This window comes from Martes martes, assembly GCF_963455335.1.
Source record: "Martes martes genome assembly, chromosome: 5".
In the NCBI taxonomy this organism is placed as follows: domain Eukaryota; kingdom Metazoa; phylum Chordata; class Mammalia; order Carnivora; family Mustelidae; genus Martes; species Martes martes.
In genome coordinates, this window is record NC_137892.1 from 157666875 (window position 1) to 157796296 (window position 129422).

General features: G+C 43.2%; 2 protein-coding genes across 2 annotated transcripts in view; both read right to left on the bottom strand.

Moving 5' to 3' along the window:
- Positions 1-10197, bottom strand: part of ROPN1L (rhophilin associated tail protein 1 like) — a 12925-nt gene extending 2728 nt beyond the window's left edge. The window contains exons 1-4 of the mRNA XM_080804444.1: positions 10100-10197; positions 9754-9928; positions 5932-6055; positions 4466-4627 (exon numbers count right to left, since the gene is read on the bottom strand). Of these exons, the coding sequence (XP_080660570.1) occupies positions 4466-4627; positions 5932-6055; positions 9754-9884 (417 nt within the window). The 5' untranslated portion in view covers positions 9885-9928; positions 10100-10197. The remainder of the gene's footprint in view (positions 1-4465; positions 4628-5931; positions 6056-9753; positions 9929-10099) is intronic.
- Positions 10198-19083: 8886 nt separating this feature from the next.
- On the bottom strand, positions 19084-100921 carry MARCHF6 (membrane associated ring-CH-type finger 6). Its single transcript, XM_080803856.1, has 26 exons — positions 100650-100921; positions 73985-74081; positions 73140-73213; positions 68876-69019; positions 63148-63220; positions 58982-59150; positions 56392-56581; positions 54492-54553; positions 53905-53937; positions 52725-52776; positions 48817-48875; positions 47559-47639; positions 47243-47311; positions 47088-47162; positions 45704-45838; positions 43104-43223; positions 42240-42340; positions 39217-39354; positions 38021-38225; positions 36187-36256; positions 33293-33474; positions 31552-31686; positions 25625-25714; positions 23420-23552; positions 22240-22375; positions 19084-19493 (listed from the first exon to the last, which is right to left on the bottom strand). Exons 1-26 carry the CDS (start codon positions 100666-100668, stop codon positions 19403-19405), a joined length of 2733 nt encoding a protein of 910 aa, XP_080659982.1. The 5' UTR covers positions 100669-100921; the 3' UTR covers positions 19084-19402.
- Between the last annotated feature and the right edge of the window lie 28501 nt (positions 100922-129422).

Genomic DNA, 129422 nt, shown 5'->3' on the forward strand with positions numbered 1-129422 from the left:
GCAGACCTGCTTCACCGTGACTGTTGGGAGGGGAAAGAACCCGACACCCTTAGGGACGCGCAAATGGCTGGAGTTCCTATCCCGACGTGCCTGCGGGACGGGAGTCTGGGTGCTGCTTCGCTGGGTCATCCAAGGCTCCGGTCGGGGCGGTGGCCAGGGTTTGGGCCTCCTCCAGAGGCTTGACTGGAGACGGACCTGCTCCCGCCCTCACCGAATTTGCTGGCAGATGCCCGACACATGACTTCCCAGGAAGTCCACCGGCCCGGGCAGCCCGATTCCTAGCTCCCGACACCACAAGCGGGGGCAGGACACGGAGGGGCAGAGGGACGGCGGGCTCCGACTCGGGGGGTCGGGCTGCCTGCCTGTTGTGTCCACGGCCAAAGCTTCCGCTCTCAGGAGAGGAGGCGGCACAAAGCAGCTCTCAGCTAATATTTGGGGAGGAAAGAAGGAAAAGAGGGAGGGAGGGAGGGAGGGAGGGAAGGATGGAAATGGACAATTCTGACATGCAAGCGGGGGTTCTAGTCTTTGCAGGGACCTTACGCTCGGTTCATCTGACCAGAGACTGTGAAGAATAATTGAAGAGCTCGGAGGACGCATCTGCCACCAGCCACGCAGAGGCCGGGGATGAAGGAGGCTGTTGCGTTGACAAGAGCGACCAGATTCCAACGTAACAGAAATCCCGCGTGGAGAAGGGAGCAGGCAGCGAGCCCTGTAGGCTACTCCTCCTGCACTTCACTTCTCCGTCTCCTCCTTTTTTTGAAGGTCTTTTTTTTTTTTTTTTTGAAGCATAAAGATCGGGGTGCCTGGGTGACTCAGTCGGTTCAGCATCCGACTCTTGATTTTGGCTCAGGTCCTGATCTCAGGGTCGGGAGATGGAACCCCGCGTCGGGTTCCGCACTCAGTGAAAAGTCGGCTTGAGACCCTCTCTCCCTCCGCCCCCCCTCCCCGCCCCTCTAAAACACAACCACAGCATAAAGATGGAACCTAAGTTACTCCAAAATTGCCACCTGGTCACCTCCAGCTTTGGTCACAGCTTTGTGCCGGTGTACCTCCAAGCTACCCCAGCCAACGTGGGGACACAGTGGCTTCTCCCCATTCCGGCCTGGCTGCCCCAGGGCTGTGTGCACTAGGGGCAGGAGTGGGGGGCGGGTCAGGGCAGAGCCGACACCCCCACTTCTGACACCTCCCCACTCACCCTTCCCCCAGCCCTACCCCCAACACAGACATGGTCAGTGAACCAGAGAAGACCTTTCCGGATGGCCTGGCTGCAGAGCCCACAGCCCACAGCAGACACGACTGTCGAGGTGGCCCGGCTAGGGGACAGGCTAGGACTCCACACCGACCAGCGAGGATGAGAAACAGTAGAGGAAAGGGGCATGGATGCTGCTTTCCTGTCCCTTCCCCAGCGTTCAGTCCAGAAGGTGACCGAATGTCTCCACCTAGTGTCCCACACGACACATGGACAAGAAACCCTCTCTCTTGCTCGGCTTGGTCTTAAATCCAGCACTTACTTTCACGATTGGGGAAGTAAATATTACAAAGACGGATCCCCAAAATATGAAATATCCTTTCTCACCAACTGCTAAAATCTAAATTTCACAGCTAAGTTTAAAGGCACAAACCATAAACGTTCGTTCAAATCTTAGCTACTCATTTCACAGTATTAAAATCTTGCTTTCACAGAGCTCCCGACGAACGAAGCGATGCGACATTATCTTCAGTAGGCACATCTGTCTTTGTCCTTCCCACCCCAACACCCCACTCCCCCGGTTACGTGTGAGCCCCGGTTTGCCGCAGGACAGTCCCTGGCACAAATCAGTCCAGGGTGCCGGTCCTCTCTGCCGCTGACGCAAACCGCGCCTTTGGGCACTTACGGGACTCCCTACGCAGCAATGAGCCAGCACGTGGCTTTCCTGGGGCTTCAGTGGCTCTCATGGGGGCCATTAATAGAACCAGTAAAAGGTGGTCTCTTCTCGGAGTGGCTATTACACAGCGGAGGCAATGAACGACCTATTGCCGTCTGCGATGATGCAGAAGGAGATGGAAATCTAACTGGGAATGAATACAAATTCCAGAAGCTTATGAACCACAGACTGCTCTTTGCATGAAGTTAAAACCCACGAAAATTAAATACTGTATTTCTTGGGGTATGTATGCGGCCCACGGGAAACAGGAGATTTGGGAAGGCGGTTGCTTCAGGTCGGGGAGACGGGGGGATCGCACGGAGAAAGAGCGCGCAGTCATGTCCTTGTGTCCGTGATCATGTGGTGTCCATTGGGGTTTCCTACACAAAGTGACTTCTAATAACTAAAATGGGAGCTGAGTGTGCACCAGGAAGCGAGGACTGTGAATTTTCCAGCTACGTTCTCTGCGGTCCAAAGACAGGAGGGAGGGGGTGAAACCAGCCCCCGGCTCTGCAGCGGAGGGGGCCACCTCTAAAACCCCTTTCCTCACACGTGGAAAGCGGTAACGCTTCCTTCCCTGCATCCCGGTGTCTCTCACAGAGACTCGGACACTGGAGCTGGAGAGAGAGCTTCCAGATTCCCAAAGAAGTCCTGCCCAACAATGTAACAACACGGGGCACAACAGATGTGGGTGAGGATGTGGAGAAAGGGGAACCCTCTGGCACTGTTGGTGGGGATGCAAACTGGGGCAGCCACTCTGGAGAACAGTGCGGAGGGTCCTCAAAGAGTTGAAAAGAGAGCTACCCTGCGACCCAGCAATCACACTACTGGGTATTTACCCCAAAGATACAGATGTCGTGAGAAGAAGGGGCACGTGCACCTGCACCCCAATGTTCATTGCAGCAACGTCCACAATAGGATCTCCTTCATCAGTCGAATGGATAGAGATGTGGTCCACACGTGCAACGGAACATTACTCAGCCATCAGAAAGGACGAACACCCACCACTTGCACTGACGTGGATGGGACTGGAGGGATTATGCTGAGTGAAGTAAGTCCAGCAGAGAAAGACAATTATCATATGGTTCCACTCATCCGTGGAACATAAGGAATAGCACGGAGGACCCCGGGGGAAGGGAGGTAAATCTGAAGGGGAGAAATCAGAGAGGGAGAGGAACCATGAGAGACTATGGACACAGGAAATGAACTGAGGGTCTCAGAGGGAAGTGGGAGTGGGGAGAGGGGGTAACAGGGTGGTGGGCATAAGGAGGGCACGTGATCTGTTGAGCACTGGGTGTTATACGTAACTAATGAATCACTGAACACATCAAAAACTAATGATGTGCTATACTGTGGCTGACTGAACATCAAAAAGAAGGGGGGGGGGAGGAGGAGGAAGAGGAGGAGAAGTCCTGCCAAATGGTCGCTCTCCAGCCCTTCCCTCCCCACCCCTCCTTGGTTCAGAGGCTCCTCACCTTGGGAACTGGAAGGTCATCTCTGTCTTCATTCCCAAGGGTCAACCTTCAACGTCAAAGCTGCACTGTATCTGTTAGCTACCAATCATATATTTTAACTCAAATATAAAACAATGTTACGCCTCTTCCCATAGATGAGGAAAACAGAGTTATGTTTCCCAAATGCTGTGTAGCTCAATAAAAAGCCACCAATGCGTTCTCTTCTAACACCTAAATGCATCGTCCTAGTATCTCTGTATTTTATCCACTGTTAACAATTTAAAAGTTGAAGCATTCCTAAGTATTTAACTTCTGCAAATTAAAATAACTATAAGCCTATGGGGCACCTGGGTGGCTCAACCGGTTAAGCACCTGCCTTTGGCTCAGGTCACAATCCCAGAGTCCTAGGATTGAGCCCCGTGCTGGGCTCCTTGCTCGGCAGCGAGTCTGCTTCTCCTTCTGCTGCTTTCTTGCTCTCTCTCTATACCAAACAAATAAATAAATTTTAAAGATTTTATTTATTCCTTTGATTTTATTTATTCCTTTGATAGAGACAGCACAAGCAGGAGAGGCAGAGGCAGAGGCAGAGGGAGAAGCAGACTCCCCGCTGAGCTAGGACACCCCCCCCCCCCGCCGCCCACAATGCAGAGCTCCATCCCAGGACCCTGAGATCATGACCATCTGAGCCACCCAGGTGCCCCATAAATAAAATCTTAAAAAAAAAAAAAAAAGTAAGCCTAGAAATACAACAGACACCTGAAAAAGAATTGCTTCTCTCTGACAAAATTACTAAAGTAATGAAAGCATTTCCTTCAGTTACTGAAACACCTACAGTACTTTTTTTTTTTAAATAAGATCTTATTTATTAATTGACAGAGACAGAGAGATCACAAGTGGGCAGAAAAGCAGGCAGGGGGGCTAGGGGAAGCAGGCTCCCTACTGAGCAGAGATCCCGATGCAGGGCTCGATCCCAGGACCCTGAGATTGTGACCTGAGCCAAAGGCAGAGGCTTTAACCCACTGAGCCACCCAGGCACCCCCACCTACAGTACTTTTAAGCCAGGCCGTGATCACACAATTATTCAGAACGCGACTCGAAGGTACGTACCCCGCCAAGCATGCTGCATCCAAGCGCTAAAAATTTTATCCACTCGATTTTGTCTTCGCAAGGATCCAGCTGCAACAGCGCTCTGAAGTTCTCCACCGGCAGGCACAAATTCTTCCATTTCTCCTCGAGATCCGCTAGTTCCACATACTGCTTGTGGCTGCACTATAGCGAAAACACAGTTATGACAACATTTGCAAGTTTTTCAGTCTATAAATATTTTTTTTTAAGTTTTAGAAATCTGGGAAATAATATAATGCTTATGAATAGTTCAGCATACCCCAGTGCCCAACCGCACGCAGGGAAAGGACAGACTCTGGATTCACAACACAGTCAGCCCGGGGAAAGCAGGGCGGGAAGGTGTGTGGCGGGAGGGGCGCAGGGCAGGGAGGCAGCAGCAAGCGGACGTTGGCCTGTTTTACTTCTCAAAAGGAAAAAGCAAATAGGGCCTGATGTTACGGCTGAGTGAACCGGGCCCACAGATTGGATATAGGATTCCGGGCTGTCTGTGCGAAACACTTCACAACAACAACAAAAAAGCATCAAGAAATAAAAACATTTAAAATTCAATCTGCTAAAAGTGCTCATAGTTAAGTGGAAGAAATCTTAAAATTGAAAATAAATTCACTTCTTCCATTATTTGAAACAACCTGTGAAAATTGGTCACGATGGCGATCTGCTAATAGCCTTCTATGTGAAAAGCTTTGAGCAATTTTAGTGTGTTTTTTTTCCCCAAGCTACCCCTTCCGACGGTTATTCATTTTCCCTTTAGAGAAAACTGTGAAATAATCCTATTTTCAGAAGTCAATGCATCCCAGAAGCACGGTGTCAAAATGTATAATGGGGACAAACCACTTTAAAGCTCACGGTTATAGCACTGATGTCACTTTCGGCAACCAACTCAGTCACTGGGACCGCCAAGCCCGCCGGGTGATCCAGTCCCTATTAACTTGTTTCTCCACAAGCAAGGTGGAGGGGCCGGTGAGGGCGGCCCCGGGCTCTGGGTCAAGGCCCCGCGGGCAAGGATCTCACGCCCACGCCCAGGCACTCGGGACCCCACTGCGTACCAGACGCCAAAGAGCAGTCTGTCGTTCAGAAGAAGGTGACGGCAGATCGTTTCTTTAGCGCGTACACAACGTTTGTAAGCCTATTTCCAGAAAAGACTAACAGCCCCCATTTGGGGAGTCGGATTTCCAGACTTTCAGTCCCGCAGCCTCTAGGGTTTTAACTGAGTATTTAAAAGCAATTACATGTCACCTGCTGACGATCTCATCACGAATAGGTCTTTTGGGTTCTTCAAACTAGAAAGAGGCACTGAAGCAGCAGATTCCTGCTCGGAAGAAATCCAGTAGGTGTGCCCCGGGGAGAGAGGCCTTGCCGAGGGGAGCTGGCGTGCCTGTCCCCTGTCCCTGCGGCGGCCGCGCTTTATCTGGTGAAGCGGATGGAGAACAGAGACACTCCCCTCCTACCTGCTTGTGCAAAACTTTCAGGAGTCCTTGAGTCAGGCCTGTGTCTGTTTTCTGAGTGGCCACGGGCATCTCGATTCTGTCCTTGACAGGAAGCGGATCTCCTCTGGACAAAGCTGAAAAATACCTGAGAGCAACAGACATGTCTGAGGGCACGTCAGTACCCAGAAAGCACAGGAAATCACGTGGTTTCCTAAAGGAGCTGTGAGCGTGACGCCAGGGACACCGGAGTCCGAAGGCCCGGCTGCGGTTCGGGCTCCTCCGCTCAGCTCTCCAGCTTAACCTTCTCTGCGTGCCTCAGTTTCTCTGTCTGCGAAGCCGACAATGGCGGCCCCTGTCACAGGGTTCCGAGGAGCAGTGAGCTCAAGCTGCCAACGGGCCGGACACGCCGCTGGGCCACGAGGCCGTGGCGGGGGGTGGGAGGGAGAGGGGGCTCCCGAAACACGTGCTATTCTTATCAAGCCCACGCTAGGAGGGGTCCTGGAAGGCTGCGAAAGGAGACAGGAGACTCAGGATGGCAATGACCCAAGGGCAAGGTCATGGTCTAGTCATTCTACTTTGACAATTAGTGTTTGGTCTTCCCTGCTCTTGGCCTTGCTGCTTTCCAAGGGGGATGACTTCAACCATCCCTGTTTAACCCTACGGGGCCCGGGGGAAGGGAAGTCACCTGTCTGCCCTGCGGGGGACCAATGGCCCACTCCAGGACATCAGACGCCTCCCCTCCCCCACGCTTCCCTTTTCCTGCCTGGAATTTTTAGTAATTTTATTTAGTATTTTTTCCCCTTAAGTGTTCCCTTCTGGGATGCAGCTATGGGTGCTGATGTTGGGGGCTGGGGGCGGGCATGGAAAGAGTACAGGGCAACAAGTCAGGAGCGGGCACACAGCGGCTTCCGGTTGGTGGGTGCGGGGAGAGGGCACCAGGCGTGCCGGAGGGGGCCGGCTGCTGCAGCCGCATCACTGGCCACTCTAATGACTAACACAACACCGGGGCCACAGGCCATAATGTAAAAGACATGAATAATTAGAAACATCTCTGGTTATGTAACAAAGGTAGCTGTTGAAAGATATTTGAGAGGCAAAAAGAAATGTTACACCTCATCCCCTTTTCTCTCTCCATCCATATTTTGTTGACTTAACAGGTTAAGGGAAAAGTCAAAACATAGGCCACAGCGTGGGGGGATGAAGGGGAACTGGACGATCTGAGGTGACGGGGGCAGGGAGGGCGCACGGGGGCTTAGTGTTACCATATTGTTACTAATTAGGGTTTTCACCTCTTCCGGGGACTTTATTCCTCCTCCTCACCGATCAAACCACAGCATCTAAAGCAGTGGTTCCCAATAATTCTCTCACCCCCTCCCCTGGAAGGCGCTGGCAATTTCTGGAGACATTTTTGGTTGTCATGGTGCTACTGGCCTCTTGTGGGACAGGTCAGGATGCTAACGGTCCTATTATGCCCAGACACCTCTATCTTCCCCCCACACACACGCCCTCCCCCCCAAGCAATTATCTTGTCCAAAGTGTCAACAGTGTCAAGGCTGAGGAAGCCTGCATTAGAAGTGAGCCCCCGGGGCACCTGGGTGGCTCAGTGGGTTAAAGCCTCTGCTTTCGGCTCAGGTCATGACCCCGGGGTCCTGGGATCGAGCCCTGCTCTCTGCTCAGCGGGGAGCCTGCTTCCCTTCCTCTCTCTCCACCTGCCTCTCTGCCTACTTGTGATCTCTGCCTGTCAAATAAACAAATAAAATCTTAAAAAAAAAAAAAAAAGTGAGCCCCCCCTCGCCGCTCCGCCCCGTGCTAATTCCCTGGGGGCCCATGGGAGCCAGAAGCAGCCTTTACACTAGACCAGTTTTCACTCCGCTCACACTGTGGGAGGCACCTGGGACAGAACATAGTACAGGGACCTTCCTACGATTCCCGGTTCTCTGCTTTGAGTTTTTTTTTTTTCATTCTTCTTATCACTGTCCCTTTGTTGGGATGTTCTTCCCAGGAATGCCCTTGCCTTGTCTCAAAGACCAATTCGCCCTCTTCTGAGCCACATTCCTCTCTCAAAGATTCTCTTTTGTGGCATCTGAGTCCATGTCACACACACTGCATAGTGAATAATGCTTTTTCTCCTAAACTCCAAAATTGCTCTTGAGAGAAATTAGGTGCATGGAGAAATTCGGTGCATGGAACATCCAGAAAGTTCTCAATTAAGCCTTTTAAATTAAAGTGAAGCTTAAGTTAAAAAAATTTATGTCCCAAGAGGGGGAAAAAAATGATTCAATCTTGGAATGTCCCATCGACTACCAGCTTTCATGTGACCCATCTTTCCTGACGCTTGGATGGTGGTTAAAACCAGAGGCCATCATTTTTTTTGGCAAGAACCTTGAGAGAATCAGAAGCAACTGACAGAAGCGTCTGTCGTAAGACAACAGTGGATTGATGAGTAGCCTTATGTGGTGGGCTCAAGAAGGGCCCCAAAGACATCCAGGCCCTAATCCTGGAGCCTGTGGATCTTATTTTGCACAGTGACAGGGACTTTGTAGATGGGAGAGAGGATTTGGAGATGCGAAAATGATCCTGAATTATTTTGATGAGTCCTAAGTGCACTCATCAGTATCCTTGGATGAGGGAGGCAGAGAGAGAGACTTGAAGATGCCACACCACTGGCCTTAAAGATGGCAGAAGGGGCCATGACTCAAAGAATACAAGGAATGCCGCTCTGGAAGCTGGAAAAGGCAAGCAAGGGATTGGATTCGCCCTAGAGCCTCCGGAGAGAAGCCTTGACGACTCGACTTAGCCGGGTGAAGCTGATTTTGGACTTTTGGCCTCAAGAGCCAGAGCGTAAAGAGAACGCACGCCTGTTGTTTTAATCCTCCAGCTTCTGTGGTTGGTAGAGTTAGGTGGTTGTTAGAGTTAGAGTTAGGTTAGAGTTAGGTTAGGAAACTAATGCACCTTGATTATACAGTTTAGAGAAGGTCAGTGAAATCTAACATGCTAGTTATTAAAACATTTTTTTAAAAGATTTTATTTATTTGACAGAGAGTGTATGCAAGCAGGGGGCAGCGGCAGGCAGAGGGAGAAGCAGGCTCCCCGCTGAGCACAGAGCCCAATGCGGTGGGGGTGGGGGGGGATGCCCGGTGCGGGGATGCGGGGCTCGATTCCCAGACTCAGGGATCATGACCTGAGCTGAAGGCAGATGCTTAACCAACCACCCAGGCGCCCCAAAACATTTAATTTTATACTGGTTCATGAGATCATAAAATTGAGTTTCTAAGTCTATCTACTCAAAAGGGGCAAAGAGCTTTCCTTTCAAAACTAAATGGGTTTATTTTAATGGTTCTAAGGTCTGTTGACTTTGTAACCTTAAAATTATGTCTGTCTGTTCCTGAAAATAGTTAGGATGTTTGTAACAAGAAACAGTGAAGCCTCCTTCGCCTTCTTAAGCTGGGCGACGTTTAACCTTACAGCCGTCTCGGGATAATTACCCCGAAGTGACCTCGGTCGTCTTGGTTCTAGCAAACTCAACCAGGTACCGAACCCCGGGTGGATTTTCTGGGGTGAGGAACTTAGCCTTACGAGATTCTTCTTACAAAAATCATTTTAGAAATAAAACCAAGGGACTGGAGTGGGTTGATTTTATCGCACCAGGCCGACACTTTCTACCCCACGCAGTAGCTTTAAGGCGTCAGTCTGAGGAAGCACCGCTCTCCGGCGACGGGGTTGTGGTCGTTCCGGGGCAGGGCAGCCGACCGCGGGGCTTGCCAGACGCGTACTCGGGGCGGACGCCAGCAGAGCGGGGAGCCGCGCCGCAGGGGGAGGGCAGGAGGCCCCCGACGCGCTTACCCCGCGGACCACTGCAGCACGTCGGCGGGCTGGGTGCGGATCGCGGCCTTCGTGAACTGCTTCAGGATGTCCGGCAGCTCCGGGGGAATGTGGATCTGCTGCGCGCAGAACATGGTGTCGGGAAGCGGCATCGCTCTCCGCAGACCGGGACCAGGCTGGGAAGAATCAGGGTGTGCTGCGTGGAGGGGGAGGACGGGCCCGTGAGCCTCGGGACGCGGGCGCTCAGGGGCGGGGCCGCCCTGCCTCCCCCGGATTTGGAGCCGCGAGGGGGGACCCGGGTTTGTGGCCCGGGGGCCGGGCCAAGAGGCCGGCTTCGCGCGGTCCGGGGGCCGGCCGGGGCTCTCACCCGCTCCTCCTCGGGCTCCTCCCAAAGTGAGGGCCAACTGCCCCTTCTAGCGACAGCCCGGAAGCGCCCGCGGCAGCAATTGTTGCACAGACGTATCCAGGCAACCGGGACGCCTGAGGGCCCCGCCCCTTGGCTCCGCGCAGGCGCACCCGCCCCGAGCCGAGGCCCGGCTATCGCCCGCACGGGCCTGGGAGGCAATGCGCTTGCCCAGTGTGGCTCCCGCCCTCCGCCCCGCGCCTTTTTGTCCCGCCATTACCTGGTAGTAAAGGGCTGCAGGAGCTGAACGTTTCACTTAGAAAAGGACCTTTTGATCGATTTCCCGCTGCCAACTGTGAGGGAAGAACTCACAAAGGACCCCTCCCCCCCCCGCTTTCCCTTGCTCTGGCTACGTTAAGCTTAAGGACGAAGTGACTCGGTCGTCCCCGGTAGGAAGCCGTTATAATCATGGGGGCCGGTGGGTGCAGGTGGCACGAGCCCCCTCCCTCCCCAAGAAGGAACCTGGCCCTCCTCCGTCCGCGGCCTCGCTCGTCCTGCACGAGCCCCTGCCGGTGAAGCAAACCGTCCCGGTGCCCAGACCTTCACCGGTGTTCTCAGTGCCCGCCCGTTCTTCCGATGTAAGAGCCACTGAAGAGTTCGGACCGTGGGCGATTTTCAGCTCAAGGAAGATTCTGCTTCACTTGTTCTCCGAAGTAAGACAGAATGGTTGAGCCTGACTGGGTCTTGAAGGACGTAAGCCGCGTCTTCTGATACAATAGCTTTGGGTCGAATGGTAGAACTGCTCGGTTCTGGTGAGTCCTGACCAGGGCAGCATACGAAGTGTCGATCATGGCTGTGGCTACCCTCGAACCCACTCTGAATGAATGAAGCCCTGAAGCCCGCCTTCCCCTGCTCACCTCCAGCCAGAGGATGGAGAACTAGAACGAGCTACTGCCAGGAGGAGTCAAGGACAAGCCCTTCCTCCTCCCCAGAGTCATCACCCCCAACCATGACTCCAAATTAACAGCATTTCCAAATTAACAGCACTAGCAAAAACTGAAAGCAGTCACTATTTAATGCTGATACAAAATGGGAAAACAAGGAATCTCATACACTGATGAGAGAAGAGTATTAATTAGTACATTTTGGGGACCATTTGGCACTGTATTTTGATGACTTAGCAACCAACAGATCTATGCTACAGAAATACTAGCCTGAGTATATATAATGTGGACAAAAATGTTTACTAAAGCACAGAGTAAAATGGGTAAACTAATTCTTCCAGAAAACTTAAATCATAATCTTATCCACACAACAGAATTCAGCCAGAATTTTATAAATGAGGTAGCTACTTAAGTATTGACATAAGAAGACGTTCATGAAATATAAAGCAAAAAAAAGCACCCCACAGAGCAGAGTCTGTGAATGTATGTTTACCCATATAGCACATTCTGGAAGCAAACATTAAACTCCTGACAGTGGTTACTTCTGGAGAATGGCACATGACTTCCAGGTTTTATTTTAACCATATATACATTATTTTGATTCTGATTCATCCATTTATTTATTCAACAGTCTTGAATATTAAATATGTCCCAAGAACTGCTCTGAAATATAGTAGTAATCCCCAAATAGTTAAAAAAAAAAAATCTCTGAAGCTTACATTTAAGTGGGGGAAGAGATACAAATATAAGTAGGACAGGAAAACCATGATATCTTAAAACACATGAGAAATAAGACACAGCAGAAGAGTCAGGAATACCCCAGTTCCTGCAATTTTAGATAAGCCTAAGAATGACAATTCAGTACAAAATGAAGAGCCTAGGTGAAGAACATTAAGGCGCAGCAAGTGCAAAGGCCCTGAGGTTTGACCTGTTCTGGAAGCAAGGAGGCTTGCCTGGAGCACAGTAAGGTGACTGTGAACTTGGGACTCTTGAGTGTGATGGTTAGCTCTCTGAGTAGAAGACTAATGTGATCTTAGATCCGAACATGATCACTCTGGATCCCGTGTTGAAAATAACTGGAATAAAGACAAGAGAGCGTAGGCAGAGGCCGGGAGCTCAGGAGAAACTGCCAGTGGCCTGGACAGGAGAGAGACGATGGTGCTTTGCACCAGGAAGGTAGCAGTAGAGGGTGCAACATAGCCAGAATCCGATTCATTTAAGACTTGCTGTCCAATTTTGTGGGAAGTGTGGGAGAAAAACAAATGCCAAAGGTATTACCGACATTTTTAATCTAGCAATTTGAATCCATCCAATTGCTTACCAACTGAAATGGGGACGTTTGAGAAAATAGATTTGGGGTAAGAGCATCATGAGTTGTTTTGGGCCTGCTAAGTCTGAGATGTCTGGAAGAGTCTACACAGACAGGTGCGCAGACATGCCTAGAGTAAGTACATATGTGAGTGATCAGCATACAGATGGCCTGTAAGACCATGAGAGTGAGTGAGATCACCGAGTTAATGGGTGTCGGTAGAACAGAGGTCCCCGCTGAGCTGGGCTGACAGGATAGGAGGGTCAGCGACGGAGTCTGGAAAGGAGAATCCAGACACGACAGGAAGGAAATGAGGGGAACGCTGTGTATTGACAACCAGGAAAATGGTTTCACTGAAGAGAGGAACCACCCATTTCAGGTGAGAGCTAAGGAACCACGTCAATTAGTCGTGGCCAATTTGTGACTTTTACAGGAGCAGTTCCAGAGGACAGTGGAGCAAACACCTGATTGTAGCAGGCCTGGAAAAGGAGAGGAAAAATGGGAAAGAGTGAGTACATAGAACTGTTTGAAGGGCTTTGTTGGAAAGGAATGTGAAATGGAACAGTTGAAGGAATTAGTGGGGTGATTTTCTCAAATGACGCAACATCTGAAATGCGAACGACCCAACACCACTATGAGGGAGAGGGAGAAGGGCAGAGTAGTGCTTCGGGGCAGCTGAGTACTGTGACCTAGTGAGCCTGCACAGGGTGGGGGACCCAGGGATCGCACATGGGCCCGGGGGCAGTGTGCATACAGAGCGTGCTCGCTGGAGGCGATGCGTGCGGCCTGCACAGCCTGGTGAGCGCGTGGGCACAGGTGCAGGTAAGAGCAAATACGACGACGTGAACCTGTGAAGACTTGTTCTGAAGGCTTTGTCTTCTTGGTGAGACAGAAATGAACTCATCAGCCAAAAGTGAGAGAGAAGGGGGCACTCCGAAGAAAGATAAAGTATGAAATGATCCCTTAAAGAACATGTAATACACTGGTACTTTTTGAAACTGGGATGTAATTAACATGCAACGAATTGCACAACTTTAAAATGTACAATTTAACATATGTATGCATGTCAAACCAAAAGCACATCGAGATGAACGAATACATCAATCCATGTCTTTATGCCCCTTTGAAATCCTTCCGAGCCCCTTCCCACCGATTGGTAGGTCTGCTTTCCCTTAGCACTGAGACTTGTCCATGCTGCGTGTATCAAGTTATTTATTTATTTATTTTTACTATTGCTGAGCAGTATCCCATTGCATGATCATTTGTTTATTCACCTGCCGACGGGCGTGTGGACTGTTCCCAGCCTTGAGCTATTACAAATAAAGCTATAAGGAACATTCATGTATGAGTCATCGTATGGACTGACTTCTTGCTTGGTCAGTAACTAGGAGTGCTAAGGACTCACTGTAATGATTTCAAAACTGCCCAGCTATTTCCCAAAGTAGTTCATACCACTTCACTTTCCCTCCAGGAGAGGGTAAGAGTTCCAATTCCTCACATCCTCACCAACACACAGAACAGTATTTTTAATTTTAGTCATTCTAACAGATAGGTGGTGGTAACTTGTGGTTTTAATTTGTATCTTCCTAGCGGCTGATTATGTTAACAGCTAGCTTCTCATGTGCCTATTTGCCATCTGTATAACCTCTTTAATGAAGTGCTTAAATATTTTGCCAATTTTTAAAAAATGGGCAAATGGATCTTCTTATAACTACTGAGTTTTGAGACATGTCTATTCTGAATGCATGTCTATTATCTGAAATGTTTTGCGAGTAATTCCTGCCAGTCCACAGCTAGTTTGTGGTTGCTGTTCCCTAAACAGCATGTATCACAGAGCAGACACTTGCAATCTTGGTCACGTCCAACTTATCAAGTTGTTCTCCTATGGACTGTGCTTTTGCCCATATCTAATCTAAATCTTTGCCTTACCCAAGGCTGAACATTTTCCCCTTTTGCTTCCAGAAGTTATTTGGCTGGAGGTTTCTTGCTTAGGAATACAATCCATTTTGAGTTAATTTTTGCATATACTGAGATATGGATCAGTTTTTAATTTTGCATGTGGATGTCCAATTACTCCAGCACCCGTGTTCGACTTCCACACCTTTGTCAAGCATCAACCGTCCGCGTACACGGGGGTCTACTTCCGGACTCTGTGCCACTCCACCGGTTCTGTGGGTCTGTAAACCCGCCAGGAAACTGCTACAACTGCGCAAGGAACAGAGGAGTGACTGCACGGGGTTCCCGGCATTGTGAAGCTTCTTGGCCTGAAAGAGTTACTGAACAGCACAGAGACAGACACAGTACTACTACTCATGTAAAAAGAGAAATTTCAAAAAGAAGATTGAACTGTATAAAGTACTGGAAAGAGCACCTCCTCTCCCCAGGCTCCTGGCTGTCGCAGAGTGACGTACACCACAGGAGGCTGGAGGGGGGCCTAGGCGTGGCAGGGCACAGTACAGAGTGTCCAGGGGGACCCGGCTCTGCATTCCTCAGGACATTCTAGTCATACCTGGACTAGAACCTTCTGCTTGTTTTTCTGGCCTTTTCCACTCTAAGGGGTTCCTTGAAGGCAGACACCGTACCTCGATTCAACTACAGTGCTCAGAAAAGTGTGGGAAAGAAAGCAGACCCCCAAACCAGAACACTGTGGGAAGAGGAGGGGAGAGGTCAGCTCGCTCAGACCCTTAACCCACTCGTGCTTTCAGTGTTCTGTTTGCAACAAGAGCGGATATACACTGCGGGGTGTGAGGGGTAATTACTGGCCACTTTCTGAGATTCACCATGCCATTTCCCTTGCTGTGAAACTTCAAATTCACAAATTATAGATGCCCTGTGGTTCAAATAGCATTTCACCTACCACTGTTGCACTGAAAATACAAATGCACTTGATTAAAAAGAAATAGTTTTGAACCTAGAAACGAAAGGATCTGTTCACATGGGGCACACAGAAGAAAAAAAAGCCTGATGCAATACTTTCGTTTTTCTCTGAGATTCATGATCAACTACATAAAATGGACTTGATTGGTCTTCCTCCATTACAAGTATCCACTTGTAAGAAAAAACCCGGTGAAGCTTTGGCACATGGATCTTGTAGGCAGGTGCGGAAATGGGTAGCATCTTGCCAGCAGCTGGGAAGAGGGCCTTCACTCTTCCTAGTGATGACGGTCTACTGGTACGGTGAGGGGACAAGGCGGAAGGGATGTGTTCTCTGCAAATATACTTTAAAACTCAGAACAGAACAGAGGAACTACAATCACAGGTAACTTAGTTCTTTTTCTCATGTAACTATTATATTAAAAAAGACCTAGATCATCTATATATGCTGATTAATAATGCACATTTCTGTAATTCTGAAGCAATCTTGCAACAAAGCAAAAACAAACCAAAAATCTAGGCTACAACTAACATTCACTTTATTCAATTTTGTTCTCTTGACTTAGAAGGCAACAAACAACCACATAAAAAAGGGAGCATTTTAGAATATATTATACACATAAAATTGGTCTGGGTATCTAAGGTGTTTGCTTTAATAGAAAACTTAAGTCCCAAATAACTAAGTGTTCTATTTATCCTCGAAGACAGTCATTCCTAGGCCTTACAGTCACTACATTTCCATTTACGGTACTAACTCTACTCTCATGACAGAACGAGGCACTCATACAAAACAGATGGGAATGAAAACCGACATACACTGTCCTAACTTCGTTGTATTCATGCCGAGCGTATTGCTGGAGACTTGAATGAAACCCTTACTCAAAATGGCTGCTTTTTAAAAATGACACAGGGCAGTTAGGAGGGTGAGAGGGAAAGGGGGGGCCCAAGGGTAAATTAATGAGATACAGACAGCCCAACTGAGGGAGTCAGAGGACCTCCACACACAAGGTTTTTAATAATACTTTGGTGGTAAGACATTTTACTTTTGTCTCTTCTCCATGGGAACTGAGCAGGCAACAATCTAAAGGAGTCTTTTAAACATAATCATTTAATTTTACAATTAAAATCACAGTAAGGAGAGAACTTAAAATACTCAATCCTGAAAGTGACAATAGGAGCTAACTTGTGAAGGTGAAAAAAGTGCCAGTGTTCTTAGACTCGTGCTTCACTCTTGTGTGCGCACGTGTGTGTGTACGGGGGTGGGGGCTGCTCACAATACAGTGGAGAAATGTCCACTCTGTTTTACAAAGTCATAAATTCAACCTCAATTTAAGAGTTGCACTTTAATAATAGCATTTGCCGATACAGAAATGACATCTCTAAGACCAGATCATTTAAGGAAGTTATTCTCTATCACCTGAATAAGAGAAAGAAAAAATACAGACAAGAATCCACAGTAATAACAGCTACATTAGATGTTGAAATAAAAACTGCTTTTTGTTTACATCTGGAATTGAGATGTCCAATTTCCACTGTTTCTCCAGCAAACTAACAGGGAAAAAAAAATCCCCTAAAACATGGAACTTTTTAAGGCTAGCTATACATAAACATCACACTGGCATTTTTCTTCAGTTTTCGGCTCAACTATTAGTATTAATAGTTTAAAAATCAAACATAATTTGCTAATAAGGAACAAATGTACACTTCATACTATGACCATTTGATAACTGGTCATGTGGAACTAACTCCCAAATGTTGATTTGTCTCCAATTTATAAACAGTTAAAAATAAAGCAGAAAGGTCTTTCCTAATTAACTTCCTTAAAAACTGTTTTAGCCCAATGTAAAATGAAGCAAAACTATGCTATTATTAAAAAAAAACAACAACAACAACACTACAGGAAGAAGGGCAGCAATACTAGCCATTTCTGAACTAGAGGTTTAAAATGTTTGTAAAACTGCTGGTTAATAATAAAATCCTGATGCCACCCATGTAAATATCATGCCAGCAAATGCTTTCCTTATGGAAGTATTCATCTGATCAAAAAAAGGACAGAGCACAACTGACAACCAAGAGGAAATCCTTAAGTACAACAAGATAAAGTTATCACCAGTGAAATGGAGGGCAACTTTTCGCCATTCATACACATTCATATATGTAAGTTTGGTTTGGTGTTTTTTCTTTTTTTTTTTCTTTTTTTTATAAAATATCTGGTAAGATTCATTTAAAATTCTGTAGCATAACAATTTTTAATCCTTATGGTATCGGCCTAGATCTCCCCCCAGTAAAACAGATAAATGTTTCAATGACTTTATATCAAGATCTACAAATTCTCTGAAAAATTAAAAAAGAAACTAAATTAATATAATCAAGTTATATGCCCAATTGATAATATTTTTCTCCCAAAGAGAACAATTTATATAGACATACACCACAACAGGTGGCATTACATTTTAAAATGCTCCTAATTTTTTAAAGTAGGACTAAATTTCTAAGTAAAGGTAGGGCTAGCAAAGACCTTATTTCAAATACAAGAGAAAGGACTGCTACAAAGTGCCAAAAAGCGTAACACTGAACCCTATGTCAAGCTTTCTTTTTTTTTTTTGATACTGATGTTTTTTAAAGTAAAGTAATCACCACTTCAGGAAAAACTGTTGAAATGTAAAACAACCAGATCACGTTTGCTTTTTTGGTAGCTTATGCTTAGCTGACTTCAAGATTTAAAAAATCTTCAGATTAGAGTCGATAGACATTTTAATACTATATGGAAACTCTTTAAGAGTTCCTGAAGACCTATGCTATCCATTTACTCTGAGAACTTTTGGTTATCATTCAAAAGCAAACACCATCCTTACAATATACCATTCCCATTAAATACTTGGGTCATTGCCCAACTGTTCCATTTCTCTAAACTGCTTACTTGAAGCTTTGGTTATAAGGGGAAACCAGATTTGTAAGTGTCCAGTTTTCTGAGATTTTATAGCACATACCCAATGAAAGACATTCTTTACTCCTATGTTAAAAGGCCAACTCAAGCCAGCTTAATTCTGGATAAGCAAAATCAAGTTGGTTTTATTTATAGTTCTAGTCTGTAAACACAAAGTTCTAGAAACTTTGGGATGTACTCACGGAAAACGAGGAAAAACATACTTCCTCACCCTCCCCCAACGGTGCACTAACCAGCAGGACCAAGTGTTCTAACCAGTCTTCTCTAATGCTGCTGGTTGAAGGCCACAAACCACATCTACATTGAAGAAACATCTCAGTGTGTTCTAATTCCAGTATGATGCATTGTTGGTGATATTATTTTATAAGACTTGTGATCCTGCATGACTTTTGGCCACTGCTTCCAAAAAGGAAAAGAAGACAGCTGTGCATGGAAAAGGGGGGTTGGAGGGAACTAATGAAAATGTTCTCGTGGACTCTTTTTCTCTAAATATAGACATGCCCCTAACAAGCACAAAAACCCAACCCCCTAATGCTGATCACTAGGAATATTAAATTATCAAAATTAAAAATAATTTCCTTACCTAGCACAAGATACTATACAATATTATAAACACAGACACATGAAAAAAAATCAGGCAGTAGAAAATGTACAACAGCTTTGGTGTTATACAAAATAACTTCCAAAAAACGATTGACAGTGAAGCAGAGTTCATGTTCTCTTACCACAGACACTCCACTGCTGATTTCTACTTGTTTCCTTTCAAGTTCTTGGTAAGGTCTGAACAGCCAAGAAAGACAGAATGTACAGTTTACTTAATAAGAACTGCTAGGAACACCACGACACTGCGCTCCAAGAGACGTCATGAAAATGTCTTGCCTCTGCACTACGGCTCTGTGGCACGTTTCCTGTCAAGATCACAGCAGGTCCAAAATAAAGTGACAACTAGATTTAATAAATTAATATACATTTTGTTTAAAGATGTACAATGCACATTCTGTTTAATCCAAGGTTTTAGGGTATCCAGGAACTTCTATTTACACATGTACAGATCTCAGACAGCTATGATGTCGGAAGATGCAGGAAGGGCAGCAGGGCCTTGCGCTGCCGCTCTGAATCCGAGAACGCAAGTCAAATACAGTTAACTTAAAAACAATGCTGAGAGATCACTGGGAAAAATCTCCAAAGAGAGAAGTCCACAAAAAAGGACACGTAAAGGCAAGGGGAAGGTCAAGGTAGTTGAGACAACCACTTTATTCTTGGGACGACTGTGGAGGTGGCGGAGATGTGCCTTGTTTGCCAGATTTCCGTTCATAATTCACGAGGCGTTGGCCCACAAGGTATCTAGGTTGTAAAAACAGGATGGTTACTCTCTTATATGATCTTACATATTTAAACATCCTTCCTAAGACCAGCCAGTGTTTAAATGCAAATCAGATCACTCTCACTTAAAACCCTTCCGTGGCCAGCTGCGTGGAAGAGGGCTCTCGAATGAACGCCTGGCGGACGGTGCGCCGACAGGCACCTCACAGTGAGGCGTCGGCCGGTGGGAAAAGCAGGAGAACAGCAAACGTTGGAAGGTTTCGGAAGCTGGGCACTGGACACAGGCTCGGGTCCGTACGTTAGGGGCTTCTCGCAAACTAGCACACTTGGAGGTAAGGCACAGTAAGCTTGTTCAGGGGAGTTACCTGTTACAGACATTTTATAAAACAGCTCAGTGGACAGATCTGAAGAAACAGACTAGAAATATGACCTTCGGAAAGCTGGGTAGGGAGGCAAGCAAACCAGAAAAGCTCTAGCTCTAGAGAAAAGGAGAAATCAAAGGGCAAAGTTTTCAATGAGGTCAGAGGGGAGATGGCGGAGAGGAGAGCGTACGCAAGGGACGGAAGGCGGGAGGCTATGGCACCAGAACTTAACTCACGTGCTGGGATGCAAGGGAGGACAGGACAGGAGGTGCAGGGCTGCAGAACTAGAGACAGAGTGACCATGGCTGAAATGACAAGACGCCACGCCCCCAGGACGACAGCGGCAACTGCGGAGAAGCAGTGGTGTGCCTCACTAAATGGGAACGACCTGCAGCCTGACCCTTGAAGGACAGTGGGTGACCAAGCCGACAGTGTCAATGAGCTCCAGGAGGCTGGGGTAACAGGTGCCCGTCTGGGGTCAGCACTGCAGACTCCAGAGTGCCCCATTAGTCCTCAGCCAGTGTGCAAGAGCGCGCGAGTGCAGCCAGCCTGCAACAGGGTGGCCTGGAGCTGGGTCTCTGAGACCTAGTTTACTCATCAATAAAGTAAGAACAACAGTACCATGTCCCGTGCTCACTGGAAGAAGCAGGAAGCATACAAAAACCATGGCCACAAAGACCTGGCATGTGCTAAAGACTCGGGGTAGTAACTTTCACTCTTCACCATTACTTTTCCCACCTTGACTGTCACATCCCACTTTCCTGCCAGCAAAAACGAGTCTAATGAGATCTTTTTGCAGTTTATGCCAAGTAGCTTAACGTGTCACTTTTTAAAACATTTCGCTAATCCTACTGCTGCTTCATCCATGATCCTAGTGTTTAATACTTTTTCTGTCTTACCAATTCTTCTCCAGAAGTTAACTACTCCTTTCCACACTGCTCCCCAACCAACCAGTGGAGTTTTAAACTGTGTGGATATTACGTATGTTTTAAACAATGACAACTGAACAGACACTAACGTAACACACATGGCTCTACCTGACACACACATCATCACGAAACATACCAAGTCATGTAAAGAATGGGGTTAGCGTGATGGCAACGAATAAGCAATATCCATTGGTACGAGAGACGTGGTATAAATTAACTTGCCCAAGACCAAAAAGTAACTCAGTGGCAGAAAAAGGAGACTCTGAGCCCATCCCCCACTTTCCCTGATGCCCAGCACCCTCTCTTGCCCCAGCCGGCCCCACGCACACCCCACAATATGGCCTCCAGCGAGGCTAAACTTCAAGTTTTCTACATGAAGGAACAAATGGGGAGAGAGAAAACAGTACACTGGGCTGCAGAAAATAATAAGAAAGGTTGGGAGGATGGTGGGAAAGGACATGGGGACAGCCGAGCAGGGCAAGGGACAAGCCCTGAAGAAGCATCAGAAGCCGAGGCTGTGTCTTGTTTGCTTTCTGCCCGCAGAACTCACTTGTCAGCTTAAATAAGGGAAGTGACACAAACTGACATTCATCACCTACACCCCTCCTATTCTTTTGTGGTGGACAGAATTTTATACCCTGACCGCCTAAGTGTACTTGTATTTTCACTGCCAGTAAATGCTTTGGAAAAACCTTAACACCCTCAATCTCATTCTTAAAAACTCTCAAGAATCTTCAGAGTAAAGAAAGTGACCACAGAATGTGCTGTCTAAACTGGGACAAGCTCACAAAAAAATGGAGCTGTTGTTAACAGGTGACACGAAACAGCACGTGTACACTTCTCCCGGCAAACCTGGATGGAGAGTTACAAACCTCCTTTCCCTGCTGGACACCATGAAAGCAGAAAAGGATTCAGCTTCCTGTCAGGACACGGAAGGCCAGAGGACTGTTATCCCTGGAAAGTGTCTCTCACCAAGGTCAGGTCACAGAGCATCCCATCCCCCAAGGAGAGGCCCCGCGATGCTTCTGCAGGGGCCTCACAGCCTCCCTCAGCGATGGCCAGAGCGCCCCAGGGGCCCCTGGCTGCAGGCAGGACTGAGGCAGGCTGAGTCCTCATGCAGCCTTCTTATTTTTAGCCACAACTATTTAATAGATTGTCAGACCAAAACATTTGGAAGCAGACTAAAAACTATTTGGAACAGGCATTTAAAAAGTCTTCCTCAACCTTCCTAGTTTCTCCCAGTCTTCATCTCCATAAACGACAATGACAACTCTGTACTGCCAGCTGCTTGGCCCAACTGAGTCCTAGATAACATTCCCTTTCACATCCTACACCCGATCTGTTAGCGAATCCTGTTAATTCTACCTCAAAATATATCCAGAATCTGAGCACTCTTCCCAACTATGATTTATCACATTAGAAATAAAAAGTAATACATGAGACATCTTAAGCTAGATGAATGAAGTCCAGACTTACTTGTCATTTTTAATGTGTTCATAAAGGCGCTTGAACTGGCGGACCTGGAAGGACAAGATCCCCATCAGCACCACAACCATCAGTAAAAATGGATAAATTCGCCGGTGGACCAAGTTTTGCATTTCTGCGGTAACACCTGTAAAACCAAAAAAGACAAACTCAGGCGTCTGTGGAAGGACAGTGAAACGAAAGCACGTTCCTCTCCTAGGAAAAAGGGGCTGGTGGGGCCCAACCGCAACAGCAGCTCGTTGGGTGAACAGAGCGAGGCCAGAGCGAGGCCGCAGCGCGGCGCTCGCAGCCAGAGGGGCCTCGTGAACACGCCGAGGAGCAGGACGGTGCCTTCAAGGCCACGCGGGAACCCATGAGAGGATGTTCACTGAAGAGGAACAGTGGGACCCATTCAAGAGAAAGGTCATTGTGGAGAGTGAATTAGTGCTGGTGGCTTCCAATTAGGGAAACCAGATAGGAGGCCACTACGGTTAAGGTGAGAGCCCTGGGGAAGGTGCCGGCTTCAAGAATGGGTTCTGGAGGCTGGGTCAGTGGGACCCCGGGACCACCTGAGTAGGGAAGGCAGAGACTGAGGTGACACAGATGACCTACAAGGTTTCGGACTCGTGCAGACTGTTGGATGATAACACTAGTCACTGAGAGAGGGAACTCAGAAGAGAAAGATCTGGAGAGGGAAGCTCTGTGCTTCTCACTCACAACCCATGCTGTGTTTAAGGTCCTGTGAGGACTCTTCCGCACACAACTGATAATATCTAGTTGCTGAGGTATCGCTAAATACCATCTCCTCTTTGCTTCTCCTTTTATGATAAAGAACATTCTGAAAATTAAATATAATAACATTTTCCCTTGATTTTACAAGTATGGGACCACAGCACTTCTAGTCAGGAGACAACCCGAAGGAAATCTGTTCCTATTTTGGGGACAGCGTAAATGTTAATACCACCTCACCTGCCTAGAGAAAAAAACGATACCAAAGAGCTTTATGATTCTCTAAATCTTGCCCTAAGTTATCAAGTCTAAGAAAAACAGCCTTCCGAAATCACTGTTTTAGCTAGATTTATATTTACAAATCAATCAGATGGAGCCAGACAGCCTATGATACCGGAAGTGACAATAATACAATGGTGTTCATAAAGGTGCTCTCTCGAGCTCCCCAGCCAGCATTACCTACCTAGTAAAGGAACGACGCCAGATGCTATGACGTAAGGTACACACAGGGAAAGCAAGAGCACAGAGATCACGGGCGCTGCCAGTTTACGAATGATATAGTGAAGGTCAATGTTCCGGATGCCATTTGCATAAACCTGAAACACGAGGAAGAAAATCAGAACAAGGATACAGGACACATTCCTCCAATTAACAGAGCAATCTCTACTGAATTCAAGGCACAGCAAGTTTAATCTGCTGGTTATTTTCCCCGAACTCAAGACATATTTTGAACACAGACGTAAGTACAGTGCTCACAAGTTTTTACAGAAATGCATTTACTTCCTTAGACTTTGTAGTTAACTCTGCTAAGGGATGAAATAAGACTCCAATCTAGAATCCTAACTACACAACCCTGCACCATACAATACCAAGCATATCCAATAACGACTGACGAAGACCACATAATCTGAAACAACTGCACGCATATCTTGTGTAAGAGTGATCTGTATTATTCATTCATTTTATCTGAAAAATTCATTCATTTTATCGGAAACATATTTCTGAAAAGCCTGTATAAATGAAATTTTGACAAATCAAAGATATTTTTGATTTGTGAAAGAATTCTACAGTGAACTTTTTTTTTTTACTTCCAAGAATTTCTACAATATTTTCATCATCTTATCCAGAAAGTTCTAACGAACAGCACTTCAGAGTAAAGAACAAATGGAAGTGGGGAAACTCTGGGAACAACGGAAAATAAAGATAGTATGCAGAGGGGGACAAAACAGAAGAGTACTGTTCCTGTTTTCTCCTCAGCACTTGAACTTCTCCTGGACACAGTCACAGTACCCTGCAACTCAACCCAATCCCTCAGGAATGGGCCAGAGCATTCAGAAGGCATCAGAGAGCAAAATATTACAAAGATCAACAATGTTTCACAGCCTCCAACTGTGATTAAACCTTTATTCTATCTCCTTTGCAAGGGTCAGAGTCTCACCTGGAGACCCCAAAGTGGAGAGATGCATGTAAACATACAGCAACTCCCTGGCTCACCCTATCTCCAGAAATCTCTGGGTCTGGAATTTTTTGGACAATTTCTTGTGCATACTGAGCTGAGAACTACTGTCTTTATTTTCTATACATCAAAAGGAAGTGTACCTTTACTGCTACAGAACTGCAACACCTAATTCATTTGGCACTAACCTGAAGATAAGAGGATTGTCCACAAATATATTTTCTAGGCAATTAAAATTTGAAGTAATACATACCAAGATCTGTTATGTTAGTTATTTTAGACAGAAATCTTCCTGAAGTGAATTATCATACTTTCCAGCCTTATTATCAGAGTGCAGAAGCACCACCTACTTTTTTTCCAAGGTTATCACCATAATGATCAAGTTGTCTGACAGGTCCATAATACAACAGTCTTAGGTGCTATGCAGCTAGAGTATTCCCAAACAGCGCTGCTTTTTTTTTTTTAATATCGGTGTTTTTATTTTTTTATTTTTACTATTTTTTAAGGCTCTGGGATACATACTTTTTAAATTTTTATTTTAATTCTAGTCAACAACATAGTGTTGTATCAGTTTCAGGTATACAGTATCAGCTCTGCTTTTTCCATCTATTTTTTTCTGCCCTTTACTTATTTTTACTTATTTTACTTCTTCATTTGAGAGGGAGAGGGTGTGTGCACGCACAAGAGGGCAGAGGAGAAGGAGAGAGAATCTCAAGGAGACTCCGCGCTGAGTGTGGAGGTGGACACAGGACTTGGTCTCTCAACACTGAGGTCACGACTGAGACGAAACCGAGCGGGATGCTCAGCCGACTGTGCCCCCCAGGCTCCCCTGCCGTCCACTTGCAGTTTTGGGCGGTGACCTCTTCACTCGACTACACACTGAGAAAACTGAGTACCTGGTCTACATCGCAACTCCTGCCCTGAAAAGAAACCACATGTGCTAATTTTTGCCTTACTTTCGACAGGGTTTTAGGTACTTTAAGCCACTGGTCAAACTTCAGATAAGGGACATTTTAAAAGAGTGGTTGATGAAAATTCATGGCAATAAACAGCAAACTGTCTTCTTAAAAAATAAAAAAAATATTATATGTGCTTCTTAGAGAAAATGTGCAGGAAACTCAGGAAGGTGGAAATATGGAACATAAGCACCCCCAAAGGCCAAGCACAACCCTCCGCCACTCCCAGGCTCTCCCGAAAGCCGACTCTGCTCACCTGCTCTATTACTGTTTTCAACCACCACTGCGGACCCATCAGCGTTATAGCTGCAATGATTTTGGCGTGCAGGACTCCAAGGGCCCAGTCCTAGGGAAATAAAACCATTTAAGATTTATTTATTTATTTGAGAGCAAGAGAGAGGGCAGGGGGAGGGGCAGAGGGGGAGAGGTGGTGGGGGAGGGAAACAAGCAGACTCCCCACTGAGAAGGGAGCCTGATATTGTGATACTCTGTGGGGCTCGAACCCAGCACCCTGAGATGGTGACCTGAGCTGAAATCAAGAGTCTGCCACTTAACTGACAGAGTTACCCAGGCACCCTGGGAAATAAAAACCATTTAACAGATTTTCGTTTTCAGCAATAAACCCAGTATAGAGGTTATACAATTTTCTTGCATATTTCACTTCAAAACAGCAGTTCTGCGGGATCAGTAACAATTTTACAGAAGACTAACATATACTAGAAAATCCAGGGAAATTACACGCCCTCCCCCCAAAGCTCAATTTCAGTGTTTCCAACAAAACAAATTCTAGTATCTTTCAGAAACTTCTGTCAACATTAATGGAAACCTCGACAGGCAAATAAATAACACAGCGCCATTATTTTTATTTCGTCAACCATTCTGGACTGCCGTGTTGGTTTTAGCCAAGCTAATTGTGTCAGAAGAAGCCTGTGGAGCCATGTTTGGCCTAAAGAAACTACCCCAAAGGCTCACAGAGAGCTTCTAACTCTAGTACTGCTGAACTGTTACTAGAACCTCCATGGCCACACCAGGCTCCCCACTGTGCCTCCCGCCTGCCCACGCCAGAGCTCCACCAGGCAGCCAGCGCGATCGCCACCTCTACCCCCACCCCCAATGTGGCGTCTTAAAGCACAAATCAGACCACACGAGGACAATTCCCTGCTTACAATCCCAAAGTCCTCAGCATGGCACACGAAGTCCTGCATAGCCTGGCGTCTGTTTTTTTGTTTTTTGTTTTTTAATTTAATTAATTAATTTTTTAAAGGTTGTATTTATTTGACAGAGAGAGCATGCACAAGTAGGGGAAGCAGCAGGCAGAGGGAGAAGGAGAAGCAGGCTCTCTGCTGAGCAGATAGCCCAATGCGGAGCTCAATCCCTGATTTTGACATGCAGGACCCTGGGCCACTTAATGACTGGGCCACCAAGGTGCCCCTGAATATATTTTTTTAAAAGATAACATGTAATATTTAGATATATTCTTTTTTTTTTTTTTTTAAGATTTTGTTTATTTATTTGACAGAGAGAGAGACAGCAGGAGACGGAACACAAGCAGGAGGAGTGACAGAGGGAGAAAGCAGGCTTCCCGCTGAGCAGGGAGCCCAAAGCGGGTCTTGATCCCAAGACCGCGGGATCATGACCTGAGCTGAAGGCAGGCGCTTAATCGACTGAGCCACCCAGGCATGCCTCGATCTATTCTTATATAAAACCAAATTCTTTTGCGAAGGCTGGAGTCCTCTGTGACTACCACCAGCCTAAATCCTGATTCCTCCCCAGAAATGATCACTACTAATAGTGGTATGTACCCTCCACATTTCCCCCCTAAGCATGTACCTGTATCTACACATATACATCCCATAGAAAAGATGTAGTATCGTTTTTATACGGATTTTGCTCATACTGTTTTTCCTTTTTGCTGTCCGCCATCTTGAGGCTAATGTTCTGATCTACTGATCTGGCGGGTCAGTATTCTGAGCATCTTCTTCAAACAGGGTCAAAGGTGACGCATGCTCAGAATTCCTGCACATCCTAAAAACGCTCTTCACTCTACATACTAATGGCTGAATGACATTTTGCCTGGGTATAGGAAGTTTGGTTTTTGTCCCTTTCCTCTCGATGGTCTATAGATGCTCTTCTGCTAGATGGCTTGTGATGCTACAGAAAAAAGTCCATTACCAGTATGATCTTCTTTTCTGAAGTCTGACTTCTCTTTACCTTTAGAATTCAGAAATCTTACCAAGATATGCTCAAACATGTGTTTTTCTTATCAGTTTCATCTCAATGTCCACTTCACCAAATCTGATAAGTCCTTTAACCTACAGAATCAGGACTTTCAATTCAGTCGAATTTTTCTATTTCATTCCATGCTGCCTCATTTCTGCACTCTGGAGCTCTTATTAGGGGATGTTAAATCCCCTGGATGTATTCTCCAAGACCCTTACCCTTTCCTGTAACGTCCTACTTGTTCGGTTTTGCTCTGTGCTCGGCAGTGGTCCCCCAGGAGCCCAATCTGAACTTCAGTGGTGACTACCCACATCTTCAATTCAGCTACTGAATGTCTGAAGACCCATACTATACAGCATCACAGTTTCACTGTTTTACTGCCACCGTGTGCACACGAACACATACCCCCCTTGATCGCCTGCTTTCTCATTCTTCCACCCGGACACTCATGGCTCGGGGAGCAGCTCCATGCCACATGGGACGTGGTCTGATTGCTCTGCCTGGCCTTTCTGTCGCTGCTGAGCAGCCCCCTAGATAAAGCATTTGCTGTTTTTCTATGAGGTTCAATGAGGCTCAGGTCAGACCAAGTATAACTTAAAGGGCTGCAAAAGGACCTCTGAGCCCTTTAGACCTTTGGGAGAGCAGGTGCCAGTCCCCTGCAGAGAACATGGTGAGAGCCTCTCTACGGCTTCTGTACTGTCCCAGGCTCCCAGGTAGGGAAGATTCGACCCACATATTCAGCCTTCCTTTGGCCTTTGGGAGTCTAGAATAAACCCCGGTGAGGTTCATGCTCACCTGAGGAAGTCCACAGTCTGCTCAGGTTTAAGCTCTTTCTAGATCCACTGATATATCCAGTCCTTCCTGACAGGATAGGACACACAACACTAGTTACTCTGCTAGAATTCCGAGAGTCTAGTCTCTGTAATTCTACAACTGCTTGACACAGGGAAGGCAAGTAACTAAGAGTCAGGAATGGAGTAAAAGCAAACTGTTCTTTCAAATGTTAGAGTTTTATCCAGAATTTTAAGGATACCATGCTGCCATATCCATCTACAACTGGAATATTTCTCCTACTTAAGAACATGTCTGAGAGCTACCTACAGCAAAACACACGGCTCCACTGCACTCCTTTTAACTGCTGCACTAAGGGCCAAAGTAAAAATGTATCACCTTTCTTTAGTCATTCTCTGTGGATGGACATCTGGGTTGCTTATAATTTTGGACAATATAAAAAAAAAATGACACGGTGAGAACAGCCTTGGCTGTGCTTCCTGCACACATGTAAATGTTCCTTTGCAGCAGATTTGAAAAAGTGAAACTGCTAGGTCATAGTACAAAAATATTCTTCAAACTGGACAGCTTCCAGTTTGGGTTTGACAGTCTGACAGTTTCCACGTTGGGTACTGTCAAGACCACCAAGGACACAGAGGGAACCATGCCAGCTGCAGTCACTACCCACTGCAGTGAGGAAGAACACACAGTGTGGGAAAGTTGGGGTGCTCAGGAAGACGGGGAGAGAGCTTCTTATAGCAGTTCAGTTTGCTTGAGGTGATGAGAGAGAAATTTATGGAAGCAGGGCTTTGCTCTACGTCCAATCCTTTAGAAAGTGAGGTAATCGATACTCGGTCTCTTATTATATCTATCCAGAAGCAGGGACTGACTGAGGCTAAAACAGTAGCTGGGAATGAAGCAGCAGCCAATGATGGGGGGTTGTTTTCTCATTTTTGTGCTTTGGACAATGCTCATGTTTTGCCTGTGTTCAGACATGATTATGAAAGAGTCTTGCTTCTGTCTGGCTCCATCACGGTCACACAGTGGTCTTATGTGATGCCAATGTGCTGTGAAATTGTTCCTGCCAGACAGAACACCAAGGCCCAGCTGATGATGCCAGGCCAGCTCCTGGGTATCGGGGGCTACCTGTTCTTTTTCGGTGCGGCACACTGCGTAACACCGAGATGCAAACAGTACCTATCTGCTGCATGGGCAGTGATCACTGGGTTAAGGCAGCATCTGACTAACCTCCTTCCATATAGTAAAGTTATGTTTTCCTTTGGGATATCAAGTAACCTGTAAGATGACACTGTGCCACCATTCAAATAACTACTAACTACTTCTGCACTGTAGTGGTGTTGAAACATGCCTGCAAATTCTTCTCCCATCAAGTGGTTGGTACAGCCCCTTCCCCTGAATCTGGGCCAACCACTGTGCCTTGCTTGTAGCCAACAGAATGCAGTAAAAAGCAATACTGTGGGAATTCTGAAATGAGGTCATAAAAGGTGGCACAGCTCCTACCTTGTTAGCTGGGGCATTCATTTCTCTCAAGTGCAGTGTAAGAATCCCAACACCCTGACACTACCAAGCTGTGAGGAAGGCCAGGTACATCCAGGAGCTACAGCTAACAGCCCAGCTGGGGGAAAACCAACAACCAATGTCAACAATACAGGTGAGCGATGATGCTTCCGAAGGATTCCTGGCGCGGCTCTCAAATCACCACTGGGCTACTGAGTGTTCGCAGCTAAGGCCCCAGGTAACATGAAGCAGAGACAAGTCAATATGGCCTGTCTTGATTTCTAGCCTGCAGACGCTTTGGACATGATAAACGGCTGTTTTAAGCCACACAGTCGTGACGTAACTTGCTAGACAGCAATAGTAACTGAAGACCCATCAACTTTCCCCTGATGGGTTCCGTATCCACTGATCAGCCATCCTTGCTGGAATCATTTATTTTGTTAACTACTGCAAAGTAGTGATTTTCTTTTGTCAGCTGGCCTTATTCTGTAAAAAAACAGCTTTCCTTCAACCCCTGATGCTACCTGACTTTACTGCGATACGGCTCTTACATGAAGACATCACCTGGGCTTCATTACCTCCCTTTATTTCCCACTTTCCTCCCCGAGTCTGATCCAGACAACACAGGGGTTTGAGGCAGCTCCACACATACGCCCTGTCTCACTGCATGGTGGGCCCCCTCGCTCCTTCCTGGAATATCGTCTTCCTTTCTTACCCACTCCTCTGTACTCTACCAGGTTGTCCGAGACACTGTCTCCTACGGAGAACCAAATCCCAGCTCCCCAAACCAGGATAAACACCTCTCCCACATGATGCCACGACAACCTGTGCTTGCCCCAGTCACAGAGCAGCCACCAGCCTGTGAGGCGGACAGGAAGTACCTGCACTGGCCTCATTTCCGTCTGAGGGAGTTACAGAAGACAGGGTTGTCGCACACATTCGAGCACTAACGTAAATATGTGCTGTTAAATGAAGTTTTTGTGGAGGCTCTTCATCTGGAGAGTAGAGGAAGGGAAATACACCCCACATAATGTTCACTTCTAGCAAATCCACTATCATGTATGTGAGGAAGAAACAAGGCTGAAAAGCCTCTGAATGACTGAAGTCGGTGCCTAGCTCTTCCCCCTAGGATCTCTTAAGAACCTGAAGTCTGTGATGCTAATTTCCGGCTCTAAATACTATAGAAAAGTAGTATTTTTCTTCCCTACTAGCTTTGCGATCTTTGTTGTGATCTACATAGGTTCCGTCAGAATGCTCTTTTTAATAAGTCTGTTACTCTGAGGAAAACACGCTCTAATTATTTAAAAACTCTAAGTTACTACTTAACGTCTGAAACCTAAAAGAAGCAAGAGCTCTCAAAGTGGAAAGATCAATGCATGTTAGTCTTTATCTTTAAATATCAGGTGAAGCCTAAATCAACAGTGACATTTTAACCTATAAAGACCTTTTAAAGGAATTATATGGCCTGCATATTTTGAAGTCAATAGATTAAAATGCATTACTTAATCGATTTTATAAAGGTTCCTATAATAGAAAAAATTAAGTTTTTCTACACAAACCACCTATAATCATTAAAAAAAAAAAACAAAAAAACCCAAAAAACAAAAAAAACCCACAGATTTTTCTGATTCCAAGTCCACAAAGAAAAATCATGAGCAAAAGTCATGCACTTACCTGCCACGGGTAAAAAAGAGGAGTCTGATCCAAGGGAACCCTCAGGGGAGCAACAATAACCAGTTCAAACAGGAGCCCCAGCAGGAGCGGGACAAGCCCCGCCAGCAGCACAGCAACTATCAAAGTCTTCATGATCTATTGGGAAATGAGGCCATGTCACTAGGGAGTCTTTCTGACTTTTAGCTAAACTCTTTATTCCATTTGGTAATTTATTTTTCTTCTTTAACCCGATGCCTAGCAGAACAAATATATTACTACCTCACATACATTTTACGTTACACCATTAAATGAAATTTGAATATATACAAGCTCAAGCTATAACAGAAGCATGAAATTACTATGCATCTTTGCCATAAAACTCTACAAAATTCACTTGATTACATATGTTAATCAGGTGGCTGTGCTGTTTTTCTCAATCTCATTCTCAGGGGCAGGCTTTTATTTGTCCAAGAAGAGCTACCGATTATCCCAAGCTCCCATTCCAATTTGTGATGACCCCTGAGGTGGACTGGTATAGGAAGGCTGTGCATAATCCCAGTGAAGGTAATTAATCAGTTTGATCCAACTGGCTCCCTCCAGAACCCTCTATGGTCCAACAGAACTCACTATGATGACAGAAATGTCCTGTATCTGTGTTATGGTAGCCATTAGCCACATGGCTAGAGCCAGAGCTCTAGAATTTGAACAAAGCAACACAAAATAAAAATAAAGTCAAAACAAAGAGAAAAAAAGAGCAACTATGAAAGCGTCACTACAGAATCCTGGTGAAGAAAGGATTCTTTAGAGTGGCTCTGATGTGCCGAGGTGCATAGGTCTGTTTCAGCAAGAGACTAAGATGATGAGGGTGAAGACACAGTACTTGATTTTTTATATGGCATACTACAGATAAAGAAGAATATCAAAGGAAAACTGGTATTAGCTGGTTTCTGTATTTTAAATATAGTTACATGTCCCATTATCTTGTGGAATTAAATAGCAATTAAAGCCCTCTGTTCATAGTATGCAATAAATCTCATGTTTTTCTTTCAACACTAATATTAACCTTTCAGTGAAATGAAAATCTAAATTCAGATACAAAAGGAGTTACATAAAAGGAGTGGCATAAGCAGTGAACTATCCAACATCATAATCAATCAGTAAGTCACAATACCTGGACAATGATCCCACACTGACATTTTTCCCCACCTTCGTGCAACTAAGTACTTTACTGAATAATAATTTCCATTACTTACTACACGTTCACATTAGCCAAGACATTCTTGAATTAGTAAAAGAACGTGAAATTAAAGGAATCCCATTTATATGAAAAACATGCAAAACTTAATCCTGAAGTCAAGATTTTACATATTCAAATAAACCAAAAAATCAAATTTTAGAAAAAAAATCTTAAAAGGAAATTTCCACTTAAATTGATTTTAAATTCTACAGAATATCTTATTCCTTAAAAATTTCCAAAACAACTTTTCTAATTGCACTACTTACTTACAGGTCTAACTGGATCACTTAACAGGACAATTTTCTTTGGACACTGACTACATCTGACCATGATTCTCAGAATTAACCAGAAAGCTACTATCGTCTTAAAGTAATATTCCTTCTAACTCAAAAAAATCAATTCTCTTGACACTACCAGCATAATGAAGAAACGAAAGAGAAAAGATTTAAAGAAATGATTAAAAAAAAAAAGAAAATTTCCACTAGTCCTGTCAAAGACGACCAGTTCTTCATTAGAAAAACCTACCATGAGGGACCACTCTTTAACCTTCTGGAAGATCACTCTGCGTCCCTGTGGCATCCATGCCACCAGCACCGTCACTGCCCTTATGGTGAGCCAGCAAACATAGAGACCACAGGCAGCTGTGTAGAGCTCATGAATTTTGGCAGTCCCCGTCCAAAACGACATTAACCAACGGCCAGCAAATACTGAAAACAGAAAGGCTGATAAATGAGATATATAGCTATCTATGTAAAAAGAACTATAATCCTGACGTTCAGTATTTTCAATTTATTTCCATCATTTTATGTCATTAATAAAAAGATCACATTTGGATATAATATATCTTCATTAAAAACAAACAAGAAAAACCCCCACAAACTCTAAAGAATGCAAGTATTTGATTAAGGCACAACCAAAGCCCAGGAAGTCACTGGGGACAAGCTCTCCTGTGACATCTCTTCTGACTGGCCATGCCAATCACCTGTTCTTTCAGAAATGAAAAAGATTGAGGAGGTTGTTCTTACTGTTTTTATCACCAAATAAAATCATTATACACATAATATGACAAAAGTGGGGAATTTATTATTTTGCTGTCAATACTTTCATCATTTAGGAACATTATGAATAATTTAGATTAACTTTCAATTAACTCATTCATCAAGACAGAAAACTAGGGGTGCCTGGGTGGCTCAGTCAGTAGGGTTAAAGCCTCTGCCTTCAGTTTGGGTCATGATCCCAGGGTCCTGAGATCGAGCCCTCTATCGAACTCTCTGCTCAGCGGGGAGCCTGCCTCCCCCTCTCTCCCCGCCTGCCTCTCTGCCTACTTGTGATCTCTGTCTGTCAAATAAATAATAAAATCTTAAAAAAAAAGAGAAAACTAAGCTTATTTTAATAAGTGGGCATAATAATATTTTAAAGCACAATAATCAAAGAACATCACATTAATTTTCTTAGAGAAAAGATCCAAATATGCCAAAACTTAGAAGAGATTTGAGAAGTATCTGAAGAACTGCTTCAGATAAAGAGTTAATACAAATAAACTCTACAATGTACGGATAAAAATCTGCCTCAGGCAAGACCATTCGTAAAGTAACTTTCTTCACATGGTTACTCCTCCATAAGGCTAGAAAGACCAGCAAGGCCCGAACGTCTTGTGTATCTTTCTACGGATTGATTTCCTCTTAATACAGTACTACTTATTATTTTCAAATATCTAAAAGGAGCTAGTGGCTATGCTGAGCATTTTCCATAAATCATACCATTAATCCTCCCCAAATCCCCCAAGTAGCCACTATCCAAGGTCACGTGAGGGTGAAGGCTGGATCTGAACTCATGCCTACGTGACAAAGCTCATGCTCTTGACCAATGAACCAAACTGCACCACACTGCCTCCAAGTGAATTAAACCAGCTCAATAGTTAAGTCTTACAAGTTGCACTGCTGGCAACCAGACTTCTTTGCAACCTCACAAAAGGGTTTGGGTGTGAAGATAAGTTATTTTTACAGACAAATATACATAAATGTTACGTGAAATAAACACAAGGATGGACAGATGAATAGACTGTTGGATAGACATAATTTCACACACTTCTAATAAAGTGTTTTTGAGAGAACAGGGTTAAGGTTTTAATTTATAGTAATATCATCAGAAAAGTAAACTATGGGGAGAAACAGCCTCCTTGCTACCTTAAATGCATACTATGACACCAAACATTTCTAGGATTAAATATGACTATGTTCTTCCCATTAGATGGTGGGACTGGCTTGCACTTTCACTGCCAAATTCAGGTACTAAACTATGTTTTCTTCTTTTAAATTTTTCTTAATATTTCTGATAAAAACATGTACATGGAACATAAAAACCACAAGTAAAAGCAGTCCAAAATTCAAAAACGAAGTTTTCTCAGCAATATGTTTACTACACTGCACCTAACCGTTAATCACACTTTGTCACCTCAAGAGTGGTGATTGTGAGGAATAGTGAGCTCTTAGTGTAGGTCTAAAGATCTTTATTCAGAAACATGTAAAAAAACCTTATTTTTTGCCACCACTTTAAGTTAAATCACAATTCCTACAGATTAGAGAATATCCTCATTATTTTTAGAAACCTCACTTGAAACTGTATTTCCTACTTGCTCTTTCCTAACCTTATTAGCCCTCATGGAAAAACTCAAGTATTTAATACAAATTTAATTTATAGAAGTGTAGAGATAGCACTATGATCAAGATAACAACTCAGTATACATTTATGTGCTTGTAAGAGATGAAAAGTATCTTCCACTTAATGATTATTTAAGCAGCTAACATGTATCAGGATGATTCAGAATGTTCTCGCTTACTATATACACTAACTGGGAGGGTTGGGGCGACAAGCTGCTCCTGAGACTTTATCACTGGCTTCAGACTCAACCCCATTTACCTGTGACCTTTGCAGAACATGATAAACTATTATATTCACCCACAGTGTCTTACTTGTTAGAGAAGGAAACGGTGTCTAGCTGAAACTTAAAGATTATTATTTGTGAATACCAGATGATAAAGGGAAACAGTATGGCTTCATCAAGTGTCTAGTGACACCATAGAGTGGACCGGAAAGATACAATGAGGGCAAACATAATTAACATCAAAAGACTGGCTTGAAAAACTTATTAAAGCCATACAGGTAACTTTTTGAAAACCCATACTATAGAGAGACCATCTCCAAAAAAACCGAGTCACCACACATACTTTACTTCTAAAAATGAATCAGGAATTTTGTCTTGATATTATTCTCCCCTCTGTTCCAATACAAATGATTCCAAGGAGAGGGAGAACCCTAGAAAGATCATATTCCATATGCAATCAAAAATAAAGGGCAAACTATTTCAAGTTTATACTCAATGAAAGAGATACAAAGCATCTCACATCATTAGCTCGTACCTGGTAGAGTAAGGCAGATGAGGCTGGCAATCAGTAAGGTTATACACATGAAGACAATCAACAAAAAAATCTGCAAGGCAAAACACAAGACTACATAAATGGTTCCTATGTGCTCAATGTATTTCATGACACCCCTCAAAAAAGCGCACAATTCCCCCAACAAAAAGAAATTGCCTATATTCCTAGGTTTTCTTCCATTTCACATAAAAGAGAATTTTTATTTTAGGTAAAATTACCTACAATTTCAGCCAAAATAAGTGTCTATTGTCATATAATCTGATACATCAGCAAGTAACAAGTAAATATATTTTTTAATCAGAATGCATAAAAATAAAACAACCACCTTTAATTTTACCTATTAATTAAAACTAAAAACATTCACTTTTTAATCAAATTCTCAAAAACAAGTTTTCATGAAAGGAAAATGCTGTCCAGTTACAACTTTCTGTGCCGATGGAATCTGCACTGCCCGACACAGCAGTCCCTGGCACAAGTGGCCACAGAGCACCTGACACAGGGTCAGTGGGAACGAGTCACGAAATTTTCCACTGTATTTATTTGGTGTGTAATCCTACTAGAAAAGTACTTTTTTTTTCCTTTTTTTTTTTTTACTTTATTGAGTTATAACTCACAAAATTATATTTAAATTGTGCAACAGGATTTACTACAGCACCTTATAAAGGGATTCCCACCATTAAAGTAATTAACACATCATCATACCACATCCTTACCAGTTGTATTCACTTTTAATTAAGTTTAAATGGTGCTTCCTGTACTGAGAAGTGCAGAGAAAAGGGAGTACACTAAGAGGAAAGCAGCGGCCATGGGCAGAAAAGGAGCAACTCCTGCTCGCCTTCTACCTTACCAGACCCCCTCTTCCCCCGCCCAGAGGGCAGAGCTCTAGCGGGGAGATGGAGAAGGACCTACAGTCACACTCTGAGGGGAGCCTTTAAGGCTGTCAGCTTTCCCCGACTGAGAAAACCTCCTATCAATTCTCTCTGATCTGGGCCAGGAAGTACCTTCTGCCCATCTAAGAGCCTCATCTCCCAGGACTCCTCCCATCTCTCACGATCACCTGCACACACCCCACCCTCTAGATACAGTTAATTCCCAAACCTACCAGCCTGCCTTTTGGTTTGGCACAAGCCTGGAGTGCCCTTCCATTTTTCCATTTTCTTCTCTGTCTGGCCTAACTTTAGAAACTTAAAAGCATCACCTCCTCCACAAAGACTTCTGGACGGCCTCGGAGAAAGCATTCTGTGGAGCAAGGGCTGACTAAGTGTGCAACAAGTTACCATATCACAAGTGAGGTGAGGACCAAGACCTAACATTCCAATTTAACAACACAAAAGCCCCCACCACGGTCCTTGTCAGGAACAGTTTTGGTGGGAGTCTGGGGGGACAGTTGTGTCGTTAACCAGTCTTGTCTTCAGTTACATCAGATGTAAACATGAGATGACTCCTCCCTTGCAGTAGTGGGATGGAGAGTAAATGGGAAAAACATTGGAATGCCCATTCCAGCTCCTGACACATAGCTGACATAGATCAGTAACGTTAATTTCTTATTTTCACTAGGGTCTTCAACACTGCTACTTTCAAACAGGGAACAAAAGCACACAGAATCTCAACCCCTATGATCCATCTCCAAAATGTGATAAAGTTCTGGGACATTTACATATATTATCCTGCTAATGGGAGGACTAGGGGTTCTTGTCAGGAGACTGTAAGATATGTCTATATAGAGGACTACATGCTAACAGCACTAATAACAGCACCAATTTCTCAAAAGGAATTTGAAAAAACTTCACTTCTGCTTAACTCTTACAGTACCTACCCTGAGTGGAAAATTTAAAGGCCGGCGATAAGGCTGAAAGCCGACAGGCCCTCCCTGCTGGAGTATGGCTTGGTGGGCTGCGTGCAGGCCTTCGCCCACCACGGGAACAGCGTTGTTATTTCGAGCATGCTGATTATTGTTAACTTGCTGATTTGCGCTGTTCTCATTTTCTTCCTGGTCTCCCAATAAATAGGAATGAAGATCCCTGTGTAAAAAGTACATTCTCACTTGATCAGAATAAAACAGCAGAAAGAGACTTAGCTTCTTATTATTACTTATGGTAGAAAATGTACAAGTAGTATCTGTACACAGCAGTATTAAATACCTCATTCTGGTCTAAATGTTGGTACCTGCTTTAAAGCAAACCTTTCCTAATTAAACGTTAATGTCCACAACTCCCCAGAATTCAGCTGAGTTACTGTGTCCGCTGTGGCGCGAGCTCAGCTACAACCTCCAGAGCGCCCGTCAGTCATGGCAAACATGCAGGGGTGGAGGAAGCAGTTTGGGGCAGGCAAAGAAGGGCACCTGCTTAATCCAATACAACCAGATGCACATTTCACAATAAGGTCTCTGCAGAACGCCACAAATTTTATGAAAGAAACATTTAAATTACAAAGATTCAACTTTAAAAGTAAGTATATAACATAGAAAGCTTGAAAAAAGTAAAGGCAACATGTTGACTGAATGCCCGAGAAACCTCCTGCCAGGAAAAAAAAATCAGGGATGGGGTGCCTGGGTGGTCAGTTAGTTAAGCATCTGCCTTTAGCTCAGGTCATGATCCCAGGGGCCCTAGGATGGAGCCCCTGTTGGACTCCCTGCTTGGCAGAGAGTCTGCTTCTCCTTCGCCGCCCCCCACTCACGCTCTCTTTTAAATAAATAAAATCTTAAAGTAAAATAAATAACCAGGATTAAGTTGGTTTGCTTTTAATGCACTGAAAAAAATGTTTACTTACACCCTGTGTAATGAAATCAAAGAACCTGGGCCAGAACCAAACCTCTGTAAGAGGGTAAAAACATGCACACATTCTCCACAAAAGAACAGACAATAATTAGAAAAATACGAAAAATTGAGAATTAATTAAAAGAAGTATCATATACAACCTGCAGATACCACCAATGGTCTCTTCTTAAAACTACTATTTCCGGAGTGGGGCATGGAACACACTCGTCAGAAGGGCTACCACCGGCCTACTTACAGCAAGTATCCAGCGGTAACGGTCCACGCTCGCACAAGCCCCTTCAGCCACTGCCGCGTGTGTCCCTGTTCGAGCAGCGCTGGCAAGACCACCTGAAGCAGAAGTAGCTCAAGGGACAGTTCACTCACTGGAGCATCACTAAGACAATTACAAACAGTTGTAATTTACACTGTGAATCTATTTTCCCATTATAACTGTATCAATGTTAAACATCAGATGGGCAAAACACCTTCAAGATCGCCTTATAAACTCACCACTGTTACCACCTCTCCCCCACTCTCCCTTGAAGCCAGCAAAGCTTCCCCCTCCGACTCCTCCAAAACTGTTCCCCACAAGGGTCACCAACGACCTTGGTGTTGTTAAATCTGGTGATCAGTCTCGGTGCCCACCTCACTTGCGGTACAGCAAGCGGCATGTCACTCAGTTGGTCACTCCATGCCCCCCAAAACACTTTCTCACTAGATGCCTTTCTAGATCTGTTAGCAGCCCTTCAGCTCCCTGGGCTGGAGACAACGGAGGGCCCCAGGCTCTGTCCTCTCTCCTCTCATCTACGCATGCTCTCTGGACAAATACAAACTCCTGCGGCTTAAAGTACCGCATTTCTGTGAATGTCTATGTACCACTCAGACAAGTTCCCTAACTCCTAACTTCATATCCGAAGTGCCAACTCAGTGTCTCCTACAGACAAGAGACATCTTAAATTGATCATTAGCAAATGTCTACTCTTCTCTTTTAATCCTGCCCCCCCACAGCCTTCCGCACCTCAGCAAATGGCAGCTCCATCTTTCCAGGTGCTCAGGACAGAAACGTGGATCCCTGACTGCCTTGTTTTCACTCCACACTCGAACAGCCAGAGTCCTGTTGAGTGGACCCCAAGACTACCCTAAATCTCACTTCTCGTGACCCCCACGGCTACTTCCTTCACCTCAACTACCCTTACCTCTCACCAGGATCACAGCACTATCCTCCCAGCTGGCTTCCTGCTCCTGCCCTGGCCACCCTGAGCCAGTCTCTTCTCATCACAGCAGCCACGGTGACACTTGGGAACCTGCATCAGGTCACTCTTCTATACCAACCCTCCCAAGAACTCCCTAAATCACTCAAGTGAAAGCCAAAGTGCTTACACCGGCTTATGAGCCTCTCTAGGATCTGACTTTCCATGACCTTTCTGACCTCACAGCGAACGACCATGCTTTCCTCCTCCTACTCTGGCCAAACTGCCCTTCCTGCTGCTACTCCAACGGTCCTCCGTGTCGCTGCGCTTGCCCAACCCCCTGAAAGGACACTCTACCTCCAGGAAACCACATGGCTCACTCCCTCATCACCTCCTTCATAGCTTCCTCAACTGTCCCCTCTTCAGGTCATCAATCACTTCTAAATCATAACCCCATTCTGACCATTCTCTCTATTCCCTTTGTCTGCGTCATTCTTCCCCATAGTATTTACGACCCCTGATATACCTCACTATCTTTTATCTATTTTTATGGCTGTCTCCCCATCACGTAAGCTCCGCAAGAACAGAATTTTCTTGATTCTGTTTTGTTCACTGTTATATACCTAGTACACAGAAAAGTACCAGGCATATCATGGGTCCTCAATTGTTTTTAATGGAAGAATGGAGTAAAAACCACTATGTAGTTCAAAAACTTTGCTAAACTTCTAGGTGTAACTACCAAAATGGGTCTGTCTTAACAATACCTAAAGCCAAAACCTGTGCTTCCCTGGTTCTATGACCAGGTCCAAGTACATGAGGAGGGAGTGATGATATACTTTAGGGAAAAACTCAAGAGAATAAAACCTTAATTTGGATTTTGAGGAAAGATAACATAAGCTTGCCAGGCAAACATGGGGAAGGTTACTCCAAACAGAAAGGGAAAAACAAGAAATAGCTAAGTATTTTAGCTATTGTTTTTTAGGGAGACTTAATGGAAAGGAGTATGGCTGGAGAGCAGAATTCAAGTTAGACAATGCTGGGACCAGATGCTGGAAAGCCATTGTGAGATTATGCCAAGGCTTGCAGCTCTCTCTAAATGACCCAGATATTATCACGGAGATTATGGAGGAAAAGGTAGGGTGTTAAGGATGGGCTATAAAAGGAGAAAAAAAGGACGGCTTAAAACTAAGGAAGTAAGTGGCATATCAAGTTGGATTAGATAAGAGACCTTTAAAAATGAAACTCAGGGTGCTTGGGTGGCACAGTTGGGTAAGTGTCCGACTTCTGACTTCAGCTCAGGTCACGATCTCAGGGTCTTGGGGACAAGTCCCTGTGGGACTCCACGCTTAGCAGGGAGTATGCTTGAGGTTCTCTCTCCCCCTCTCCCTCCACCCCGTCCCGCACTAGCATGCTTGCTCTCTCTTGAAAATAAATAAATCTTTTTTAAAAAATGAGATTTAAAAGATCTAAAGCCCAATGAGAAATAGATCTGAGGAAGAAACTGGGGTGTCTGGGTGCTCAGTTGGTTAAGCATCTGCCTTCAGTCAGATCATGATCATGATCCCCTGCTGCTCCCCCTGCTTGTGTTCTCTGTCTCTCAAATAAATAAAATCTTGAAAAAAGAAAAGAAATCTGAGGAAGAAACCCAATTTCCTGGCAGATTTCTGTTCAGGTAACTGAAAGGATAATGCAAGTCACTAAAAAAAGGAATAAAGGAGAAGTGGTAGAACAGGGGTTTCTACGGGACTTAAACTTTTAAATCAAAAGGATTTTGTATCTGTAAGCTTTATGTCTTATTTTTAATCTATAGTTAAATATACAACTATAGTGTATATGATGTGCTTTTCATATAAAGATGTTTGTGGCTAACGTGCTCTCATTAAGTATGGTCAACATTTCAATGATGAACAAATGAGCACTTCATTTGCAGAAAAGTAAGTCTTCCTTTGGAAAATGTAAATGCTAAACTAATGCTTATATAATCTAAAATGGCAAAATGCAACTATCAAACGATTTCCAGTATCTGTTAAGAAATGAATGGGTGTCAACAGAACTAAATTAGTAAAGCTTCCAAATTTCAAAAACTCACCTGTACAGCATGACATTGTATGGAAGAAAATTAGGCAGCAGACTCTTAATTATACGTATAGGAAGCCAAAGCATCAGAAGGACAATGGAGCCAAAGACAATCTGCAGTAAGACAAAAGACAGGTCGGCACTATAAATCACTCCCATGAGAGACAAATAGTCTCTGAACATACCCAACCAACACACACTCCAAGTCTACACCCACCCAGGGTCCAGAGCGTTCTCACTCCACACACTAAACCTGGGTCACTCTGCGGACAGCATGCGTTCCTAGGGAGGCTGCTCCTCTCTCTCTAGAACACCAGGGCTCCAAGAGGAGCCACAAAGGATAATCACTGCATGGTATGTGAAGAGAGAGTCAGAAACTTACAATGAAAGACCAGAACTGTCTGCAACTTAAATCACCTCTAAGTATTATAAGACATGACCCATATTAATAGCTACAAATTTTCCAAAGGGCATAAGATTACTTTTTAAATTTTATTTTGGAAAAACTTAGTTTTAACTAGGTAATTTTTTCTTCCAGGCAGGGAATAAGCTTTGACATACTTCTGTTAAAGAGTTTAATGTAAAAGCTATTAACAAATCTCCACTTCTCCAATGCAAATGAAATGGAATTCTAAAACCCATAATTTGGCAATTATACTACTTAAGAACTGGAGGACATTTCTGTCTTAGTAAACATTTTATTTACCTTATCAAAGTAACCAATAAAACAACTATTTGACAACAAAGTTCTACAAGCTTTGATAAACATAAATTTATTCAATATATCTACTTTACCAGTCCCTGACCAAAACATGCCCCCAACAAAACAAAAGGGTGGCACACTTTTACTTAAAAAACAATAAAAAGGTATGCCTACCACTGACAAAATAAATCTTCGGAGATGCCTATAAATGGGCAAATGGATCATTTCTTGTACTGGATTAAAATCTGGATCATTCAAATTCCTTAGAAACCACAAGACACCAGGTCGAAGTACCTGCAAATATATTTTAAATGCTATAAATACCAATATCTTCAGACTCTGTAATATGAGCTAAAATATTAACATAAAAATAGATTCTTAAAATTTTAGCTTCTTCGTAAAATGAGCCCCAGAAAATTCACATGGTTTTCCTATGAAAACAAGTTCCTAAATCAGAACATGTACGGAAACCATCTTGTGTTTGATGTCCTTTGATGCTTTTAATAATTCAATGAAAAAAATTAAGTAAGTGCAATTTGTCAAGAAATCTAAGTCTCTGAGGTGAAAATTAAGTATTTTTTTAAAAAACACTGTCATTATACTGCATCGTCTGGTAAAAAAAGAATTACACTGCAATTTATAAATGTTCTAAATAGAAGATCTGATTCCAGTCTTACACTCCCGAGAGGAGGTATCTTGTTAATTAAGAAACCCTAAAGCTTCTCAGCATTTCATTCTACTGTCTACATCTTTTTTCCCTTTCTCAATGGAAATCATCAACCCAAGAGGCTGTGGGTGACGGGGCAATGGAAGAGTCTGGGTATCAGTCCTGAGTGGCCCAAATCCTCTGAGTTACCCCATGTACGCCTCTCAACTGCCCCAACTGTATTTCCCCATCTTCCAAGTGAGGGAGTGTATGACCTCTGTGGTTCCATCCAGATCTCCAATCCTAGGATTCTGTACCAACAAAAAACCACCACGCCAAGGAGATGAAAAACTTCGATGTAAAAACACTTCATCACTTAACAGTGTATTTCAGAGACTGTATATAATTATAATTCGGAAAAGATTTAGTCTCAAATGCTTGTTTCAAAGAAAGAATACAAGTTTTACCTACAAATAGACTCTACTGAACTTACACTATATAATTCAGGAAAACATTCTGACCCCAGCCCACTCCTTAACTCCTCAGTATCTCAAAGGAAAAAGCACACCAAGAATAGCACTAAACCTTGGTGCTTTTGTATTCCACTCACACTGGATTAATCGGCCTCCTCTGGCACTCCTGCTCATTCTCCCCCTGTACTTCTCCACCACCACTCTCAAAGGAACAGGTTTGACTTGTCTGATGGCTGTATTCCTTCCCAGGATATACAATCAAAAAGAATGGGGATCCTGTCTTTTTTTTTCTTTTTTTTTTTTTTTAAAGGTTTTATTTATTTATATTAGAGAGAGAGAGTGAGAGAGGGAACACAAGCACAGGAGCGCTGTAGAGGGATAAGCAGGCTCCCTGGAGCCAGATAGGGGGCTCAATCCCAGGACACCGGGATCATGACCTGAGCCAAAGGCATAAACCTAACGACTAAGCCACCCAGACGCCTCCTGTCTTTGTTTCTTACTATTACATCAGCATACCGTCTGGCCCAGAGTGAACATGGAGTAGTATCTGAGGAAATAATGCACAGGAGCAAGTACACTTGTCAAAATTACTCATTTTTATACTTCCCACTGCATCAGAATGACTGAGCATGAGATGTATACTAATCAAATACTGACCCTGTTTTTTTCATTTTACTCTCTTCAAATCAGTAAGGACTATATTCTTTTCTTTCTTTGTTTTTTTTTTTTTTTAAGATTTTATTTATTTATTTGATAGAGATCACAAATAGGCAGAGAGGCAGGCAGAGAGAGAGGGGTGGGGGAAGAAGCAGGCTCCCTGCTGAGCAGAGAGCCAAACCCGGATCTCGATCCCAGGACCCTGAGATCATGACCTGAGCCAAAGGCCGAGGCTTTAACCCACTGAGCCACCCAGGCGCCTCAGTAAGGACTATATTCTAAAAACAGGATGAGAACCGGTACCCATCAGGCAAGCGAACTGGAATCATAAAGGCCTCACTGTAACTCCATGCTTAAGGTGTTTGACTACGTATTTTGCATTTTGATCCTGCAAAACCATATTCCCCACTTTGGGTATTTCCAGTACTATATTTCCTTAAATGGAGTCCAAGACAGACTCACATCACATAAAATTCCAAGAACTTGTATGAGAGGATCGTCACAATACCTATCAAGTAAAGCAAGTACTTTTAGTTTTTTCCCTCAATCTACTCATCTTTCAAACTCAAAACTAATTACATACAGAAATATTAAAACTTGTCCATTTTTGAGACAAATAACTAAAAAGAATTTAAAGAAATAAAGCCAAACTCAGGGCGCCTGGGTGGCTTAGTCATTAAGTGTCTGCCTTCAGCTCGAGTCATGACCCCAGAGTCCTAGGATCGAGTCCGACATCGGGCTTCCTGCTCGGTGGGAAGCCTGCTTCTCCCTCTCCCACTCCCCCTGCTTGTGTTCCCTCTCTCACTGTCTCTCTCTGTCAAACAAATAAATAAAATCTTAAAAAGCCAGACTCATCTATCAAATTATCTATATCTTAGACTAAAATAACAGAGAAAATGAGTCAGGAAATCACCATTAGCCTTTGATGGATGGCTTGCAGTTAAAACAAAAGTCCTTTCCATCAATTTACAGGGCTGGCATTTCCCTGCAGAGCTTACCTCTCTCAGCAACAGGATGAAGGAGGCAAAGTAGAACACGTACACCATTCCCACTAGCCAATGCAGAAACATGGTAGTACCTGGAGCTGACTGAAAGCTCAGTTCTCGATCTTTCAGAGTAGCATCAAACATTTCCTAAATCAAGACAGAACAGGTGAGAGAGATTTGTACCGCTCACATTTGCAAATTAACATCTCCATCTTCCAGGAAGTGAATAAATCACCATGTGCGTGGGTTACAATGTTCTAGGACTCCAGTTCTTTTAATGCCATTTCATGGTGTCAAAGAAATATAAGTAAGGCTGGATACTATGTCAAAGATGTGTAATTATGACACTTTAACATTTTAACTATTAGAAGACTGATGAATCAATTGGTGAATAAGAACTTTAATACTCCTGCTACTGTGAAGAACCATTTTTGGTTAACACTAACTTCTTTCACAGTTGGTGGAGCATCTGACTCTTGGTTTTGGCTCAAGTCTGATCTCAGGGTCATCAGATCAAGCCCACATTGGGCTCCATGTTGCACTCTGCACTTGTCACCAAGTCTGCTTGGGTTTCTCTCTCCCTCTCCTTCAGCCCCTCCCTGCTGTGTGCCCTCTAATAAATATATCTTAGAAAAAAAAAAAATCTTCTTTCCACGGTTACATGTCTGAATTCACGACAATTTTTTCTTTTTCTTTTAAAGACAGAGAAAGAGAGAGCACAGGAGGGAAGGACAAAGTGAGAGAGAGAATCTTGAAGCGGTCTCCTCACTGAGCATGGAGCCCCACACTGGGTTCGATCTCTAGACCCTGAGATCTGGACCTGAGCCAAAACCAAGAGTCAGATGCTTAAAAGACAGTGCCATCCAGTCACCCCCTACCCCGACAAGTTTTAATAGTAAGGTACAGGTGAAAATGTTATCTCAGAACCAAAGGCAGCTTTTCTACGTACAAAATATTTTTGAAAAGTCAAAACCTGATTACCACTGACAGCAACTAAAACTTATCATCAGGACTGATCATCTTAGTTAAAAGAAATGGTTAGAGTTGAATTTACTTATTATTACAAAGACTGCTCTTATCAGATTGTTCTCCTTATGTGCATAATGTTTTGAAATTACTGTAAAATTTAGAAGAGTAAAAAGAGTAAGAAATTTTTCACTGGTTATTAGAAAACATCTAGTCAAAATATTCTAACATCAAAAATTTTCACAAAGCCTCAAAAAAAATATCAGGTACTCAAAAATTAGTAACATTAAGACTTCACAATGATCCATTCTCAGGGCGGAAACAAAGCAAATTATTATCACACAGAGTTTCCTTTAAAAGAAATTCATTCTAAAGACCTCCCTTTTCGACACCTTTACATTGACTATATCTTAATGAATAATAAACTTACCAGGGAACAGATATCCAGCCACCAGCCACAAATGAGAGGGAACACTCCAATCTCTACCACCACTAACAAAGAAACCTTAAGTAAAAACAAAAACCATCAAATACCATCCAAATGGGGAGAAATCATTTCCAGTTTTAACTTCTAACAGGAATTACCTTAACAACAATATAGCAGACTCCCAGCAAACGACGAGACCTATGAAATTTAACAAGAGTTGCCAAGCCCTATAGCATCTAGTCAAGGAAAAAAATCAAGGATTTAAAGGTACAAAGAAACAGGTACTTATTTAGGCAACACGTATTATTTGACAGAATTAATTTCATACTTCATCTGCCCTCATCCTCGCTACAAATAGCTACAACTTTTACTGAGAGGACAGAAGAGAAACAGTTTTGTCCCTAACAGGAACAACTCTTTGGTGTGAATAATAATACCACCAAACATCCATGTTATTAGTTCATTAAAGGATACATGGCAAATTATCAGTGTTATTGCTAAAAGTATATACCCAACAATGGTTGTGATTAGACCTTCAAAATGAGATGCCTGGACCTAGAAATAAAAATAAATAAAATTTAATTTTACCATACGGCCTCCCTCCCAGCTTAACAATGTATTAAGCGATCCGAGCAGGCTCAAAGTGAACTGCCCCAGCAACTTACAACTAGACAACTATGAAGTCCCTTTGAACGACATCTCTGCAAACCAGATTCTCCCACTGCTAGCGATCTACTCAAGCAGGCAAAATAGAGTGATTTAAATTTTACAAAAACAAAAGCTGCACTACACTAGTCTGCACCTACTCCATCCTGCGGGGGACTGCAGGCTGAGCAATGAAAGCAGCAGCACACCGTCCAAGCAGCCCATCTGCCAGGTAAGTCTCAGCCTCCTCACCTCCTACCCCAGGAATGACTTTACGTTTCCCTTGTTCTCCAAGTACAGAAAGTAGAAATTTGGACAGTGACGAATCTTTTAGGTTCCTAAATTTCTGACAGCAAGGGCTGATAGTTTGGAAATTCAAATTTATCAAAGCATGTATCTGAACTTTCCAAGTTCTTGTGTTCAGTGAAAACTGAGAGCTACATTAAATACTGGAACACATCTCTTTGCTCTTTCAGAACACTTCAGAATGTGATCTTTCGGGATTCACATACACAAACTGAACAGAACATTCCAGAAATGTCAGATCTCCTTAAAAGACTAGTTCTTTCTGGAGCCCCTGTAAAACAGTTGTAGGTTTGACCATTCAAATATTTATCTATCTAAAAACAAGAACAAAATGTCAAAATTAAATTCTTTAGAAAACACTGTAGCCCATCATTCCAAAACAGACCAACCCTTTTTTTTTTTTAACTTGACTGATATACTATTACTTTTCTAAATCACTATGGGAAAGCTGAGGAAAAGGGGGAAAAGGGAGCAAGTTAATGGAATGGGTCAAAAATCAGCCTATAAGAAAACTTGCCAGTAGCATGCCTTTGGCCTGCCCAACAGGAAGGCAGTGCACCATAGGATTCAGAACACATTTTTCTTAGCTGGCAACATGACCTACTATGTCTTGAGTGACTGTTAGTTTGAAAAAAAAGAATGAGCTCGTGTTGAGTAACTATTGCTTTGCATAAGGCAAACTGAGAGATGATGTAACTCTTTACAACATTATCATTTACTCAACAAATATCAAGTTTGAGGGCAAGTAATGAAAGTAAGTTTGTAAAAGTAGTATACTCACGTGTTCTTCAAATCCCAAACCAACAAGGGAGAAATGACCAATGTGGTAAGGGCAAAATGCTAAAAGGGGGAGAAAAATTAAATGAAAACTTAAATCAAAACAATGAACACTCCTAGTACCGATTCACAGTAAAAGAAACCAGGGCTTTTTGGAGAAACGGAAGATTCCAGAACTAGGGCCAAAAATGCACTGCTTCGGACATTCTCTATAACCAGAGAACAAAGATATCAAGGTCTAATACGTTCATGACAAAAGGACCAGAACCATCATGAAGAGGGTCTTACTGGCCAAGGAAAGAATGATATGAGCCTCAAAGAATGACCAAAACTGATGGAAACATACAGAATGATTTAAAAATCCATGAGTTCGGGGCGTCTGGATGGCTCAGTGGGTTAAGCCTCTGCCATCGGCTCAGGTCATGATCTCAGGGTCCTGGGATCGAGCCCCGCATTGGGCTCTCTGCTTGCCGGGGAGCCTGCTTCTCTCTCTGCCTACTTGTGATCTGTTAGTCAAATAAATAAATAAAATCTTAAAAAAAAAATCCATGAATTCATAATTCTCAAAAAGGGGAAAGCCAAAAACAAAAAACACAAAGGGAAAAAAGAAAACATAAGGAATAACACTTTCCTCACCCCTGGAAATAGCACATCAATTGTTTACCCTGAAAACTGGTAACTGGGGGAAAGGACTGCATACCTGTCTCGCTTCTTCTGAACAAACAGGCTCAGGGTAACTAAGATGTTACTTAGACCCTCCAGTTTAAAGGAAATATGGAGACAAAAGAGCGAGGTAGTGGACATCGTACAGGAAGCAATTCAGACAAATGTAGAATGCAAGACAGACAGCTGACTTGTCTCTTCAACAAATCAATGGCAAAATAGGGTAGGAGTAGATGAGGGGAGCAAAGAGAAGACTATTCTAGATCAAAAGGAACTTAAACTTAACCAAAAGTAACGTGCAGATCTGGATCCTCATTCAAACAAACCAACTGTAAAATGACATTTAAGATCATCTAGAAATTTTTAATATGAAGGGTTGTTAGGAAACACTAAATTCTGCTAATTTAGTATGGTGTAATAATACTACTGTGGTTAAATGAAAAAATATCCTTCACATTTTCTTTTTTTTTTTTTAACATTTTATTTATTTATTTGACAGACAAGAGATCACAAGTAGGCAGAGAGGCAGGCAGAGAGAGAGGAAGGGAAACAGGCTCCCCGCTGAGCAGAGAGCCCAATGCGGGGCTCGATCCCAGGACCCTGGGATCACGACCTGAGCCGAAAGCAGAGGCTTTAACCCACTGAGCCACACAGGCGCCCCCTTAACATTTTCATAGTAAAAATTTTTATAGTCTCTTTTCTTCAAGTCTTTGTGTCATGTTAATAAAAGTTTACTTTTTAAAAATAAAATTGTATTTTCTTTATGGCAAAATTAATTGAACAGCATAGATTATAAGGAAAGCAGGGAGGGGGACTCAATCATTAAGACAAAAGTCAGAGTGAATCCATAGGGATCCGGCCACCAAACCTTTTTAATCAAGTATTCCATGGGTACAAATTTTTCTGAACAAGTATTCCCAACATATCGAAATTTATAAATCATACGCACATTTTATTAATATATTATGTGTATTATAAAGCACAAGAATTTCTTAACGAGTAAGAAAGAACTATTTGCAGAATTTTCCTATTTTGTTGTCTCACCCAACTCTGAGGATGACTCAAATTGGCCCCTGGGAAAGGCATATTTTCAAGTTCCAACTCTGTTTACATAGGGAAATATTAACCTGAGCACCAATTTTTAACAATCCATTTTCTATCCCATTACACAGCAACTATCAGATTAAGTATCCTGAAATTAAGGTCACTTTCTCAGTAACATTCCCTTCTATTAGGAGATACCCATATTTTAAGTTTATAATTCTGCAAAGTACATGACCACAAGACTCCAAAAATGCAAGTGGAAAATTCCAACACAGCAACCCAAGTAGGAAAGAAACAGGAGTGTGCTTAATCCCAATGACCATTCACCTTTAAGGGAAAATATACTCCTAAAAAGAGGAAAACAACTTGGTTCATTTCAAAAGATCCTAAGTATAATACAGATTTACAAAGATTATTTCTTCATAGTATATAAGCTTAGGAGGTTGGATTAGGAAAAAATTCACTTAAGATGTGATGTGTTTTACATAAATGTTAGTTATCTTTCCTGTAATTCATGTGGGGTTTTTTCCTTTTTTTTTTTAAAGTTTTTTTTTTTTTTAATAATCTCTACACCCAACGTGGGGCTTGAACTCATAAACCCAAGATCAACAGTCGCACGCTCCTCTGACTGAGACAGCCAGGTGCCCCACTACAATTCACATGTTAAAGGTGACTTTTTCCTCCAAACATTAATTTAGCATTAAGCTTTTCTTTCAAGAACATAGACTAAATCTATAGATCATTTTTTCCTCTCAAAATTTGGTCAAGAATCAAAAACAGATTCATACTCTATATTAATCAATTATTTTACATAATGAAAAAGTAGGCAGAATAATCTGCATTTTTGTTTCCACCCCCTATGCAAAAGGAAAGAGTTTCCTATTAACTTGTACCATCTTAAATAGCTACTAAAAATTAAGAATCAATGGAACTTTTTCAAGATAATTTTGTTTAAACAAGATACCTGTAAATTTATTTTGTTCTTTTATAGGCAATATTCAGAAATTAATTTTTTGTCTTATTCTCATTTACATAATTCAGGTTTTTTTTAAACTACATGGCTTCCGGTTGAAAACAACTGCTTTTTAAGGCACAATGTGGTCCCCAACCCAAAGCAATTAACTTGGAATCCAGGGGAAAAACCTTGGAAAATGTTTACTTCTCTTCCTCCGCAGGAATGAGGGTTAACTCATATGCATAAAAAAGGAATTTATCAAAGTTCATTCCTACAGAGCTATCTGTAGCCTGAGGTGTCTCTAAGAGACACAATTCATAGTGCAATCTAACAAGAGCCTGATTCTATCACTTCCACTTTCTTTCCCTTGAGAGATGCAGGAATTGAATGCTAAGGCATTGTTTTGCTTGATTCAGTTTCTTTTATCTTTCTCAAAGCGGAAAAACCTGCCACCCCTCTCTTCCTTTCCCTGATTAGTCCCAACATCAGGGATTCCTGTGTGGTCACAAGAATCCTCACAGCCACAATTGGGAAAAGTGTTTGGAAGTGACTTTGAATTTACTAGAATTTGGTTCTACAGGGATTTCACACTTTGGAATGGTTCACTCTCTCCTCAAGCTTTTATCTATCCCTAGTGACAGCTCCCAGGACAGGGTCTCTGGTAAAGCCTTGGTCAAGATTCTGAGAGGAGAAACAAGATCTTCTGCCAAAGGGAAAAGCACACAGATAATCAGCACAAAATTAGTTCCAGGGAAAGGATGCTGCATAATCTCAAGTCAGTCTAACTTTTTTTTTTTTTTTAGATTTTACTTATTTGAGAGAGACAGAGAGAGAGAGAGAGAGAGAGAGGGCGCGCACAAGCAGGGGGAGTGGCAGAGGGAGAGGGAGAAGCAGACTTCCCACTGATCAGGGAAACCCCCAGGCAGGGGCTCTGTCCTAAGATCCCGGAATCATGAGCTGAGCCGAAGGCAGATGCTCAACCAACTAAGCCACTCAGACACCCCTAAAGTCAATTTCTATAAAAAGAGATGGAGATTCCCAAAAGAAGCAGAGATGGTAGCTAACTAGTCAATGTTGCTTGGGAAAGAAATGTATCTGTGTACCTGGGGCCTTCCTATACAGGATGACTATCTGCAACCATTTCACATATTCCAGTGTTTAAGAACAAAAACAAAACCTGTAACAAGGCTCCTTGAAAACTGAACTTCTATCATACTACCATAAATAACAGCATCATAAACACCACTTACCAAAAACAAGAATGAACAATGTGTTTAGAGACACCACCCAGAAGACATGTTCCTAAAGGAAAAGAGCATTAATAAAACATATTCAATTCTTCTTCCATGTCTAACTGGACTACTCCACTTAGTTAAGACTGAAATCTTCACTCAATAATGTTGTGACTTCATTACATGCAGCTTCTCATTTTTCATTAGATAGCTCATAAAACTAACCCTAGTAAAATTCAAGTTCATAATGTTACATGCAAGAAAAAAAATCAATCCATAAACACTTCCTCTTCAGAAATTAGTATGCCACTACAAACTACACAGATTCTCAGAAATAACAGCCAGATTTCATTTAAATCAAATGACGCTGAAAAATTCCAAATGGAGGGGAAAAAAAAATTCTAAATGGAGGAAAATTTGAAAATTGCATTAATTCTAGAACTTCACATCAATATAAACCACACAGTGCTTCTTTCCAGTGTCCATTTTGTTCTCACGGCTTCTGCAAGGTCACTTCTCTTCCTTGGTCCCTTTTCTGCCTATGGCACCCTGGTATTTTTAGTAGAGGTCTTAGAATACTCATTCTCAGTCGGCCTTTCCTCCACCACCACCACCCCCAGTGTATTATCACCTCAAAGATGACTGCTATCTTATGTTACTGTTTCAGTCAGCGGGGGTTCTTCAACCAGTAGCTAAGTTATCGTGACACCCAAAGCCACTTAAAAATCCCAAGTGATTTTATAATACAGAACCTGGAAACGGCATCGCTTCTCCTAAAGAACAGGTTCTTTACAGAATTATTCTTCCCCTTTGAGTTTGTACTCTTTGCTAATAAGGTAAAGATAAGTGAGGTTTGGTTAACAGTAGAAACCTGACATGAAACTGGGTCTCACTGTGAGCACTGCAAAGCATTAAACACTGCAAGGTTAAAAGAAGATCAAGTTCTTAACTACTATTAAATCTGCATTTCATTTTCTTTTTAAAAAATCAAGTACTTAATAATGACCTTTTTAAATACTATTACATTTGTTCTTTGCCAGTATTTTCAATACACAAAACAGACTTTCTTCAGTAATCAAAAATCAAAGGGTATGCTGACCTTTAGTATAAAAAGTGTGGACATACTACAAATTTGAAATCGCTAAGTCATTAAGATAAGTAAGTCACAACTCTATTAAAAAATATTAGCTTTACTTACTAGAAAAACTAGCGATCCATCAAGTCCTAGCATCTGAAATAAATAACAATATGCAAAAGTTCAAGATGCAACAGGATTTTTCATTCTATTTAGAAAAAAGGCTCACTTTTAATTATATTTAAACATAATCCTTACCCACTATTTCCAATACAGCATATCATTTTCAGAGAGTAAAAAACTTGCTTATTAGAGTTTTATACTTGGGCCACCTTTTACTCCAAATCATATGATTATAAAGTAAAAACAGTTCTATTATGGGTTTAATTTTTACACTGGATAAGGAGCCAGCCAAGATGTCATGGTATATCAACTGCACTATCGGAATATTTCAATTTAAACTGTTACTTCATTTTACAGAAGTCCACAATTTGTTTGTATTAAAGGCCAGAAAATAGAAAAATAGTCAACATTATAATATTTTTAATATTTTCACCACAAACAACACATTACTTTTCTCTAGAAATTAAAGTTCTACTACAGCTTCCATTGAATGTAGCTATGAAACTAGTGTAGGCATCTAGACGTGCCCAACTTCAACACATAGTTTAAGGTTAAAACACCAGAATGCATGATAGAAAGAATCTTACTCTTTCCCATGTAAGCTCTTCTGCAGCTCGGTCCCACTCCAAAGCATTCCAGTTCATGTCATCTGGAAATAGAATTGTAGTTGCAAGATTACTGATGGAACCGGAACCATAAGTAATAAAACATATGCTTTTAATTTGGTGTTTTGTAAGCTGCTGATGAGAAGCTGAACTACATTCTTTGCTTGTTAGGTAATAAGAACCCAAATACATAAATACAACACACATAACGTGATTCTAGATTGTGGTTAAGTGCCAGAAAGGAAATAAATAGGGTTATGTGAAAGCGGGAACTTAACTGCTCTGAGTCAGGAACGAATCTGGCAATTTTAAGAAAAACAAGGAAGCCAAGGAACAAGAATTCTCTGGGGGTGGGGAGGGAAAGGTAGAAGATGCAGTACAAAAGGCAGACAGGGATCAGATCACGGGTGGTAGCAGGGGTGGAGGTTAAACCTGGATTTTGTTTCCTTCTTGAGTGTAACATAAAAACCACGATCGCATTTTAAAGGCGGAGAGCACTGGGAGCACTATGTGGAGCACAAGTGGAAGACAGAAGCTACGCACTCAGGAGCTACTGCATTAGACGAAGAGAAGGAAAGGATGGCCGCACCAGTGGCAGCAGGCTGCCTTCTTGGAGCGTCTGATCATAGATTCTCTGCTCCTTACAAAGGGCCCTTGCTCCCAGCACACTTCTTGTTCTGATCCTTCAGGCTCACCTCAAGTATCACCTACTCTGAGCTACCTGGAGAATCTTGTTTAAAACAGACTCTCCCAAGAGCATCCTCACAGCAACCTGCACATTTATCACAATGTGTAACGAAGTGTTTGTGCACTTGGGCACTCCTGCTTCCTCACTAGACCAGGAGCTCCATGAAGGCAGGAACCAGTCTGAGTGCCTGGCACCCAGGAGACACTCAGCCACCAGCAATCTCCAGTGGATGGAGACAGGGCAGTGCTGGAGAGGAAAAGTCTGGGGCGGGAGGAGACAAGCAGAGGTGGTGAGCTACTGCCAGCTAACTGGCGGGCACAGTCCTGGATTGTCTTTTGCATTCTGGAGTTAGGCTGCTAGAAAATGAAAAAATGGTTTTCTTAATGATATCTGACCTGCAGTGTACACTTCAAGAATTCTCTGATATTAAAAGTTGTGCTTTTCAAGAGAAACGAAAAGGAATAAAGAAATCTGTATCAAATTCCTTTAAAAATATTCAAGTCCAGGGGCGCCTGGGTGGCTCAGTGGATTAAGCCTCTGCCTCCAGCTCGGGTCATGATCTCGGGGTCCTGGGATCGAGCCCCGCGTCGGGCTCTCTGCTCAGCGGGGAGCCTGCATCCCTTCCTCTCTCTTTGCCTACCTCTCTGTCTACTTGTGATTTCTCTCTCTGCCAAATAAATAAATAAAATCTTTAAAAAAAAAATATTCAAGTCCAGTACAACTTACAAATAACTTCTTCCTATCCACCCTATAAAAGTCCTGTGTAGAGCAGGATTTTAAAATACAAAATGTGGGGTGCCTGGGTGGCCCAGTCAGTTAAGCATCTGCCTTCAGCTCAGGGCACCATCCCAGGGTACTGGGATCGGGCCCTGCCTCCAGCACCCTGCTCGGCGAGGAGTCCACTTCTCCTTCTCCGTCTGCCTACTCTCCTCTGCTCTCGTCCTCTCACTTTCTCTCGAATACATAAATAAAATCTTTTAAAAAATAAACAAAACACAGAATGTGCCCCGCTTCACAAGAAAAAAAATTTACACATATGTATATCCATAAATGCAAATCTGCAAAATAAAGTAAAAACAGGTTAGAAATAGAACTCCAAACCCACAAAATTTTGAAATCTCCAGTCCTTCTCAAGGAAAGCTGTAAATGGACTCATGGTCACAGGAAGGGTAAGCGTGGGCCAGCAGCCATTACCCTGGGCCCCGTTGTTGGCATCGGCTGCATCCTCCCCACCCGCGTCATCTTCCTCCTCGTTGTCCTCCTCCTCCTCTTCTGCCTGATCATCCTGGGCATCGGGGTTTTCTCCCACCACCGCATTCTCAGCTGGTGGGTTAGCAGGCTGGTCGGGGGCAACATTTTCAGCACCATTTCCTCCTGCTGGAGCCTAAAATGATAGGAGAGCCCAGAAATGTAGCTAACTTCTCTCAAATCTGTTCTATTTCCAAATCACACTCTTCTCGTTAAAAAACCAAAACTAGCAAATAAACACAAACTATTTAAAAAAAAAACCCTCTCAAAGTTATCTTTTCTACAAGTATCTGATTTTGGATCTACTCGGCATATGAGAACAAACTCACTTCACAGTGTATATATTCATTCAGTATAATTTAGGGATTTTACAAAGTATTACAGAAAATGGGTCAACAAATCTGGCTAACTTTAACACTTCAGGCACATCCCAAACCAGTTACTGGTAGAGTTACAGAAGTTTCTACTCATGCCAGCAGAGCAAGAATCAAGAATTCAGAAAGTTAGAGCCACTACCTCTCTGGATACATAAAAACAATACATTAAAACATGTCACACCGTGCAAAAAAGAAGGCATTCAACAGAGTAAAAACAAGCAGCAGGCTGCCTGTCTTAACAACAGTGCAGAGGAACTCCTTCTGGAGTTCAGCTTCTGGAACTAGAGCTGCCTCAGCCAAAAAGAGGTCCAGATAGAAGTTCTGACTTAATCTTATTACAACTAGTCAAGGACAAACTCAAAGAAACCCAAGGTTCAGATTTCCCATGACCGCAGTTGGATCTTGCAACAAAGAGAACTTTGGTTACTTTTCACCAAAAGTAGGTTGAGCAAGAAGGGAGCAATGAGATTCAGCTGGTGATTCTGACCCCAGGCTGACGTCTCTGCTCAGGCAAGACAACCCAGAATTACTTCTGCACCAGCATCTCCACAATCTGCTCCTCTACGTGAACACTAGGTCTCAGCCACTGTACAGCAAGCTCCTATAAAGGTCTGAGGACATCCCTGGGCCCAGCTGCAACCTATGCCTCCAGGGTTGGGAGGATTCCGTCATGGAATGGTCTCAAGGTCTTCAACACAGTCTTCATCAAGGCTATCAGGGGAACCCCAGGAAGCTCTAGGGGAACCTGGACCTGGACAGCCTTTCTTAGGATGACCTCTGGCTCCTCAGCCATCATCTCACTTGATGGTGACCTTATTTGATCATTCTGGGCTTCTCTGTTTCTTTGTGTCTTTGGTACGATTCAGTCTCCATCCTTTAACTCTGGGGAAACAGAACTCAGACTCTAGCACATGTGCCACATTGGAGGGCAGGGGCCACAGGGATGGGGGCCAGCTCATGATGAGACTCAAACCCCATGACCAACTCTGGGCCATAATCCTTCTTTATAAGGCATCTCCTGCCTTTACCAACTGCCTCAGGGATGAAGACGTATTTACCTACATACCTATTTGTTTATACCCATACAGATCTATAACTTAATTCTCTGTTATCAGTTAAACACTTAAGGAAACAATTTCTAATTCCTGCTTAGTAGGTAAACCTGTCCATATGGACTTTGTCAGTTCCTCTGGCTTTTACGGAGTTTGGCTACCCACCTAATGCAAAGACATAGTTAAGGAAAACACTGAATGCCCTGGAGTCAATGAAGATTCTAAAAGAGCAACATTAAATTTCAAAATATGCATTAATGCTTCAAAATATGAGATACAATGATAAAAATATCAATACTAGGTAAGAAGTGTCTTTTCTTTCTAGTCTCATTTCTTGTATGTGTGATTTGCTAAGAAGTTACACTCAACCCTGTAAAGAAAAAAGTATGGCAGAATCTGATGGAAATCCAACTACACACTGACACAGCAAAAGGTCCTTAAATGAAAAATTAAGTTGTTAATTATCATCTTGAGTATCTTAGAGTCATTTTTTTGTAATAAAATTTTACAAAGCACAGTTTTTGTACATAGCTAAATCTTAACATTTTCAGCCCAATAATTTCTCAGCAAGCAAGACACTAAAAGTCATTTATCTAATCCTCTTTCTCTTAACACATCTAGCAAATGCTCCTGCATCTAACATTAAGCATGCATCTCTCATAAAGAAAAAGTGAAACTGCACCAGATTGTGTAACAGTGTTCCAATGACTCTACTTTTAGTACCGTTGCTACTGGGAGCAGCAAACACAAGGCATTTTACGTAAGAAGAAACTGATGAGCCCAGAAAGCAGGGCACCTCCTCAGCGGCCCGCAGCATGTGGGTATCATCCCCGGGGAGTCTGTATGTTCACTTACAGGCCGGCACGAAGCAGTCAATCCGGCAAAGGGGCTGAAAGAGCACTTCAGTACACCCCTTAACACTGCTCCCAATCTCGCTCCAAAATTAAGAAGCAAAGTAGAAGTGCCTTCTTCTGATTTTTTTGCATCTCCCTTAATCTTCTCCCAAACCTTTCACTATCCTGCTTTGCAAGGAGGCGCAAGAGAATGACAGCAATTCTACACAATATCCTACACAAACAGAACCGGTTCAGGGACGGAGGGGGTTACCTCATTTTGGTGGTGCCCAGCTGCATTGAAGGGCGGAGCAGCATGCTCCAACCAAATCGGAGCTCCCCCGTGGACGATCTGCTCTCGCAGCCATACGAGGCTGATGAATGCACACAGCGTGCATGTCACCACAAAACAACCCTGCAAACAATCCGCCAATAAATTGTCCCTATTAAAAAAAAATTATATAGAATTACTCCAGAGAATGCTTAAAATTAAGAAACCAAAGGTAACAACATTTCATCTTAAACTAAAATGTCAGAAAAAAGAGCCAGAAAATGAGTCATAATTTTCTGGGTAAAAACCGGTTTCTCAGAATCATTTCTGAGCCTGGGGAAATTCTATCTATCTTATAAGCTGGCCCAATATATTTATTTATATATTGTATTATATGTATTTATGTTATAATAAGTGAAGAATAACATCAGAACTACCCAGAAATTAGCTACCTAGCCATTCTTTGAACATGCTTAGAAACAGGCAGGCAAAAGGCAAAACCCAAAAGCAACCAAACACTGACAAAGGCCGAGTATGTATGTAATTTATGAAAGGTGAATGACTGTCCAACCCCCACTAGGAATTTCCTTATCCTTATTTTACACACAAGTTTAATAAACTTGGTTAGCTGATAACCCACACAAATAAAGATAATCAGCAAATCAGAAAAGAAGAACCTCCAGAGAGGCCTAACAACAATGTAAAGCAAGCAAGCTGAGAGATACTCAGTATGCAATGTGCAAGACAAAGAAGTCTGTAATGTACTTCAGGTATCACTTGGAAAGCAGATTAAATTTTGATGCTAACTGCAAATATATCATAAGTATGTTATTAATTCCTCAACAAATTCAGATAGACAAATTATGTTATGATACTTGTAGTATTGTAACACCAAAGACCTCATGTTCTTCTCCTCTCAAGGAGGAAGGAAGGGGCTTGTCCTCTATTTTCTATGTCGGATTTCAGAATAATTCAAGGATAACTCAAGAATCTTGGTGGCCTTCAGAAAATCCTTTATCGTAACAGAAGGACTTCTTCCACCACGGAAAATCTGAGAAGGGTCCATGTGAGAGATCTCAGCCTACTGGTTCCAAACTTAATGAATTAATGTGGCCCACAGATATGACCTGAAATGTATCCTAATCAAAAGAGGAATCTAACCATTCCCATGCTAAGAAACCCTCCAGATTATTAAAACTTTGTTAACCTCAGACTAAAATACCCACTACTTCCACTCTGTACTCATCAGCAATAACAATTGTTTGATGTCGATTCTAAACAGTGACAAGCCCTTTGTAGAGTTCTTTCCCCTCATACCTAGAATCTGGACTGGTTCTGTCACTTGCCTGAACCAACGTGAGGTAGCCTGAGTTTAGAGACTAGAAGAGAGCTGGTGAACTTCAACTGTCACCCTTCTGGAATGCTGCCCTGCGAGCATCATGTACAGAGCCCTGCTGACTCTCTGAGAGATGAAAGGGCACACGGAAGAGAACCCAGGCGCCCAGCTGGAGCCATCTCAGACCATCCAACTACAGTGAAACACCTGAGTAACTGAGGAAAGCCCAACAGATGAACTCGTCAGCTGACCCCAGCCCAAACTGCTGACCCTTGAATTATGAGCCAATAAAATTACTGCTGTTTTAAGCCAGTAAGTTTTGGGGACAGTACGCTCTGAAGCAAAATTAATTGATACGTTGTGCCTAGAGATGATCTAAAGAACTGAGCTACAGGATATGTAAGCAGCTGCTATAATATTAAGAAAATTTAAAGTAAAATTTCATAAATAAAATTAATACTACAGAGAAAATGAAACACTGCTCATTAAAAAAAAGTAGTTTAGTTAAACTACTTAGGTTTTTTGGGGGGGGGTACTACTTAGGTTTTTAAACTACTTTTAAAGTACTTTTAAAGTAGCTTTTTAAACTACTTTAGTTTTCAGGAAAACTGGCTCAAGTCTTCAAACTGTAAAATGCAGCATGGGATTACAAAACCAAACCACATTTATAATTTCGTTTGACTATCCTCAGCCATGCCTCTGGTGTTCCTCTTGTGCCAACCAGCAGCCTCCGGAAGGCAGTTCTGGTGGCCCACTAACCAATCAGGTTAGAAACAGAAGGGGAGCCTGCCAACGTAAGACAAGCAACAGCTCTGAGCTTTAGTGAAAATTCTGCTATACATTAACCTAATACTCAAAATTCATATATAGTCTTTACGTATGTATGTGAATTTAATCTTTAAATAACCCACTCAAAGCCCTGAGGCATGATCTTCCTCACTTTACAAAGGAGGAAACAGGTTCAGAAAGGGCCAATGATTTGCCCAAAGTCACCAAATAACCTGCAGATACAGAAACCGTGTTAGAATGCTAGAGTTCCTTCTCTTACAACCAACTACCTCATTCTATCGCCTAAGTGATCACATCTGCCCAACAACCAGAAGGTAACAGCTGCACCGACAAGTAGTAAAGAGAATAGGGAAGCAGGATACTACAGCTTGTTTGTCTGGCATTTCACTGACATGCCTTCCGTAAACACCTGTTTTTCATATTTAGGCTTGGTAAATGTTAACATAGCCAATTAAAACAGAAATCATTAGAAAAATAATGCATTTCTGCTTCATTAAACTGCAAAGATCGGAACTCAAGTCTCCTTTTCTAAACAACTGAGATACTCACTGGCCGCTATCATGCACATTCGTTAACTACCGTGGTTTAGAAAATTTTAGCCTGAATTAAACGGAACAAGAACACCCTATGTGAAATGGTTCTTTTATTAGCTTATATGTATTAAAATAAAACGTCCACCATTCTTAGCAGTCACCCTTGCTTTTATCGGACTTCTCTCACTACTTCCAATACACATCTCTGTGATGTACACGATTCCTAAGTGCCAGCCAGAGGTGAACGATGTCATATAACCAAAGACATAATGAATGGCAGCTGAGCCATTCAAGACAAACTTCGTACACTTCTATACTGAGACCATGTTCTGGATGGCTGAGATAAAAACCTGATGTCCAGAAATGGGAATGCCGTCCTATTTGTTTCCACTGCATCACTTCACAAAAGGCCTGTATTTTTACACAAAGGGTTATCTTCTTACACTAGCTCCAAACTTTCAAATGTGTTAAATTACTGCTTCCCTTTTTTGTCACGGCCACAGCTAAGAGCACACTCTTTCAAAGCCCCTGTCTACGTCTAAACATTACTTTATCAAAGCTGTTCTTTATTAATGAAAACAAAAAATTATTCTAATGTAAATAAGTTCAAGGTGAAAACCTCTTATCTATTATTCCCTACACTCCTAAAGACAGACAGAAATGAAATACCTGACCTGTCCCAAATATTACCAGCAGGCAGAAAAACCAAGTCACAGACACATCTAATGTTTCTAAATATTTAGAAACACGATTAAAAATAATGATGCAGATGCAAGAGACTTAAAAGAACTCCTCCTTATTTCCTTTTCTATCAGAAATACAGTATGCCCTCCTGCTCTCTTCTTTTGCCTTGTGGCTTATTTTAACGGTAACATACTCTGAATACTTCTGTTCCATGGGATGGTTTTGTATTGTTCTCTGTCTTTACTGACACAGCAATCAGAAACCTAAGGTCGGCTGGGTACAAGATTTAGCAAATACAGGTGCAACCGTTGGCAGGCTTAATATTTAATGATCTTGATACAGTTAATCATTTACAGCATTTCTAATTCTGACATCGTAATAAAAACACATCTTTCCCAAGAAAACAGTTAGGGTCAAATTAAGATACAGTAAAATAATGACAGTGAACAAGTTTTTAGTCCATATTCTAATAATCACAAGAAACATTTAAAAACTAAATTTGAATTCAAATGACTACGTTGTTAAAAAAATACATGTTTAAATGAACTCTCGGCACATGAACATGATAGCACGTATCTCACACTGCATGGCAGCCTGTTTAACAGATCGTCCCACCATACAAAACAGTCTTTAAAACAGGTATGTTTTAGAACAAACACGTACATATGCCAGCTACTCCTACTGTAGCTGTAACTGTCAGAGTGAGAAACATAAATTACTCTTTGCCCTTGAAACAAAAGGACTTTTCAAATTATAACAAATAAAAGCGTGCAGGAAAACCCAGCACTAGCTCTTCCGTGCAGCTTTCCAGCTTCACAAGTACTTACGTGGACAGCATGTCCAGTGGCAGTGTCAGTAGTGAGCTCACGGAGCCAGTAAACAAGCACTTGTAGATACGGCCTGCCAAGAAGGGCAAGATGGCTTTCAGTTACGACATACGGCATGAACTCAGACAGGTACTCAACTAAATAGGTGATGTGTAAGCCCCTAGAAATATTTAGTCTTTGCAAGGCTGTCCTAAAATACAACACTGAAAGAAAGCCCTGGGGCACCTGGCTGGCTCAGTGGATTAAGCCTCTGCCTTCGCTTCAGGTCATGGTCTCAGGGTCCTGGGATGGAGCCCCCATCCGGCTCTCTGCTCAGTGGGAAGCCTGCTTCCTCCTCTCTCTCTGCCTGCCTCTCTGACTACTTGTGATCTCTGTCTATCAAATAAAATCTTAAAAAAAAAAAAAAGTAAAGATCTCAAAATTACAATATGGAGAATTTTTTTTAACCGAGAACTCTAAAATTTATTGAGTCTGCTCATGAAAATAAAAGGTTTCAGTTCTGGGGCACACAATTTGAAATTAAGAGGACTTTTCAGAAGAGTAATGGTCCAATAACATGAATGGCAAACTAACAACCAAATTTTTTAAAAACACAGATTCAAGGGTCCTCAAAAAAAGATTCTTAAATTTGGCCATGAAGGGGAAAAAAGATAAAGCACGGGTGAATGCACAGCCATCCCCTCATCCTTAGTCAGAAAGCAAGAACAGAAATAGGGCCCAAGAGGAAACAGCTGATTTTCTTTCTAACCAAAACTTGTGGGGGCACCTGGGTGGCTCAGTGGGTTAAGCCTCTGCCTTCAATTCAGGTCATGATCTCAGAGTCCTGGGATCGAGCCCCGTATCAGGCTCTCTGCTCAGCGGGGAGCCTGCTTCCCCCTCTCTCTGCCTGCCTCTCTGCCTACTTGCGATCTCTCTCTCTGTGTCAAATAAATAAATAAAATCTTTAAAAAAACAAAAAAAGATTTTAAAAAAAAACTTATATATTAGTTTAAGCATCCCCTATAGCCTACTATCAGAAATTTTCAGTGACTTCGGGGCGCCTGGGTGGCTCAGCAGGTTAAAGCCTCTGCCTTCGGCTCAGGTCGTGGTCCCAGGGCCCTGGGATCGAGCCCCGCATCGGGCTCTCTGCTCAGAAGGGAGCCTGCTTCCTCCTCTCTCTGCCTGCCTCTCTTCCTACTTGTGATCTCCCTCTCTGTCAAATAAATAAATAAAATCTTAAAAAAAAAAAAAAAAAGAAATTTTCAGTGACTTCAATGGCTGTTTTCAAAAAGTCAAATCAAAATGAAAAGGTAGGAAAAAACTTCTGTAATAGAAATTATTTACATATGTGTATAAAATAGTCAAAGCAAGTATGCCTGTAACAAAGTAAAACTAACAACAAACCAAATGTCTGTAAATCAGAAAATGGATTCAGAAATTACAGGCCGCCTTCCTAGAGAGTGCTGTGCATCCATTAAAAATATAAGGTAGCTCAAAAAAAAAAAAAATAGTACAGTAGCTCAACACGTTCTCATACAGAAGATACCAGGGTACACTGCTAACTTAAAAGAGCTACAGACTACATATTTTGTGATAGAACTTAAATTTTAATTACAAGTCTTTGTATAAGCACATGTAAACAAGTCAGAACGGAGAGCCAGCTTGTTAACTGCATTACTTACATCCTCTGAGTCTCTACTTAACTTTCGATTATTTGCGGTGACTTTGGAGAGGTGTTAGTCTTCCATCTGATTGTGAATGCTTTATATATTTCGAAGTCCTGTACTCTGGTGCATAAAAGTTCTTAAGTTTTACTTTCTTATGACTATGCCCTTTACTAATATGAAATACAATGCTCTGCTCCATTTAAAGTTTTTCATCTTGAATACATTTGGCTGATGATCGCTGTTCCTGTGTTCTGTCAGCATTTGCTAACATATCTCTAGTATTAACCTGGGCTGCTCTGTACTTATTTCTCATAGTAAACCACGTTCCTTTGTATACAACTGTGTAAACTCTTATGATCACAGAAACTGAGCCTTACCCTTTCCTCTCTTAACATCCCTTCCTCTGCCCTCTGACTCTGTCTTTCCTGTCTTTTGATGGACTTTCCAACTATTTACTGTTTCATACTCTGACTTCTCAAGACAAAAACTCATAATCCCATTTCTATTCTTTCGGCACTTAGCTTTAAGTTTTGTTACTCTTTATTAAGGTAAAATTTATATGAATCTTAAGTGTATGTCTGGGTGAATTTTTATATGTGACCATATCCAGGACACTGCCACCTAGATCAAAATATTCAGCGTTTCTAGCTTCCTGGAAGGCTCCTCAACCACCTTCCTAGTCAGTATCTCCAGCAAAAAGGTAACTGCCATTCAATCTCTATCACCACAGATCAATTTGACCTACTTCAAAATTTCATATAAATGCAATCAGACACAATCTATACTCTTCTGTGCCCATTCCTTTCTCTCAGAGTAAAACTCATCCACGTTATTCCATGTCCCAATAATGAGCTCTTTTCTAAGTACTACTCCACTATACCGAAAAACCACAATGCACCTGCTCTTCTATTGCTGATAGGTATTTGGTTGGTTCCAGTCTTTAACTACTAGTAGCAAAGCCGCTGTGGTCATCCTTTTTTTTTTTTTACAGAGATCACAAGTAGGCAGAGAGGCAGGCAGAGAGAGGAAGGGAAGCAGGCTCCCCGCTGAGCAGAGAGCCTGATACGGGGCTCGATCCCAGGACCCTGAGATCATGACCTGAGCCGAAGGCAGAGGCTATAACCCACTGAGCCACCCAGGCACCCCCACTGTGGTCATTCTTAAAGATCTTCTAGTGGACACAACGCTCTGGTTTCCATCAGCTATATTCCTAGAAACGGAACTGTTGAATCATAAGGTGTTTATAATATTTACCACTGGTAGATACTGCCAGTTTTCCCAAGTGGTTATACCATATATACTCCCACTATCAATGTAAGCGTGTTCCAAACGCTCCACACCCTAAGAAACATTTGGTATTGTCTTGTTTTTTAATTTTAGTCATTCTGCTGAGTATGTAGCAGTACCTTCTTGTGCATTTCCCTCATGACTAATGAGGCTGAGCAGCTTTTTGTGTTACTGGCTATTTAGATCTTTCCGGAAACACCTATTCAAAACTTTTGTCTTCTTATTTGGGTTGTTTACTTTTTCCTTACTTATTTTTAGGAGTTCCCTACATACTCAGGGGGGCTTGCCTTTCTCTCTTAAAGGTATCAAAGCATGAATAAAAGTTCTTAATTTTAATTAAGTCCAATTTATTCAGTATTTTCTTTTATGGTTATATATATATACATACAAATATACATATATATATTTTTTTTTAAATTTATTTATTCTGCATGCCTAGGTGGCTTGGTTGGTTAAGCGTCTGCCTTTGGCTCAGGTCATGATTGCAGGGTCCTGGGATCAAGGCCCATATCAGGCTCCCTGCTCAGTGGGGAGCGTGCTTCTCCCTCTCCTTCCTGGTCGTGCTCTCTCACTACCTTTGTCTCACTCAAGTAAATAAAAATCTTTAAAAAGGAAAAAAAAAAAGATTTTATTTATTTATTCAGAGAGGGAACACGCCCACATGCATGAATAAGGGGAAGGGCAGAAAGAGAGGGAGAGAAAGCATTTCAAGCAAATGGGTGTGCTGAGCTGGAGCCTGATGCAGGGTCAATACCACAACCCTAAGATCATGACCTGAGCCAAAATCAAGAAGCAGAAGCTTAACTGAGCCATCCAGGTACCCCATTCTCCCATATTTTTAGAAATCTTTTGGTTTTAACATTTACATTCAGGGGGCGCCTGGGTGGCTCAGTCTGTGAAGCGTCTGCCTTCAGCTTAGGTCATGATCCCGGGCTCCTGGGATCGAGCCCCACATAGGGCTCCCTGCTCAACGGGGTGCCTGCTTCTCCCTCTCCCCCTCCTCCTGCTTGTGTTCCCTCTCTTGCTGTGTCTCTCTCTGTCAAATAAATAAATAAAATCCTTAAAAATTTTTATATAAAAAATAAAACAGTTCTAATTCTAAAAAAAAAAATCACATTCAGGCTTATGATCCATCTCAAATTAATTTTTGTGTCAGGTGTGAGATAATGACATGATTCGTTTTCCTTCGTATGGCCATCCGGTTGACACTACACCATTTACTGAAAGGACTGTCCTTCCTCCACTGAACAGCAGTGGCACCTTTGTTATGAATCAGGTGATGATGCAAATGTGGGTCTAGTTCTGAACTCTAGTTGATTACCCCATAATTTTTAATGCAGAATCACACAGTGTTTTCCTATCTCTGTCTAGAGCATCTACAGTCTCCTCACAAATAAGATAAACAACTTGAAAAGCTCTCATTTCTACCCTCTCCTCAGTTTCTACCAATTTTAGTTCCAGGCTACTACCTAAAAATTACCAGTCATTGTAGATTAAAACAACTACTAGTTAGCTGGGGGAAACACCTGTCTCTCTTTCTTTGCAGTTCATGCCTTTCTCCCTGATTCCTCACTTATTTTGGGAAAGTGTATTCTCAAACAGTTTCTTTTTCGTAAATAGTTCGAGGTGGCAAGTTTTCATGCCCTTGCATCTACTGACATGTCTTTATTTTGTCCCTCCATCTGAGGATAATTTATGGGTAGATTTCAGATTCAGAAACATCAAAGTCTAAAGTTTTTGCTGTCCTCTAGCATTCAGAGCTGCTGATTTTAAGTCTGACACCAATGTGATTTTTACTTTGTAGGATAATGTGCAAGTAGAACATCTACCATTTTATTCAGTCCTGGAAAACTTTAGAATTTGTCTAGGTTTGTGAGGCGTCCTTCATCATGGTAAGCTCTCTCTCTTTCAATCAAAAAGATGCCTGTCATTTCCTCATGTCCATGATCCTTCACCTTGTGAAAGTACTTCCTAGACAGGTGCTGAAACAACTGGATGGAGCTTTCACCTCCCGGTTTTTTCCTCCTCACACTTGCAACTTCTTGTCTCTGAGTTATATCCAAGAGAAACCCTTGCTCAATCTCCTAGTTCACTACTTCACTTTTCAACAATACCTATTCTGCTATTCAACGTATCCCCAAAGATTTTCATCTTCATAAATGATCAATTTTATTTATTTTATTTTAAAGGGACTCAAGGATATTAATTATACTTATTTAAAATCTCACTTGCATTTAACTTCGAAGAATCATAGCTACATACTCTGGCACCATTTACTATCTACCCTTCTACATGTCTCTAAAAACAAAAACCCAAAAGGGATCAACTAAGGGCTAGTATACCAACCTCCCAGAAAACTTCCTATATCTTGAAAAATAAGCCTCCCAATTATTCAGAACTATTACAGATACAGGAGTTGTGTTTTAAAAGGGAGGAAAAAAAATCTCAAAATAATCCAACTTCTGCAATCCTTGAAAGTTCTAATACACTTCAAAGAATAAAATCAAGATCCATCTAATTATAATTTGGTTTTGCTTTTTCAATTCTTTCATGAACTTTCATTATTAACCTCTGTATGCTGTTTTTCATTCCTACTTTCATTCAAGAAAATGATCTGTTAAAAATAGTTCTTAATTTAGGTGGACAATGTTTTCTAAGTGAGGCTTTCCTAATACATGAAATCGTAGCATCAAATAAATATCAAACAAAAATATGATGCAATATCGATGCAAAATCGAATACTTATACAACTTTTTAAGTTGTATAAATCCGATCACAGAGCAATGAATACTCACATGCTGTAAGAGGAACAACTCCCAACCATGCAAAGGCCACAAGTGTATAATGAAACCAATATCGTATTGCAGTGCCAATACTTGTAACGAGTCCAGCAAATATGTCTTGGATTGGAAGCCGTGAAGGCATATCTGGAGAATAAACTAGAAGAGAAAAAAAAAGTACATATAATTTGAATTGACATATACATATAATACATAATATAAATATAAATACATATAATACATAATACATATAATTGACATATTGAATCATAAACATTCAATAATAGTTTAATTCATAAATATAAAAATAGGCATGTATAGCTAGCTTAACTCTCAATCTTTCTATTTCACTTGAATATCTTTTCCTATTAAAAAAGTGAATCAGGGGGTGCCTGGGTGGCTCAGTGGGTTAAAGCCTCTGCCTTCAGCTCAGGTTATGATCTCAGGGCCCTGGGATCGGGCCCCACATCAGGCTCCCTGCTCAGTAGGGAGCCTGCTTCCCCCTCTCTCTCTCTGTCTGCCTCTCTGCTTACTTGTGATCTCTCTGTCAAATAAATAAATCTTTTAAAAATTTTAAAGAAAAAAGTGAATCAAATACTTAAACAATGTCACATTTACCCAGAAGTCATCTGAAAGCAAATCACATGTGAAATGTAGAAACCAACAAAAAAGGCCTCTGTGCAGGAAAAAAGGTTCAAGGGCAGTTCACAGCCCTCAGTCATTGTCATGAACTTCATGCAAAACTAACTTATACATATTTTAGCATTTAAACAATGCAATTATCTGGCTTCCCAAATTATAAAGTATCAGATAAAGCCAACAGGAGCAAAAGGTAAAGCTGTTGACGTGTTACCAAGAAAGAACCCTCCTTAGTAAAGACCACAGTAAGATATCACCACATACCTGTCAAATGGCTAGTATCAAAAAGTTAATAGGGGTGCTGGGTGGCTCAGGGGTTAAGCATTTGCCTTCAGCTCAGGTTGTGATCCCAGGGTCCTGGGTTCTAGCCCCACATCAGGCTCCCTGCTCAGTGGGAAGCCTGCTTCTCCCTCTCCTACTACCCCTGCCTCTGTTCCCTTTCTTGCTGTGTCTCTCTCTGCCAAATAAATAAAATCTTTTAGTTTAAAAAAAAAAAGAAAGAAAAAGAAATAATAAGTGTTGGCAAGGAGGTAGAGAAAAAGGAACCTTGTGCACTGTTAGGTGTGAGAATGTAAACAGGTGCAGCCACTGTGGAAAGGAGTATGGAGGTTCCTTAAAAAGTTAAAAATAGGGGTGCCTGGGTGGCTCAGTGGGTTAAAGCCTCTGCCTTCAGCTCGGGTCATGATCCCGGGGTCCTAGGATCGAGCCCCGCATCGGGCTCTCTGCTCAGCAGGGAGCCTGCTTCCTCCTCTCTCCCTGCCTGCCTCTCTGCCTACTTGTGATCTCTGTCTGTTGAATGAATAAATAAAATCTTTAAAAAAAAATATTTAAAAATATATAGTATCATACAATCCGGTAATTCCACTTCTGGGTATTTACCCAAGGAAAACAAAAACACTAACTCAAAAAGACATATGCACGATGTTTATTGCAGCATTACTTACAACAGCCAAGGTATGGAAGCAATCCAAGCGTCCACTGATAAATGAATAAAGAAAGAATAGTGTGTGTATACACACAATGGAATATTGCTCAGCCATGAAAAATAATAAGAACCCCTGCCATTTGTGACAACGTGGATGGACCCAGCGGATACTGTGCTAAGGAAATTAAGTCAGTAAGACAAAAACATACGATTTTACTTACATATGGAATCTAAGAAACAAAAGAGACGAACAAACAGAAAAGCAATAACAGACATACAAATACAGAAAACTGGCAGATGCAAAAGGGAAAGGGGGGGTTGGGCAAAATGGGTACAAGGGAATAAGTCACAGGATGAAAGGTAGAGCAGAGGGAATATATACAAGCACTGTATGGTGAAAAGTGGGAGCCATACTCGCTCCCATACTTGCTCGCCAGCACAACATCAAGGACACTATGCTGTACATCTGAAACTAATATTAACATTGTGCCTCAACTATACTTCAATTAAAAAAAAAAAAAAAAGAGCAAGTCCTCCTCCCAAATACAAGCCTTAGACCCAGCACTCAAAAAGTACAATCTGTAACAAAGTCATTTCACGTGGAAGCAAACTGCCTACTGACATCTGTTGGCCAATCATCCCCCCTCGCCCAATTTTCAAACAGTAATTAATATTCCAACCAGTAAATTCAGATCTTCCCTTCTCTCTGTAAGATGTGGTTCAACACACTCAGAGAAAGGTTTTGCCATGTTTGAGAAAGACTTCCTTTTTAAATGGTTCCAATGAAAAAAACCACTGCTCTACCACAGGTCTCAGAAAGAACACATGGGAGGAACAAACACATTTCTCCAGTGAGGCCAACATAAGGAATTATGACGTGTAAAGCTTTATAATCAATGATCTAAAATTAATGAATGAACTATTATAAAAACTATTCACAGCTGCAAACATTAAGGAATAAGCAATTTTGCAGTATACCCACAAAGATCACCTACTTTAAGAGGATACTCGATACACAAGTCATTAAACCAGTAAATAAAGTTTTTGAGAAAGATAAAGAGAATGGCCTATGTCAAATGCTAACTAAAATGTACCAACACAAGCTTTTATCGGTCTCAAAAAAACTTACACAAGTACCTCCTAGGAAACGTCATGAAAATACCCTATTACTTAGAATTAGTTAGCTATAAACCTTAAGTTGTAGAGTTTTTACGCCCTATAGAAAATTAAAGAATACAAAATAAATGACTCGACCTTTTTTAGATGATAAAGTTCCAAAATAAAACCGTAATGACTTTATTCATTTATAATCTCTCACATAAAAACAAAGTAAAACTGAGTTAGAGTTTTAGACTCAGTTAACTGAGTTAGAGCATTTATACTCAGAAGCTCAAGATACTATTTAAAAAGAAAAACAAAAACGAAAACACAAAAAACCTTTGGAAGAAGAGGGCAATGTACTATAATCCCAGAATTAAAAGTATACTTCAAATTCTTGACAAGCTGCCAGTATAGTCCTCTACTTAAGATGAATAACATTAAATATCAAGCAGTAGGCACAAGAATCATAAAATATAACTGGAATTTTAAAGACCTACAAAGTATGTGCCATAGGCTTACAAAAATATTAAGCTTAGAAAGTCTCATTTTTAAAAAGTGAATTAAGGGGGGCATCCGCCTGGCTCAGTAAGTAGAACATGTGACTCCTGAACCTTCTCTTTATTATTATTTTCCAACCTACACAATTTTAACTCAAAAGATACTCCACGTTTGAACAGTGAGGAGATATTTGATAAAGATCAAGGCATCGTTACTAATTTTTCTGAGTAAATGGTGGTATCATAGTTACTGTTCTTAAAAACAATCCTGAGATAAATAATAAAATGTGTACAGATGAAATTATAAATGATGGCATTTGCTTTAAAATGGATAGAGAGGTGGGGAACAAGAACATAGGTAAGGAATACCATGTAAAGGCAATGAGCTAAAAAGGCAATGAGTCAAAGTAAAAGATATGAACATGGGGGCTCATTACACCTTTTTTATACATTTGATCTTGTCCATAATAAAAAATTTAAAAAGAGGGGCGCCTGGGTGGCTCAGTCCATCAAGCGTCCAACTCTTTATTTTGGCTTAGTTCATGATCTCAGGGTCCTGAGATCAAATTCTGAGTGGGGCTTGTACTGAGCATGGAGTCTGCTTAAGATTTTCCCTCTCCCTCTGCTCCTTCCTCCCCCACTAGTGGCATGCATGCTCTCTCTCTATTAAAAAAAAAAAAAATTAAAAAAGAAAGAAATATTCTACAAATTAAATCACTGTCTTTCTCACATAACTATGTGTCTATGTATTAAAAACTGACATGTAGGGGCGCCTGGGTGGCTCAGTGGGTTAAAGCCTCTGCCTTCGGCTCGGGTCATGGTCCCGAGGCCCTGGGATCGAGCCCCGCGTTGGCTCTCTGCTCCGTGGGGAGCCTGCTTCCTCCTCTCTCTCTGCCTGCCTCTCTGCCTACTTGTGATCTCTGTCAAATGAATAAAAAAATAAAATCTTAAAAAATAAAAACTGACATGTAGTTTTAAAAAATACTTTCCAAATGTTACAGCAATACTTTGTTATTATCAATGACAAAGTTAAAAATAGTTACTTTAAAACTGCTTAAAAACCTTTCTGCATCCAGTTATAACCCAAAAATGCAATGTAAACTTCTAAAGAACTTACTTGGTGTGAAAGCAAATCTGTGCTTGCATAATTCACAGTATTCTTTTCGACTGTGTTTCAGCCACTGAACTAAGCTGCAATCACAAACACATTCGTAAGTATAGTGTTACAATGAAGATATTTTAAGGTTTCACTGAAAACCAATGTTCTATTACAATTTAACATATTATAGAGCTTTTACAATTTCAACAGTTTCATATTTCTATTTTTTACTTTTTATAACTTAATGCCTTCTGAAAGTACAGAACTGTAACAGATATGTTTCTACTATTTAAAAAGTTCAATTAACTAAATTGTAATCTCCTCAAGGCTAACCTCAACTATGAAAGAATCTCCGAGTGTCACATCAGTTCTAACACTGGTTTGATGACACTGCTACCGTGGGTAGCTCGGTCTGAATCCCGTTGGCTGTGTTTCCAGAACAAGTTACTTAATGCTTGTTTTCTTATCTGCCTAATAATAAAAACATTCCACCTCATGGTTCTAAGGATTAAATGACTTAAGATGTATAAAAGCAATGAGCACCACCTGGCACAAAGCATTATATAAATGTAAGGCATTGTCATGTCAAGCAGAATCAGAAAACTTTAACACTTCTAATGAACAAAATAAGCTCTCCATGGTAGAAATGAACAAACAGGTACTCACATGCACCTGGAAAACAGGAACACCAAAATGACAGGGAATGGTAAGAAGGAATATGGGTAATTTCCAAATTTTCACAAGAGAAATTAAAAAAAAAAAAAAAAAACTACTATAGAGCAAGTTCATTGAAACAATCCCCCTTACTATATAAATGACAAAACCAAAGCTCAGACATAAAATTTTCTGAAAGGATGACTCACCATTCTTGATGGATAAACTTAATACTGCCAGTACATACACAAGGATGATAAAGAGGTTTCTCAGGTGTTCCTTCTGACCGACACACTCTACATATGTCTGTGAATGAAAAAGATAAATTGATTAAACTTTTAAAAAAAAAAACCCAAAACAAAAATTATGTGTTAAAGCAAGAATCCATCAGCAGCAGAGAAATGAAAGTGTTATGATAATAAGCAAGTATATTCCAAAACTAGGGGCGCCTGGGTGGCTCAGCAGGTTAAGCCTCTGCCTTCAGCTCAGGTCATGATCTCAGCATCCTGGGATCAAGCCCCACATCGGGCTCTCTGCTCAGCAGGGAGCCTGCTTCCCCCTCTTTCTCTGCCTGCCTCTTGCCTACTTGTGTTCTCTCTCTCTGTCAAATAAATAAATAACATCTTTCAAAAATATATATATATTCTAAAACCAAAAAATTTCCTAGTATATAAAAAGGCCAGTTGTTCCTTTCAGTAAGAACTGTACTCATTAACTGTACTCTTCCATAACTAATGCTAAATAGAAAAACACAAAATCAGGTCACCACTGGTATCCTAATAGTTTTAAACTCCAATCCTAACAGTTTAAAATCCTAAGTCCAGTCCTCATTAAGGACTTAATGGCAGTGGGCAGCATTGGAGACACCCCCGTAGCCTCACCTCACTCCACAGATACAGAGACACACACTAATAGGGTGAGTTTTGCACCCCAAAACTACAAAGGTGCCAGGTCAGAGAGAGGTGAGCCAGAGGTCACCTTAAGCAGAAGCTACCGGAGCCCAGGACTACCTGGTCAGAGGCCAGAGACAAGAGCTCACCCTCCACTCTGCCCCACATGGTTCTGAGCACATCTGCCCATCTTCTTGCCTGGGGTGGCCCATGACATGCTGAGGAAAAACTTAAAATGCCAAGAACCATCCCAACTCACAGGTTTCATAATGCTCCCTCTGCAGGACAACCTATGGAAACTGGCTGCTACTTTTATTTAGACCTTCTTCTCTGTGATCTGCAGGGCTAAGTGCCCACCCCAAGTGGGCAACGTGAGGGGCAACAAGCAGTGTACTAGAGACGAGGACATAAGGAAAACTTTTGATCTACTCTCTCAAGGGAGTTCCTCGTTCATGGGGAAAAACTGCAACCCAAGCCCACTGTTAATGGATTTAACCAGTCCCCAGCACCCATTGGGACTAGGGTACACATACACTGAGCAGTGTGGCACTCGGCCCCCAATGTTAAAAAGCAGTGTGTTCCTTGACCTAGGAAGGCTGAGCACCACTTATCAAAGTTGAGGGATAATGACTACTCGGGCTGCCTAACTGGTTAGCGCACTCATCCCAAGAGTTATCCATAAGCCAGGTGAATCACTGCCGACATAGAAAGGCCACACGCCACCACCCACAGAAGAGCTTTTGCTGTGCCAGTTCTACCTACACGAGAGCCAGGAAGCGTTGTCCAGGCTGAGTCAAATCAAGCATACTCCAGGGCTGTGTCTTTCAGTTAGCGTTAGAACCGTACCCCCCACCACCACCCCTACTACCGCCAGCCAGAGGACTCCCGCTTCCTGGAAGCAATCCGTGGGTCATGAGAACAATGCCGGCTGTCCGCATCATTTACGGTCAGAACTACACAGGATACATGGGATCCAAGCCTCTTCAAACCGCCCACTTTCACCTTCGTCCTTGATTAATGAAAACATCTTTGGCAAAAGTTTTCACTCTGGTCCGTCCTGCACCAGTCTAAGACTCTGGGCTCTAGCAACACAGTATGAACGTCCCAACAATCCTGCCTAACCAGCCTCTGCAAAGTTCTGACACAAACAAAACAGAACCACACTAGAATTCCATGATTCTCAGGGCAGTATCCTGGCAGCTTGAGTCTGCTTTGAACACTCGAATTTTCTCCAAGTGTACACTTCAGCCTAGGGAAACTGGACTAAGAGCCAGGAGCTCACCCAAGGGGGTGGGTAAGACCTGGAAGGATCATCCCCTGTGGTGGATCTGCTGCTGCCCGCATGGGAGATCCAGCATCAAGCTAGCATTTTAACTGCGCCGGGTTCAATACTTGCCCTGGAGCAGAGATGACCACAGCGGCCAGCAACCAGGCTTGCCCTGCATGGATCCTCCTTAAAGGATTCAAAATGGACTCATTCAAAAAGAGTCCAGTGTCATTTTTCATCACTGCTCTCCCAGGTCTGAAGTAGGTAATCTGCACATTGCTGCCTTTCTTGGTTGGGGAAGTTGATCATCAAGCTTCCTTTATGAATCATCAAGGATTCAAAATGGACTCATTCAAAAAGAGTCCAGTGTCATTTTTCATCACTGCTCTCCCAGGTCTGAAGTAGGTAATCTGCACATTGCTGCCTTTCTTGGTTGGGGAAGTTGATCATCAAGCTTCCGAACCTGGATTTCTGGTCACCATGGCTGCCACTGTAGACACTATGACTTCTACTTAAAATAGCTGACAGGTCCATGGAACATGCAACTGATCTTGGTTATCTAGACTCACCAGAGCTGCTGGTGCCTGTGGGCATCAATTAGTTCCACAATTACCATAGTTACCCAGGTAGGAGCAGAACAAGCACTTAAAGCCATTTGGAACATGACCACACCGGCCCAAGGGCCAGGATGCCTACAGATTAACTTTAAAAGACAGGCAGGTGCTAGTGAGGGGTTATCCAGGTAGGGTGGTTTGGGGGCAAATATGGGTGAGCCAGTGCAGACATAGGGTCAAGCAGTCCCACACTGTCCTGTCTCCGCAGCCAGTGCTCAGGCAGTTGCAGAAGTAGGGCACAGCAGCAAAAGTGTGGCAAGGTGTGTCCTGCATCAGGACACAGTGTAGAGGAAAGCAGCAGAGACAATGCCACGCTCACACAAACGCGGGCTGCTATGTTGCCCTCCAGAAACAAGGTGACTGACTGGGCAAGGACTGTCCTTGTTAGCATACTGCTGCCAACAAGATGCAGGGACAATGGAGAGAGAATATCCACAAGTGCGAATGGCTGGTGCCGGTGGCTCATCCTGCGAGGCGCCCGGCCTCACACGGGCAGCCCAGCCCCAGCTGGCACAGGAGAGCTATGGGGAGGACCACGCATTGGCCAGATTGGGGGTGGGGGGCTGCAGAAGGCACAGTGCGGGGCGGGGGGGGGGGAGACGGGGGACACATGTGCACAAGACAGTGATCTTCAGAAGACCACATTCAACGACAAACCAACAAACACAAAGCTCAGCAAGCACAACAATCTACATCGACTGTAGGGCTCTGCTTAACACAGTACAGAGGTCTGGACCCATCCACCTCAATAAGGCTGAAACCATTTTCACGGTAACACTAAGGCTTTGCCTTTTATCCTCATTGTTTTGCCAGGGTACAGTGGAGTTTTCCAGATGCTACCTAACACAACTGACTGAATGCAGCCAAGATGAAAAAAATCCACCAGCATCCCATTAAATCTGACATTTAGATTTGCAAATATAAAACAAATCCACTCCTCTCACCAGTATTTCAGGTCTGAAGTATATAGTTATTTCTTTAAAAAAAAAAAAAAAGATATTAACATATAACAGGTGTGTTAAGTGAATTAGTATTTCCAAATTTTGTTTCATTTTCTATTGGCAAATGAAGGCTCTTACGATATGCCGATATGTTTTTAAGAGTGTAAAGGGATCCTGAGGCCAAAAACTTCAAGAACTTTTTTTGTGTGTGTGCTTGTGAAACTTTTGGAAAAAATCAGAATAACTATGGTTCTCTCAAAATACACAAATAGACAAAATTTTCATTATTTTGTAAGGAGTTTCACAAGCCTCCATTGATTCTAAAAAAAAGGGGGGGGGGAAGAGAACATTAAACATCTCAACTGCCTCATTTTAGAACCATGGAGATTTTTTACATAATTACAAAACAAAATTATAGCAAAATGGAAAATAAGCAACCCCTAAACAAAAAACAAATTACAACAAATGAACCATACGTGTGTGTGTATATATATATTATAAATATATCTCAAGTTAACCACAGAAAAGAATTACTTTAGAAACTTTAAAACAGTAATATGATCACATATGCCTAGCAGGCTATATTCTAAGACAGAAGAAACTGCAATTAAATCCTAAACAGAATTCAGTAATCATGGTGTGAAGAGCAATAATACTGATAATAATTTTAACACTTGGAAGGATAAACCCAGTAAGTAGTATGATGCTGGTACTGTGGTTGTGTGTATATTTTTTAAGTGATCTCTTAGGATACATATTTACAGGTGAAAAGATTTCAGACCTGGGATGTGCTTTAAAATGATGCAGGAGAAGCATGGAGATGGGAAAGGAAAAGGGTTGAGATCCAAGAATTATCAGCCAGATGCTTTATCTGTTGAATAAAATGCTGGTTATTAGAGGTTATTGCATTAGTCTATTTTGTTTTAAATTTTACATGATGGGGCACCTAGCTGGCTCAGCTAGGGGAGCACGCAACTCTTGGGTCGCAGGGTTCTGAATTTGAGCCTCACAATGGGTGTAGAGATTACTTAAAAATAAAATACTTAAGGGGCGCCTGGGTGGCTCAGTGGGTTGAAGCCTCTGCCTTCAGCTCAGGTCATGATCCCAGGGTCCTGGGATCGAGCCCCGCATCGGGCTCTCTGCTCAGCGGGGAGCCTGCTTCCTCCTCTCTCTCTGCCTGCCTCTCTGCCTACTTGTAATCTCTGCCTGTCAAATAAATAAATAAATCTTTTAAAAAAATAAAATAAAATACTTAAAATGGAGAAACATTCCATGCTCATGGATTGGAAGAACAAATACTGTTAAAATGTCTATGCTACCCAAAGCAATCTACACGTTCAATGTTAACTGCTATCAAAAGACCACCACCGTTTTTCACAGAGCTGGAACAAACAATAAAATTTGTATGGAACTACAAAAGACCCCAAATAGCCAAAGCAATCCTGAAAAACAAAACCAAAGCTGAAGGCATCACAATTCTGGACTTCAGGCTGTATTACAAAGCTGTACATCAAAAGACTGTGGTACTGGCACAAAAACAGACACAGACATCAGTGGAAGAGAATAGAAAACCCAGAAAAAGACCCCCAACTCTACGGTCCACCAATCTTTGACAAAGCAGGAAATACCCAACAGAAGAAAGTCTCTTCAAGAATTGGTGTTGGAGGGGCACCTGGGTGGCACAGTCAGTTAAGCATCTGCCTTCGGCTTAGGTCATGATCCCAGGGTCCTGGGATCGAACCCCACATCAGGCTTCCTGCTTGCCAGGAAGCTTGCTTTTCCCTCTCCCACTCTGCCTGCTGTGTTCCCTCTCTCTCGCTGTGTTTCTCCCTGTCAAATAAATAAATAAAATCTTTAAAAAAATGGTGTTGGGAAAATTGGACAGTCACATGCAAAAGAATGAAACTGGACCATTTTTTCTTAAGCCATACAGAAAAATAAACTCGAAAAGGATGAAAGACCTAAATGTGAGACAGGAATTCATCAAAATCCAGCAAACTCTTTGACCTCCAACCACAGCAACTTCTTGCTAGACATGTCTCCAAAAGCGAGGGACACAAAAGCAAAAATGAACTATGGGGACTTCATCAAGATAAAAAGGCTTTGCACAGCAAAGAAAACAGTCAACAAAAAGACAATCTACCGAATAAAAGAAGATATTTGCAAATGCCTTATTAGATGAAGGGCTAGTATCCAAAACCTATAAAGAAAACTTACCAAATTTAACACCCAAAAAATAAAAAATCCAGTCAAGAAATGGACAGAACACATGAGCAGACATTTCTCCAAAGAAGACATAAAAATAACCAACAGACATGAAAAAATGATCAACATCACTAGACACCAGGGAAATACAAATTAAGACAATGAGGTATCATGTCACACCAGTCAGAATGGCAAAAATTAACAACTCAGGACACAACAGATGTTGGCAAGGATGTGGAGAAAGGGGAACCCTCTTACACTATTGGTGGGAATGCAAACTGGTACAGCTACTTTGGAAAACAGTATGGAGGTTCCTCAAAAAGTTAAAAATAGAGCTACCCTATGATATAGCAATTGCACTACTAGATATTTATCCAAAAGTTACAAACACAGTGATCTGAAGGGGCATTTGCACTGAAAAGTTTATAGCAACAATGTCCACAAAAGCCAAAATATGGAAACAGCCCAGATGTCCACTGGCAGATGAATGGATAAAGAAGATGTGGTGTATATGCATGATGGAAAATTACTCAGCCATCAAAAAGAATGAAAACTTGCCATTTGCAACGACATGGATGGAACCAGAAGGTATTATGCTAAGCGAAATATGTCAGTCAGAGAGACAGATACCATACGATTTCATTCATGTGGAATTTAAGAAATAGAACAGTTGAACACAGGGGAAGGGAAGGAAAAGATAAAATGAAATCAGAGAGGGAGACAGACTATAAGAGACTCTTAACTACAGGGATCAAACTAAGGGTTACTGGAGAGGAAGTGAGTGGGGCCATGGGGTAACTGGGTGATGGGCATTAAGGAGGGCACCTGATGTAAGGAGCAGTGGGTGTAATATGCAACTGATGAATCACAAAATTCTACCTCTGAAAATCAATCAATCAGTCAAATCAAACCTCTAGGGGCGCCTGGGTGACTAAGTAGGGTTAATCATCCAACTCTTGATTTCAGCTCAGGTCATGATCTCAGGGTCATGAGATCAAGCCCTGCATCCAGCTCCACACTGAGTGTGGAACCTGTTTAAAATTGTCTCTCTCCCTCTTCCTCTCCATCTGCCCTACTTCCCGGCTCGCATGTGCGTGCTCTCTTTCTCTAAATATGTAAATAAATAAGATCTTAAAAGTAAAATTTTACATAATAAAACTTTTAAAAAATAAGCAATGGTTAACCATGCAATTTTCAAATATCACAGTTGAATTTACATTGTACTGACACTACCAAGTCCAATTTTATCAATGAAGTTCTTCAACAAGAAAGCTCAGCATGTGGGGTTTTTTAATTTAATTTAATTTATTTATTTGACAGAGAGAGACAATGAGAGAGGGAATACAAGCAGGGGTAGTGGGAGATGGAGAGCAGGCTTCCCGCTGAGCAGGGAGCCTGATGTGGGGCTCAATCCCAGGACCCAGGGATCATAACCTGAGCTGAAGGCAAACACTTAGCTATGAGCCACCCAGGCGCCCAGCATGTGATGTGTTTCATATATGCACGCTTGTACACACACACAAACCTGAAAACTCACGTTAGATTTTATTTCACTAATCACAATTTTAAAAATGCGATAGGGGCGCCTGGGTGGCTCAGTGGGTTAAAGCCGCTGCCTTCGGCTCAGGTCATGATCCCAGCGTCCTGGGATCGAGCCCCACATCGGGCTCGATCCCAGCGTCCTGGGATCGAGCCCCACATCGGGCTCTCTGCTCAGCAGGGAGCCTGCTTCCTCCCTTCTCTCTCTGCCTGCCTCTCTGCCTACTTGTGATCTATCTGTCAAATAAATAAATAAAAAATCTTTAAAAAAAAATTCCTTTAAAAAAAATGCGATAAAGCTTTCATTGGCTACGTCTTCATTAGGGGAAAGCAGAGTAAGATGTAATAATATGTCTCAACATTCCTAAAAGCCTCATTTTGTGCAACCAACAACCCAATTCTAATTTAAATCATTTAATCTAAATGCCTTTAACCCACTGATCCACCCTGGTGCCCCTAATCTAAATGCCTTTAATCTAAACCATTTAATCTAAATGACTTTAAAACGGAATTTGGTCCAGAAAATATCACTAATCTCTTTTGCAGTACTGACCCTGTTTTTTTCCCATATCATCAAGATCTGAGTGTTGTTCAAAAGCACCTCAAATATAAATATCACCCTAAATGGAAAGGTGAAGATTGTTGATATAAACAAACTAGAATGGCAATAAGCCCTAGCTATAAAATACTTGTAAGGCAAACATTTGGCTGTTTAGCAGGCCCCAATCCCAGCTTAGACTGTGCCATGGGCAGTCATACCTTATTAGGAAACTGGAAGCTGGGAAAAGTGGTCCAAGTGAAAGACTGCACCTGCTCTCACTCTGTATCCTCAACTAAATTTCCTTAGCTAGTCTCTCTGTGGACTAGGAAGGAATGGAAGCTTCTTCCCTGCCAATCCATGTTCCAGTGGAAAAATCTGGAACAAGTATTAGGTATACTGAGCTAAACATTTTTCCAGGAAGGACACATAAACTATTAACTTTATATTAAGTTAACTTTATGTTAAGTTGCTGACTTTGTGAGATCAGTTTTGGGGGAAATACACATTTTATATATGTATGATGTCCACAGCATACACTTGTGCATTATTTTGCTCATACCCTACTATTAAAATTAATAGTTTCCTTACAAACTTACATTCAAAGACATGTACAAGAACGTTCATAGCAGCACTATTTCATAAAAATACCTCCAAAATGGGGGCTGAGTGGCTCAGTCGTTTGACCGTCCGACTCTTGATCTCAGTTCAGGTCCTGATCTCAAGGTTGTGGGTTCAGGACCTGTGTTAAACTCCACCTCCAAAATGGAAACTACTAAGTGTCTATCAACAGTAGAATGGATAAATTTTGGTATATTCAAACATCTGAATACAACATCACAATGAGAATAAACCAACTAAAACTACAACCACAATGTATGTATTGTATAGTGATGTTCAGTGATAAAGAACTCTCTCTCACACACACACACTCACACACACACACACACACAGAAAGAACTCAGACACAAAGAATACCTATTCCACATGAAAAACTTCAAAAAGGTTGGGGTGCTTGGGTGGCTCAATCGGTTAAGAGTCTGCCTTCAGCTCAGGTCATGATCTCAGGGTCCTGGGATTGAGCCCCACATCAGGCTCCCAGCTCAGCAGGGAGTCTGCTTCTCCCTCTCCTTCTGCTTGTGCTCTCTCTCTCTAATGAATAAATAAAATCTTTAAAATAAATAAATAAATGTTCACAAAAAGGAAAAACTAACACTTATTAGAAGTCAGCATTGTAGTTATCTCTAGAGGAAAGAGGCAGTAGAGACTACAAGAGGACTGAAGAGAATGGCCCAGATGAAATCGACACATTTCTCCCTATACTTCCTGCCAAGTACAGCCAAAAGTCCAGGACATTATACATAAACAGAAGAAGATTCTAAAAAGTGAAGAAAAGGCAGAGCAGCAAGGGAACTGATGACCCAAGGAATCATATCCAGTGAGTTCTCTGGGTTTTTTTCCTTCGGGTATCCTGGGGACTGGTGGTAGAAATGGAGAAGCTGACAACCTGAAAACACCAATGGAACAGATAAACTTATCCCAAAAAAGCCAAAAACCAGGAAAGAGGCAACTTAGCAAGACAGGAAATTTTTAGACAATAAATGCCTCTGTACCCCAGCCAAATACCACAGGGGAAAAAAAATGAGGCCCCAACATCACCTCTAGCAGCCAAGGCCAGGAGGGGAGCAGACCTAGATTAGCTGACTCTATTTTAGTTACTGAGGCCCAACCACATTATCAAAGAAGTTAATGAGGAAATGATTAAAATGTAACCGTCAATTACAACAGTATTCCCTCTAACTTGCTCATTCTTCCAACTTGGTAGTATGATCTTTTCTTGAATGTTTTTTTTTTTTCATAATTTAATGTCAACATTCTATACATATTTTCTATCTACTCTTCCAACTTTGTTATATTCTTCCATTTGGATAGTAGGCTGCTCCCTCTGGCAAAACACATTACACCACTGAAATATAAAGGTAAAATAACTAGGTAGTACAGCAGCTAATGATGAGTGAAGTCAACATTTTTTTTATCTTACCACAAGTTCTCTTTCTATGTGAATTTTCTAAGTCCTTTGTCCAGCTTACTAACTGGGGTCTTAACAATAAGAAAACAGTCAAAAAAATTAAAAAATCAGCCAAAGATTTGAACAGATACTTCACCAAAGAAAGTATACAAATGAAAAAAATGCTGAGGTCATTAGCGAAGTGCAAATTAAAACCACAATAGGATGGTGATAGTTGCACAACAGTGTGACTATATTTAATGCCAGTAAATTGTACACTTAAAAAAATGGTTAGAATGGTAAATTTTGTTATGTATATTTTGCCATAAAAATTTTAAGTCACAGTTTGATACCACTACATACTGATTAAAGTGATAAAAAGAAAAAAAATCACTCATTATATGATGCAGCAATCATATTCCTAGGTATTTAACTTAGTCAAATGAAAACTTATGCTTATATAAAAACCCATATAAATTTGTATAATGGTGTCAATCATAATTTCCTCAAAATGGAAACAACCAATCAAAGCACAACTGGAGAATAAACTGTGGTACATTCAATATTCTTTTTTACAAAAGAATACTATTAAGCAACAAAAAGGAATGAAATACTGATACATACAACAAGGTGAATAAATCTCAAATGCATTATATGTTAAGCAAAAGAAGCCAGACTTAAAAAACTACATACTAGATGATTCCATTTATGACATCTGGAAAAGGTAAAACTGCAAAGACAGAAATACATCAGTGGCTGCTAGGGTCTGGGGGTGGGAGTGATCACAAAAGGGAAGAGGGATATTTGAGAGGTGGATGAACTAGTCCACCTCTTGAATGTGCTGGCTACATGACTGTATGCATTTGTCAAAAACTCATGAACACTACCATCGACAGATGGATAAAGGAGATATATATATATATATATATATATATATATAAAAAATGTCTGCATATATAAAAATATTTTTATATAAAAATATAAGATGTGTATTTTTATATAAAAATATACGTCTTATATGTGTAACACACATATATATGTAGATATATATGTAACATATATATGTAACATGTATATATATATGTAACACACACATACAATGGAGTATTATTCAGCTATAAAGAATGAAATCTTGCCATTTGTAACCACATGGATGGAGCTACAGAGTATAATGCTAAACAAAATAAGTCAGTCAGAGAAAGACAAGTATTGTATGATTTCACTCATATGTGAATTTAAGAAACAAAAGAAATGAATAAAGGGGAAAAAAAGAGAGAGACAAACCAAAAAACAGACTCTTAACTGTAGGAGAACAAACAGATGGTTACCAGAGGGGAGGTGGGCAGGGGAATGGGTGAAATAGGTGAAGGGGATTAAAAGTCCACATACCCTGATGAGCACTGAGTAATATATGGAATTGCTGAATCATTATATTGTGCATCTGAAACTAACGTAACACTGTATGTTAACTGCACTGGAATTAAAATAAAAAATCAAACTATCCCAGACCAAAACAACAACAAAAACCTCATGAAAATTAAGTAAGGGAAGTTTTACTATATTTACATTACAGTTTTAATTTTAAGAACACTTCTAAAGACTGTCTAAATAGATATATAAGAACAAATGAGAAAGGATAATGAGATGAAAAGAAACTATTGTTCTCGTCACTAATGAAGTTGTATACTGAAATGTATCCCAATAAGCACATTAATTTCATCCAGCCAGATAAGAATTAATGCTGTTAGAATCTATACATTTAATGCCATTCCGATCAAAATTCCACCGGTATTTTTCAAAGAGCTGGAGCAAATAATCCTAAAATTTGTATGGAATCAGAAGAGACCCCGAATTGCTAAGGAAATGTTGAAAACCAAAAATAAAACTGGTGGCATCACGTTACCTGATTTCAAGCTTTACTACAAAGCTGTGATCACCAAGACAGCATGGTACTGGCATAAAAACAGACACATAGACCAGTGGAACAGAGTAGAGAATCCAGATATGGACCCTCAACTCTATGGTCAAATAATCTTCAACAAAGCAGGAAAAAATATACAGTGGAAAAAAGACAGTCTCTTCAATAAATGGTGCTGGTAAAATTGGACAGCTATATGTAGAAGAATGAAACTCGACCATTCTCTTACACCATACTCAAAGATAAACTCGAAATGGATAAAAGACCTCAACGTGAGATAGGAATCCATCAGAATCCTCGAGGAGAACATAGGCAGTAACCTCTTTGATATCAGCCACAGCAACTTCTTTCAAGATATGTCTCCAAAGGCAAAGGAAACAAAAGCGAAAATGAACTTTTGGAACTTCATCAAGATCAAAAGCTTCTGCACAGCAAAGGAAACAGTCAACAAAACGAAGAGGCAACCCACGGAATGGGAGAAGATATTTGCAAATGACAGTACAGACAAAAGGTGATATCCAGGATCTATAAAGAACTTCTCAAACTCAACACACACAGAACAGATAATCGTATCAAAAAATGGGCAGAAGATATGAACAGACACTTCTCCAATGAAGACATACAAATGACTATCAGACACATGAAAAAATGTTCATCATCACTAGCCATTAGGGAGATTCAAATTAAAACCACATTGAGATACAACCTTACACCAGTTAGAATGGCCAAAATTAGCAAGACAGGAAACAACGTGTGTTGGAGAGGATGTGGAGAAAGGGGAACCCTCTTACACTGTTGGTGGGAATGCAAGTTGGTGCAGCCACTTTGGAGAACAGTGTGGAGATTCCTCAAGAAATTAAAAATAGAGCTACCCTATGACCCTGCAATTGCACTACTGGGTATTTACCCCAAAGATACAGATGTAGGGAAAAGAAGGACCATCTGTACCCCAATGTTTATAGCAGCCATGGCCACGGTTGCCAAACTGTGGAAAGAACCGAGATGCCCTTCAACGGACGAATGGATAAGGAAGATATGCTCCATATACAATATGGAGTATTATGCCTCCATCAGAAAGGATGAATACCCAACTTTTGTAGCAACATGGACGGGACTGGAAGAGATTATGCTGAGTGAAATAAGTCAAGCAGAGAGAGTCAATTATCATATGGTTTCACTTACTTGTGGAGCATAACAAATAACATGGAGGACATAGGAAGATGGAGAGGAGAAGGGAGTTGAAGGAAGTTGGAAGGGGAGGTGAACCATGAGAGACTATGGACTCTGAAAAACAACCTGAGGGTTTTGAAGGGGTGGGGGATGGGAGGCTGGGGGAGCCAGTGTGGGTATTAAGGAGGGCATGTATTGCATGGAGCCCTGGGTGTGGTGCAAAAACAATGAATTCTGTTATGCTGAAAAGAAATTTAAAAAAAAAAAAGAATTAATGCTGTTAGGGACTGCGGAGGAAATCATTAGCACTGGACATCAAGTATTTCTGGAATTCCATTTTCTGGATTAATAGCAGGAATGCACTTCCCTGTCACTTTGGAAATTAGACACGGACATGTGACTTGCTTCAGTCAATGAAATACAAGCTACAGTAACATATATCACTCCTGGGTAGAAAACTCTGGAGCTAGTGAACACAACACATCACACTACATTTTCCTGCCTCAATGACTGTGGAAGAAAACACACCCTAAGATAGAGCCTCCACCAATCTCGGTCTCTAAGTGACTACAGTTAGCAGCATCTCCCCCCAGCCTGCAGTAGACATAATATTCCGTGAAAAAGGAACCTTTTGTTGCTTTAAGCTGTTGAGGTTTGGGGTCGGTTTGTAACAAAGACATAAATTAGCCTATCGTGTTTCACAAAGGGTCTCAATAGCTTGGGGGTGGGCAGGGGGGACTAAAATAAGCATAACCACCACCAACACAGAAAGGCGATGAGAGAATAAATCTATTTTGTATATGAAGACCAATCCCGCCACCCAAAACCTCAACAGAGTAACACCACCAAGGTTATAAAAGACGACTATCTACAAAAGGCGCAGTCTGAGGCCCTTTACTAAAACTGAAATAATGAAGTTTTGAGGTAGGATAAGGTTCCTGCTAGATTTACATGCAGTAAAATTACAAATCTCTCTCAGGCCAAAATAAAAGCACTGCACTGGTTATTAATGCAAATCAACTTAGAAACAGTAAAGCAACTCTTCCCGCTTTGCTTTGCTTTCTCCCCCTCCAGCTCTCCAGGCTCCTCCTGCTTTTTGAAAGCGAATTTCTTCTGTTCAATCCTGTAGGAACTTTTGTTGCTTTATTTGAATACCTCATATCTTCGCAAGGCATACCTTTTATAAGTTCCTAGCCCAATGCCTAGAGCTCAATAAATATAAAGGTTTTTTTGTTTGTTTGTATGTTCTATTGAAAAATCTCAAATCCTTAGCGACTGAGTACGGAGACTGCCCGGGCAGTGAGCGGGAGGAGAAAAGAACAAGCAGTGAGAGCAGGTTCTCGAGCTGGAACCGGCTGTTGGAAGTCCACAGCCACGCTGGTCTGGCTCATGCTATCAGTTTTTCTAGCCAACAATTCAGCTCACCAAATATGTCCTAAGTACCAACTATGAAAAAAAGAAGGAAAAAAAACTAAAAACTTTGGGTATATGTCGTAATTTTTAGGTCATTATCTACCTTGAAAGTTTTTCCACGTTAGATTTCAAAGTGTATGCAAATTCCTTCTGGTAATTATCCCTCTGGTGATAATTCAATAAACAAAGAACTGTTAAATTATTAGTAGTAGACTTTATTTTTCAGAACAAGTTTATATTTACGGAAAATTTGAAAAGATAGTGCAGTGGTCCCATACACACAGCGCCCAGTATCCCCTATTATTAACATCCACATTAGCATGGTATTTTTGTTAAACATAATGAGCCAGGGCGCCCAGGTGGCTCAGTGGTTTAACGCCTCTGTCTTCGGCTCAGGTCATGATCCCGGGTTCCTGGGATTGAGCACCGCATCTGGCTCTCTGCTCCACGGGGAGCCTGCTTCCTCCTCTCTCTCTGCCTGCCTCTCTGCCTACTTGTGGTTTCTGTCTGTCAAATAGATAAATAAAATCTTTAAAAAAAAAAAATGAGCCAATGTTCACGTTATCATTATATAAAATCCAGTAGAGTCAGACTTCCTTAGTCTTCACCTAATGTCCTTTTTTTGTTGTTTCAAAATCCACCTGACTTTAGTTGTCATGTCTTCCTAACTTGGCTAAGACAGTTTCTCTTGGCTCTGGCAGTTTTTCAGGCTTTCCTTGTTTTTGATGACTTTGGTCATTTTAAGGAGTACTGGTCCGGCACCTTGTAAGATGCCCCCTAACAGAATTGGTCTTATGTTTCGCTCATGACTAGAACAGGGCTATGGCTTTGAGGGAAGTAAAGGACAGAGGCAAAGTGCCATTTTCATCACCATACCAAGGGTAAACCATTAACATGAATTATGATGGCTACTGATGGCTTTGATTCATTTGGCTGAAGTCACAAGGATTTCTAGTATCTGATTACCAACAAAAATTTTTACAATTAGTAGCTATGATCACAGTAAGTAAATATGAAGAATCTATGATTGAAAACTATTATTCAAAATGTCTGTAAATAACGTACATACCCCAAACCAGGCGAGTGGGGATCTAAACTGTGGTACACCGACTACACAGAACATGAAAAAAATCCATGCTAAAGAAGCAAAGCAAAAATAAAGAATGAATAGAATACACGCTGTACGTCCTACTAGGTAAAAACATCAAAATAGCCTAAAAGAGAAAATACGAAAGAAACAGCCATTATAATTGGTCAGATGAGAACATGGGTGATTTTCTTGCATTCTCTCCCCAAGTTTCTAGTGCTTCATCGCTACTTTTACAATTACAAGAAAAAACTACCTATAAAAAAAATATGCATGGGCTAATTAGGCCTTGCAAATATAAAGTCCCAATTCTACATGTATCCCAAAGTTTAGTTATTTTCTTCTCTCTCCAGATTACTGGTAATTAAAAACTTAACATTCACCTGTACTGTTGCTCCTAGAAGCCTGAAAACTACATTTTTTTGGCCTCTTTGCTGACTAGGCTTGAGTTGCAATGAATCAAAGGGAGCACTTTTGTGGGAAAAGGTGAAGCCATTTTCTATTTCTGGCTCTAAAAACAGCAGTGGCAGCTAATTGCAAATGCTCTGAACTCCTGCAGTAGTTACAGAGATCCTGGTGGTGATTCTTTTTTTCTTTTTCAAGTTTTATTTATTTAGTAATTTCTACACCCAACGTGGAGCTTGAACTCACATACCTGAGATAAGAGTCACATGCTCTTCCAACTGAGCCAGCCAGTCGCCTCTTGTGGTGATTCGGCCAGGAGCAGTGGGCATCCCCGAGTTCTGCAGCACAGGCAGTGGCTCCCAACAGTTACAGGAACAGTATGCCAGGTATCAACTTATTTCACCTCAGTTCCAAATCTCTCCTTCAGTACCTCATCAGTGGTAAGACACCAAACTCAAAACATTTTTTTTTTTTAAACAAATTTGTGGGGCACCTGGGTGGCTCAGTTGGTTAAGCAGTTGCCTTTGGCTCAGGTCATGATCCCAGGATCCTGGGATGGATCGGGATCCCTGCTCAGTGAAGAGCCTGCTTCTCCCTCTCCCTCTGCCTGCCACTCTGCCTACTTGTGCTCTCTTTATCTCTCTGTCAAATAAATAAATAAAGCTTAAAAAAAGAAAATTGTCACTAGAAGATACTGGAGGGACAACACAGGAGGCAGTGATTTTCTGGCTCCTGCTGCACTATCAGTAGGTTTGTTATAATGAGCACCTTTCACAACCCTACTGGTAAGAATCCAAGACACCAAGAATATAAGACACACCAGGTCTTGTACCCAACAGTGGTATCCAAATCCCCCCACATGCCCATCCACCACCTCTGGCTCTCCTGCAGCCTGGAGGGTTGCCTCCTGCTAGCCCAGAAACTGCGGACTAGCTCTGGACAACTCCACACTCCTCTACTGGTGTCTAAGAGGAGTGGCCCTACCTCTTCCAAGTCTGTCTCTACTTGGATACTTCCCTTCTTGCCCAGGTACCCTTTACTGTATTGTTTACATCTCTACAGCTACCTTCTTCTCATAGCTTAGTAATTCAACTTCCTCTGCTTAACTTACTGTGTGTCATCTGTCTCTTCACTAGATCAAGACCGCAAAAAAACATACTTAAAGAAGAACCAACTGAAAGTTTTGAATTGGAAAATACAGGGAGTGTGGGATCACTCCTGGACTTGAGCTCAACACCAATGTTTGCCTCGAAAAAAAGTACTTTGTACAATTCTTTGGAGTTACCAGTCGAACTATTTTTTCCTCCCAAGAAACATCATGTTTGTTTTTGAAACATCATTTTTACCACGGCTAAAAAAAAACTGAAAAGAAAAACAAAAACAACAAGTTATTCAGACAGATCTGGGTATTCCGCAGACATTTTATCACAAAAGAATGAAGTGAGCCTAGGAGCCAAGGAAAACTGACGATATTTGCTGCCAATAATAAAAATCAAACTTTCAAGCAAAAATTAGGGTTTTAGAAAACTTGTATCAACCACAACGAGCATGACGGCTTCCCCAATTGCTAAAAGGCTTTTCAAGATGAGACAGATAGTGATGTTAAGGAATGTAAGCTTTTATAATACACATGAAACCTGTCAACATTTGGAAGATCTGCATAACTCAATGACTGATTATCTACCAATAGACCAACACATGATGTTACAAAACCATGCATGACTGAAAAACAAACCAATGTATTTTTAAAAATAGCTTCACTGGGGAGCGCCTCGGTGGCTCAGGTCATAATTTCAGGATCCTGGGATCGAGCCCCACATGGGGTTCCCTGCTCAGCAAGGTGTCTGCTTCTCCCTCTCACTCTCCTCTGTATGTTCCTTTTGATTATAGTCATCCTAGTGGGTGTGAATCATTTCACTGTGGTTTTAATTTGCATGTACCTAACGACCAGTGGTGCTCAGCATCTTTTCATATGCTTATAAACCGTATGTATATATTCTCTGGTGAGGTGTCCAAATCTTTGGGCCTCTCTTAAACTGTGTCATTCGTTTTCTTATTAAGTTTTGAAACATTTTTATATAGTCCAGTAAGTCCTTTATCAGATAGATATTTTGCAAACATATTCTGTGGCCTGTCTTCAGTCTACTAACAGTGTCTTTCAAAGAGCAGAACTTGTGAATTTTGATGCCATCCAATTTATCAATTTCTTCTTTTACAGATCATGCTTTTAGTGTTTTATCTAAGAAATCTTAGCCTAACCCAAAATCACAAAGGTTTTCTCCTATATTTTCTTCTAAAAGTTTCACAGTTAGGTTTTTCATTTAGGTCTAACATCTCTCTGAGTTAATTTTGGTATATGGTGAAAGGTATGCCTCAAAGTTCATTTTTTTGTCTATGAACAGCTAATTATCCCAGCACCATTTGCTGAAAAACTATGCTTTCTCCACCGAACTGCTTTTGTAACTTAGTCAAAAATCAGTTGTCCACATATATATGAGTCTATTTCTGGACTATTCTGACCCATCAAACCAATGAATTTTAATTTAAGTTGATTTAATTTTTTAAAAGATTTTATTTATTTGAAAGAAAGATCACAAGTAGGCAGAGAGGCAGGCAGAGAGAGAGAGGGAAGCAGGCTCCCTGCTGAGCAGAGAGCCCGATGCAGGGCTTGATCCCAGGACCCTGAGATCATGACCTGAGCGGAAGGCAGAGGCTTTAACCCACTGAGCCACCCAGGCGCCCCAGCTGATTTAATTTTTAAATGGTGATGTATATACTTTCAGATTAATAGCACTTAAAGAAACCACCACTTTAAAAAAAAGAAAAAGAAGAAGAAAAAAAAGAAACAACCACTTGTCAAATTTTGTCATAGTATCAGAGGACATCAAAAATTACCTGAAAATACAACTCCCATTTTCAAATTATCTGTGTGAAGCCCAATCTTCTTCATACACTTTAACCAAAACATATGGCAAGAGTAACTACAGGGGCAGAGATGGGAATCCAACTGTCTTCTAACAAGTCAGACATAAAGATTTGCAAAAAACTGAAACAATGCTATTTTTCTCCCTAAAGTTTTTGTCTTGGAAAATACGTTTATCATAAAGTTATTTTTCTTACATGTATTGCATTTAAAGTTCTTTTCGGGTGCCTGGGTGGCTCAGTCAGTTAAGCGTCTGCTTTCAGCTCAGGTCATGATCCCAGGGTCCTGGCATCAAGTCCTACATTATGCTCTCTGCTCTGCAGGGAGTCTGCTTCTCCCTCTGCCCCTCTCTCTCTCTCTTTCTCTCATGAATAAATAAAATCTTTAAAAAAAAGAAAAAGTTCTGGGGCTCCTGGGTGGCTCAGTGGGTTAAGCCTCTGCCTTCGGCTCAGGTCATGATCTCAGGGTCCTGGGATCGAGCCCCGCACTGGGCTCTCTGCTCAGCAGGGAGCCTGCTTCCCCCTCTCTCTCTCTGCCTGCTTGTGATCTCTCTCTCTCTGTCAAATAAATAAACAAAATATTAAAAAAATAATAAATAAAATAAAAAACTTTTTTTAAAGTTCTGTTTTCATTTTTAATATACTAAAAAGATATCCTCCACATAAACAAAAGTCATACGGGTCTTGAGTATTTAAAAGTATAAAGGAGTCCCAAGAGCAATGGTCTTCAAACTGGTCCATTTAACAGAAGTGCCTCTAAGGGGGCACCTGGGTGGCTCAGTGGGTTAAAGCCTCTGCCTTCTTGGCTCGGGTCGTGGTCCCGGGGTCCTGGGGTTGAGCCCTGCACAGGGCTCTCTGCTCGGTGGTAGTCCACTTCCTCCTCTCTCTCTGCCTACTTGTGATCTCTGTCTGTCAAATGAATAAATAAAATCTTTAAAAAAAAAAAAAAAAGGTGCCTCTAAGGAACTTTGAAATGGCTAGGAATGGGGGAAATGAAATTCACGCAAGAAACACAGTTGAGGGGCGCCTGAGTGGCTCAGTGGGTTAAAGCCTCTGCCCTCGGCTTGGGTCATGATCCCAGGGTCCTGGGATCGAGCTCCGCATGGGGCTCTCTGCTCGGCGGGGAGCCTGCTTCCCCTCCTCTCTCTGCCTGCCTCTCTGCCTACTTGTGATCTCTGTCTGTCAAATAAATGAATAAAATCTTAAAAAAAAAAAAAAAAGAAAGAAACACAGTTGACACAGGGCCTAAGCACAGAGCAAGTATTCAATATTTGATAAATGGAGAAGTAAAAAAAAAAAAAAAGGCAAGGAATCTCTAAATCTTTTATCTCAAAAGTGCTATAATAGAACTTTACAGTGAAAATGCTAAATCTGATTGCATGTAAATTATACCTTACTAACCTATCATTAAAAAATACTCAAGTGGGGGGGCGCCTGGGTGGCTCAGTGGGTTAAGCCTCTGCCTTCGGCTCAGGTCATGATCTCAGGGTCCTGGGATCGAGTCCCGCATCGGGCTCTCTGCTCAGCGGCGAGCCTGCTTCCTCCTCTCTCTCTGCCTGCCTCTCTGCCTACTTGTGATCTCTCTCTGTCAAATAAATAAATAAAATTTAAAAAAAAAAAAAAATACTCAAGTGGGGGTAGGGAAGAGAGAGAGAAAAGTAAGATTATAATAAAGTTGTTACAAGAAATGAGCATACAGAAAATGTTTCAATGTCTTCCAAGCCTTCAAGAACTCACCATGTCTCTCTTTAAAAAAAAAAAAAAGGGGGGGGGCTCCTGGGTGGCTCAGTGGGTTGGGCCTCTGCCTTCAGCTCAGGTCATGATCCCAGAGTCCTGGGATCGAGCCCCGCATCGGGCTCTCTGCTCAGCAGGGAGCCTGCTTCCTCCTCTCTCTGCCTGCCTCTCTGCCTACTTGTAATCTCTGTCTGTCAAATAAAATAAATAAAATCTTTAAAAAAAAAAAAAAAGAACTCACCATGTCTCTTATGTACTGAATTGTGTTGTTTCCACCAGCTCCACCAAAATTCACATATATATCCATATATATGTGTGTATATGTATATTTTGGGTTTTTTTTTAACTTATTACAGAAAGAAAGCACTCAAGCTTAAGTGGGGGGAAGAAGCAAAAGGAGAGGCAGAAGCAGACATGCAGCTCAGCAGGGAGCCCAACGACCCCAGGCTCAATCCCAGGATCCCTAAGACCCTGGGATCATGACCTGAGCCAGAGGCAGACCCTTAACTAAGCCACGCAGACGCCCCACCAAAACTCATACATTGATGTCTTAGTCCCAAGAACCTCAGAATGACTGTATTTGTAGACAAGATCTTTAAAGACATAATTAAGTTAAAGATAAGGCCATTAGGGTGGGCCCTAATTCAACATGAAGTGCCTTTGTATAAAGAGATTAGGACACAGACGTGCAGAGAGAGAAAATCATATAGAGACACAGGAAGACAAAAATCTGCAACCCCAGGAGAGAAGCCTCAGAAGAAACCAGCCCTTCAGATATCTTGTTCTCAAACTTCGGCCTCAAGAACTGTGAAAAAGTAACTTTCTATTGTGGAAGCCACCCAGTCTATGCTACTTTGTTACAGCACCCATTACAAATACAATATCTGAAACTGAATTTCTCTTCCCATTCAGAGCTAATGAAACTGCAGTAGAAATCATTTTCAAATCCTCCTCCCTTTATCATCTCATCAATCACTATATTCTATTAATTCTAGCCTGATCTGTTGTTTCTTTCTCGTTCTTTCCATTTCCATTGCCTGAACTTAAACTCCTGTAATATATCTTGCCTTGCCCAGGGCAAAAGCATTCTAAAATATAATCTGAATTAGTAAATTTTCCCTTGCGGTCTTACTTCCTGTTCTCTTTTTAAGAAGTCTTTCCATTTTACCTGTATTACACTAAAAATAAGCAATCTTCATGTCCGTACAGGAGAGAGGTAAAAGCCCAACAAAAATAAGCCTAGTCTGGAAGATAATACCTAGGAAGCCCCATATTAATCACTCATAGCATTCCAGCCTAGAAGGTATTTAGTTCAACAGTGGAAGAGACATCCTTTGGGATGTCTGCCCTGACCAAGAAAGGAGGTAGCCATTCATGACTTTTATTCATTTTCTTTTTATTGAGATGTAACTGACATATAACATTAGTTTCAAGTGTATGACACAGATTCAACATATGTATATATTGTGAAATGATCACCACAATGAATCTAGTTAAATATATCACACATGCAATTTTTTCTTGTGGTAAGAACTTTTAAGATCTATTCTCTTAGTAACTTTCAAATATATAAGATAGTATTAACTACAGTTACCATGCCGTATACTATTATCTCCAGGCCTTATAACTGTTAGTTTGTGCCTTTTGACATGATTTTATTCTTCCACTTCCACTATCTTCCCCACCAACACCCAGCCACCTGGATCATGGGCAGGCACCTGACCCAACATGGGCCAAATCAGATTCTAGCTACCAGAAATTTGGATTTAAGATTAAGTTGGTCTGGAAAGAGATATATTCAAGGAAACAGTCAGTAACAGAATGGTAAGACAATTAATGCCTCACCTCTGCTCAAAACCCTATCTCAGAAAAGTAAAAGTGAAGATAAGTCTTACATACTTGCTCCCCTTCTACACTCTCCCTGGCCCCACGATCTCTGTGACCTCATACTTTACTTACTCTTCACCCAACTAACTCACTCCATTCACACTGGTCTCCTGGTTATTACTTAAACATTCCCGGCATACTCCCATCTTAAGGATTTCACACGGGCTATTGCCTCTACCTAGAATGCTCTGCCCACAGAGTATGTCTAACTCCCTCTCTCACTTTGCTCCTTCTCCGTGAGGCCTTCCTTTACTGTCTTATTTAAAACTGCAGCACCATCCTCCTATCCTGGCACTCCTAGTCCCTACAGATTTACTGTTCTCCACAGCATTTATAACCTTCCAGTTTTGCCATATAGTTTATTTTTTGTCTTCCCTTCCTTCCTTACCAAGCCAAAAGAATGTAAACTCAAAAAAAACAAAACAAAAAACCAAAACCAAAAAAACACAAACAAAAAAAACAAAAACAAAACAATGTAAACTCAACAAAATAAGGGATTTTGTCTATTCTGTTCCCTGCCTACCCCAAAAGCATAAACTAGTGCCTGGCCTGTAACAGGTGCTCAGTAAGCATTTGTCAAATAAGTGCATGTCTGCTCGGTGGTCATAAGCATGCCAAAGCAGTGAAAGGTGATCCGTGGCGAGAAGAATGAAGCAGACAAGTCTGAAAGCAGAGATGAAAGACCATGTGGTTCTAGAAAGATGATAACTAGCTGTCTGGTTCTGACAACTTCCCATCCCTTTAACTCATCTCTTCCGAATCTATGGCACCTCAGGTTCTGCCATGGTAGATACAGAACATGATCAACTGCACGGCACTTCAACCCCATACCTCCCCAGGACGTCTCATAAAGCATAAAGAAGTCTTCTGGTACCTCATAAAAAAATTACTGATGAGATTTTGTATTACGCTTTGCTATAGTAAGGAGTGATTTAGCAAATTTTTTTTTTTAAGTCCGGTCTGTATCACTGGACTGAAATGAGAACACTCTACTATGCAAAATGTATTTAATATCTTCGTGAGGGTTTCATACACCAACACTTGCTTCCAACATCTATTCCAACAGTGTGGTGGTTTCCTTCTAAAAAATGAATATCCTTGAGCAAAAGACAAATTTTTTCCCCTGAAACTCAAAAATCTCAGCGCACTGCAGGATCAGACTCCTAATACATAAAATGAGGAAGCTGAAGTTTAAAGATTTGATGACAGCTGTTTATATAAACTATCTACACCCATACAAGCTACATACAAACAATATGAATGATTCACGTATCCTGTGTAATGAGAATGGATTATAAACCTGTTGATTTTACAAAAATAAAATTTAACACAACAAACACCTTTTTTTTTTTTAAAAAGATTTTATTTATTTATTTGACAGGCAGAGATCACAAGCAGGCAGAGAGGTGGGCAGAGAGAGAGAGGAAGGGAAGCAGGCTCCCTGCTGAGCGGAGAGCCCGATGTGGGGCTCGATCCCAGAACCTTGGGATCACAACCTGAGCCGAAGGCAGAGGCTTTAACCCACTGAGCCACCCAGGCGCACCCACAACAAACACCTTTTAAAGACCTTTAAAATCTAGCAAACACTTAATACGAAGGGCCAAAATCCACCTGGCAAATAATTTTCTAACTGATTTCAATACTGTTTACTACAAACACAAAACATTCTCAGCATTATAATATCATATATAGTCCTCTAGAGAAAAGCAAGATGCTATTTTTAAGAGTGGGAAGAGTTACACTCTACTTGTATGGTTGGTATTTTAATAACATTCTTAGTCTGTTGGCTCAGATTAACATATTTAAAAAACAGAAAAGTAAACATTATCAGCGTTTTTAATAGGTAACAATGTTTAAATTTAATTTTCTATACATATTTTTATAATTTTCTTCCATTTTTACTAACTCTCCTACAAAAAAAAAACACGCTTCTTTTGTAATCACATAAAAAACCCAACAGCATTTTTTCAATTTAAGAAATAATCTGTAATAACCAATTTAGCAAACAGAGCAGTTGTTTCCAAGCCGTTCTTCACTTTATCATGAAATCCTCTGTAATGGCTTTTCAAGTTAAGTTTAAACTTAATTTTGAAAATTTCAGAAGTCTTCTGATTTGGAATTTAGCAAAAGTGGGCATGAGAAGTATTAAAATTCACTTTCATTTCATGACGAATAGTTTCATAAAACAAATGCCAAAAAAAAGGTTCTGTCAAAATTTGTAAATGATTCATTTTATTAAGGGAGCAACAAAAATAAGTTATTTCATCTATTTTAACAACAGGGTCTGACAGACCCAAGTCTGAATCTTACCTCTGACCTTGTTCCCTGTAAGTCAGGCAAGTCACTAATAATACCAATCCACCATCTCCTCTCTATAAAGAGTGGATACTGCCTACCTTAAAATGCTGAGAGAACTGAGTAAGATGTGTATAAAATGTTTAGCAAAATAAATGCCATACACACGTGCTCATAGTTATTTCAATAGGAAACGGGGTCCAAGCCAATAAAGAAAAATCATTTGTATCTTACCCTGATTATAATTTTACAAGGACAAAAATGTTAAAGCATTAGAAGTACATTGAAAATCTTTTTTTCATGAGTCCATATAAACTGAGATTCTGCAATTCCTGAGTTTCCACTAACTACAGCACCATAAGTGTGTATGCAAGTACTATGAGTACCCAGGCTCAAAGAATAGAATTTAATGTAATATGCCTGCACACATCGTGATAAATAAATACTTGCCTTACTAGACTGAGTCATTAAAATGTGAATCCAAAATGACCCGAAATCTATGCAGATAGAAATCTACACACGGACCATCTGTCAAAAACAAAGTAATTCCTAACCCCTCAGCAGTTTCACTTTACTATTTTTACCAAGGGAGTCTCCTGCAGCGACTAGCTTTCACTCACTGTGTATAAGAAACACAACTGAAGCATAATGAGAGGAAAAACTCTGTTTATAATCAGAATATCTAGGTTCAAATCTCTTACTAGTGTGTCACTTGAACAAGCTGTTAAAATAACTAAGCCTGAATTTCCACATCTGTAAAAGGTATTACCACCTACCCACTGGCTGGGGCTGCTCTGAAAGATCAAGTGTAAACGCGTGTGAGTGTGCTCGGTAAACCATCGCACACAAATGTCATTGCAGCTGAAGTTCTTACTGAAGACAGACTTATTTAAAAAGCAAGAAATTGAGATCTAGCAATCCATTACATATACAGACAAAATCAAACTTGTATTACTCACTATTGCACACCATGGCAGTATTCGACGATTTTCATCTAAAACCACCCAAATCAAAATCCATTAAGACTGAAAGACATACCCCCACATAAGTACACCCAAGGCATAAATGTATCTTCACTGATAACCAAACCAGCAAGAAACAGGATAATTTACTAATTTCCTCTACAGACTCACGAAATGACTTGATAGATTCTACAAAGATAAAAGCGCTTTAAAACAGCCCGCCTTCCGTGGACAAGCAAATGCATTTAAATACTCAACAGATGTTTGTACCTACGTACTCAGTTTACGAGGGTTAGCTAGTTCCGAAACACACGCACTCACAAAACAAAGCACAGAAAAACCCTGCCTAATGGTGTCAGGGATTCAACGCAAAATAAACTACCAAAACAAAAGAATTCTCAACAACCTCCCTCCTCCTAATAACCTCGTTGGACCTTACTCTTCCACGTTTAGCGAACAAATTATTTGGGAGCAGGGACGCCGAGAGCAAGGTTCTTCAATTGGCCTCAGTTCACTGCATTCAGCCGTCACCTGGCGGGGCATTTTTCGCGAAGTTTCAGAGTCAACAAAGAAGTTTTGTTGTCAAGGGGTAGGGCCTGTACAGCAGCAATAGGCGAAACGACAGTAAGAAAGACAAAACCGGGTGGGGGAAGGGCGTGGAATACGCCCCCATATCGAGCAGCGACCACAGCGTGTCCCCCGGGGACTGGGGGGACTGGGGGGACAGAGGGGGCGGGGAGGCCAGCCCGGCCCCGATCCCCACCGCCCGAAACCTCCGACCCCGGCGGATCCCCGCCCTCCGAGCGCACCGGCGGGAAACGGCGGGGGGCGCCGAGGGGTCACCTTTCACTCCCCGCTGCGGCCCATCGGCCCGCCGCCCCTCGCGCCCAGCGCGGCGGGCAAACGGCCTCAGGCGCCGGCCCCGCCGCTGTCACCGCGCGCCTCCGCCCCGAGGCGAGGCCCCCCCCCCGCCAGCCGCGCCGCCCGGGGGACCGCCGCCTGCCTCGAGCTCCGCGGCCGGGGCGCGGGCCTGGCCCGAACCCAGGCGCCGGTGCAAGGGCGCGGGCGCCGCCGCTTACCTTCCTCGGCGGTGTCCATCTTGTCTGGGGGGGCGGCGGTGACGCAGCCGCGAGGCTCCCGCGGCCCGGGCCGGAGCCTTCCGGCCGGGGCGGGGAGGGAGGGAGGGGGAGGAGGGAGGAGGGAGCGGAGCCGGGCCCGGGCAGGTGCGTGTGCTCAGGTGCGAGAGAGGAAGCGAAAGGAAGGAGAGAGGGGGAGAGGGAAAGGGAGACAGGCTGACAGAAAGCGGACGTGAGGGGGGGGAGGGGCGGGGAGAGCTGAGCCGACAGGCCTGGGCGGGGCGCCGAGCGGAAGGGGCGGGAGCGCCCCAACGACGCGCGCCGTCACTTCCGCCGCTGGCGGGCGCGTGGGTGGGGCGGGCTGAGCGCCCTGGGCGCGGGTGGGGCTGCGGGCCCCCGGGCTCTGGGCCACCTCGGTGTTGTTGTGGGCGGCGGGGCGGAAACCTGAGCGGGAGCCGAGCTCTGGTAGCACCGAGGACGGCGACAAGGGAGGCGCACGGGGGGGACGGGGGGGGCGTGAAAAGCAGCGTGAGCAGGCGCCTGGCGGCGAGGACCCCGGTCGCCGTGCACGACAGAGGCCGGTCCCTGGGAGGCTTAGGGATTTTCTGGGCGAAAATACGGGCTCTGCGCCCCCTGTTCCTGCCGCGAGACGCTAAAGTCCCGCGTGCCTGGAGTGGGCCCCGGAATATGCATTTTTGTTTGGCACCTGGGTGGTTCTGGTGCACGTTTCGAGAAGTATTGAAACCCCTGAAATGTAAGAACGCGCGCATTGACGTTGCCAAAATGCCTCCCGGGGAGACTTCCGCATTTGGCTGGAAGGACGTCAGTAAACCAGTTAGGCCGAAGGTTGAAACATCCACCTCTACGTGAAGTCGGTTCGGAGGCGAACAGGATGTGGTGTATTGAATTATGGACGCCTACCTGGCCGGGGCTGAGCTGCTTTGGCCTTAGGAGAGGCTGACCTCTGCCTCAGACAGTAGTCCATCTTTCCTCACCGTAGCTTGACTCTTTCTTTAAATGAAGATCTATTTAGAAAATACGGTTTAGAAAGGCCACCACAGAATCGCCTGAAGAGAAGCAAAGATGTATCGAAACTCCGCCGCCAAATATTTTACACAATATGCAGATGATTTGCAGAAATAGGTTCCAGAATGCTAGCAATCCCTTTCCCATCTGTGTGACTAAAGGAGTTGGAAAGATCCCTCCTCCAAGCCTCCTAAATCAGAATGAGATTTAGAATACAAATAATGAAACGGAGTCCAAAAACAGAGCAGCCCTTGAAAGCTAATGTCACTGATTTGACTGATTTCGTTCGTTACCCAACGTAGGAAGGTAAATTCTTCTTGACACGATAATGGAGACCCACTGATTCCAAGGGCTGAACTTAAGAATTGATCACATTTAAGCTTTTACTTTACCCCAACCCGCATCCCTCCCACCCAACCCCAACATGAGCTCACACCCCTGTAAGGCCTGTGGTGGAACACTTCTCCCTGAGCTCAGACTAGGGGCACAGTTCAGGAACACCATGCCCAGTCTCATGCTGTATGCACAGTGGGGAGGGATTCTGTGAGATAGGCTGAGAGTTGCCACAAGAAGTACTGGTAATATTTCAGGGCAGGTATCTGAACCTCAGGACAGCAGAGCTGAAGTAGGACTGGAGGGAAATGTGTGTATGTGGTAGGGTAGAGGGCTTCCTCTCATCTCTTAAGTGTCTTACTTAGTGATGCTCAAAAACATTACTTGTAGAATTGAGAATTACCCCAGCGTTTTTTCGTTAAGCATTTGGAAGTTAAAAATAAGCGTAAGGAACCAACATTTGTTGAGTCCTGCTGTGTGCCAAGCACTGGTCCTCACAACAGCGTTTTAGGATGCATAAATCAGTCACACTTCTCTTGGTTGCCATTCACAGGAACCCAGTTAAACTTGCAGGCAATGTTGGAGGAATGTACTGTTGATCTGAACAAATTGTAATGGGGTAGTGGTCCGGGGGGCCTGAAGGACTACTAGAACCAGAGTCCCTCTCTCTGCCTCCTCCACTAAATTCTGCTTCTCTCTGCATGTGAGTTTCATGCTGCCAGGCCAGCTTCCTCCACATGGCTGGAGAAAAGGCCACCGGTAGCTTTCAAGGTTATATCTTCAGCCTTACCATCGGATGGGCAGGGGGTGATGATCTCTAGTGCCAAGTTTTTTAACTTATCCCAGGGAAGGACAGGTAATTGGTCCAGGTAGGTGCCCATCCCTGAACCAAATGATTGTGCTAAAGAGCTAAGATCTGTGAGAACATGGACACTGTCATTGAACTACATTACTGAGGTGGGGAAAGGAACATTTCCCCTGAGAAAGGAGAGGACAAAATAATAGATGCTCATTATATTAGAATCACTGTTTTCAAAAGAGAACACCAATATTATATAAAAATATTTTCAGGGGAGGCGCCTGGGTGGCTCAGTGGGTTAAAGCCTCTGCCTTCGGCTCAGGTCATGATCCCAGGGTCCTGGGAACGAGCCCTGCATCCAGCTCCCTGCTCACCGGGAAGCCTGCTTCTCCCTCTCCTACTCCCCCTGCTTGTGTTCCCTCTCTCGCTGTGTCTCTCTGTCAAATAATTAAATAAATTTTTTTTTAAAAGGTGAAATATAAAAAACATACTGTTACACGTTTAGAAAAACGGCAAGGAAATTATTGGGCCAAAATCTAAGGACAAGAGGTAAATGGAACGTGGAAGTTACTTATGCTCTGCTGAGCAAGGCAAACTTGAGGTTGTGTTTTGACGTCTTCCAGAAGCAAGAAAAATCATGGAAGCCCAGAACCTGCCCAGCACGAGACTGTGTTAAGGGACCTCCCACCAGGATTCTTCCCAAGGCCCATAGGCCTGTTATCTCTGGGGAATGGTGAGCCAGAAGTAAATCTGACCCCCCTCCAAGACATCTAGGAAAAGTTGTCTGCTGATGATACCCATGAACCAGGCCTGGCATGGATTGTACCCCAAACTTCTATCACCCCAGTGACCAAATAATCTCTGACAGTGAATTCAGTTCAAAATGATCTTGGATCACTGGGAGCCCCAAGTGCCTGGTAGAAGCAGATGTGGATTCCCTCTAGAGGAATGCACTGTTTCCTAGCTGTCTTGCTCTGCTGGGGCTGCCATAAAAGAATGCACAGACTGGGTAGCTTAAACTATAGGAATTTATTTTGTCACGGTCCTAGAGGCTGGGAGTACAAGGTCAAGATGCCATCAAGGCTGGTTTCTCCCAAGGCCTCTCCCCTTGGCTTGCAGATGGCTGCTTTCTTGCTGCATGTCCTCACACAGTCTTTCTTCCGTGTGTGCATATCCCTGGTGTCTCTTCTTCCTCCTCCAAGGACCGCTGTCCTACTGGATTAGGGCCCTACCCACATGACCTCATTTAATCCTAATTACCTCCCTGACGGCTCTCTCTGCTAATATGGTCATATCAGGACTGAGGGCTTCAAAAATTAATTTTAGGAGGACACAGTTCAGTCCATAACACCAGCCCTCAAAGAACCTCCGCGAATAAGTTTACAAGGACCATGAGCTACACACAATAAACATAACCAAATGTATGTGTGTGTGTGTTTATATATGTGTGTATATATGTCACAAGATGCCTTGAGCAAGAACTCACATAACAGCAAAACCACCCTACAAAAACTCCAGATATGGAAATTCCTAGACACAGATGATAAAGAAACTACACTTAGGATATTTTTTAAAAGGTGACCAAACAAATTTTATTTTAAAATGTAATTTTATAACATAATGACATCTTTTGCCGCCATTTAAACAAAAACTGAACATTTTCATTGATCAAGAAATAAAGGTATACATAATTTTTGAGGGAGTATGCAAGCAAATTTTTGAGAGAACGCTGCACTTTAGCATGAATGAGGCTGCTCCTGTCCTAGTGCCTACGGCAGTCTGTAGCCTGTGGTCCTTCACTGGTCACTTTCATTCACCAGTGTATCCTCGAGGCCAACATAAGCCTTAACATGTAGTAGCATGTCAATAAACATTGGCTGAATGAATTAAGTATACTTTTTCAGGAGATACTTTCTGATGCTGGAATGACAACAGGTATATGAAGGCCTTTCTTAGGAAGAGACAAATTCATATCATAGCTCACCTTGAATAACACTCATACAGTACCTTAGTGGGTCTGTTCTCGTACAGCTGCACTTCTTGGTTGTAATAAGTTCAATTTCAATATTTCACGCAGATGTTCTCAACAAGGATGTACGATGAGTCAAATCAAACCATCAAATAGAGTCCCAGGAGTTTGGTATTACTGACATTATCTGGGTATGAAATTCACGTAAAAATCCTTTACAATTTAAGCCAAAATGTTGCTGAGACAAAGGCCTTCAAGGTCACAGTTCCTTTTTTTCCCCAGATGTCTATTCTGAACATTTTCAAACATACTGAAAAGGTAAAGAAATGGTACGATGAGCAGCTATCCGTCCTCAACCTAGATTCAGCAATTATTAACATGTAGCCGTATGTATTTTAACTATAGTTTTTCTTTTCCATATTGTTTGGAAGTCTGTGTCTGAACAATCCTGCCCCTGAACAGGTTAAGGTGTATCTCCTAGAGTTAGAATAATCTCCTTTAAAATCCTTAGCACCCCATAATAATATCTAGAATCTCAAGTTTCTGTAATTGTCCCAAGAGGGCCTTTTATGGTTTTGTTTTGAAAAAAAAATTTTTTTTTTTAAGATTTTACTTATTTATTTGAGAGAGAGCTAGAGCAGGGGCGGTGGGGGAGGGGCAGAAGGAGAAAGAGAAGCAGACTTCCCGCTGAGCAGGGAGCCCCATGCTGGATTTGACCCCAGGACCCTGGGATCAGAACCTGAGCCAGAAGCAGACCCTTAAAGGACTGAGCCACCCAAGTGCCCTGGAAAAAAACATTGTAACACAAGGATCCTCCCAATCTAGCTTCAAGCATTGCCACTGGTGTTAAGTCTATATGGTCTTCACCCTTATTCTGAAACAGTCCCAAGGGGGCGCCTGGGTGACTCAAGCGGTTAAGCGTCCAGCTCTTGGTTTTAGCTCAGGTCGTGATCTCGGTCATGGGACTGAGCCCAACATCAGGCTCACTGCTGGACATGGAGTCTCCTTGAGATTCTCCCTCTCCCTTTGCCACCCCCCAAAAGATGCTCATGCTCGCTCTCTCTCTAAAAAATAAAATAAAATAAACAATAAAAATAAGAAAAAATGAAAATTAAACAGTCCCTGTACCTTTTGTTTTCTGGTGACATGTCTGTTGGCAGATCACAGGACAGCTGTTTATACAATATCTCTCATTCTAGATTTGCCTGATTGCTTCTTCCTGTTGTCATTTAACTGGTTACTTTAACCCCTGTTTCCTGTAAACTGGAAGTTGGCCTAGAGGCTTGATTTGATTAGGGTTAAATATTTTTTAATTATTTTTATTAACATATAATGTATGATTAGCCCCAGGGGTACAGGTGAATCATCAGCCTTACACATTTCACAGCGCTCACCATAGTAAACATTTCTTTAGAGAGAATATCTCATAGGAGGTGTCATATCTTTCTTAGTACAGCACACGGGGAGGCCAAAAAGTCAGGTTGAGCCGCTACTAATGCGACTGAGTTCGATCCCTCAGTTAAAGTGACGGCTACCAAGTCTCACCATTTATTAACAATCTGTTGAATAACAGATTGAAAAAGCCACAGTCCTTCATATCATTTTATTCATATCTCCCTCATTAAGGAGAACAGCTAGATTTTAAAATTATTCTTATATTTGAAATTGCATGTTATCATTAAAAACATTCTTATTGATATTCCTAATAACAAGTATAATTGACAAGATCTTCTACACTCTTTATAATGAAATGCTCCCTTAATTTTTTCAGTGAAATAAAGCCTTGTTCTAATTTGTATTAATCTCCTAATTGTAGAAAGCAAGCAAGCAAGCGGAAGGGAAGGAAGGAGGGAGGGAGGATGAAAGAAAGGAAGGAAGGGAAGAAGGAAGGAAATAGAAGGAAAGGCCGCCTGGGTGGCTCAGTGGGTTAAACGTCTGCCTTCGGCTCAGGTCATGATCCTAGGGTCCTGGGATCAAGTCCCACACGGGGCTCTCTGCTCAGCAGGGAGTCTGCTTCCCCCCCCCCACCTCTCCCCAACTCTCCCAAATAAATAACTAAAATCTTGAAAGGCAGCAGGCAGGCAGGCAGGCTACAGTCAACTCCTGCTGGTCTTCCTGAGTGACGGGGCCCTGAGTGCTTCTCCATGGTCTCTCTAGGAGACCAAAGAAGGGAAAGAGAAGTTAGGAACCCCATCACCCCTTCTGAGCCACATACAAATTCAGCTTGAACTGCCACGTTTCTGACCTCACTACTCAAATGAAGCCTGATTAAAGAGGCCTTTTAATGCCATGGATGCAAAAGTTCACCCACGAACAAGACAAGGTCCCCAGCTGTGGTGAAAGGGCAGCATGTGGGAAGGGCCGGGAGGACTCTGCACAACCAAGGACTGTGCTGCAACATCAAAGCAGGATCAAGAAGTCCTGGGCAAGCACGGCGGAATCCTGGGACGAAGTGAAACGTCAGCCGGTGAGCAGGTACCTAATGGGGACCAGAGCCCATTAGAGTCAGCCGCTGACACCAGCCCTGGGATGGCAAAGAGGGTCAGAAATGAGGAATAATCTGGCATTCGCTCATGCTGCCAACCCAGAGGACACACAGGCCAAACACACCAGTACATTTCCGCTTTACTAGGTCTCCCTTCCAGAGCAAGGTATGAGTTGTCAACGGTTCCAAGCAAGTTGGGAAATACTAGTCTTCTCTGCTGTAAGATTTCTGGGTGCCTTTAATCTCTTAAAATGTGTTGAGGATTTGCAAAAAGGGAATGTCACCAGCGGTGTCCACAAGTATCTGGCCACCGAACCCTTCCCTAAAAGGCCATCTCATGCAGCTGGAATGTCCAAGCATGCACTCTGCAAAATGTTGACCCATCCATGGGACCCAAAGGATAAATGAACCAAGAGGTCCACCTTTAAGAGTAGAAAAGCTCCTCAACTGGCCGTGGAATCTTCCACATCCAGAGCCCAGGAATTCCTTGAAACTGCGTTGGATTTCCCACACTCAGACAGACACCCCAGGCTGGTAATAAACCCCATCTCATCTCTGGATGCTGGGTTGCCTGGTGTAAACTGCAGAGTCAGTTCCTGAGTATCACAGGAGCTCTGTGGCAGTCCACAAGCATTTTCAGGAGTGAACTATGAACGTCATGTTCTGACCTTTGGGATGTGGGATAGAAGGCTAAAAGATACATCCATGCCCTAATCCCCAGCCCCTGTGGATGTTACCTTATTTGGGAAAACAGTCTTTGCAGGGTGATTAAGTCAAGGCTCTTGAAATGAGAAGATCGTCTTGCATTACCCAGGTGGACCAAAAATGCAATGACAGGTGTCTTTATAAAAAGAGTCGGGCAGAGAACTCTGGAAAACAGCATGGAGGTCCCTCAAAAAGTTGGAAATAGAGCTACCTACCACCCCGCAATCACACTACTGGGTATTTATCCTAACGATAAAAATGCAGTGATCCAAAGGGGCACATGCCCCCTAATGTTTATAGCAGCCATGTCTACAATAGCTAAACTATGGAAAGAACCTATATGTCCATCAACAGATGAAGGGATAAAAAAGATGTGGTATATATATATACAATGGAATACTATGCAGCCATCAAAAGAAATGAAATCTTGCCATTTGCGACAACATGAATGGAACTAGAGGGTATTAGGCTGAGCGAAATAAGTCAATCAGAGAAAGACAATTATCATATGATCTCCCTGATATGAGGAATATGAGAGGCAGGGCAGGGGGTTTGGGGGGGTAGGGAGGGGAAAAAATGAAGCAAGGTGGGATCATGGGGAGTACAAACCATAAGCGACTCTTAATCTCACAAAATAAACTGAGGGTTGCTGGCAGGTGGGAGGGTAGGGATAGGGTGGCTGGGTGACGGACATTGGGGAGGGTATGTGCTATGGTGAGTGCTGTGAAATGTGTAAGCCTGATGATTCATAGACCTGTACCCCTGAAGCACATAGTACATTATATGTTAATAAAGATAATAATAATAAAAAAAGAGTGGGGCAAAGAGGGTCGCCTGGGTGTCTCAGTAAGTCAAGTCCAAGTCCCAGGATCAAGCCCCATATCACGTTGGGCTCCCTGCTCAGCAGGGAGCCTGCTTCTCCTTCTGCCCCTCCCCCTGCTCATGCTCTCCCTCGCTCACTCTCTCAAATAAATGAATGGAATCTTTAAAAAGAAGAGAGAGCAAAAAAGAGTGAGGTAGAGAGATCTTTGAGACACAGAGAGGAGGCCCCGTGAAGATAAGACAGAGGTCGGAACAGTGCAGCCGCAGCCAGGATCGTCTGGAGCCACCAGAAACTATAAGAGGCAAGGAATGGGTTCCCCTCGGAGCTTCCGCAAGAAATGTGACCCTCCCAACACCTCGATTTCAGCCTTTTGGCTCCCAGAACTGTGATGTGAAATAATAGTCGTTTTAAGCTATTGTGTTTGTGGTAATTGGTTGTGGCAACTGCAGAAAACTGACACGGTGGTCAGGGAATATTCGAGCTCCAGCACAAGGGTGCAAGTCAACACTGACTAGCTGGTCGCAGCCTGTGCCCAGTTTCAAGTCCCTCTGCCACACCCCCTCTGCCCAGCAGTCTGGGGCATCTCCTGGGGCCCCAGGGGAGTCTCTCTCTGGGGTGTCCCTTGAAACATACATTTCAGTCTGATTGGCTTCTACCCTGAAATTGTGTCGTTGCCCTAAACTGAGGCTCTGCCTTAGAGATTTTATCCTAGCCCTACGGAACCCAGAGAAATCCTTAGGGATCGACTAGCACCTCAACCTCCTCATTTACGGAAAACGTTCAGCTCCCCAGTTGAGTTTCTTCTGTCGTCTTGGGTGTCTCCGTTACCATCAAACATTTACGGAGTGGTTTTTCTGTAGAATCTGCTTTGTTAGATCCTGGAGATAAGCAGGTCAGGCAGATCAGGCAGATCAAAGACTTACTTCCTGTCCCTGAAGAAGTTGCCATTGAATTAAAAAACATTTTCTAGGTTTACCGGGAAAGCATCACAACCTCTCTTGGGGCTCCCATGTAATGATTTCCGTTCTGACTGCTTAGATGTAATTCTGAAGTCTAACTAGGATTTCTTGATTTCTTAAGTTTAAATCTTCTTCTTCTCCTTCTTCTTTTAGATTTTATTTATTTATTTGAGAGAGAGAGAGAGAGAGCAAGAGCTTGGACAGGGCAGAGAGGGAGACAAGCAGACACCCCGCTGAGCAGGGAGCCCGATGTGGGGACTCAATCCCAGGACCCCAAATCATGTTCTGAGCTGAAGGCAGACACTTAACTGACTGAGCCACCCAGGCGTCCCTAAATCTTTTTGAGCATAAACCGTTAAAGCGTATGCCATACATGCTATTTTTGTTTGTGAAATTCTCCTTCCTTCTTGTCTCCTGGCAACAAGATCTGCCTCTCTCTCTCTCTCTCTCTCTTTCTCTTTTAAGTAAGCTCTACGCCCAGTGTGGGGCTTGAACAGACAACGGGGAGATCAAGAGTCGCATGCTCTACTCCCTGAGCCAGCCGGGCACCCCTGACCTGCCCGCCTGCTGCAGAACTATTCCTGTCTCACTCCAAACAGAGTTCTAGGGGACCTGCCAGTCTCACCACTGGCGCAGCCCCCCTCTTCCTCCTCCACCCTGGGAAGGGCACCCGGTCTAGGCTGGACAAATGCCTCCTCTTGGTGCCCACTGTGTCTCTCCTTCCAGCCCTTTCTATCCACACACCAGCCACCCTCGGGCCCCACTCTGCGTCCAGGTCTCTGACACTTTAGTTTACAATTAATCCACAGTTTGGGTTTTCAACCCCACAATACTCTGAATTTAAATTTCTGACCAATCCTTTGGAAGCACTAAATAACATCTAACTTGACTGAGCCCTTCCTGAACGCCAGGCCCTGTCCAACCAACTTGGGCACAATTTCTTGTCCCAATCTCAGCACTCCTGGGAGGTAGGCGTTGAGGAAGAGAGCGCTCAACTTGAGCGAGTTACCAGGTCTGACAGGTCGGAAGGGGCGCTCTCAGCGTCTGAGTCCAGGGCCTGTGCCAGAAACACACCCCGGGCTCTCAGGGGACTCCGGTTCCCCATCAGAGGTGCCCCCTGATCCCCATACTGCTGACTTCACATGGGGCTTTAACCTCGCCACTACTCTCCTCCCTGGGATGCTCCATGTCCCACGTCTCCTGGGGTGCCCACCCCCCAGCTGGGGCTCTCACCTCCTTGTGAATAAGACCACAGGGACCACTCTCGACCTGTCTTAACTTCTGGGTATTCCCTGAGAGACCGCCCACACGGACGGACGATGGCCTGACCACATAGGACCAGAGAACTCTACCCCACAAGCTGCAAAGCCAGTCCAGGAAGCCAAAGTTCAACCCCTGCAGCCATCGGCCCGGAAGGGTCAGCGCTTCATCCCTGTCAGCGTCTCTAACTTTGGGTCCCACCTCCACTTTCGGACCAGTCAGAGAAAGCCAGCCGCGCGTCTGTAACTGATCGCGCAGGAGGCCGCTGCGTTCCGGGCCAGCAGCGTCCACACAGAGCGTGTCGGCCGTCTTCCTTTCTGCGTGAGGAAGCTTCCCCACTCCTCTGCGGCCTGCGGGTGTCTGCCAAGCGCGGGGGGCTGGCTGGCTCCGTGCGCGTAGTAGGCTCTGGATGAAGAGCCTTTGCCTTTTCCCGTTCGGGTGGCCTTTGGGCATTTCCACATCGTCTGGGTTTTACCCGCGTTCAGTCTTTCCCTTGGTGCCCCGCCCACCCCTGCCCTTGAGGAAACCCTCCCCCACGCTCACCGACCTGTCCCCCAGCCTCCGATCTGCCCGTTTTGACAGCAGTGACCCTAAGCATCAGCCTTTCCTTGCGGTGACTCGTCAGTTTCTTCGTCAGGCCCCTCCATCCGTGGCAGGTGAGACCTCCAATCCCTGCCTGACACCCGCGGGGGCTCCTTCTAGCCCCCTGCTGGGAAGCGGTTGTCATAGCGATGGAGGCGCGCGCAGGCGGGGCGAGCGGCTCCCCGCGGCGCAGGAGGGGCGGGCGGCGGCTAGGTGGCCCGGCGCGGCAACCCCCCACCTCCTCCCCTCCCCCCACCTCCTCCCCTCCCCCCACCTCCTCCCCTCCCCCCACCTCCTCCCCTCCCCCCACCTCCCGGAGCAAACGCGGAGCGGGAGTGGGGATTGTCGCTGTCGGTCACTCTCGGCTCCCTGTCTGGCACATCCCCCACATTGGCTCTCCGTCCCTGGCGTCACTTGGTTGTGCAGCCCGGACTGTGTTGCTTAGCAACGAAATAACAAACAAGGTAAATCGAACCTCCCTTGAATCTGCGTGAAAGCCTCGTTCGCGGGGACGCGTCGTCAGGGCTGCCGCGCCAAGGCGGGGGTGGGGCTAGACCTTTTTAAATACAGGATTAACACATAGAGTAAAAAGTGGGCAAAGCTTAAGTGTACATCTTGATAACTCGTGTCCAACACCCAGCACAGGCCGCAGAGGACTTCCAGGACTGCGCAGAACTCCCTCCTGCCCTTCCCGCTCAGCACCCGCCCCCCAGGGCCAGGAATGGGACTTCCATCACCGACAGTTTGCTCCGCTTTTGAACTTCAGATGGATGGGATGAGACAGGGTGGGCCATTGGACTCCGACTTGTTTCGCTCATGGTGGAGTCAGTGAGGATTCCCCATTGTGTGCAGCTGGAGGAGTGGGATTCCCTCTGTTCCCAGCAACAGAGCTGTTAGGGCTCTGAACTTCATCTGCCTCCTGGTTTCTCTGCCTCACCTTCGCCACTGGAGCTCCTGATGGATATCCATTCGAGCCCAACCGAAGCTCCCCAAGGGTCTTTACATATTGGCTCATCTCCGCAAGTGGCCTGGGCTGCCCTAGCCTCTGTTCCAAGGACTCCTGGCCTGTTTTTCCCCCATTGGTCGATGCGGCTAAGACCCTACATCCTTTTTTTTTTGGCGCCACCTGAATTAGGGTGTCACAGAGCCCAGGTGGCCAAGACAGCCGAAGGCACGAGCATCCTGTTCGCTCCAGACCATTGCATTCCTTTCCAGTTAGTTCAAGTTCTTCTAATTTTTAAACTGCTTATTTTGAAGTAAGTTTACAGAAAAGTTGCAACGATAGTACGGATTTTTCTCTACATTTCACCCACAATTCCCAAATGTTAATATTTTGCGCATTTGCTTTACCATTCTTTCTCTCCATGATGTAGGAAAGATGTTAGGGTTCAAAGCCGACAGCCAAGAAAGAATCCTTGAGGCGTCTTTGGTGCAAAAAGGTGATTTTATTAAAGCACAGGGACAGGACCCGTGGGCAGAAAGTGCTGCCCTGAGGTCATGAGGAGTGGCGCCTTATAGACTTTCAAATAGGGAAGAGGTTAGGGTAAGTCTCTCAGGAATTTTGGAAACAAGGTTTCCAGAACCTTGAGGGAGTTAGCTATCGGGTAAAGGTCATTTCTTGCCCTCGAATAAAACCTTAGTCACGAGACCCTTCAGATGTATATCGGTGGGTCATATGCTTGGGAGTTGATTGCCAACACATATCTTGGGGGGTTTAGATATAAAAGAATTTCTAAAGGAATTTTTATATGTTAAAGTAGACTCACAGGATCCTGGGGGTCGGGCTGGGGTTACCTTTTGCCCTTAGCAAAGTATTAACATTGAGGCAGTTGAGTCCCTAGAGGAATGTCACTCTGCCCGCTTCAAGGACTTGTCAGTAGGCTGTAGGGCGTAAGGAAATTTAAGTTTTTCTTCTGTCTTTGTTTCCCACATCATCCATATACGAATAATTTGTGTACATTAATTTTTCTAAACTGCCGGAGAAGATAATGTAGACATTGTGCCTCTTTGCCCCTAAATACTTCACTATATGTTTCTATTTTTTTAAAAGGACATTTTCATACATAACCATGGTACATTTATCAAAATGAGGAAAGCAGCCCCCGGATGGTTCAGTCAGTTAAGCCTTGACTCTTGATTTCAGCTCAGGTCATGAACTCAGGGTCGTGAGATTGAGCCCCATGTCCGGCTCCACACTTGGTAGGGGGGGTCTCCTTGGGATTCTCTCTCTTCTTCTGCCCCTTGCATGCCCGCACACACTCTCTTTCTAGGTTAAAAAAAAAAATCTTGGGACAGCTGGGTGGCTCAGTCGGTTAAGTGTCTGCCTTCGGCTGAGGTCATGATCCCGGGGTCCTGGGATCAAGTCCCACATTGGACTCCTCACTCAGTGGGGAAACAGCTTCTCCCTCTGCCCCCTCTTCCCGCTGTCTGTGTGCGTGCTCTCTCTCTCTCTCTGACAAATAAATAAATAAAACCTTTTAAAAAGTTTTTATAAACAAATAAATAAATAAAATCTTTTTTAAAAATGAGGAAATTAACATTGGCATACCCGTGTTATATAACTACAGACCTTATGAAAATTCTGCCAGTCAGCTACTGATGGGTGTGTTTGTGAAAGTCGCAGGATTTTTCAAATTATTTTTTATTATGGTAAAATACATATTGCATGAGATTTAGCATTTTAACCTTAACTGAAAAATATTCTCTATAATTCTTAAAGTTTTTATTTTCATTCCAGTTAGTTAACATACAGCATTATACTAGTTTCAGGTATACGATAAAGTGATTTGACACTTCCATACGTCACCCAGTGCTCATCACGACAAGTGCCCTCCTTCATCCCCATCGCCTATTTCCCCCACCTCCCCAACCCTTCCCCTCTGGTTACCATCGGTTTGTTCTCCATAGCTAAGAGTCTGTTTCTTGGTTTTCTTCTTTCTCTTTTTTTCCCCTTTGCTCATTTGTTTTGTTTCTTAAATTCCACATATGAGTGAAATCATGCCATATTTGTCTTTCTCTGACTGACTTATTTTTCCTAGCATTATGCCGTTATACTCACTAGCTCCATCCATGTGGTTACTAATGGCAGGATTTCACTCTTTTTTTATGGCTGAATTATATATATATATATATATATATATATATATATATATATTTCCACATCTTTAGCCATTCGTCAACTGATGGATGTCTGGGCTGCTTCCCTATCTTGGCTATTGTAAATAATGCTGCTGGAAACATAGGAGTGCATGTTTCCCTTTGAATTAGTGTTTTTGTATTCTTTGGGTAAATACCCAGTAGTCTGATGACTGGATGGTAAGGTAGTTCTATTTTTAACCTCCTTACTGTTTCCACAACGCCTGTGCCAGTTTGCATTCCCACCAACAGCGTACAGGTGTTCCTTTTCCTCCACCTCCTCGCCAACACCTGTTGTCCATTATAACGATTTTTAAGTATACAATCCGTGTGCATTAAATTCATTCACAGTGTTGTGCAGCCATTACCACTGTCTTCGTCCATGTGAGCTGCCGTGATAAAAATACGGTAGACCAGGTGGCCTACAAACACAGACATTTACTTCTCACAGGTCTAGAGGCTGCAAGTCCAAGATCAAGGTGCCGACAAGTCAGGTGCCTGGCGAGGGTGCTTCCTGGTTCGTAGATGGCGGTCTCTCATCGTGTCCTCCCATGGCAGAAGGAGCAAGGGAGCTCTCTGGGGTCTCTTTTACAAGAATACCAATCTCATTCGCAAAGGATCTGCCTCATGACCTACTCTCCTCTCAAAGGCTCTACCTCCAAACACCATCACATTGGGGATGACGTTTCACTCTATGAATTTGGGGGAGCTACAAACATTCAGTCTATAGGGAACACCATCGATATGCACACCATCTATCACATCATCTCAACCCTGTACTCACTGAATAGTAACCCCTCTCCCATCCCCTCAGCCCCTGGAAACCACCGTCTCTTCTATCTCTGCATCTGATGACTCTGAGTACTTCACAAAAGTGGAATCCCGCAATATTTGTCCTTTTTGACTGGGTTATTTCATTTGGCATAAGGTTAAGCTCCTCAAGGCTCATCCACGTTGTAGCCTGACGAATGTCCTTTGAAAGGAAAGGGGGGAAGGTACTGTTTTTCCCAGTCCAGGATCCAGCATCAAATCCACAGGGCAGCGAGGTGTCATGCCTCTTTAGTCCCTTCTAATAAGGAATGATTTCTTAATCTTTCTTTGTTGTTCATGACATGGGCATTTTTATAGGATGTAGGCCAGTTATTTTGTAGAAATACCTTTCAATCTGATTTGTTTGCTAGCCCCTCACAAACCGAGGTTATGAATTTTTGGCAGGAGCAGTACCAAAATGACAGGGACCCTCAGTGGTATTGTATTAGAGGCTCATGTTGTCCATTTTTTCCATTACCGGCGACACTAATTTTGATCCCTTGGCCAAGGGGGCTGCCAGGTTTCTCCACTGGAAAGTTGTTACTTTCCCTTTTATGGTTCAGATCCTGCGAGGAGAGAGTAAGACCGTATACAGATCCCATTTCTCACCCACTATTTCAGCATCCACTGATGATTCTCTCTGACACAATGCTCTGATGGCAAATGGTATTTCGACTTCCATCACAACAGCGTACAGGTGTTCTAGTTGATATTCCACCATAAGTTACTAGTTGATATTCCACCATAAGAAGAGCTTTCTCGGGCACCTGGGTGGCTCAATGGGTTGGGCTGCTGCCTTCAGCTCAGGTCATGATCTCAGGGTTCTGGGATCAAGTCCCGCATCGGGCTCTCTGCTTAGCAGGGAGCCTGCTTCCCTCTCTCTCTCCCTGCCTGCCTCTCTGCCTGCTTGTGATCTCTCTCTGTCAAATAAATAAAATCTTAAAAAAAAAAAAGAAGAAGAAGAGCTTTCTCTTCTCCCCAATTATTTTTTCATTTACATAATTACATCTGTCTTGTGGATTTTTACCTTATACTATGATTGGGATGGGTAAAATAAGAATGATCATAATTCAATACTATTGGTATTGTTGGTCCAATTATCCCAGATTTGTCAAAAGGGAGTTCCTCCAAGCGAACTTTCTTGGGTTCTTTGGCTAAGTTCCTATCATTCTTTGAGCACTTCCTCACTGTCTCGCAGAATAGTACGATCTGGTTTCATTTGTATCTTTCCTATCCGAGCCCTAAAATGAGCCATTTATCCAAAGAGCTCTGGTTTCTATGAGTGGAGAATGATATCGAGAAGCCCAGATCTGGGCATCGGGTGAGCTGGGAGACCCTCCTGGCTGGTGGAATGACGGAGGCATCTTCACCTGGACAGGCCAGCATGAGCTCCATGACACTTTCGTTCTTCCCAAGTGCCTTCACATACCAAGTCTTGTCCTCCATTGACTGCTAAATTATAGATACTAAAAATTATGATTTTATTCTGGGCGGTGGATCACAACTGATTTATTTTCTTTTTAAAAATGTATGTATTTATGCATTACTTTCCTGTGCTGCTATAATAAATTATCACCAATTTAGTAATTTAAAACAGAAGCGATTTATTGTCTTATACTCAGAGGTCAGAAGTGCGAGACCGGCTTCACTACTCCGTCCTGGAATCAGGGTGTTTGCAGGACTGAATTCTTTCTGGGGGCTCAAGGCAAAACTCTTTTCTTGCCTTTTTCCACCTTCTAGAAGCTGCCAGCATTCAGCAACTCACATCCCCTCCCCCATCTCCAAAGCTAGTGATTGCTTTGCTGGGACCTCGGTTTCTGCAGTTATAGCTCCTTATTTTGACCCTGCCCCCCCTTCTTATTTTGACCCTGCCCCCCCCTTCCCTGTGACCACACTGGGCCCACCCAGGTAATCCCTGATAATCTCCCACCTTCAGAGCCTCAACCTAATCACACATGCAAAGCCCCCCACTTTGTGCGGCGCCATATGTGCCATAGAGCATATTTACAGGTTCTAGGGATTAGGGGGCGGACATCTGGGGAGGGCCAGGACACCACGATAATGTATTTGATATCCTGTTAAATAACGAACATGAACTATGTTGGTAATAAGAGAAACAGTTATAAGAAAGAAGGCCCAGATGGACAGACGCCCTCTTGCTCCCCCCGGGACTCTTGCTGGCAGCGGCCACCCCTGCCTTTTGGCTGGAGGACAGCCGAGGTAGCGGCTTGTGACGAGGTGGTCTGAGCCAGCCTCAAAGTCAAAGCCCCAAGCGAATGGCTCCAGGCTGAGTAGGGGCTCTTCCTCTAGCCTCCAGCTCCCAGGGGCTCTCTGTCGCTGAGATTCCCCCAGCGGGCGCGCATTTTAGAGGGGACACCAGGAGGCGCGTCTACACCGCCACCACCCATCAGCTCCCCTCGGCTTCTTTCCTCCGCGCGGGGCCTGCTCAGCCCGGCCCACACAGCGCCCACCCGGCTGGGCAGGGGGCCCCCGTGTCCCTGGCGCGCCCTCGCCGCCCACACTAGCTCTTGGCTCCCCTGTCTGCTTTCTCCTGCGAACCCCCGAATCCCCACTGCGAGGACATTTGTATTTGCTTTTTCTCCCCTAATACAAACATTTCTGTTTTCCGACCCTCCCGCCTCCTGCTGTGCCTTTGATTCTGAACCGGGTCTCTCTCCGGGTCGGGACGGATTCCGCTGACTCGGCCCCCGGCACCGTACTCGCGCTCTCCTTCCCCTCCCCGCTCCGCCCCCCAACCCCCAATCTCTCGGGCGGCCCTTGGGAGGCATCGCACCTACCCAAGGACCCCAGCCCTCTCGGTCCCGGGCGGCGCCCGCAGCTCCTCCCCCACCCCCCTCCCCCACCCGCGGCCTGAGGTTGGCAGGAACCAGAAGGGACGTGATCCACGTGCCTGATGGCTGAGCGGCGGGTGGCCGCTACCCAAGCCCCCTGAAAACTCCCCTCCGCGCCCCGCCCCCCCCGCCGGGAGTTTGGTTAAGGTTGGGTCGGGGCCTCGGGGGAGGCTGGGTGCACCTGACGCGGAACAGGTCCCTTAGAGTCCGGTGTCACCCTTTTCCCAGAGCACAGCCCCTGGGGGCTGGGCAGGCGCGTCTATGCAGCCTCCGCCGGGGACCGTCCTGGCGCGCGTGCGCACCTGCAGGGGGGCCTCGCGGGCGGGTGCGGGGGGGGGGGCTTCCTCCTGCCCCTGCAGTAGCGGCTTCTCACCCACCCTCTGCCCGCTCTAACCGCCCACCCCACCCCACCCGAGGGGGGAAGAAAAGGGAGAGCGGAGGCTTGAAGAGAAGTTAACGGAGGCCAAGAGCCAGAAGATCTTTGGAAAGCGGTTTTTTCTTGCGCTTAGAACAGAGGTGACATACAGTATCCGGGCCTCCGAGGCCTAGCGTATCCCTGGGCAGGTTCCCGGGACAATTCTTTTCCTCTCCATTTGACCTCTTTATCGGAGGTGCAACTCCCGTGTACCAGTCGTCCCCTCCAGACGTGCAGGTCAGGCCTGATAGTCCCTGAGCTGAGCAGTCACCCCCGCGACCCGCTCCAGAACGTTTTCCTCTCGGTAATCAGAAACCTGCCCCCACCAGCCGCCACTCCGTGCCTCCTCACCCTCCAGCCGCTGGCAAACGCTAATCTATCCCTCCCTCCCTTCCTTTCTTCCTTCCTTCCCTTCTTCCTTCCTTCCTTCCTTCCTTTCTTACGATTTATTTGCCAGAGAGTGAGAGCGAGCACAAGCAGGGGGAGGGGCAGGCTGAGGGAGTATGCGGGGCTCGATCCCGAAACCCCGGGATCATGACCTGAACCGAAGGCAGATGCTTCACCGACTGAGCCACCCAGACGTCCCCAAACTCTAACCTTTCGATACATCTTCTATGGAAAGATTAGAGTCAAATAGATTTTACTCCTCTGGACATTCCCTATACATGACATCATGGGATCTGTGGTCTTTGTGTCTGGCATCTTCCACTTAGCGTAGTGTTTTCAAGGTTTATCCATATTGTAATACGTGCCAGCACTTTTATTCCTTCTTACAGGCGGATGATAGTCCTCTGGGTGGATGGAGCACAGTTTATCCCTCCATTCGTTAGCTGGTGGGCATTTGGGTTGTTTTTGAATAATGCTGTTATGAATAATGCTGCAGTGAACATTTTGGTCTCGATTTTGGTGTGGACATAGGTCTTCACTTCCTCGGCTCTATTCCTGGGAGTGGAATTGGTGGGTTATATGGTAACTTTACCATTTCAAAGAGCCATCAGAGACCTATTTTTAGTTTTTTTTTTGGGAAAAGGAAGGTGGGGCCAGTTCAAAAAACAGTTGAATAGATCTACAACAGGGATGGGTAAATCACCTCCCACATGTTGACAGAGAACCTTCTCCTCAGAAAGCCCTCTGCATGGAGACCTGTGAGAGGTATAGTTCACTGTATGGTGTGGAATGAGACAGAGCTCAGGGAGGGCAGGATCCAGTGACATCCTCCTCCTGGGCAGAAGAGAGACAGACACCCCAGCTCCCAGCTGTCACCCATCACAGGGACTGAAACACATGGCGAGCAGAAATCCCACAGGCACGGCCCGCAGTGAGCGGTTAGGGCGAGGGTTCTGCTGAGGTCGTGGGGAAGAGTGCAGCCTTACAGCTGAAAAAATATTTGCCTCCACCTCCAAGAGAGTTTGCAGCAGGGAGAAGAGAACAGCATGGATTACAGCCCAGCAGTGTGACAGTGCCCGATGCCCTTGGTCCTGGAGAAAGGAGGATAGGAGTCAGAGGGGAGGGGTCCATGGGAGAAAACCGAAGCCTGACATCAATGCCACGCTAAGGAGTTTGACCTTGAACCTTTAGGTTCTGGGATCTGTCCCAGGACTTGGGGCTGCGCAGGGTGGTCAGCTTGTTCTGGGGACATGCCCTTGGAGGAGGGGAGGGAAGGAATCCTGAGGATGGGGATCTGGCCAGAGGCTCCATGGGGAGAGAGAGACCAGGAGGACCTGGGAGTGAGGTGGGCATAGGGAGAAAGGGGCCAATGAAGGACGTCCCCAGGACGGCACGAAAGGTGGGAGAAGTGGGGGAGAGGGAGAGCTGCCTGAGTCATAAACACTTTGGTTTTTCTAGAAAGAATGACTGACATCACAGCCCCTGGGCACACACAGCTGCTAAATGCTTTAACCGCTTGTTTCACGCAGTCGAGTTCCCACAGGAAGACAGCTTCACATGGAAACTCAGAATTTTGAGAGAGGCTTGCAGATTCTTTTGGTTTGGGACAAAGCCTTCGCTATCCGCCTCCATCAGGTGCGGGCGTGAGTGCCCATTCCATAATGGCGAATGGCGCCCATTACGTGGATGGCCCCGTTCGTGGCACACACCACCCAATGCCAGGCCCAGCCCCACACTACAAACCCCTCCAGGGTCCTCCTCATGGGCATGTAAGGCCCACCCCAGGGTCAGCAGAAGCGTGAGAAGGAAATTCTTATCTCTAGAGTCACATTTTTTCCTCCTCGTTTTCTTGTTTTTCTGTTTTGGGGCTTCTTCTCCCTACTTCCCTGATCTTCCGGAAGAATCTGGAACACTCCAGCTGCCCAGTGTTCTCGGCAGGATCTGTGTCTGCAGGAGCTGGTGTCATTTCTCCCCCAGCAAGAAGGCTCAGGCACAGTCTGGCACAGCCTGGGGATTGCAAAAGTGCCCTTGACTCAAGGTGTCGGAGGAAAAAATCAATCCCTAAGGCAGGATGGAGGTCGAAAATTCAGGCTGGGAGCAACACAGGGGCAAGCCAGAGCGCTTCGAGGATGCCAACTCCCTGGCTTTGATTTATACTCCTCTTCTTTACTTGCCCTGGGGCGTCAAGGACGGCCAGGGTGGAGGCTTTCAAGTGGGAAAGAGCATGAGGAATTCGGTAAGGCTGAGTAATTGGGACAGGTGTCTGGGCAGTTTCCTGACCTTGGTATTTGGGCAAGATACTTCTCCCCCAGGGAATTCCTGGAATTAGCCCAGACCACAGAGGTGGCCAGGTGTCGCCGTGGCGCTGGTCCCCATGTGAGCATCACCCCTTATTGCTGGAAAGGTGACAGGTTTGGCAGCCTGTGGTGACAGAAGGCTACGTCTGAACCGCACGCACAAGGATTATCCTGGTTTTCCTCTGTGCCTCTGCTCCAGACACCTCCCAGCACTCCGACTCTGGTGGATATTTCTGTGCCTTCATCCTTTTGGGAACTGGATCCTTTCATAATTCTACAACATTGTGAAATGTTTAGACATTAGGACACCTAGGGGAGTTGACACACGATTAGATAATAACAGCGGATTTTAAAATAGCTAATGGGTTCCATGTTACTCTTCTGTTAGTTGATGGCTAAAATCCTCATAAAAACCACAGGGTCAGATTTCTCTGAATCGTCTGTAAGTGGTTTCCAATGGTTTTCAAATAAGGATTAACTACATCAAAGCTGGAGTGAATTTGAGCTTCTAATCCAAAATATATCTTTAGCTTAACTTCATTCAGTTTCAGATCTAAGAGCTAATTTAATTAATATTTATATGAGCTTTAAACATCATTAACAGTGGAGTGGTACATTGTTACTGTCATGGTCCCCCAATGGATAGTGTCCCTGTGCCCTTTCCACTTTGCAATGTGACTTTGTTGTTCCTCCTTAAATCAAGCAGTAAGATTCATTTCTCCAGCCCCGGGCTGGCCCGGTGACTTGCTTTGACCAACAGAATGCAGGAGAAATGACACAGGGCAGCCTGTAAGACTAGGCCTTAAGGGATATTGCAAATTCTCTTGTCAATCTCTCGGAACACTCGGAGTCCCTGTGGAGAGCAAAGGCGAGCTGACTGCTGTACAGAGGCCCCAGACATGGGAATGAAACCACCTTAGATCCCCACCTCAGCTTTTCGACCAGCTGTCGGAACCCAGGGGTGGCCAGCAGAAACTTGAGAAACCATATATTTCTTTGCTGAAGTCACTAAATTTTAAGGATGTTTGTTATGCAACAAGAGATAATGAATACAGGGGCACCTGGGTCGCTCAGTGGGTTAAGGTCTATGTCTTCGGCTCAGGACATGATCCTGGGGTCCTGGGATTGAGACCCACATCGGGCTCTCTGCTCAGCAGGGAGCCTGCTTCCCTTCCTCTCTCTCTGCCTGCCTCTCTGCCTACTTGTGATCGCTGTCTGTCAAATAAATAAATAAAATCTTTAAAAAAAAAGATAACTAATACAAACGGGACCCTAAATGGTGATAGGACGGTGTCCTTCTTCTATGAAAACTGATGTCATCCCTAAAAACAAATGAAGAAGTTTCCCACTTTCCAGAACAGTAACGGTAGGGTTTCTTCCTTGGAAAAAAAGGAAGTAGGGTTGTTTAAGAACATCTGTGAATTTAGATGTAAATGCCAAAATATAATAATGCTTACCCATGAAAAAAAGAAAACTGAGTGGTTTCACTATTTAAACTAAAAGCTAGTTCAGGGAGGCAGAGAAAAAGAAATTGCTAAATGGGTCCAGTGATTGCTGGAAAATTGCCATTTTCTCCTTACTGGTGTGTTTGCTTGCTTTCTATTCAAAGGAGTTGGAACTGACCGTCCTTTACACTTGGCTTTGAATTAGCAAAATTGTGCTCTCCCTTCCTGCCCCTTTTCGATGCTGACCCTTCCTTTGTACTAGCTCTCCCCACACTAGTAGACCGTAAGCTCGTCCATGCACATTTTTGGGTGTCTGAATGATTTTCCCCTTTTTATTTTGAGTAACTTTCTATTGCATAGATATATCCCTGATTGTTTACCAACTTGCTCACTGAAACACGTTCGGGTTTTTCTTCTTTGGGGTGATTATGAGTTGAGCTGCTGCAACTGTCTCTTTATTGTATTTATTTAATTATTAAAAATGTTTATTTATCTATTTTATTTTAGAGAGAGAGTGTGTGCAGGAGCGGGCGGAGGGGTAGAGGAGAGGGAGATAGAGAATCTTAAGCAGGCACCACGCCCAGCGCAGAGCCTCACACGGGGCTGGATCCCACAACCCCATGACCATGACCCCAACCAAGAGTTGGGGGTGCTCGACGGACTGAGCCACACTGGTGCCCCTCTGCACCCACAAATTTTATTTAATTTTATTTTAGTGCCAGTACAGCGAACACCCAGCGTTATATTAGTTTCAGATGGGTCCAGTGATTCCGCAGCTACGTACATTACTCAGCGTTCATCAGAGTAAGTGTCCTCTCACGCCCCTTCACCTATTTCACCCATCCCCCCTCTCACCTCCCCTCTGGTAACCATCAGTTTGCTCTCTATGTCTAAGAGTCTGTTTTTGGGTTTATCTCTCTCTGTGTTTTTCTTTTTCTTTGTTCATTTGTTCTGTTTCGTAAATTGCACATAGGCATGAAATCATATGGTGTTTGTCTTTCTCTGACTTATTTCACTAAGGGAGCTACTCTCTAGCTCCATCCACATTGTTGCAAATAGCCGACCCAAATTCCAAGGACCCAAGGCCAAGCAAGATCAAGTTCACATAATGGATACCAACACCGTGAAATGACTGTTTGGAGCGGGTTGACTTTATGTGTGATCAGAAGATAGGAGAGATAGAAATATATTTTTTAAAAAATTTGACGCACTTTGGTTGGGTCTAAGAAAGTATTCGATGTTGGCAGCCAGAAATGGACAAGGGATGGCCCCGATTTGTTGATTTGAGGGTTTGGGCATTCTTGAAGGTAGTTTTTGGGGACAGAAAGAACTGTACAGGTGTGTTCACTTTGGTTCTATATTTTAATTTTCAATATATGGAGTTTCCAAATCCTAAATCATTGTTCTTTCATTATTAAAGCTTAAGTTACAGATTTCATTTTTCTTATACTTCTAGAAAACTTGAGGGATCAGTTTAAGTAGATCTTTGGATGATACTTGGTCCCATTTACTAATTTAGTTAATTAACCCTCCTCAAACCTTTTTTTTTTTTTTTTGGGTGTAAGTGAGTATAAAGGTTATTATAACTGGAATACAATTGAAATCAGAATTATCTTTCTATAGTAAATCCAAAATTCACAAATGGTGGGGAAAAAACAAACTTCATAAAAAGAAAAACATTAAGCTTTTTTCTGAACTCAAAGCTAAAACATTAGTCATGACTCATACCTTTGTAATAACACCCTTAAAATGTTTTTATACGTGTGTCGTTTCAGCCTTACTGGAATTCTGTAATAACAGCCAAAATATCGCCAGCCCCAAGCTTTCAGTTTAAGGCATCATTACTCCTCTTGTGATGAGTGAGCAAACAGAAAGGACATGCGATGTCTGTGTCTGCTCCCATGTGCCTCTCCAGCCTAAGAGGACATAATTTTCTGGCTTCTTTAAGTTAATCAGATATGCTATACCCCTAAGCTCATTGAGCCTTTGAACACATGGCTCTCTTCTCATCAAATGCTCAGTTTTTTTCTCTTTGGCTGCCTTATTACCATTCATTTTTTTTAAGTTTAACACGTATAGTAAGAAGACTTGATTTACATACACTGGGAAATGATCACCACAGTAGGTTTTGTGAATATCCTTCACCTCAGGTACATAGAACAAAACGAAGAGGGAAAAAATGTGTCCTGTGGGGAGAACTGTGAAGATCTCCCCTCCTACCTTTCCTGCATACCCGAGGCCAGGGCGAGCTGAAGACCTCAGGTTGTACATGACATCCTTAGCACTTGTTTCTCTGAAAACTAGAGGGTCATGCCTTCCGACCTCCTTCCTTCCAACCCCTCTCCTCCCACCCACCCTCAGATCTTTTTAGCTGTATTGTAAAATGTCATATAACTGATTTCCTCTTATGGTGCTTTTGTTATTTGAATTAACAATCAAAAAACCTCTTGGGGTGTCTGGCTGGTGCGGTTGACAGAGTGAGTGACTCTCAATCTCGGGGCGGTGAGTTTGAGCCCCACAGCAGGTGTAGAGATTACTTAAAAGTAAAAGAAATTTATTTTTATTTTTTATAGCATATTTTAAATTAACATATAATGTAGTATTTGCCCTAGGGGTTACAGATCTTTGTATCGTCAGGCTTACACACTTCACAGCACTCACCATAGCACATACCCTCCCCAGTTTCCATAACCCATTTTTTTTTTTTATTTTTAAAGATTTATTTGTTTTAGGGAAAGAGAGAGCTTAAGTAGAGGGGCAGAGGGAGGGGAGAGAGAATCCCAAGCAGACACCTTGCTGAGCTCAGAGCCCGACGCCGGGTTCGATCCCATGACACTGAGGTCACAACCTGAACCAAAACCAAGAGTTGGACGCTCAACCAACTATGCCGCCCAGGCACCCCTAAAGTAAAAACAAACAAACTAAATTTAAAAAAAAAAAAACCAACAAAAAACTCCTGACTATTGATTATAGGAAATCTAACAAAGTTACAAAAGAAACAAAGCTTAAGTTCTCTGAACCGTTTCAACATGTAAATAAACTTAGTAAGATAAGACTTCATCCCCAAATCAAAAGTCAAATTAATGATTCAGTTGCACATTTGAAATTCGGTGTGACACAGCTGAGCTTCCAATAGGTCAAATTCTCTTAAGTATCCCAAGAATATCCAATACCAAATGTGCATATCCTACCTAACAAATTTCATCTTAATGCTATGTTTTTGAGGGGCACGTGGCTGGCTTGGTCAGTACAGTGTGTGACTCTCGATCTCGGGGTTGTGAGTTCGAGCCCTATGCTGGATGTAGACATTACTTAAAAGTAAATTAAAATAAAATATAATGGTTTTGAGTCTCAAAAGTTTTTGATACTTAATTCTAAATCTTCCTGGACTAAAAGATATTTGTTCACAGCAGAAAACAGTCAGCAACCCAGCTCACTGAGGCTACTAAGGCCACGGGCTACAGGCAAATAATGAGGCTGAACATTGCCAAGTCAAGGTGGGTCTTCTTCCTGCCTGCAGTGTGGGAAGTGTGTGGGAAGTGTGTGGGAAGCCCACACTGCAGTGTGGGAAGCCCCGTGCACGATTGTTCTCTCAGTGATTCCAGAGTCTCTAGGAGATTCCTTGGTGTAGCTTGAATCCTTATGTTCCCATTATACATACTGCATTCAAATACCTTGGACCTTAACAGGGATCCTAAAATATGTAAAATGTCTGTTCCTTTCAACACAAAAGAATTGCAAACTTGTTGGAATCTTGCTTTCTCTTATTTTTTTTCAGACTATGCACACCTTCTATGGATATTTAAAATGCTCTCCAACTGAATTCTGTAGATCCCACACACATGTACCCATGTATGAGGCTGTCCCACCGGCCGAGGCCTGGAGAGAAGGCTGCATGAGCTATGAAGTCCACGTTCTAATACTTGGACCCAGCGTATGTGGCATGACGAGAAAACGAGTTTTTGTAGATGTAATTCAGTGAAGGATCTTGAGATGAGATCTTCCTGGATAATCTGGGTGTGCCCTCCATCCAACATTTGTTGCTCTGGGAGGCAGGAGAGAAGAACGTAAAACCACAGACGAGGCCATACGAAGGCACAGGTGCAGACTGGAGTGAGGGAGACCTGGGACTCGGACCACCTGGAACCTTCAGAAGCCACAAGCACCAGGGAAGGATTCTGTCCCTAGAGGGAGTGCAGCCCGGCCAGACTTCTGGTCTCCAGAACTGTGAGAGAAGACATTTCTGTTATTTTAAGCCACCAAGTTTGTGGCATTTGCTGCGGCAGTCCCAGGCAACTAATGCAGGTGTGTTCGGGGCACACCTGGGCGAGACAGGTTTCTGCATGTGTATGAAGATCCTTGAGTTGCAAGTACGGAAACCCCGCGACACTCTTATTCATAAAAGAGTCGCTTGTAAGGATGTAGAGGACTAGAACTGAAGGTCAAGAAAGAACCTGGGCTAGAGAAAGGGATGAGAGCCCAGACCTGGAATGCTGGCAGGACCCTGTTTTCCTTTGTGTCTGCTTCATTGTTGTTTGTTTTCCGTCGCCACATTTGCCCTGCTTCCATGTAGAATAGACGACCCCATAGCTCCTGTATGTACATGTTCCTATTCTAGCCACACGGGGAAACTAGCTAGTCTTCGCTCACCCCCAGAGTCAACTTGGATAGCTCAGGTGCCCTCCCCTGGTCTCATCCCAGATGGTGCGAGGGGCAAGACTTGCCATCAAAACCTGGCTGCCAGGCACATGTATCCATGTGGATAAGGAGGCTGATTCTTTGAGAAAAGCCGGTGTCCAGTGGTGTCTACTCGTAGCAGCTGTCTTATTGTGCTGTGTCATATCAGTTAGCTACTGCCCCCCCCAGGCTGTCTAAAAAAAACCCCAAATGAATACCTGAAAATAACAATTATTTACTTTCACAGATCTACAGGGCAGCCGGTTGAGGTTGGGCTTGGCTGCACGATCCTGGGGCTCAGGTACAGGGGATGACAGCCACCAGGGAGGAGCTCTTCTCATGGTGATGGCAGAAGTACAGGAGGGCGAGCCCCGAAAGGCAAGCACGCTCGCGTCAGGTGCACCAACACCCTATTGGCCAAAGCATCACTGCCGCCTTCCGCTGGTGGAGTGGGGAAGGGTCCTCCTCTTACAGAGGTTAGGTGGGTGGGAGAGGATTGTTGAGCTATCATAATCTATCACATGGAACAAGATTTTTAGTAATGGAACTAAAGGATCAAACATAATCCCACTCCCAGTGGGACTCCTACCATTAGGAAACTCCTGACCTACTGGAAGGTGAAATTCTTAGAACAATGTATCAAGACTCTTTCCAGAAATGTTTGGATTAAACCCCATTAAGCCTTTAAACTTAACTTCCAGTACATAGGAGATATAAGGACGGATAGAGAGAGAGGCTGCAGGGATACTGAATCAGTTATTTCCTGCTCAGTAACGAATTACCCCCCAAGCTGAGCTACTTACACAGCAATGAACAGTAGCTCACAGGATCGTGCAAGAGAGAGCAAGGAGAAAGCCAGGTGTGACCCAGTCTCAGAGGCACGAACTGTCACTTTTGCTCATTCTGTTTGTTAGAAATGAGTCAGAGGACAGCCGACACTCCAGAGGAATTTTCCATCGTTTGAACCAAGAGAATCAAAGTGTTTGTGGACATATTTAAAAATCACTACTGAAATTATTTTAGGTTAAAAGAGATAAAGAGACCAAAAGCATTGTTTCACATTCCTGACTGGCTCCTGGATTTTTTTTTTTTTTCTTTTTTAAGTCATATGAGTACTTCTGGGGACAATTGCGGAAACTGGGATGTGAAACATTACACAGATTGGGGAATGGTTGATAATTTTCATAGGTGTGACAAAGGCATTGTGGCGACTTGGAAGGAGGTCCTTACTCTTAAAAGATGCAGATGGTGGTATTGGGCAGTGAAATGGCTTGACGTCTGCAACTTGTTTTCAAACAGGAAAAACAAACAAACAAAAAAGAGATAAAGCACATGAGCCAGGGGCGCCTGGACGGCTCAGTGGGTTAAGCCTCTGCCTTCAGCTCAGGTCATGATCTCAGGGTCCTGGGATTGAGCCTCGCATTGGGCTCTCTGCTCAGCTCTCTGCCTGACTCTCTGCCTACTTGTGATCTCTGTCAAATAAATAAATAAAATCTTAAAAACAAAAAAAGCAAATGAGCCAAAATATTAGCACTGGAATCTCAGTGGAGAGTACATATGTGTTCATTGTACTAATTCTTTCCTTTCTTACACTTTCAACATTTTTCAAAATTAAAAGTGGGTAAATATATGAGGATAATCGGGTCAAATTCTGGGTGAAGGAATTTCGTTGTCATCCTTGGCCTGCCCATAAGGAAAATGAGAACTTTCACCTTTCCATAAATGTTCTTCTTTTATCTAATATTTCTGGCAAGTGGGTGTCTCGTTCTCTTCAGGGAACGTTCTTTCTGAAGGAAACCCAGGGGCTTCGCTTGGGG

What these genes read in the sequence shown, in the direction of transcription:
- MARCHF6 (XM_080803856.1), bottom strand. An exon ending in TGCCAACAACGGGGCCCAGG is followed by an intron (nt 54,554 to 56,391) that starts GTAATGGCTGCT and finishes TTCTATTTCCAG; the next exon opens with ATGACATGAACTGGAATGCT. An exon ending in TGGCGTCGTTCCTTTACTAG is followed by an intron (nt 22,376 to 23,419) that starts GTAGGTAATGCT and finishes TTGGTTTTACAG; the next exon opens with GTGTTACCGCAGAAATGCAA.